The sequence below is a fragment of the Anastrepha obliqua genome, chromosome 2 (genome assembly GCF_027943255.1).
Source record: "Anastrepha obliqua isolate idAnaObli1 chromosome 2, idAnaObli1_1.0, whole genome shotgun sequence".
NCBI classification, from domain to species: Eukaryota; Metazoa; Arthropoda; class Insecta; order Diptera; family Tephritidae; genus Anastrepha; species Anastrepha obliqua.
Window position 1 is genome coordinate 21,896,514 of NC_072893.1, and position 120,657 is coordinate 22,017,170.

The window sequence follows — 120,657 nt, forward strand, 5'->3', positions numbered from 1 at the left end:
TGTATGTATGTAGATATTAGAAATGGCAGCTAAAAGCCTCACTGGGGTGCGTAATTTCGCCGCTAGGAATACACCATAAATTTGATGAATGTGCTTTTAGGATGTTTCACATTATGTGGTTGTCTGAGCATAAAATACACACACACACGCATACATACAAGCATATCGTACACTTCAACATTTTGGTTGGAGTTCGGGTGGTGGTAATTTTATGAGGCCAGACGCCATGAGTTGGTGCGGTGATTTGGTGGATGTGTTTATGCGTCGTTCATTTTTTTTTTGTAAAGTAAACAGTGAAAGAGGCGTGCATGCGAAAATTGTTTTGGAAAAAATATATAAATACATACAAACAAACATCGGTGGCTATTTTATAGGTATGTGAAATACTTTGGTTGAACAGCTGAACAACATAATTTTCTTATCGGTCTAAATTATAATATTAAATTTAATTAAATATTTATATACCTACACTGACGAGCGTAACTGAGTGCTTGGGGACTTTTTCTCAAATATTTGTAACTAGCTTTAACCCGCGGCCCCGCTCGCGTAGGAGTAGTTTTGAGGGATTTATGATATGTATATAAAAGAATTACAAACAATAATTTCATAGAAAATAATTTTTTATTAATAACCATAATATTACAATACCCGGCATCCGTTGCTATGCCTCGTTGAATAAAATCAAAACAACCAATCAGAAAAATATCAAGCAAAATTATTTTTATAAATTTTCTATCTCAACCCGTTTTTGAACTTTGCATTTGGGTCATAGTTGAACAGCTTATGCGGATTATGAAGTCTAGAGTGTGCTATAAATAGTGGGAAATAGGAAAAACTAAGATTTTTTAGATTAAATTTAAGCAATTATTCGATTATTAGCGACGAATGAGTGTGGTGGCGCAGCCTGGGGGCTGTGGGAAGGGAGTTCCATCATAAAAACATGCCTATAACCTTCATTGGGTGTACATATGAATGTATAAAAATTTTTACGTCATTTGGTGTTGTCGTTTCGTAGTGATGCGCGGACAGCGTACAGACATTCACCTTTATAGTATAGATTAATTTGATTTAATTTAAATACTTTTTTTTGTAACTATATTAATGCTTTGGCTAGACCCATAACTTTCTACAAAACTTGGAAAAATGTAACAATTTTTCACTTAAGTTTCAAATTTTTTAATCTAAACTTGTACAAACTTTTTAGAAAATTTTTAGGTATGTAGTAACATGGTTCAGCTGCAGCTCTAGGTGATACGAGGAGGCTGTACGAGATTACCTGCTCTCTTCCAAGTAGAAAAATCAGTAGCAGTAAATCTGTCAGGAATAAGCAAGAAACACTGCTGACAAATGAAAAAGAAAGAAGTATTGAATAATTGATATACCTAACTAGAGTCGACAGTTAAGGATTTAACCCTAGAATCGTAAGATAGTTTTACCCTACGTTAATGCTAATATACGTAAATTTTACGTACAACACAAAAATTTAAAATAAATGTTCCACAAAAACGTATATATCTTCTGTTTTGATTTTATTTATTGAAAATACAAAGTTTTATGTTTCTTAAAGTGAATTATAAAAAAAATGGATATGGACCTAGTTTATGTTTTATTTTAATAACAGTGTTTAAAAACATCCGCTTTTAAGAATATTTACCTGGTCGAATATAAACAACATTCATAGCCATTGTTCTTCCGCTACTACGATACATTGGATTGCTACTCCAAACATGGCCATTCCTTCCCAAAAGTGGATTAGAACTGGATACATCTTCAATGTCATTTAGTTGTAGGTGCACAGTTGGTATTTTTTTTCAGATGCCATATTTTGAGCGAACTCCACGGCTTTCATCAGTTTTTTCAAAAGTATTTTCCTGGAATTCAGGAGAGTAGTCTGGATCCTCCAAACTATCGTCACTGTCAAAATCAACTTCCTCTTCAAGGTTGTCCTCAGTAAAGCTTACATCGCTGTCAATACTGTCCAGGAGGGCTTCTATTTCTGCATCCGCAAGGCAACGACTTGAGTTTTCCATTATTTTCTTTTATTTCTCCTGAAAACCGCACGGAACATAAATTTCATTTACAAATATTTATACGCTAATAACAAGACCACGTAAAACTTACGTACAAAAATTTATACGTTAATGCTAAGACCACGTAAAATTTACGTGCACACTTTTTTTTAAAGAACGATTATAGCTAAACGCGAAGTAACAACTGATTTATGATTCACTTGTTAATGCAACAATAAAATAAAGGAAGCACTGCCAAGAGGTCGTAGCGGTAGCGCCAAAAGGTAAAGTGTAATTGACTTTTTTTTGCGACATACACGTAAAATTTACGTATATTACGATTCTAGGGTTAAAGAACAATAAATTCCCCGGCACAGATAATAATTTTTTTTTTTTCCCCACATTAATCATATAACAACATCAAAACGAACATCACAAATAGGAGGAGGAACTCGGCCAAACATCCAAAAATCATGTATGCGCCAATTATATAATATATATAGGTATATAATCATGCATCTGTCATTCTGACAACAAGTACATTTTTTAACGATTAGTTAGGAAGATTTTTAAATATATTTCATCATGACCAGTGCCAAGACGAATATACCGATTACATTTTAGGATAGCAATTACATTTTGCACAGAACAGTTATTTTAGAGAATTCATATTTAATTTAATAGGTCAATTTGTTGGTTTCTTTTCAGACGTCGTAAAATTCTTTTTTCAAGTTGTGAGAGGACTTAAATGTTTTTGTGTTGGTTTATTTCGTTCAAATATCTTGTTGATATTGTTTTTATTTCTTCGTCGATTGATGGTATATTGAACGTTGTATGGATGATATTATTTTTTGTGTACCTGTCGGACATTGTTATTATACGTAAGATTTTTGATTGCTGTCGTTGTATTTTTGAAGTGAAACTTCTTTTGTCTCGAAGGATGAAACGCTGTGAGGAGTAAAACCATAGCGTTTCATCGATATGTGACGCTACGCCAGCGCCATCTGTTAAAAGCGTGGCGTGGATGAAACGCTGTGAGGAGTAAAACTACGCTAAACTACGTAAAACTCACGCTATGCCAGCGTCATCTGTTAAAAGACTGGCGTGGCGTGTCGTCTTATCGAATGTAATTTGTAAATATGACATTTGATTGATGGCCGCCGTAGCCGAGTGGGTTGGTGCGTGATCACCATTCGGAATTCACAGAGAGGTCGTTGGTTCGAATCTCGGTGAAAGCAAAATTAATGAAAACATTTTTCTAATAGCGGTCGCCCCTCGGCAGGCAATGGCAAACCTCCGAGTGTATTTCTGCCATGAAAAAAATCTGCTCATAAACATATCATAAAACAAATTGAAATAAATGTATAAAAAAAAAAAAAAAAAAAATTTTCTTGTGATTCGAACCAAGGATTTCGGATCGGAAGCCCACATTGCTAGCCGCTGGGCTATCGCGCTGTGCTGTCGCCGCAAAATAATGTATCATAAATCTGTTTACCATACCAAAGACCATACACTTTGCGAACGCATTTCGGTGGAAACAGTTGACAGTTATCCCAAACACAATATTATTAGTAACGCGAGACGCGTCATAGAGTGTGTGTGTAGTTTTGAGCAAATCTTACAAACATATTTTGTTTTGTTGATTGATTTCTGTTAAATATGGCATCAAATCAACAAAAACGGAAACCGAAAACAGGTGCTGAACGGCAACGTGAGTATTTGGAGCGTAAAAAATTAAGAGCTACTGTTGAACACCGTGACAGTGAATCCTCCGGTTGTACGATAAGTGATAATTTGTAGTACCAACAACAAGATGCGGAACTACCATTGATGCAGTATTTCATCGATACCTTGATAGATTAGAATGTAGATCATTTTTTACGTATTTCAGTTACCATAAAGCCCTTGTTTCATTTTTGGAAAACGAATCCAATAATGATAATGACAATGCCGAGAACCAAATGTAATTGAGTACAATAAATTCATTTCTTTTTATATTAAAATAAATAAATAATTCTGTTTAATAAAATTCCATTCCATGCTTTCCATGACTTCTGCATGCATTATATTGAAATAATAGTTAAATTATTGATTTGTTGATAAAAGAAGTTTCACTTCAATCGTGCGGGTTCCGTGAACTACCACACACTTTCTTTTTTTTTATGCTAGTTGTTTTTGCAGTTCCCCAAACTTGAAGTCCATACGTCCAGATTGGTTTAATGACCTCCTTGTATAATAAAAGTTTGTTGGAAATACTGAGGCTAGAATTTCTACCTACTACCCAATGCAATTGTCGAAAATTTTCCTTTTTTCTTTTACTTTCTTTTTGATGTGATCTTTCCTAGTTAATTTTGAGTCCAGATGGATTCCAAGATATTTTGCAGATGTTTCAATTAATATATTTTATATTGTTGAGCTTAATCGGCATAGCAGCAACCTGTAGTTCTGGTCGTAAATATTACTTGTACAGATTTGTCCTCATTTACATTTAAACTCCATTTGTCAAATAACTTCTTTACATTGTTGATGTGGAGCTGTAATTTTGTTGTTGCGGTTGAGAGGTTTTTGTCAGATGCGAATAAAAATGTGTCGTCTGCAAATGTTGCTATAGTTGAGTTAGTTTCGTCTGGGAGTGGATAAGACATATAGCAGTGGTCCCAGAACGCTGCCTTGAGGAACTCCTACTGTTATTGTGGATGTATATGTGAGTATTTGTCATTGTATTTAATGTAGAAGCATCGATCAGTAAGGTAGCGCTTGATAATTAAATAATAGTCCAGTGGTAATATTGTCCTAATTTTATGTAAGAGACCTTTGTGCCAAACTTTGTCCAAAGCTTTTGCGACGTCCAAAAATACAGCAACGCAATATCGTTTATTTTCCATGTCTGAAATTATTTTTTGTGTAACTCGATGTATTTGTTGGATAGTTGAATGATTTTCTCGAAAACCGAACTTTTCTCGAAAACCGAACTGATGATCAGAAATGATATTTTTCGTGTCAAGTATTGGGGTAATTCTGTCATGTAAAAGTTTTTCTGCGATTTTAGATATAGTCGGAAGTAGGCTTATAGGTCGATATGAAGTTAAAGCTGTTGGATTTTTACCGGTTTTGGCAGCGCAATGATTTCTGCGGCTTTCCATACTTTGGGGAAGTATTGTAAGTGGAACATACTATTAAACACGTTTCTAAGGAATATGTAAGCCTCAATTGGTAGCTTCGTAAGTGCTTTGCCTGTCAGCATATCATATCCGGGTGTTTTGTTTTTTATGTTTAAGGGGACAGATACCTGTAAACGGCCATATTTTCTCTGATTTTCATTAAAATTATTTAAAATGAAGAAGTCAAAATATTTTTTTCAAAATTAGCATACAGTTTATTTATACATTAAAATAATATAAACAATTTTTTCTTTTTTTAATCATTTAAAATGGCGGGTGTACACTCAATTCTTCCAAGAAGGTCGCAGCAGGGCTTCTCAATCGGCTGGCATTGTAGCATCGGCGTCAGTGACCTGAATACAAAATACTAAAAATTTTTTTGTTTATTAATGTCATAATTTAATTTTAATTTAATTAAAAAAATGGAAAAAAATGCTTCCAAAAAAAATTTATTTTAAGGCGAATTTTCCTTCTATTTTTGCTTCGAAAAAAATTATTTTTTCGAAAAAATTTCGAAAGTTTGTATTCACAATAATATCACAAAAAAGATATGTGCAAAATTTCTGGGAGATCGGTCAATAACTTTTCGCTGCTTTTTCATCATTTCTAAAAGCCCATGTGTTGTCATCTTTTTTTAGTGAGGGTTGATGCTTTATCTGGTTTTTAAGTTTTTTTTGTACATTTCCACAAGGAATAATTTATGTTAAATCGTGTTTTTAAGCTGTGTTTTTAAATATTTTTCAATTCCCTTATTTTTTATATCACATAAGCCAGCCTTCAAATTTTTTGTGGCTAAGTTTAACCTCTGTTTGTCTGCAGGAGATCTGGTTGTTTGCCATCTTTTTCTCTGTTTGCTTTTTTCCTTGATTTGCTTCTTAATGGAAATGTCATTTGAAGAGTTTTATGCGCTATATTTTTGCTGCGGTGTGAATCTGAATCCTGCGTCAAGAACTATGTCATTAAAATGTATGATGCTACGCTCAATGTCAAGTTGTGTTTTCAAAGGTGTACTTAGAATTAGTTGTTTGGAGATGTGTTTTCTATACTCATCCCAGTCGGAGTGCTGTTTCTATAGGGTAAACTTTTGATGTGTAGTTAAGTATTAACAGTGAGAGGTCAGAAGATAGTTCACAACTTGGTTTAAGCTTCAGTTGGTTATGGTTAATATTTTTAGTTAAGTTAAGTCTGGAATTTTTTTAACATACGTAGGCCAGTAAGTTGGTTCACCCGTGCTTATAAATCTGCAATATTTTTTTTGTCGAGGCCCTATGCTTCACTGGAAGAAGAGGATAGCAGTAAGTAACATAGTTCATGAAGTTTTAGTAAAATTAGTGCAAATAGCACAAATCAGAAATTTTTTTTTTTAGATTTTTAATAACATTTTTTTTTTTTTTGCTGAAGGATCTGCCTTTTATAAGTGTAATTTAAATTTTTAAAGGTAGGCATTGATTTTTTTAAGTTTTTTTTGTTTTTTTTTAGCAAAAAGTTTTGCGCATTCGCTTCCTCAAGAAACTCGTTTATGAGTTTAGAGGTAGTCAGAGGCCCGAAAAAGTGATGATTTTCAATAATTTTGCTTTGCTAGTCAATTGTTTTATTTAACAAAAATAAAAACATAGCATTAATACCTCATGTTTCGACTTGACTTTAGCAAAATTTCAAAAAAAAATTATTAATTGTAAAAGTTATCGCTGTTGGTGTGTTGTGTTTCTCCAGAAGTCCCTTGCGGTGATCATCACAAGTCCTTGGAGATTCATCTAAAAGCAATCGGAGAAGAGAAATTTGTTTTATTAATAGACAATCTCAAGCCTGATCGAAGCCTTTTTTAAAAATTACCAAAGAAATATTTTTCAGATTTTCGAGAAAAAAAACCGACAATTGTATAAAAAAATCGAAAATTCGAAAGAAAAAATCCTTCGATCAGGCACGAGTTTTTATGTTTTTCAAGTTGTTTTTAAGTTACAGTGATCACCAGTTCAAAAAACATAGTTTTAAGAAAAACGCATTTAAAATTTTGCTATCTGCTCCGGAGCGACCGAACGCCCTTTTGTTAATTGTTGAATAACTCGAAAAGTATTTGTCGAATTCACTTCAAATTTTCACACAATAATTTTAAGATATTATACTTTAAGAAAACGTAAAAACAAAATCCAATTTTTTGAAAATTCTGACTACCCCTAACGCCTTTTATGTCGCAATCTACGCTTCTACAAACAAAAAATAAATAAAAATCAAAGCAATGTTATTGCAATTAAAGAGTCTTTTAAAAATGACGCCTAGATGCTATTAGTGAATAATTCCTAGACGATAGCATTTTTAGTGCCATCTTTGATATTTTCCAAGTAGACGGATGTACAATTTTATAAGATAGAACAGCGCGTTGAAAATATTGAAACTTGTTAGGAAAATAGTCGATTTTATTAATTTTTGTTTTCTTCATTAAGGATCGAACATTTCGAGTGCATGCCTTGAAGTCAAAATATTCCAACTTCTGCCTTGTCAGCAGCAAATGTAACCACACCCATACATGTGTATGTATGTATGTATGTATGTATGTATGTATGTATGTATGTATATATCTTAGTACTAATATTTTTGAATAGTGTTCAGCTGACCTTCATTGGCATATAAAATACAAATAGTTTATGGATTTGCACACTTTTATAAAAGCATTCACGAAATGTAAACGAATTCATAAATGAGTAGAGTTCAAAAACGATAAAACCAACGGCACGACCAGCTTGAAATTCAAATGGTCTTTAATGAATTTACTTCGATAAACTAAAAACCGAAACGCCAGTAATACAGTGCAATACTCATACGGGGCAAATTAAGTGAAAATGAGGTGCCCATTGGTTAAGCACACATACATATACAAGTACATATACACATGTGAGTACATATATGAGCTCATTTATGAGTATTTACAGTTAGTTCGGCTGTTTCTAAGTTCTGGACGTTTAAAAAGTTAGTGTACAAAATTTAAATAAATTGAAGGCCACAAAACCTGTTTAATTATTCGACAGTAAATCAGAACGTAACTGGCACAAGAGAAAAATGTTCCAGAAATTTCTATAAAATTAAGGAATCTTCTTTTAATCGTTAGTTAGAGGCGCCTGGTGATACAACCGGAACTATCTTACCCTTAATCTTTAGATATTTAAATGGTATTAGACGAAGACATTAAGTACTCCTATGCCACAGGGCAGATGGCTACGGTATTCCTTACGGAAGTCTATGCCATCTTGAACATGCCATACGGGCTAATTGAGAAAAAAGTGGCGGGGTAGCAGTATTGGAATGTATAGTGACAGTCAAGCTAAACTGAGTCCAATGGTGGTCATATGCTGGCCCCATGGTTTGTGTCCTGTAATAATACCGTCCATCAGCCCAACGTCTTTCCTTCCGAGAGTTAGTAGAAAGTTTAACAGTTTTGTGTTCGGACTTATCACAAAACTCTTTGCACTTCTACAGCGTTCTAGACCGGACCATCGCTCTCTATGTAAATTGCATACATAATCGCTGATCCAATTCTTGATTCCTGCGGAACTGATTCCAATTATTGGCTCTAGCCCCCTGGGCTGAGCTCGTGCAGAGTAGTTAAGTGTTTTGAGAAAGAACCAAACAGGAAAATAATGGCCTTTCTGCTAAAGCTCAGCAGAAAGGACCTGAGAGTACTGGAGGGTGTAATCACAGAGCAAAACGCCTGTGGTCAGCATATGGCTGCCATGGGGCTCGTCGACAGCCCAGTACAGTTTTCTAATCCCATCAATTTTTTTCCATTACATCAATAGCTCTGATTGGCTGTAGATATCTCCCCGTTGAAGGTCTGAAAATGGTATCAATACGGCGCTTCAGTGCTACTTGGGAAGAGCCATACTGATACTTCAACTATTTCACCTACCTACTTAATTATTGAAAAATAGATCGAAAAATTATCGCTTAAATAAAACCTTTTTCGAGATGGAGTCTCAGAGGCTTCAAAATTTGTCACTCTTTGAGGACTAGCACTAGCAAGCAAAAAAATAAATTAAAATGGTCGAATATGGTATAAAAGAACATAATTGCGCAAGAACTCTCAGACTCCTACTAAATTTAATATGAGACCTTGGAAAAGATTTGTTTTCAATTCGTCGGTCAACTTTTTTCAATTTCTCGCATTTTACCATGGATAATTTTGTTGAACAAAGAGCTCGTTTGAAATTTTGCGTTGCGAACGAAATTTCGTGTTCCAATGCACTGAAAATGTTGCAAAAGGCATTTGGCGAATCTGCTCTATCAAGATCAAGGGCATACGAGTGATATGAAGTCTTTAATAGTGATCGTACAGTGGTGGAAGATTTGCCTCGTTCCGGACGCCCATCCACGTCGAACACCGATGAAAAGTGAAGAAAGTGAAAGAACTCGTGCTGGATGTCTAGTGAACTTGGCATTTCATATGGAATGGCACAACACATTGTGATTGATGTTTTTGGTATGAGACGCGTTATAGCCAGGCTCGTTCCAAAGGGTCTGAATTTCGCACAAAAACACCACCGAAAGACAGTTGCTGAGGAGACGATTTCTGAAGCCCAAAGTGATCCAACCTTCATGAAGCGGATATTTACTGGGGACGAGACTATAAGGTCTATGAATTTAACATGAAAACCAAGCAGCAATCGTCTGAGTGGTGCTTCAAAAATGAGCCGAAGCCGAAAAGATCGCGCCAAAGCCGTTCAAGGGTTAAAGTGATTTTGACAGTTTTCTTTGATTGTCAAGGCGTAGTGCACCATGAGTACCGTCCATCGAGCCAGACAGTCAATAAAGAATATTACTCGTATTTATTCGTTTTGAAGCGTTTGAGAGATGCAGGACGTCGCAAACGGCCGGAAATGTGGGCAAACAATTCTTGGATTTTGCATGATGATAACACGCCATCGCACCGAGCCCAAATTGTGCTGGATTATTTGACCCAACACCAAGTAAATACCATCGTGCAAGCACCGTATTCACCTGATATGGCCCCGTGCGACTTCTTTTTGTTTCCGAAGTTGAAGTTACCACTTCGTGAAAGGAGATTTCAGTCGATACAAGAGATCAAAGAGAATGCGACGAAGGAGCTGAAGGCCATCCCTTCGTCGGCCTACCAGGGGTGCATGAAGGACTGGGTTAAACGTTGGCAAATGTGTGTTGCTTATGAAGGGTCATATTTTGAAGGAGATAAAATAAATTTGCCTGAAATTTAACTCTGTTTTGTTTTATTTAAACATTTCCGGTATGATCATAGGATATGTGCTCATAATTATGAAAGTAATTTAAGTCAAAATTTGCAAAAAATAAGTTTATCAGTTATTTCAAACCGCATTAACTAAATTTATTCAACGTGATTTTTACGATATTGTCATAAATGAACCATTAGAATAACCAATGCTCTGTTGAGGAGTTAGTCAGGAAAGTGTTTAATACTGAATTTAACTTAAATTTCCAAGCTCCTTGAAAAGATGCATGCCAAAAATGCGATTTACTGAAGAAAAATAGGAGCATGAAATAATGAGGAAGAGAAATTACATCTTAGAGAAAGCCATGATGTACATTTACAAAATGCTGAACAAGCTAAAAAGTAAAAGAAAATTCGAGGAAATATCATGGGTTCTCACTTTATTTGAAAAAGCACTACCGTATCCTAAACTTTCTATTTCGTTAGCCTATTATAAGCGAAATATGTCCGTGTACAACTTGGGTTTCCATAATTTCCATGGGAACAACGTCAAGGTGTATGGATGGGATGAAACGACAGCTTGACGATGTGCACAGGAAGTAGTATCGTGCATTTTAGGCCATATGCAGGGCAAACAGGCTCCAGCACTCGAAGTGTAACCAATTAAAAAGACCATAAATTTAGTGTAGAAAATTACTTTTATTCAATTCAATGTAAAAAATGTGTGAAAAGAATCAATTTAGTTTTGCTCGATATGACCACCTTTTGCCTTAACTATGGCCTTGAGACGGTCCAGAAACGAATCGCAAGCTGCCCGAATGTGACTTGCAGATATTTTGGCCCACTCGCGGAAAATGGCATTTTTCAGCGCCTCGAGACTGGTGAATCTTTTAGTTGCTCGCCAAAATGGCCATCGGATTCGCCCCTGGTGAATTTGAAAGCCATTGTGTGGACGTTATGAAGAACGGAGCGTTGTGTTTTAGCCATTCTTGGTTCACTCGAGCTTTGTGAGATGGTGCCGAGTCCTGTTGAAACGTCCATGGTCTGCCACCGAAATGTTTATCTGTACACACACAAATTACTTTTACAACCCTGAGCATTATTATAGAAAAGTGTAGAAGAAGAAATACGTTTTCGATAAAACTCACTAGAAGAGTCCACAGCAAGAAGAGTAAAAAATGCCGCGGGCGAACCTGTATTTTGGCTGCAAATGCAATGGAGGAGATTCTTGAAAAATTAACCGAATAAAATCTTCTTCCATAAAACTTCTTCAGATCATTCTAAATTCCACATTTTGGATCTTTCACCTAAAAGGGAACACCAAAAATATACGAAAATGTTAAGCTACTTCCATTGGACACCACCACTAAAGCGGTGAAGGTAAGAAACACATTTAGATATTACGTACTTACTAAAAATATATCTCTCCGGTTTTTTAGAAACATTTTAAGAATTTCTAAAAACTCGAAATTATAAAAAAACTCGAAATTATAAAAAAAAAAAAAATGGATTTTTTTAATTAAGAAATGTTCACGAATCATTTCATTAAAGTTATTGTTTCAACGTATAGTTCTTTATTGCTTTAAGTCATTTATAGGGCACTCAGTTTATTTTGAAAATGGTCTTAGTCAATTCCAACTTTAAAAACAACATTTTCGTGTGAAATTCGCACAAAATTTCTTACTCATAATAAATTTTGGTTAATCAAGAGTAATAAATTTCTAAATAAAAAGGGCGCAAACGCAATTAATTAAATATCTCGAAATATAACGAAAGCAGCAATTATTTCAAAATTGATTGGCTTGGGAAAATATTATAAAATTGCAGTAAATACTGTAATATAATATATCAATTATATGTATATACATAGTATTGATGTACCTATGTATGTTATAGTGATAACTGTGCATAAAAATAAATTATTTTTATTCTTGTACCAATCTTAAATACTCAAACAAATGAGTTATACTCCAAGTCTTTTACCACCCCAAGTCCTTTATTTCGCTTTGAAGTGAAGACAATTTTATTGAAGTATTTTAACTTTTACTTTCTGCAACACAAACTCAATTCTTTCTCACCAACCTACAAAGAGATGACTTGAGCGCCGAAAAATCACTCTCACTTTCACTCAGCTCTACTCATTTCCCAGCGAATCCAAGCTTCACGAGAAAGCTGTGTTCAATTTGTGGACTCAAATTTTGCATTATCCACACTCTTATCATGGCCACAGCCGCTCCACAAGCAACACTAACAAATGAGGAAAGGCCGATGCATGCGCTCGGCTTGGCTCTGCTCTACTCAGCTGAGCTCACCTCTACCGTGTTCGTGTGGGGCGAAACCTATGACGTTTGTTGTGAACGCAGTAAACGCCGTCTCAACCTACAACACAACAGCAGCGATCTTTAGCTATTGGTTTGATGCTTGTGGCACGCAATTTGCGATTTGCTATTAGGGTTTTTTTTTCACTTTGCAACTGCATTTGTGGATTTTCGTTTGTGGCGGCGGCGGCGACGGCGGCTCAGCTTCGAGCTAGGCTATAAAAGCACAATACATGCGGGAGGACGCCACCAGTTGAACGCGAACGGGCATTCGGAGATAATCGTGGACGTTGAATGGCAGTAACAACGACAACAACAACAACAATAGCAATAGTAGCAGCTGAAGAGGAAGTGCTCGCCTTGTGGATTAACTAAATAGTAGAAAATAGTGATTGTGAATGCTGAATGCTGAATCTGAATTTAAGCATTGTGAACTAAGTAAATAAGTGTGTGAAGAGTGGAGAGGGTAGAAAGAGCTAATTAAGTGGCATATGTACATAGAGACATACATACATACATGAAACACATAAATACTACATACACAAGCGTATAAGCATTTGTGTCCGCATCTACACACATACATACATATAAACTATTATATTTATGCAATACAACGCGAGACTGGATGTGTGTGTGTATGTGCATTAATTAATTGTGCACTATTTAATGGCCAAAGGACTTAATTAAAAGTTGTCGGAAGAGATTCGAAAAATATATACGGAAAGTGTGCAACGGTGCATCGGATTTTATGCATAAAAACTACAATAAATTATCAGAGTTACAAGCAGAAGGAAATACAATAAGTTATTCAATACTTCAAATACTAATCAAAGAAAAAAAGAGTCGATTCGAGTGAAAAAAGAAAGTGCACACAACATGTCGTTAGAAGTTCTAAAGGATCACGCCCTCATTTCGCCTAGCAGCGTTTTCTACTTCCTCTTGCTACCCACCTTTCTGCTATGGCTGACTTATTGGCGTCTATCCCGACGCCATCTCTACAAGTTGGCAGCCCGACTACCTGGACCGAAGGGATTGCCCATCATTGGACATTTGTTAGACGTATTCGGACCGGCATCATGTAAGTGGATGTTAAGGAGATTACTGTAGAATGTGTTGCATATTTGTATATTGACTTTTATAATTACAATTACATTTTGATTAATTTGAAATTATTCGTGGTTATTGATTTCAATATTAACTTAATCTCCTTGCAGTGAATTATAATATAATTATCAATACTTTGTAATCAATTACTTTTGATTACAATTATTTTGAAATTAATTACACTATTGATTTAGTTAATACTGAATTCATTATTGATGTGATCGCACTGCAATCACTTATAATATGATTACCATTACTTTGTAATCAATTACTTTTGATTACAATTATTTTGAAATGAATTACAGTGTTGATTTATTTTATACTGAATTGATTATTAACATTAATGCACTGCAATTACCATTACTTTCTAATCAATTACTTTTTAATTACAATTGTTTTGAAACTAATTACATTATTGATTTATTTTATACTGAATTTATTATTAATATGATCACACTGCAATCTCTTATAATTTGGTTACCATTACTTTGTAATCGATTACTCTTGATTACGATTACTTTAAAATGAATCAACCTACTGTGATTAATTTTATACTAAATTCAATGTTAATTAAATCGCCTTGTAATCACTTATAATATAATTACAATTACTTTCTAATCAATTACTTTTGATTACAATTATTTTGAAATTAATTACAGTATTGATTTATTTTATGCTGAATTCATTATTAACTTCATTGCCTTGCAATCACTTATAAGATGATTACCATTACATTAAAATTAATTTTATACTGAATTCATTACTAACGTAATGACATTATAATCACTTATTTTGTGTTAACGAATTCTTTGTAATTATGGAACCACAGAACTTAGCGTTAGTTGCTCCACCTGAAATAACCAGCATCCATACTGAACTTCACCAGGCATTTAGTGTCGATGGCCCGGTTGAGAAATTTTGTTGCTTAATTCTTAACTTCTGAAGCGCTTTACAAGGTACAACCAACAGGTTAACAAATGAAACAAGCTTCCCCCAGCTAAGATGTAGGGCAGCTAACAAATTAGCAATCGCAATGAGTGGATCGCATCCTCGATGGCACTTCTGCCTAAAATACAGCCAATCGATTTATTACACATTTCCCACTAGCGTAAAGCAAATAGCATCCACGGCAAATTGAAATTGTATGCACTTGTGGTCCGAGAGAGAATTTCCACTTAAAAACAAATAACTGAGTGGATTCTATATTAAATGTGGACAGGAAATAATAGACTACTTTGACGTCACATGACATGATTACACTACGTAGCCTTTTCAGTCCTGTTGTTGTTGTAGCAGCATAAACATTCCCCGTGCATATACGAGGAATACTGCTGAAGTGACAGTCCTTGGCCGGATATAAATCCGGGTCGTTCCAGTTACGTAGTCCTCAGAGGCGTTGCTTGACAATGTTTGACTACAGTAAAAGTTTTTCGTGTAAAAAAAGAGCAAAAGTCACTTTTCAGAACTAACCAAGTCCAACTGTGCATTAAAATTCCATCGTAAGCCTTGGGTTGCGTCTAGCTGGACAACAAGTATTGTACAAGGTGGCGAAAAATTAATTATCCAATTAATTATCTAATTTTTTTTGTGTTAAATTTTTTTTCGAATTTTTTTTTTTAATTTTAAATAAAAGAATTTTTTTAATTATTTATAATTATTTTCATTTATTTTTAGAAATTTTTTTTATTTTTTTTAATATTTTTTTTTTAATATATAATATTATGCAAAAAATCACTTTGCATCAATTTGGGTAGTAATTTTTGATACGAAGTTTCCACACGTCGATCGTTCACAAACTTCTTCGAGATAAAGTGTTTCAATATTGCCACATATTTCTGATTAAAGGCCAAAAATGTCTATCGGAAAATGATGTAAATTCTATAATTAACTGTATTTCGTTTGAGATTTTGTAAAGTAATTTTTGTTATTAAAATTTTTTTTTTAATATTTTTATTTTTATTTATTTATATTTATTTTTTGTACGTTTTTGTAATTTTTTTTTTTAATTTTTTTTTGTAATTATTTTTTGTTTTAATTTTTTGAAATTTTTAATTTTTATTTTTTTTGTAATTATTTTTTGTTTTAATTTTTTGAAATTTTTAATTTTTATTTTTTTTTTTTATTTTTTTTTAACTTTTTTTATTTTTTAATAACTGAAATTCTCCAAATAATCATTTTGCTTCAATTTCGATAGTAATTTAAGAAAAAAAAGTTTCCAAATAGTTAATATTGCCACATATTTATCGTTAAAAGCAAAAAATGACTATTGAAACAATAGAAATAGAATATGCATTCTAAATTTCATTTATGTTTTTGTTATTTTTTTTTTATTTTGATTTTTATTATTTAATTTTTTTTTGGAGATTCGTTTTTTTTTTTGTTTTTTTTTTGAAAATTTTATGTTTCTTTTAATGTTTTTAATTTTTTTTGTTTTTGTTATAATAATTTTTTTCACAAAACTATTTTTTATTAATATTTACAAAAAGGCAAAAAAGTCTGTAAACAATAGAAATAGAATATGAGAATTCTAAAATTCATTTATATTTTGGTTATTTTTTTTTTAATTTTCTCTTTATTTTCACTTTTATTTTGTTTTTTTTGTTGATAAAATTTTTTTTTAATTTTAAATTTTATGTTTTTGTAAAGTTTTTAAATTTTTTTTTATTTTCATTTTTATTATTTAATTTATGTTTTCTTTTCTAGATACATTTTTTTTATAATTTTATGTTTTTGTAAATTTCTTTAAATATTTTTCCTTAATTTTTTTGTTAATTTTTTTTCCAAATTTTATTTTATAAAATTATGGTTTTAATTAGTATTTGAATTTGTTTTTAATGTATAAAATTCTTCAAATAATCACTCTGCAGTAATAAAAAAAAACTTAGTTTTATAGAATGAACAAAACCAAAAAATTTCTATAAACAAAAAAAGCGAATATGTAAATTCTAAATTTAATTTATATTTTTGTTACTTTTTTCTAACTTTTTTTTAATTCTTATTTTTTTGTTTTTTTTTTTTTTTTTGTTTGTATATTATGTAAATTTTTTTTTTATTTTTTTTTTTATTTTTAAACTTTTATGTTTTTGTAATTTCTTTTAATTTTTTTTATTTTTTTATTATCATTTTTATTAATTTATCCTTTTTTTTGTAGATAAAATTTCAATTTTCTTTTTAATTCTTAAAATTTTATGTTTTTGTAAATTTCTTGAAATTTTTTTTAAATTATTTTTTAATTTTTTTTCTTGTTAATTTTTTTAAATTTTTTTTTTGTATTAAAGTTTAGTTTTAATTATTATTTGAATTTCTTTTTAATGTATAAAATTCTTCAAATAATCACTTTGCATCAATCAGAAAAAAATTTAATTTTATTGAACGAAAAAAAAGGCAAACAAATTCTATAAACAATAGAAATAGAATATGTAAATTCTAAATTTCATTTATATTGTTGTTACTTTTTAATTTTTGTTTTTATTTTCATTTTTATTAATTTTTTTTAGATAATTTTTTTTTTTTGAAACTTTATGTTCATGTGAACTTCTTTTATTTTTTTTTATTTTATTTTATTTTTTTTTAATTTTTTTTTATTTTTTTTATTTGTTTTATTACAATTTTGTTTTAATTAACATTTGAATTTTTTTTAATTTTTTTTTTTTTATATTTAAAATTTTATGTTTTTGTAAATTTCTTTAAATTTTTTTTTTTTTTGGTTAATTTTTTATTCTTTTTTAATTTTGTTTATTAAAACTTCGTTTTAATTATTATTTGAATTTGTTTTTAAAACTCTTCAAGTAATCACTTTGCATCAATCAGAAATAAATTTAATTTCGTAGAACGAAAAAACATTTCCAAATCTTAAAATTTAATATTTACCCCCAAAATATATTTTGGATTGCACTGCAACTCGTAGAAAATAGTGCAAATGCCAATGTGGCAGTAAATCAGAAATTTAGTTTTAAGTTTACGAAATTAATGCAAGAAAAAAAAAACAAAATATAAATCATTTTAATGGTTGTCACTATCAAATTTAATTTTTCATTCCTCCCTCTTTCACAGCGGTTTTTAAGACTGTTATCCGCAAGAGCTCTGAATTCGAAAATATCGCCAAAATGTGGATCGGCCCACAGTTGGTCGTTTTCATTTACGATCCACGCGATGTCGAAATATTGCTGAGCAGCCAAGTCTACATTGACAAGTCCTCGGAGTATAAGTTCTTCAAGCCGTGGCTAGGCGATGGTTTGCTGATTAGCACAGGTAAGGAATTAAATTAAAAAATTAAAAAAAAAATTAAATAGCACCATTTGATTCGCATACATACATACATGCAAGTAAACGCATAAACAATTTCATTTTCCTAAAAATGGACAGTTGGTTCACCTCAACATGAATTTCTACAAATTTCCTTTGAAGAGTTTTACAAATTTTCGGCGCCGCATAAATCACTTCAATAATTATTTTGCTAGCCAAAATATTTGCACAATTTTGAATTTTCATTATATTTTATTTCGTTTCTATTTTACGATGGTTTTGCAGTCAAATAAACAAATTAAAGTCAAATCATTAATACTTAGCAAATTTGTATGGCGCTGCGTCGGCGGCGTCGACGGCCATTTGACAACATAATAACCTAATAAATAAGCCGAAGCGACAACAAATTAAAAGCGCAGCGTTTCGCTTCATGAGGAAATGGGGAAAGTATGTATGTGCATATACAGATTCAGGCATACCGAGCTATGCATGTATGCAATATGGCTGTGTGTATGTATTGGTGTCTATTCATAAAAATGCCTTCGCATGCATAAATTTGTAAACGTGTTTATAATTTGTACGCAAATACTATATAGTACGTGTATGTGTGCGAGCGAATGTGTATGTGTACGAGCAAGTGTATGTGTGTGTGCTTGTATGTGTGCGCTTAGAGAGATTTGTTGAAAAGCGTTGCAATGGCATTCACTAAATACTAACATGCGTGGGTTGCCCGCGTTTTTATAAATTACATACATGCACACATACATACGTACATATAGTACATACATCCATACACATACATACATATAAAAATATAAACGCTGACATTATTTCTTCTAATATGTGTTGCGCGTGATGTTACCCTGCAGCAATGGGAATTAGTCAATAAAGACTCGGGTGCCTGAACTAGAATTTCATAACTAGTTTTAAACTACTGTAATGGTAACTGGAAACGAAGTAGTTACAAAATGACCACTTAAGGACGCTTCTAAATATTCTACCAACATGTCTACATCTTAAACAGAGCCGGCATAGAATAGACAAGTAGAAGATGTAACTGCCAGGACTGGGAACGACTTAGAACCGAACTTCAGTGTTCGTTTGTCCCACAAAAGAAACTAAGAATCTGATAATGCTTCAAGCACTTTTCGAGAACAAAAGGTTCAAAAACTGGGCATGGAAAAAGTATTTGACATCTCCTAGTAACTCTCATTTAGAGAAGCTTAACAGCTGCATACCTTCACACCAAGAATGGTGGATGAGATGATTTGGAGATTGTGAGATAACTCTGACTTATACGAGGTGTGCCTTTTATATTTCGGGACTCGGCAACCCTGGTGTTGCAATCTGGCAACTGACAGCTGTATCGCAAAGTTTGACATTTTTTGGCTTTTACGTACTCAGAACATTTTGAAATACCAGCGCTATTTGTGTTGTTTACAGTAACTTAAAAGATTCATCTCGGTCCAAAAATGTAATTAAATCGTGAACATTTTCGTGCGATTATTTTTTACTTTCGACGCGGATTAACCCAGCAACATTGCATGGATGAACTTAATTCATTTTTTGGCGATGAAGCTCCATCAAGGTCCAGTGTTTATCGATGGTATGGTGAATTCAATCGTCGTCGTAGTTCACTTCAAGACGAATTTCGTGAAGGTCGTCCAAAATCAGTTGTTGTTCCGAAAACCAATGATGCTGTGCGCGAACTGATATTGCAAGATCGTCATGTGACCTATCGTGAGATTGAGACAATCTTAGGCATTAGTGGGACCAACATACATTCAATATTGCATAAACATTTGACTGTCAAAAAAATTTGTTCGCGTTGGATCCCACACAATTTGTCAATCGCTCAAAAAAAGGCTCGTCAATACTCAAAAAATACGATCGCGGGGCTTCGAAACACGTCTATGACATCGTGACAGGTGATGAATCATGGATTTACGCGTATGAGCCCGAAAGTAAACAGCTGTCGACTGTATGGGTGTTTCAAGATGAGCCAAATCCAACAAAAGTTGTTCGCGCACGAAGCACTTCCAAGCAAATGGTCGCTTGTTTTTTCGGAAAACCACTAGAACAACGCAGAACAGTAAATTCTGAGTGATACACAACCATTTGTTTGCCAGTTGTCTCCCAAGAAATTAGGAAAACCAATTGCCAAACACGGATCACTCTTCACCAGGACAATGCGAGCTCTCACACATCGGCTCAAGCAACTGCATTTTTGAGCACCCAAAACATCGAATTAACGGGTCATCCGCCGTATAGTCCTGACTTGGCACCGAATGACTTTTTTTTATTCCCGTACGTAAAAAACAAACTGAGAGGTTAACGTTTTTCGACACCTGGAGAAGCGGTTGCGACATTCAGAATGCATGTTTTGGAGGTACCTCATTCAGAGTGGCAAAAGTGCTTCGACAATTGGTTCAAACGCATGCAAAAGTGTGTAGATCTTCATGGAGAATATTTTGAAAAACAATAGAGTGATTTTCGATGATTAAAATATGTTTTTGTTCTCTAATCCCGAGATATAAAAGGCACCCCTCGTACGCCATAGCGAGCCTGAGAGCGCAATAGTGCTCGCACATTTCACACATATTCTTACGCTTTTCCAACCAATGTACTAAGTATGGATGTAGTTCATGCTCCTCCTCTTCTGGATCTCTTAAGATTCAACAATGAATCCAAAATATTTGCGGAAGAGTGACCTGAAACAAAATTTTTCCGTCTTACCATAAATTTTGTATTTATCCCTTCTCTCTATCCTTTCTACTGTAATCTATCCGGGTGTAGTATAATGGTCTACCTAACTGAGTGCTTGAACTTGTCCAACCCTCCTCAAGCTCTTTTTTTATATGCTTGTTCACTCCGCTCGGCAGCATAGGGCCTCGACAAGACTATTCCATCGTAAGCGGTTCTGGGCTATGGTTTTTCCGTCGACCCATGTGATGTCCGCATCTGCTAGCTCACGAAACATCGACCTTCTCCAAGTAATCTTTGGCCGACCACAAACTCTGCTCCCTTGCGGGTTCCAGTCCAGCGCCATTCTTGTGATGCTATCTGATGATTTTCTAAGCGCGCGACCTATCCTTCGCCAATTTTTCCATTTGACTCAACATTGGATGGGCTCCTCATTCGTAGATCTCCACAGCGCGCCGTTGCTGGTGGTGTTCGACCAAAATATTCTACAGATAATGCGGAGGCATTTGTTGACGAAAGATTGTAGCCTCTGTGTGATGATGTTGGACACCAATCATGTATCACTTCCATACCACAATACAAACTTGACACATGAGCTGAATATTCGCAATTTAAAGCGCCTGAAGATTTGCGAACTCACCCATACTATATGCATTCGCCCGAACGACGTCCTTGCTTTGTTTAGCCTGCAGCTGACTTCTTCATCTGCTACACTCTCTATCGTGATAGTGCACCCGAGGTAGGAGAAGCTTTCGACCAATTCCACCTGGCACCTGTCAACCATTATATGACTTACTTTATTGTGATTGTCTCTCATAGCCTTCGTCTTAACGATGTTGACCTCCAGTCCGACAGTGCGGGTCAGCGTAACTAGTCTGCCCACCTTGGCTTACATGTCACTGAGTTTGTGAGAGAGGAGGCAGATGTCATCGGCGAAGTCCAGGTCCTCGAGATTTCGGGTGAAACTCTATACGACGTCTCTTTTGTGCAGGGTGAATTGGCTCATAACGACGTCTAGGATGATGGCGAAGAGAAGCGACGACAAAGGACAATCTTGCCTTACGCCTGCCTTGGTGGTAAATGGGTCGCTGATGTTGCCGTTGTAGAGCACTGACAGTTTGAAGTTCACGTAAAGGGCTCTGTTGAGGCGAATTATCTTGGCGGGAACTCCCCTTCTACTCAACGCCAGCCATATTGAGTTTCGTTTGATTGATTCAAATGTCTTCTTGAAGTCGACGAATAGCATGTAAAGCCGGGAGCGCCACTCAACTGATAGTTCTACTAGTATCCGAAGAGTGTTGGCTTGATAAACACAGCTTCGGCGAGGGAAAAATCCAGCTTGTTCAACCCTTAAGGAGCGTTCGATACATTGGAGTCTGCCTTTTATGATCTGGACTAGAATTTTTAGATGGAGTTTATTCCTCACCAGTTACTGCAATCCCGCACATCGCCTTCCTTGGATAGTTTTACAATGATGTCTTTTGTCTAGGACGGAGGCAGCTTTTCATTCTCTCAGGTGGTGGTGATGTGGGGATGCAGAATTTTTGCTAAAACTTGCGGTTCGGCGAACAGTAGTTGGGGAAGTATGCCATCTGCGCTCGCGTTTTTGTTAAGCTTCAGCCATTACATCTTTGATCTCCGCTAGACTAGCGCAACATGTGGTTATTTTGCTGCCCACTTCGAAGCTAGATTCACTGCTAAGAGCGATGTTGCTAATTTCTTCAAATTATTCTTTCCATCTACGAATCTGGTCATCATTGGAGATTAGTAAAGCACCATTCAGATCTCTGATTGATTGGTTACAATTACTTTGCTGGTTGCTTCAAAGTGTTCTTTCCATCTACGGATCTGATCATCATTGGAGGTCAGTGAGGCACCATTCAGATCTATGATTGGTTGGTTACTATTACTCTGCCGGTTGATTAGACGGCCAACTATGCGGTACAGCTGTCTCATATTGTTTGCTCCTGCTGCCGCTTCAGCATTGCTAGATGAGATTTTAGTCAACTTTCTCTTATCGTTTCAGGCCGATTTCTTTCCTTGCTTCGCCGTCTCTCTGTACGATGACCGAAATGTGTGTATCGAGTTGTTTTTCGTTGGGTAGGGTTTTCTCCAGGATTTGTCATGTTGTGAAGATCTGTATTATGGTGGATTTACTAGGTCTAAAGCCGCACCGATAAGGCCCAATCAGTTTGTTGACGATGGGCTTCATTCTGTCAAACAATACCCTCGACAGGACCTTGTAAGCGATGTTAAGCAGGCTTATCCCGCGGTAGTTTTCCCAGATTGCAGAATCCCCCTTCTTATGTATTGGGCAAATCACACTAACAAGCAGCTACTAATAACAGAAGGACTAATATGGGAGCCTACAGAGTATCGCGTCTATCATTCCCCAACTCACAATGAACGAAGAATACGGAACTCGTTACTGAGGCTCTCATAAACGAATTTATGTTTTCTGAAGAGAATACGAAAAGAACACTGGCTTATTGGCTATTTGGTCTCGAGGTTTGAAGCCCCGAATAATGATTTTCGGAGGAGCTATAAATATAAAGTATAAGTAGAGTCCATTCAGTAGTTGTTCAGGTGCAAATACCGCGAATTTCGAGGAATGTGCTTCAGAGGCTCCGAAGCAGTTTGGTTAGATTCTTCGAGGCTCCGTTTAGTTAAGTTAAGTTCTCGCTAGAAATGGTTCTTAGAACGGAATAGTTCATGGACATGTAGGGAGCGGAGTTGGGAAATATGTCTGGGCAATAGCAAAAGCGCCTCTATGTCCATTTAGTGAACTCTTTCTAAGAGCCTGCCCATCCAAGCGATAGGCTCACCTAAACTAATCTATCCAATTTATAAAGAAAACCAAGCCACATTTGAAAATTTGAAAATATTACATTAATTTTTAATAAACCTCTCATTTTCCAGGTGCGAAATGGCGTGCTCATCGTAAGCTGATAGCTCCAACATTCCACTTGAATGTGTTGAAGAGTTTCATTGATCTATTTAACGAGAATTCACTTCATGTGGTGCGTAAATTGCGCGCCGAGGGTGGAAAAACATTTGATTGTCACGACTATATGAGCGAGGCGACAGTGGAGATTTTACTCGGTAAGTATTCGCAAAATAAAGTATGTACATATGTGTGTGTATGTCTTTGTGAAATCGTAGTCTCCACTCAGCTGGAAGCTAAAAAACCAAGTTTGTGTCATCAGTTAGTTATCAGCTCAATGTGCTCGGAAATTTAGGTAGACACTCTAGTAGACCATTTGAAAAAGTTTGTATGCACAGTTAAACACACTCAAACACACACATACACACACATACATTTAATATTATTAATGACTTGACTCATTCATAAGTGGCGGGTTGTGTTAAAAATAGCCCATTTCAAAAGAAAATCTTTCAAATGATATTTATTATACAGATATAAAGTCAGGTGAATGGGCTGCCTGTCGTCTCCGTCTAAGTTATTCTCATGGAAATTTTTCTTCGACTTAGATAAATAAACAACAACAAAATGTACTCGTACATTTTTGAAGACATTTTATTTTTGCAATTCATTGGGACAATATATGGATATTTATTTACTCATAAGTGCATACCGCTTTACTAATTTCCATGTGTATGTATGTACTGTAAATGCATAAAGCTTCAACTAGTGGTGCCATTCCTTAGCCATAACCGTAACCATAGCAATCAGCTGTTCGGATCAAACATATGGGCATCACTCTAAACGATTATAGGTGCCGCACCATTTTTATTTTATTTTTATTTTTGGTGGGTAGAGTAGGGTTCAAAATGCCTTCACACTTACAGCGACCGTCGTCTACTGCGTTGTGTGGTGTGAGCACTAAAACGATTCCTCTCCTTCTAGGGAGACACCCTTCCCGGCACTGCTTTCTATATTACTTCGTGAGAGCCCAGAACGGCACCCGTAAAGGAACAGTTCTATTCACACACGTCTGGGTCAAACATATTTGTAGCCAGCTTTCATGCTATAGGCTCGTCTTCTTGTGTCTCTGTCTGTGCGGCTTTACTTTGTTGCACTATCATTAATGTATATATTTCTTTACCGCGTTCCAGCTGTCCTCCCGTTCGAGCATTTTCCTGATTATTTTGCTCGGCGCGATGTCGTCAATCTGCTCCCTCAGAGGATTTCTTTCCGCGAGCAATCTGTTGCAACTAAAAAACGTGTGTTCAGCGTCTTCGCTCAGAGCTTCATAGTATATGCACTTGGAATCGGTTGCCTTGCCCATCTAGTGATGACGTGTCTCTTCTTGGAGTTCCATGCATCCATACATGCGGTAGGCTGAGGCAACTCTGAGTGCCGCTGTTCGTTGCACAGCCTCCAGTGCTCTGTGTTGGCCCACCGATGTTTGCCATTAATCGATTTAGCATACCCGTGACCTTTGCTGCTTTGGTAGCCGCATGCTGTATCTGGGCCCAGAACGTAAGTCTGCAGTTAAGTGTAATACCTAAGTATTTCACTACTTTTGGGTCACTAAGGGCATGTCGCCTATTTGCATATTGACCTCGAGTGACATGTGACCTCATGTCATAAGGCTGTCTTCGGTTTTATGTTTGGCGAGGTCCTCAAGCCATATTTGCGTCCTTATCATGACTTAGTTCAGCTTCCTTCTAGCGTCTTTAGTGTCCCGAGCTAGTATGACCGCCGCTATATCGCCCGCGTATCTCAGTAGATATGTATCTTCTGGCATTTCTATGTTCAATACCTCGGTGCCGCACCATGGGGCCATAAGCATAACCGTAGCCGTGTGTATCTATTGAATTTTGGTTTTTCCCCGTAACCGTAAGCGGCTGTGAAATACTTTACATTTACTTTGACATTTCCGCTTAACTGAAAAGAGAGACATAACTTAAAAGGGGGAATTTTGAATGTCATGCCTAGAATGCTTTGGATTCGAGCTTTGGAGTTTGTGGAAAAACTGCAGATTTATTAAATTCTCCACAATACAGTTCAGATCAGGCAAATAAATAAAAACATAAAATATTGTACAAGGTCCGGCACTCAAAGTATAACCGATAAAAAGGCCATAAATTTGGTTTGTAAAATTACTTTTATTCAATTCAAAGTAAAAAATGTGTGAAAATATTACAAAATTAGAAATCAATTTACTTTTGCTCGATATGAGCACCTTTTGTCTCGACTAAGGCCTTGAGACGGTCCGGAAACGAATTGCAAGCTCCCCGAATGTGACTTTCAGGTACTTTGGTCCACTGGCGGTCAATGGCTTTTTTTAGCGCTTCGAGACTGGTGAATCCTTTAGTTCGGATTTTGCTCTCCAAAATGGCCTCAAGAAAATAATCCATCGGATTTGCGTCTGGCGAATTCGAATGCCATTGTGTGGACGAAATAAAGTGTGGAACATGATTTTTTAGCCATTCTTGGTTCACTCGAGCTTTGCGAGACAGTGCCGAGCCCTGTTGAAACGTCCATGGTCTGCCACCGAAATGTTTGTCTGCCTACGTCTTCAAAGCAACCTCCAGAATACTTTCCCGATAATATTTTGCATTTACCTTGACGCCAGGCTCGAGTTTGACTTGTTGCTGCTCTGGTGTGAGATTATGCGTCGATTGGATCTTATAAGGCTTGACTTTGAGATCATTTTTCAGTATGCGGCGGATGCTACGGTTAGATATTTTCAGTTCTTTCGCCATTTGATTGGCACTTCGTCGGGGATTTCGCTCAAGTCACTTTTTGAACGATTTCACGTGACGTTGCAGTCTTTTGATGATCACCTCCATAACGTTTCGCGATACTACCAGTTTCATTGCAACGAGAAATGGTGCGATAAACAAAAACTTTATTTTCTTTAAGGTGCTGGAGCTCACGAACAATTGCTGGTTGTGATTTTCCAGCCAAATAAAGGGTTTTTCAATAAGGGCGGGTAGATGTTGAAATGGAATAAAATGGCGTTTGCTGTGTGGCACGTAGCGCCGTCCTGCTGGAACCACATGTCGTCTAGGTCCATATGGTTCAATATGGGCCATAAGAAATTGGAAGGGCCACCACGTCTGCCGAAAAATGGGCGCAATGCGTGCAACGTTTGCGTTAATGAACACTTATTTTGATAATAAAGTTTTATCATTTGAACGTGGTGTTCAATCGTGTAACTTGCCATGATAATTTGGCATAAACAACTGAATAATAAACAAAAGATTTGACAGATGTCACCAAATCAAAATGGCTGCCACAGGGCGCCAAAATCGACCCGCGCCAATTGAAAACCCCTTTATAATGCAATCACACTTTTACGTTTGAAATCCATTACTGATTTTATTTTTTCGTTTACTCTCGGCAAAATGCGTTTACTCTCCACACGCTTATAAAAAATACTACGGGCATCAGCTGCGCAAGCGATCTGAAGTTGGTTACACTTCGAGTGCCGGACCCTGTATAATTTTATATAGAAACCAAATATACAAGGAATCATGAGGAAAAAAATCGTTTCATACAAACTGACGCGCCCTACTGTGCGCACGTATACTATTAGGGTGCATCACACTTGATAGGAAAAAAAAATTGTTACTATTTTTCCACCAAACTAATAAAAATATTTATATTTTAAAACTTCCGTCGCAATAATTCATCAAATTATTAGGATTTGCGTGAGCTCGTCCGAATTGAAAGTGCATCAAAAAATCAAGTTTTTATAAATAAAATTAGTTGTTAAAATTATGTTTTCAAAAGAATCATCTCAGTTACAAGAGTTGAAGCTTAAAGCTCTGGAAATTTTATTAATTTTTTTTTTTAATTTTATCAACAGAATTACAATAGTTTTGTTTACGAAAAAAATGGTAACGCCAATGAAATAATTTTCGAAGAAAAAAAGAAGCTGTGAGAAAGTACCTTTCCAGTTATGCCTTAAAATCATCATCATATGGCGCTACAGCTCTGTGTGAGGTTTGGCCTGCTGCACAAAATATCTCCATTTGTCTCGATTGATTTGATTTCTTCTAATTGTTGACCTTGAGTTTCCCCATTTCGTCTTCTAGTTCGTCAATCCATCTTGATCTTAGTCCGCCTCTTGCTTTCGTTGCAAATGTCTTAGTGTCAATTATTTTTCGTTGATCTCTGATTGGGCCCATTCTTATGGTATGCCCTAGCCATCTTAACCTTAGCTTTGATGAACCGCATTTTCTTCTCCTATACAAGTATGTTGGTCCAGTTCATGGTTCCATCTTATAAGCCACTCGCCGTTGTCTCAGATTTTTTCTCTCGAATAGTTGGTTACTTAAAATAAAACAAATAAATAATTGGCGCGTACACTTCTGTTGGGTTTTTGGGCGAGCTCCTCCTCATATTTGTGTTGTGCGTCTTGATGTTATTTCATCACAAATGGCGAAACCTATAGTTCTAGGCCGACTTGGCCAACAGCAGATATTTTTTATGAGTCATGCCTTAGAAGCCTAAATTGATGAATACTTGCCTGAGTTATTCAAGTTTTCCTTAAGCTTTACTTCCAAAAAAAAAAAAAAAAAAAAAAAAAAATAACATCATAAATCGCATTATTTTGATTCCGCACATACAGTTTTTAAACATTTTTATGCAAACTTTTCTATCATCGGAGGTAATTTTTTGGTATTTTTAAGAACCGCCAAAAGTTCCTAAAGACGATTTCTAAGTAAGTTCGAAATGTGGATAAATTAATAATAGCAGTAATTTAATTTCTTTGTTGTTTTATTGTTAAAACAAGAATACGAAAACCAAATATTTGGTCATAAGTCATTAGAAAACTTAAAGCAAAATTTAAAAAAATTTAATTCATTTTTAAAACTGGATTTTCAAAGTATTTTCAAATCGATCCTGCACCCCTTTTTTACTACTTTTTTCGAAATATTTTGCCAGAAGTCTAAAAAAAGCAATATAATAAATTTTATAATTCCGTTGAAAACCCTGCAACTTTTTTTGTGAGTCACCCTAATGTATATATATATATATTTACAATTTCATGTGCTTAATTTTATGAGATCATTCGCGCGCGTTAATTAAAAATTTCTGGCAATTGCCTTGAGATCCACTCGGCGGAAGTGAATTGCCTGATGAGCTTAAGAGACAGCAGGTGATGGTCGTATAAACAAAATCTTTTTCTTCTTTTTTTCGAAGTGATATTTGACCCATAAAATATGAAATTTTCTACAAGTACCTATTTTCGGCGCCAAATGGCATTACCTGGAACTACGCATTTGGTGAGTAGACACAGAGAGTTTGAGCAGACGGACCCGTCATATTTTATCTTTTCATTTTTAACTATTTTCTCCCTCTTAATTCACAATTTACTTAATTCCGTGGAATTTTGTTCGTCGAGAGATGTCAAAAAGAAGACAAAGAAGGCGAAAATCCAAGGCGAAACCGTAACTTTTTATTTAACTTAAATATCTTTCATCTTAAATATCGGATACTGGTACAGTGTGGAGCGATACCTAATGAAGATACATTTTCACTGACAACCAATCCTTCACAACGCAGTCGACAACCTCCAAGGTAGCCATGAAATGCCGGACATTGTTTAACGAGAAGGCTGAGTCATTTCACCCAAAGATAATATGGTTTCCTGGCCGCAGGGCAACATAGAGGGCAACTGCAGGTCCAATAAACTAGCGGGACTTGGCACCAAGCTGACTGATGAATACACAGACAATAACACATACACGAAAGCTACTTATTTTTGACAAGAAGCTATATAATCTTAAGAACAGCGAACGAAAGGTGGCGTTGCGAATCTACCTACTAAATCGCACAGAATCTTTGCAATGCCAAAATAAGCTCAGTCTGAGCACACTGATTTCTGTCATAACAGGCCACTGCCTAATACACATTTACACATTCTCTGCCACTATCCTGCTCCATCCAGACGCAGATTTACGGTTTTAGGTAGACAATTTTGCAATGAGTTGGAAGATCTCAGTTCGGTGGGAATCAGAAACCTTCTAAAGTTTATTCACAGTTCACAAGCCCTCCCGTGCCTGCCCTGAAGGCAGTATTCAGGCAGATTGCCCTGTAGGTAGGCTGGTTTGAAGTTTTGCTCACTACAAATCACTAGATCCAGCCGATCAGATCGGCGCAGCGTAATTCAGAAGCGACCGGCCAATTGTTGCAAATGTAACATTTCTTTGCCTTTGCTGCCGTCTAACGATTTGAGGGCCTAGTTTCGGTTTTACGCCCCAGTGGATATCGCAGTTGTGTGCGCCTAGAAGGAGTGCAAACTGTCGATGGTGACCCCTAAGATTTTGAGATTGATTTATCGTCGACTTTCACCTTCAACTGCAGTTGGACCTCCTTCGTTCAAGTGGTAAATATAATAGAATCACCGTGAATTTAGTGGGAAGATTCCTAGCAGTGAAAAAGCGAGAAAGGCTGGCGAGATAATCGTTCACTTTGGAAGAGCAGCCATCTATGTCATTGCCGTCAGCATAGAAGACCAATGAAATTTGCTCTGATTATTGGAGAAGTTTAGGCTTCCGGATCACTGTAGTGTTTTCCAAGCTACGATAGCCATAATTAAGGAAGGAGTGAATTGGTTGCTTACATCTGTAATTACTGTAAAGTATGTAAACATCTACTCCGACAGTCAAGTGGCAATTAGGCCCTTGGGCTCATCGTGTGTGCATTATAAATTAGTCGGAGAACGCCTGACTTCTTTCTCGATTGCATCCGAATACTTCGATATTAGGCTCATTTGGGTTTCCGGTCACAGCAGCATAGAGGGAAACTGCTCGGCTAGTGAACTGGCCAGACAGAGAACCCTGGATATGGTTTCATCGCAAAACGAGAGCATTGGAGTTCCCTTAAGAACATGTGATCTACCTCTGGAAAGAGGAGCCTCGCGTCAACTCAGCGAGCGCTGGACTAGTGCATAAACGTGCAAAGTCGCGTGATCCTTCTTGTCAGGGTAGATCGAGGGCACTCGAGGGAACTTTTAAGGCTAACAAAGTAATAGCTCTCGAATTTGGTAGGTATCCTTACTGAACTTTGTTCGTTATGTGCCCATGCGGTGAGACTTGAGATTGCTTCAAGTCCTTTCTGCAGAAGCTGGCTGGTGGAGTAGGTGGACTCATCTCAGCAACTTCTTCCCAGCTGCCCTACTCTCGTCGGGCAAAGATTTGGATAGGGCAGCTGAGAAGAAGGTGCTGAGATGGGCTCTCACTTTTTTGCTGCACGTGCGAATATTGCGGATTTAAATATCACGCACCTGGTGAAATTCATCGGTAGCTTAAAGCGGTTAGTATGAGCGTAACTAACCACTGTTGGTCGTCATCCTCTTCCGCTTCCCTTCTTCTTCTTTCAAAGCCCCTTCCTCCATTTCCCACCTGACTGGTTCTTATCCTCTTGTTCCCCCAACGACGAATTTTGAGTATTTGTCTAAGGGGGTTCCTCGCAAGGCAGCCATTCTAGAGGAGATGAGGTCAAGTTCCCCACGCGGCATCACATTGGGCTATAAGCCTGATTGTGTCCCATAGCGGATAATCCCTATGACCAAACCTACCCTAACTTTACCTAAATATCTTTAATAGGTACAACTTTTTGAACTAAAATTTATCGTTGATATATATTAAAGGTATGCTGAGGAGACCTATAGACTTCCAGGCTACTGTGGTGTTTTTCAGGACGAAAAAAGTGTGAAGTATTTGAACATCACAGCCGATTGGTTAGTTAGTTGGTGTGGCGAGTGGTCACAACTCCAATCAGCGCTAAAACGCACCATTTCAATATCACAAATCGCTAAATAACCTAAAGAGAAAAACAGTAACTAAAGTACTGCCTCAATACGTCGCCTGTCATTGAATTACACAATTGCCCATTATTGCCTTTTTGAGAAAATTGCAAAACTTAAAACGAAAAAATGGCAATTAAGCAAATATGTTAATGACATTGCAATAGCTCCATTGATGACAACACACACACACACACATGCATATCAGCTGGTTATGAGCAAGAGACTGGTGTATGTATTTTCTCCTTCACACATGCGAAAATTGTCAAAATGCCAATACAACACCAACGCCCAGCTCAAAATGGACGATAGGAGAATGCGCAGCGTGCAGCGGATATTGAGTGTTGACGTGGTTTCAAGGGGTTTTGGCATGTTTGGCATATTTGGCTTGAATTGCTTGGCAAAATTTAAGTACAAACTTTTAAAGGGTGGTCAAGACACTTGTTTCTTTTTTTCTTATTTAAATGAAGTGAAATTAAAAAATTTACTATTCTTATAATTTTTTTTAAATATTATTTTTTCTATTACTTTTCTGGTATTGTGTGGTTTTATTATAAGTACCAAATATTATTTAAAAACACATCCTGCACCGTATCTGAGTGGATTTTGTGCTTGGCTGCCACTCACTTCTTTCCTAATTCTATGCTCGCTGTGAACATGCAAAATCAGATGATAGAAAAATATGTTCCTCTTATAGGTTGTTATTGTTGTTGTTGTACTAGTTCATCACGTCCTGTCAGTGTGGTGTGGCCACCGATCGTCACGATATTTCTCATCTTGAAGTAACCACAGGTAACATACTTGGGTCCAAAAAGGTCCAAGGTCCAGGAGTCCAAAGTCCGACGGGTTGTATCCAAGGTAGAAGGGTATTAGGTGAGTGGGTTTAAGGGGGCATGCGAATAGGTGGTTAGAACAGTGCGGGGAGGCTTCACATACCGGGCATATATTGAATATGTCGGAGTCGATTCTGGATAGGTTGAAGTTTAACCTGAAGTTTAAGGTCGAAGTGCAAACCTCCAGTAAATCTAACCTGCTACAATATCCAGAACATAATTTGGTTAAGGTAACATATTTCTCACGAAGCAGCTGAAGTTCTTAGTCTGCGATGGATGGTGGTTGAACCCCGAGGTATGCGGAGGTCGAAAGTTTAGGACGGTCGTGAGAGACTCTCGAAAACTGTCGTTTAAAGTATGTATGTAAACTGTCCGATCCAGTAGTTGAGTTGTGTATGATTCTGGATCTCGCCAATATAGTTGACAAGATGTCTCTTGACTCGTCTCGAAGGTGGGTCAGCCCATAACAAGTGGCAGCAGAGGTGGCTCCTGCAGTAGCAACCCAGCAGGAGTCGCTTACTGAGCATCTTACTATGCTTCAAACGTCTCGAATGTGCAGAAAAAAGTTCTCTTGTCTGGGTTCCATATCCGGCAATGAAATTTCCGATGACCTTGCCTCAAAAGAGTCGACAAAACAGATCTCAGTTGTCCCCGTCTCTGACATCGGTGTCCCCTTAGCCGTTGTTAAAGGGAAACTTTCTTTTATTTCTTCTTTCCTTAAAAAACCGCAAGACAGGTGAAGTTCTCTCTTATCGTGTGCTATCTCAAAAGTACTTTTTCCTCAGTACGTCAAAAGCAGGACGCTTAAAGTGCTAGGCATACACCACCAATCAATTTCCAAGCTCACAGCGGTGGTCACCAATCACTGGGTGATCGGAACTCATGCGGAGAAGCTTGGAGAAGCATCCCCCATTGCAGAAGCTGTAGCGATCCATCACAGAAAGAGCCTTTCTTTGAAAAGATCCGGGTCTGGTGACTAGGCACTTAAGGTTCCTTAGTGTGCCTTTCGGGGAAAGTCTGAGGCAATTGTCCAGCCTAGATCCCATTTCCTTCCTCCACTACATAAACAGCACTGAATGGCTAAAGATGGTTTTTCTTTCTTTAAGTTGGGAAATTTTTCACAGGTAAGGGTCCACATTATAGCATCAGTACAGCTATCTGGGTGCTACTTGTAGAATACCCGTGATACTCTTGCAATCTAACGCACCTACCAGCTGTTGATTGTAGCGGAAGAGGAAGGCCCCCTTTGTGTTTGAACGATCACTTATTGTGCCCAAGTAGCGCCGGTTAGCATGAGAAAGAAACGACCAAAATAGCAGGCAATGGCAATAGCGGTGCATTTCTGTCTTGAAAAAGCTTCTCATAAGAAGCTATCGTTTTTAGACAAAATTACAATGAAATCTAAAAACTCGTTACTTAAATAGTTTAACAAATTTTGAGCTGCAACAGACCTCATAGCACGACCAAGTATGGTGAGGTGAAGTCCAAAATAAACTAGACTGGCGTCATGAAAATTTGATCGAAGGCGGCATCTTTTTTAGGAGTTAGAGCGTTGGAAGTTACATCAATAGCTGACTTCCAGTGAAAGCTTGGTGACATTCGGTTCAGTGGAAGCGAAGTTATTGCGCTTAAAGTGTCCCTATGTTTGTGTCATCGGTAAAAAAAAGAGTTTCAAACAAAGAGCTAATATCAATTTTTTTTAATTGGTAAAACTTTTACCGAAACATTTGAATTGATAAAAACAGTTTATGGCGATGATTGTCTATCTCGTGCCAGAATTCAGAGTGACAATAAACATACGGACCGCCCAAAATCAATAATCATCGCAGCCTCCATCGAAAGTGTTCGTAAATTTACCAAAAATGAACCGAAATCAGCGTTGAAATTCATCAAACCAGAGTTGAAAATCTCCAAAACATCGATTTATCACATTTTAACTGATCATTTGGGCTTACGAAAGCTCTGTGCACGTTTCATTCCTCACAAGTTAACTGAGGACCAAAAATTGCTCAGAATTCAACATTCAAAAGACCTCATTAAAGAGGCAAGAAACGACGATAACTTCCTTTAGTATTTTGTAACTGGTGATGACAAGTGGTGCTTCCAACATGAACCTGAAACTAAGCGTGAAAGTGCCGAATGGAAAGCCCCAGACGTGCCACCACCCAAAAATCGCGTTTAGAGAAGTCAAAAATCAAGTCCATGCTGATTTGATTTTACGATTCCAAGGGGATTGCCCACAAGGAGTTCGAGCCAACGGCCCAAACCGTCAATGCAATTTTCTATCTTGGCGTTTTTAAGCATTTATTGCATCGCATTCGTCGAATTCGTCCAGAATATCGTGGAGGACGAAGTTGGCGCTTATTTCAAGACAATGCACCATCTCATCGATCCACTCTTGTGACTACTTTATTGACTAAAAATCGCATTTTAACCATCAATCACTCACCGTATTCGCCGGATATGGCTCCCTGGCTCCCTGTGATTTCTAACTATTCGAAAACTGCATTTTGAGACGAAAAGAAAACGTTTTGCGTCTATAGACGCCTTCCAAAAGGCTTGTACCGACATCCTGAAGGGCATTCCGGTCAATGACCTTAAACACTTTTGAAAAGCTTGTAGATCGCACAAAACAGTGTTTCGAGGCCAGAGGAGACTATTTTGAATAAAAAAACTCGAAGTTATCGGAAAAAAGCTCCTGTTGTTTCCACTTTAGCTCAGTCTTTTTTATTTTGGACTTCACCTTGTATGTGTTTTGATGTATTTCTTTCCTAGCAGCGCGATAACCTCCAATATCGCAGTGGAACAGCAACCCACAAGTTTAACGCTCCCAATGTTCGCCAATTTCAACGCAATGAAAATGCAAAAAAAAACTAAAAAAAAACGTTATGATATCATTTCATATGCGTGTGCATAAGTATTTACATTATATATTTGTGCTCCAACGTGAGCGAACCCCTTACATAACAATGCATTAGTTTTCACTACTTACACAGGGTTTTGTATTGGCTTTTCTTATTTTTTGCAAACGGCAGCGCGCATGCAACAACCGCCCATAAGACACACATTCGTACCAACCGCGAAGCAAAATACTTTAGCTACCAACCAGTTTTGATTTCTTTCCTACAGCTAACTTTTCTTTGTGCTGTTTTGCTTTCATTTGGCCACTCTGCCGGTGGTAGCTGATAGGCAGAGCAGCAGCTACTACAAACAACCAGGTAAATCTGCATAAATTTATATAAAAGTGTTTGTGATTGCCGGTGGCTGATGGCTGTTGACTGATTGCTGGTGATGGCTTATGGGTGCTGTCAATCAATTTTGTCACTGCACGCTCTTCTCGCTGCCCTTCAGAATTTGTCGCTTTGAAGGAACACTTCAACTCACGGACTGTTTGGTGGTGGTGCAGGACAAACGTTCAAGGAAGCAGAATTTTCTTGGTAAAATGTATGCGCAGAATTTCTATTAACTTCAAATACTTCTATTGCATTCTAATTAGCCGCTTGGGTGTGACTTTCGCGTACCTTACACGAGGAAGTGTTGCAATAGAAATGCCAATTGATTGCGTGAGGTTAATGCGGGCCATTCAACTTGTGGCGATTTAAATAAATTCTGGTACGTGACGCAAGTTACCACAACTAGGGCTCCTAAAGGTTTGAAGAAAATTGACTTATACAAGGGCGTCAAGTTATTGGGTTTTAAAGTTAATAATTGATTTTGTCGTTCTCATAGACTTTTATCCAATATTTGGATTACTAGACAACGGCAAAACGCCAGCCACTTGTTATACTTTTCCAATATTTCATAGTAGTGAGAAAATACTCACACGTATACTTACTAGGTAGCTCAGTCATTTTTGCGGTTCTGTAAAAAAAAACACCCTTTTATGGTTCGAAATACCCTTTTTTACTCATACAGTATAGCCTCCCTGAACATCAATAGACTTAATTAAACGAGATTCCAATTTTTGAAGCCCATCCTTGAAGTGAGAATCTGGAAGGCCTGTAAAATACGCTTCCACAGCTGGTATGACTCCATCATTTGATGAAAACCGCTTTCCATGCATGCTTTTTGTTTAGGTCTGGAAACAGATGGAAGTCGCTTGGCGCCAAATCTGGTGAATACCGAGGATGCTCCAACAATTCGAAATTTAATTCATGGATTTTATCCATTGTAAAAATGCTTTTGTGACTCAATGCGTTGTCCTGATGAAAAAGAATTTTTTTCGTTTGCAAAGTTGGTCTTTTTCACTAATTTTTCCCTTGAGCTGGTCTAAAAGGTTACACCTAATCCACGAACAAAATTCCTTTCGCATCGCAAAAAACTGATGCTAATTTCTTGATGCCTTCTTGGCCGATTTCTGGACACTCGTTTCGGAGCCGAAGAACCCGATTTTCACCACTCCTTGCTACTTGTTTTGATTTAAGGATTTAGTTATTAAGCCAAGCCTCATCCATAATGATGAATCGACGTACAAAATCCACTTTATCCTTTCGAAATTGCTCTAAATATTGCTGAGAAAGTCGCATTCGAATGAGTTTTTATTCCATTGTTAGCGAATGCGCCACCCATTGTGCGCACAGCTTTCTGAAACCCAATACTTCAGTCAAAATATTGCTTATACTGCCCAATGAAATGCTTGGAGCTTCTATTAAATTTTATTGAGACACTCCACGATTTTCCATTAGGAAATCCTGTATCCTTGACGTGGATCGTCTTCAAGGCTTGTACGACCAGGTTTAAATTCAGCAACCCATCTTTCTACGGTACTAATTGATGGCGAAAGGGCAGTCCTTATACACTTTCAACATTCGTTCATAAATTTCCTTTGCTTTTAAACCTTCCAAAAAGAAAAATTCGATCACTGCACGATAATTGATTTTTTCCATTGTAGTAAATGCTGTGAAACAAAAAATGAAGTGACAAATTGAAAGGATACTTCACATCCATTCATAGTGGGTTTTCCAATAAGAGGTGTTATTCCCGTAAAAGATTAATGGTTCCGTTGCTTGTGTGGCACGTAACCTGGGTTTTCTTCAACACTTTCGGCTACAACAGCAATATTTTTGGCTGTTCTTGAGCGACGTGCACGGGTTTTATTCTTCACATCACTAACTTGTCCCAACAGCGCGAATTTGTTCACCAATTTCTGTATTGCGGTCCGACAAGTTGCTTCACGATGACCCAAAAATGTTCGAGTTTTACGAACCCTCTGCAAATTTTCACCATTTTTATAGTGAATTTGAATAATTTCAATGCGTTGTTTAGGCGTGTATCGTTCCATTAATGGTGAAGTTTCTATTTACTTGTCAAATATCAAAAAATGGCAGCTTCAGAAGTGACATCTACCGAAATCGCGGGATATTCAAAATAACACCTGTTATTGGAAAACCCTTCATAAAGAGTGTACCAACATAACAAAATTAGACGCCCTCTCTTATCGAACCGCAAAACTTATTGAACAACCTAGTATGAAATAAAACAGTCAACACCGTTTGCCAAAAATTGGAACTTGAAACTTCGTATTATGCCAATTTAATGTGCAATAAAACTGCATACCCGCATTTTTTTTTTTTTTATTAAAAAGTAAAATTTTGACGAAACTTTGTTGATTTTCTTTGAATTTGCATAAAGTTTGAAACTTAGATTAGTAAGGTTTCCGTGGGGAAAAAAATTATTTTTTCATAAAAAAAATTCTGTAATTAAATTAGAAACAAACGAATTATCAAAATTTGTCAATAGTTATTTCACGCAGTGTAAAGTAGATTTCATTTACAATAGTTCCATAGTTCCCTTTAGTTAAATTCACTTCCTCCAATCTCTCGATGCCCTACAAACCGACAATTAATTGTTTAAAAAAAATCGAAAGCGGTTTTTATTTTATAGTGATCACCAATTCAAAAAACATAGTTTTGAGAAAAACGCGTTTAAAGTTTCGCTATCTGCTCCGGAGCGCCCCAGGCGCGCTTTGTTAATTGTTGAATAACTCGAAAAGTATTTGACGGATTCACTTAAAATTTTCACACAATATTTTTAAGATATTATACTTTAACAAAATGCAAAACCAAATCCAATTTTTTTTTTAATCTCTGACTACTCCTAACCCCTTATATGAAAAAAATGTTGAAGACCGCCAGCGAAAAAAAAAAAAAAAATTGAAAATCAAAGCGTTTTTTGAGCCACTTGATGCACTCAAACGATTTCAAATTTTCACATTTCCATTGATTATAACATCGATCACGCATCAGATTGCGCAGCTAAGTAATTTCGTTTTCCCTACATTTATTTTCCTACTGTGGCCTGCCTACCAAACATACACACACACACACGCACACTTGCTTGCTGCCGCTGGTATCCAACTTTTTCTCCACTTGCACTTAGCAAATTTTCTTCTTCATTGTGTTTCCTCGAATAGCCGGCCAGTTGTGAATGCATCAATAAGCCATTTGACGACTTGGCCAAAAGGCGAACCACCGGCGGCAGTGGCGCTGCAATGTTAAGACGATTCGGCCTGGCATTGCATCGCTTGGCGTCACGTCGCATTATTTGCCATAACTATTTGCTTTGGCTTGGATTGGAATATTACGGTGGCGAGAGCATTTGTCACATATACATACATACATACGTATGTGTGTGTGTGTGGATGTGCACCTTATATTTAATAGTTATTACAATGGCATGCTTTGCTAGCTTCCATGTGGCTGTGTGTGTGTGTGTGTGTGTGTGTAGTAATTGTACTACGGTGATGTAAGTTGGGGAGTTGCAGTCTTTGCGGCTGTTTGTTTTCCTTTTACTATGGCTTTCTTCTGGCTTTTCGTGAATTGAATAATCGACGATGCAGTTTGATGACCGGTTTTTTGCACATGCGGCCGCTGATATGCTTCCACTTGCTTATGGATGTGCATACTTGTATATGTGTGCGTGTGTTTGTATATGTTCACGTACAAACGTCGGCTATTAGTTAGTTGCTATTGCAACTTGTAGGAAAAATTTTCCATGTAAATCTCATATTTGTTGTAATTAAAATTTGAAATGATTGCAACAAGCTGATGTTGGGCCTTTTGTTGACAAAGCTCTGAGGGCTACTGAGGTGAATTATGTGGGTATGGGTTTGTATGAATGTCTCGTGTTGCTCATGTAATGTCTGCGGCGCGAATCATTTAAAAAATAATTATTCCGCGCGAGGTCAAAATACATACAAGCACAGACATATGTACATACATACATACACACGGATAACCACATTAAGATTTATGCATGCACTTTTGTATACTGAGCGCGCGCATTTATGAATTGAGGTTCAGGGCTGACCCGAAATCTGCAACAGATTGGAAGTTGAAAATCGAGTTTGCAGTAAAAACGTAGAGAAATGAAAAGAAGGGTATAGGATGAAAGCCACTAACAGGCAGTGGTGGTATATCGGCATATTATTGACACTTAGCTATCAGCAAACCCTACCAAGCCTGGTATTGTCCTCTTTACCGAAAGGAGAAAACCCTCGTTCTGCATAAGCCAAAAAGGAGTCACAATCCAGCTATCCAAAGAAATCAAATATCTTGGAGTAATCCTCCAGTAAGCACCTTTGAAAGTCCCACTTTGAAACAAAGCAGTCCAAAACACTGACAGCTTTCTTGCAGTCCAAGGGCGTCTTTGGGAAAACGTGGAGTCTTTCTCTTAGCAAGATCTTATGGACCTACACAGCTATGATAATACCTATTATCACCTACGCATTAGTGGTCTAGATGAGTAGACTCACTCTCGTGGGAGTCAGGAGGACCTTATCGCGACTACAACGCACTCTGCCCATCTGTTGCACCGGAGCTTTTCCGACTACCTTAGGCTCGACATTAAATACACTGGTTAGTCTACCACCACTTCATGTTCTCATCCAAGGTGAGGCCTTAAAGACCGTCTGCAGTCTGAAACACAATGGGTATTGGTACGGTCCCTGTCCACCATGGGACAACAGAGAAGGCATGGGCATCGATCGAATGATTCTCTCCATGCCCCTTGACTCCATGCCATCAGGAGTCGTTCTTGAAAATAGATACTGTGTAGTGCTGCCAAAGGCTCAATTGCAGTCAAACTCTGAAAATGAGCCCGACAAACACTGTTTTCGCATTTTCTCGGATGTTTCCATGATCGAGCACGGTTCGGGCTCTGGTATCTTCGCCTAATCTTCCTCTTCTTCTTCTTATTCTTTTATTAAGGTTTTCATCTGTTTTTCTTCGCACAACTACATAGTTATAAATTACAAAGTATTATTGAAATTCAAAATGACGAAATGTTATTGTCCTTCCGCTGATGTCGAAATCCAGCTTTCGCGCCATCCCTTTGGTGGTCTTCCAGGTCCGCGCTTTCCATATGGTATATATTCCCTCGCTATTCGGATAATTCTGTCGTCACTAGCTCTAGAAACGTGATCATTCCAAGCTTGTCTTCTTGTTCTTATAAACTTCACTACGTCATCAACGCCAGTTTCGTCACGAATGACCTCGTTTCTAAAGCAGTCAATGTTACATGTTTTTCCTACGATGGATCGTAGAATTTGCATTTCAGCTGTACGCAGTAGCTGCGTGTTCAGCTCGTGCTTCGGCTCCATAAGTCAGGATTGGTCTTATTACAGTCTTGTAAATACGCGTCTTGCTTTCAGTGGTCATATGTTTGTTCCACCATACAACATCCCTAATACAACCTGCAATACGTGCGCCCTGCATACATCTCTCTCTGACTTCCTTAATAATGTCGCGCTTACTGGATATTTCTATCCCCTTCCTAGGGATAGAAATAACCTTCGTCTAATCCAGTGGGATATAACTGCACTTTGCTCTTGGAATGCACAGATCTGTGTTTCAAGCAGAATGAACTTTGCTATTCAAGAAGCAATGAACTTTGCTGTGGAAAACAGGTGCAGAGGCAGATCTAAATATATGTACCTGCAGCGACAGCCAAGCTGCGCTCATGACCTTAGGAAGCCCTTCAACCACTTCAAGGGTAGTTGAGTCCTGTAAATCCAGGCCGAACTATGTCGGTAGACATAATAGCCTGATGCTAACATGGGTACCGGGACGCGTGAGTATCGCGGGTATCGAATTTGACCCTTTAACTAGAATGGTCTCTGAGGCTAACTTGTTTGGCCCGGAGACCGTTCTGTCACTCCCTTCTACAGTCATCAAAGCCATGGTTAGCAAACGGGTCACTTCAACCCACAAGCGAGCTTGGCAGGCTGAGAGAGGCTGCAGATGGACAAAACTGATATTACCTGTTATGTCCAACTGACTGTCGCAGATCCTCCTGTCACTAAACAGAGGTGACTGTAGGTGGCTGGTTGGACTGATGACGGGCCACTTTCAATGGGCGAAGCGCATGGTAAAGGTAGGCATTTCAGACAGTGCACTCGGCCCAGCATGTAGAGAGGAGATGAGAGGAAAAGAATACTACCCAAAGTGAAATCGTGTGCTGGGCTTCGGGCTCACCTCATAATAACACAAAAAACACACAAGTAAGGAATGCTAAAATTGAGTCCGAACCGAACTTTTATATGCCCGCGCACATTTTAGGAAGATTTAAATGGAGCTGCCTCTTAATTTTGGGAATCGGGCAACCTCATTGATAATATAGCTTTCAACATCATGCGCTAAACAGAATAGCTGACGAGTACCCGCTGTCACTGACTGTGCACTGCGCTTGACTTGAGCCTAAACGCGGAAACCAATAGAAAATGGTCTCGGAGTACCAACTGCACTGTCTCCAAAGCGTTCTAGTGAAATTTGAATCTTCAAAGGAGCAAATGTCTGCTTGGATTCAACAGATGAACAACCAGCAACCTCGTAGGTGTTATAACGGGTCACGGCACTATTGGCACCCTTGCCAGTGGAATGGGTGTACCTCAATATGGCTTCTGTGGGGATGAACTCAATATAAATTATGGAGACGAAGAAGAAATTGAGTGCGTACAACACCTCCTCTGTCAATGCCCTGCACTTCAAAGAAGCCGTGCCAAATATCTGGGTGATTATTTCTTTAAAGACCTGGCAAATTTGGAAAATATCTCACTGGAGGAACTATTTAACTTCTTAAAAAATCGAAGTGGTTTAAGCAACTCATTTAGGTTATGGAAATCAAATCCAAGGTCACCGAGTGTCTTGTGCCAGACAAGTAACCTGGCTAACCTAACCTAACCCGCTGTGAAAATAAAAACACATTCAACCGCATGAAATTGCACAGAGTTGTAGCGGAGACGGTTTTTCTGCCGTCAGTTATTTTTATGACGGGAAAATTCTTGGATTCATATATATACTCTCCACCGTGTTGAACACCGCTTTCCTAGATTTAAGAGTAGAGAAGAGTTGACACCTCCAACTGACTCCGCATGATTAAGCAATTCATTTCAACCTAGTAAATACCCGATCTCAGATGAAATTATTACAGCACTGCTTCAAAAAGCTACAGGTCGGGTGCCAAAATTACCCTAAAGTCAGTCCTTGCTCTGAAATGCCCTAAAGAGCGCTTTAACTCAAGGATGACAGATTAAAAGGATTGGTCATCCGAAGAAAAATTGGAGGAGTAACTTTGGCGGTCTCGTCATCGGGGATTAGGCAGCAAAATTCTACTCGCTCTTTTCTCACGATTTCATCCAATTAGACGTTGTTCAGACGGTAACCAAGTAACATGAGCGCTGGCTACGTCGATTTTTTCCGTATATCACCAACACAATCTCAGTTTTTTCGCAAACAGACCCTTGTCACATTCCTAGTTACGTCAGCAAATCAACTAGTTTCTTCAAATTCGCTGATGTTGGCTACACCTCTGCATTCTGTACATTGTAGCCTTAGATAGGTAGGTGAAATACTTGAAGGACCACTCTGGCACTCCCCAAGAAACACTAAACCGCCGTTTTGATACCATTATGAGACCTTCAACAGGCAAATATCTATAGCCAGCCAGAGCTGTTGATGTAATGGAGAAGATTTATGCGATAAGGACCACTGCCCCAGGCTGTCGAGGAAAGGACAGCCTTCGTTTAACTGCCAAGCCCAGACATTTACAGAGAAAGTACTCAACAGTCTCCTTCTCTTATAGGTCGCCATACTTGCGCTTCGTAATAACTTTAAAGATTCACTGGTTGTTAGGTATTAAGATAGCCGAGTTTTCTGTTTAGACGAAAATTTCTACCGACCATCAGCGAGCTGCTGCAATCTACGCTCGACTACTGCGCAAGCCTCTATTGACTTGGAGTTTAAGCCTCCAATATCACATAAGCACTTTTCCAAATGGAACTGAAAGGTAGCTATTTTCTGTACAATTTTTCTGGCATAGAGTGGGTCATGGGGATGTGTCAAATAGTACTAAAACCTTTGTGATCCCAAGCACATATTTAGCCACTCCGCTAGTTTTTTTATGATCCTTTAAATAAATTTTCTTTTATCTAAATTAATTTTGTTTTATCTAAATAAATTTTCTTTTATTCTCTTTCCGTACAGAGACCGCCATGGGTGTTTCCAAGAAAACTCAAGACAAATCTGGCTATGAATACGCCTTGGCCGTCATGAAAATGTGCGATATCCTCCATTTGCGTTCGCGAAGTCTCTTCCTGCGCAATGAATTCATCTTCACGCTCTCCAAATATTATCACGAGCAAGGCAAACTACTGAATATCATTCACGGCCTCACAACCAAAGTCATCAAATACAAAAAAGCCGCCTTTGCTAATGGCACACGCGGCTCATTGGCTCAACAGGAAATGGCGGCCAAGAAAATTACACCACCGAGTACACCAACAGCTGGTGCGAGTGTAACGAAGAAGGGCGACAAACAAAATTCAACAAAAGAAACGTCCGTGGAAGGCTTATCATTTGGCCAAGCCGAGGGCTTAAAGGATGATCTGGATGTCGAGGAGAATGATGTGGGCGAGAAGAAGCGTTTGGCCTTTCTCGATTTGCTGCTCGAAAGTGCACAAAACGGTGCATTGCTCACCGATACCGAGATCAAAGAACAAGTCGATACGATTATGTTTGAGGGACACGATACCACCGCGGCCGGATCATCTTTCTTTCTCTCGCTGATGGGCATTCATCAGCAAATACAAGACAAAGTCATTGCCGAATTGGATGAGATATTTGGCGACTCAGACCGCCCAGCCACATTTCAAGACACTTTGGAAATGAAATATATGGAACGTTGTCTGATGGAGACGCTGCGCATGTATCCACCGGTGCCGTTGATAGCGCGTGAGCTACAGGAAGACTTAAAACTAGCATCGGGTCCATATGTTATACCGCGTGGCGCCACAGTGACAGTGGCCACTGTCAAACTACATCGCAATCCGAAAGTCTACGCCAATCCGAATGTATTTAATCCAGACAATTTTTTGCCAGAACGTCAGGCCAACAGACATTACTACGCCTTTGTGCCGTTCTCAGCGGGTCCACGAAGTTGTGTTGGTAAGTGGAAAGTTGGTAGTTTTGTTATACATTTTTTGTTTCTATAATTGATTTGCTTTTTCTTCGCAGGCCGGAAGTACGCCATGCTCAAACTAAAGATACTCTTATCCACCATTCTACGAAATTATCGCGTCTATTCCGATTTGACTGAGGCCGATTTCAAACTGCAAGCCGACATCATATTGAAGCGCGAGGAAGGTTTTCGTGTACGCTTACAGCCGAGACAACCCAAACCGAAGCCGAAGGCTACATAGAAGGCTCGACCGTCTATTTCTTTTATAATTCTGCTAGGTTTTGGATTTACACACATACAAGTACATATACATACATATATTTTTCCACATACTAGAAATTAAATGTTTCTTTTTTTGTGAAAATAAATAAAATGGCATTTATTTAGACAGGCTAAATACATACATACGTACATATCTACTTGTAAAATTGAAATGTTATTTTCTCATCATTACTCAGTTTTCATGATTACGAATTATGCATACAAAGTACATAAATAAGAGAGATAATATTTGTGGAGTCAGGTTAAAAATAAAGTTTCAGTCACACATTTTACAAGAGCGTCTTTCAACTTTGTGGAAAATTTAAAAGAGGAATATAAATAGCTTAACAAAAAATAGGATTAACGACTTTACCCGGAAATAACGACTTAATTCGGAATTATCAGGAAAGAAGCAAAGCGAATGGGTCTGTTGGTGAACGAGGACAAAACGAAGTACCTCCTGTCATCAAGCAAACAGTCGGCGCACTCGCGAATCGGCACCCACGTCACTGTTAGCAGTTATGCTTTCGACTTTGTAAGAGACTTCGTTTATCTAGGAACCAGCATTGACACCTATAATAATGTCAGCCTGGAAATCCAACGTAGAATCTCTCTTGCCAACAAATACTACTTTGGACGCAGTGAGAGAGGCTGCAGAAGGGCAAAATTGGTGTTACTTGTCATGTCCAATCGACTGTCGCAGATCAAATACTCAAATTTCTTCGGTAGTCGGGTAGATTTAAAGAAAATTAAAAGGGTCTGAGTGCTGTACTTGCTAGTTTATCGCGACAAAAAAAAAAAAAACAGTACGTAATGGATTAATAAAGTCTTCTATCGACGAACGAAACTAGCACTCTACAAGGCTCTCATCATGCCCGTCCTAACGTATGGCGCAGAAGCGTAGACGATGCCAACAACCGATGAGGCGTCCCTTGGAGTGTTTGAGACAAAGATTCTGCGGAAGTTTTTTATATCTTTCCACGTTGGTGACGGCGAATATCGCAGGCAATGGAACGATGAGGTGTATGAGCTTTACGACGACATAGTCATAGCGCAGCGAATAAAGATCTAGCGGATACTCTAGCTGGGCCATGACGTCCGAACAGATACAAATGTTCCGGTTCTGAAAATATTCGATGCGGTACCAGCTGGTGATAGCAGAGGAAGAGCAAGACCTTCTCTGCAAGGGAAAGATCAGTTGGAGAAGGACTTGGCTTCACTTGGTGAGTCCAACTGGCGTCGGTGGGCAAGAGAAAGAAATTACTGGCGCGCTTTGTTAAACTCGGCCAACATCACGTGAGCGGTCATCGCGCCAATTAAGAAGAAGAATTCGCACTGACAACTAGACTTAATTCTCATAATTTAAGCGAATTAGTTGAATTATCGATGGCAACATTGCCGAAAAATGACAACTAATATCTATTGTAAATGAAAAATACAGGGTTCGACGGACCCATCTGGCAACCATGTATCTTTTGACAGAGACGTCAGATCGCTTAATGACATACCGCTTTGGAAGCGTCAGTCCAAGCAGATTTTTATCATGGAACAGTACACGCCACGCGAGCGCTCCCAAATTGTTGAAATTTACATTCAACAAAAGAAGTCAATTGTGAAAACTCAACGTGCGTATAAAAAATTAAATAATGTGAAAAGTGTGCCTTCTAAGAACCCCATCAAACGTTTGTAAGAAAGATTTTCGACTGGTGATGCTCTTTCTAATCCAAAGAGGCCAAATCAAAACCGACCAAGGCGATCGGATGAGAATATTGCTCTTGTACGGGCCAGTGTTGAGATGTCGCCAAGGACATCCCAAAATCGCCGTTCTCAGCAGTTGGGCATTGCTCGGACCACTTTACAACGAATTATCCGCATTGATTTGCATTTATTCCCGTATAAGATTCAATTGACGCAAAAAAAAAAACACATGGGTCCGTCGAATATGGGCAACCCAGTAGTGAATTTTAAATAGAAGAACGAGAAAGACTGGAAACAATGCTAGTTTGCCCTAACACGTTCGAAATTACTTACGTACATACCTATGAAATGAGACTTTTTTCAATTTCAAACGTTTATTAACAAAAAATGGTTACAAATTTAATCTTCAAAATAATAGCCATCGCTGGCGACACATTTTTCCCATCTCTCAGGCAATTTGTGGATGCCGCGCCAAACAAATTGGCCGCAAACCAATCATCGAGCCATTTTTTGGCTTCTTCGTGAGAATTGAAGCGCTGCTCGGAAAGTACGTGGCCCATACGTTGGGTATAACGTCTATTGGCGTAACTGAAACTGTTAATTTCAAAATGTCATAACTTTTTTTTTTTTAAATCGTACAATAATTTAAAAAAATGGGTTTTAAAGCTAAAGAGTTGTACTATGCAACCTTTTCGTCGAAAATTAAAAAAAAAAAATTTCTATCCCAAAAAAAATTATCAAAAATGGCTAAAATGGCTATCCTGACGTGATGGAGCATTTTGAAGGTCAGATTCGTTTTCAGCGCATAAAAAACTACAAGAAACAAGTACAGCCATTCTAGAAACTGAAAAAAGTTAAATTTCGCAGGCCTGTGTAATCGGAAGGCGCCAAGTCTGGTGAGTAAGCCGCATGCACCAGCGGTTCCCAATCGTACGTCTCCACCAATTCCCGGGTCGCTCTTGTTCGATGTGGCCGTGCATTGTCACATTGTCAGTTCTTGCGGCACCCATCTTCCGACCTTTAAAATCATGTCCATGTCTTTCAAACGTTTGGTTTTTTGCTTCCACACAAATCTTCAAACGATGAGGCCATTCAGCTATTGCAGCACGCACGGCTTCCATGGAATTTAACGTCGCTGCTCGAACCAAAGATAGTCATCAAAAAATCTGTGAGGCCTTCGAGAGGTCATTTTCCCCAATTCTAAGCACAAACTGTAGTCTAATGGATTCTGTTCTGGACTTTCAGACGGCCAATCTTCGGCGACTATGAACGCAGGAGTATTGTTTTTTAGCCACTGCTGGCTGGTTTTTGCCTTCTGGGCTGGAGCGGAATCTTGCTGGAAGATCCAACGCTCTCCATTGCAGAGAGTACAGACTAAACTGCTTCACCAAGCCTTCTAAGACATCCTCCTGGTACACTTTTGCCCCGGTCTTAAGCCCTTTTTCGCGGAAATGCAGATATGTAACGCCGTTGCAAGATACTCCCCACCAAGCCATTACTTGCAACAACATTTTTTTGCGTTTTTAGAAGTTTGAGCAAAGATTTTGTCGTTTTGGTTATTAAAAACTTCTTCAACAGAGAAAATTTTCGCATCGGTCATACTACAATTTTAATCAGAATTAACTGCCAAGACCATAAAATAAAAAAAAATTGTGTCATTTCAAATGGATTTCCCGATTCCACGATTTACTTGGAAAGGGGTAAAGCACACGATAAGCAAAGAACTCAAAACAGTAAGATTTTAAACGACCTCATAACGAGTCATGATTCAATTATAAAAGGTTAGGTAAGTAATGACAAGGGCGCTTTGACACTCCCCTAGTTTAGGGCTGCATTTACGAAGAATGGAGAAAGAGGGAAAAATGTTTTCCCCTTCTTGCCTAAAGGTAGTAAAAAAGTACGTAAAGTAGCTAATTAGTCCTGTAATAAGAGAAAAGCTAAGTATATTGATTATTTAATCTACATTAAAACCAAACAACAGAAAAAATATTGTGATGTGATGTTACTTACCTTCTGCTCAAATATGAACGAGACGTTATCAATAAAACGGTCCGCGGATGACGTATGGCAAAAATAAATTTTTTGTTTTTTGGTAGGACTGTTATAAGCTTACATGGCAAATTTCAGCGTGATATGTCACATAGTTTGTTTTCTGTGCTACTGTAAACAAGTCAAGCTCGAGTGTGTTCTTCGAATTCTCTTTTATGACTTCAATTGTCTCAAAATGTTTTCCACGGAGCGGCAACTTGAGCTTGGGAAACAGGAAAAAGTCACATGGAGCCATATCAGGTGAATACGGTGCTTGCGGAACGATATTAACATTATTTTTGTTCAAATAATCGCGAACAAGACGTGATGTGTGAGCTGGTGCATTATCGTGATGCAAGAACCATGACTTGTTGTCCCACAATTCCTTCCTTTTAAAACGAATGTTCTCGCGCAAACGCTTTGAAACGTCTAAATAATATTCAGCGTTAACCGATCGGCCTTGCGGAAGGAACTTCGAGTACAATTTCCTTTACTTTTCCGATGTTTTCGTCGTTTACTGATGTTGCTGGACGACGTTCATGAGGCAAGTTTTCAACCGATGTACGGCCCTCTTTGAACGATTTGTAAAAAAAAATTAGTTAGATGTGAAACGAGACAAAAGTAAAAAAATGGAGTCTCTAAAGGAGTACTTTCATTACAGGAACTGCTGCCAGTAAACAAAAATATTTTGGAAAATTAGTTCACTCTTATGCATACAAAGCCATGTTTAGTAACCTTTGCTTCTGTATTCCTGAAATAAATACTGACTTTTAGCATCCTTTATATGTATGTATATTATGTATTGAAAGAGTAACTTGTTAAACCACAGATTTGGCTGCCATGATATCATACGTTAAAAATAACCAGCAATATTTCCGAGGAACATTTTAAGAATCTAATCTCACAATAGATTTGTGTATATTTTGTGGGAAAGAACAAAATATAGGGATAATAAAGGAATATAATGTGTTAAGTTTACTACAAGAATATAAAATTCTATAATACTACAAGTCCTTTAATACACCAAAGGTCAAAATAAACTTAAACGACAGGAATGGGATTGAACAGAAAGTTTAATTTCGTATTTCGTGCATAACAATACATGTACATATGTTACCGTAAAGACATTGCGAAAGCAGAAGTTCAGTCGATCATTTTCAAACATAAGAAAAAAATTGTTGGCAACAATTATTACAAATTTATTAGTTTATAGTCTAAAATTTGTCTACATTAATATAATATAATTGGCATCCTTAATATTAGTAAGAGTTAGGAAAATGCATTCGTATGGTCTAAAACTAAAACATCGAAAAATTTCATATATTGATAGTAGATTAGTAATTGTGATTGTTTGTAAATTTACATATATCAATACAACGCGTCGCAGTAATGAACCGGAGCGGAAATATGAAGAAAGTGGGCGCACTTGCTCGTATAGGTGTTGGAACGCTGCACTTGTTCGGGCAGAAATCAAAACCCTGTAAATAAAAAATCTTAAAAATTGTCAACTCACAAATATATCACTACAACTTACATACTATAGGTGTAATTGTAGACGTAAAGCGCGACGACTTGCTCGTGTAGGTGTTGCGCATGCATTTACGCACAGCATATTGTTCTAGACCGGGTAAGATATCGACGTGAACAGCCAGTTCGGAAGTCAAATTTGATTTCAGTGGTAGCAGCACTAGACCGTCACAACTAGGTAGTTGCACCATCATACACAGCACGCTCAATGTCGTCTATGAAATTGTCCGTAGAACCACATGTGGTAATGGTAGAAATACGGGCATAACATACGTGCTTTCGTTTCTAAAAACCACAATAGTTGTGCCGCCTAGCTCTTCAACACACACCTTCCGTTGCACTTGCTCGTCTGTAAAGTCATATAAATAAAAACTTTTAAAAACAATTTAATAGCAAATATTTTAACAGGACTTACTAACTGTGGTTTATGTATTATATGTAAGGTGGTCACTATTATATAGGGTTTTTCAGTAAGAGCGCTTCAACTTTTGAACTTTTTTGAATAAAACACAAACGGTTTGACTTGTTTAACTAATTTTTTTTATTATCGAGTTTGAGCATATACATTTAAGTATGAAATTCGATTTCTTTTGCATGACCACCGCGTGCACGTTTTACGAAGTCCAATCGTTGAACCCAATTTTCGACCACTCTTTTGCATGAATCGGCTGAAATTCCAGCAATTTCGCGTCGAATATTGGCTCTGAGCTCACAAATCGTCGCCGGCTTGTTACTGTAGACCAATGACTTCACATAACCCCAAAACGGGACGGCTTGTTAAATGGACCGTAAAATGGCCGCAATGCTCTTAAAATAGCAGCAACAGAACGATTATTTTCATAAAAAATTTGCACGATTTGCAATCGTTGCTCAAGTGTGTAGCATTCTATGATGAAATGTATACTAATGAAGTTTACAAATGACAAGCGAAAAATAAAAAATATTGCGTCCTTCGCCCTCCCTATCGGAAAAAAGTTGAAGCGCACCTATTAAAAATCCCTATATTTGTAAAAACGCTGTTCTACAAACCTATGACTGAAAAAGTTTAATAAGAATTTTTACAAATGTCTGATCTGGGCTTACGTGTATGAAAATTCACAAGTCGTTGGTTTTCTCCAGCAGAAAACCGACTCCAAATAATCGACTACCACCATATGTAAGACATAATAGACCTAAATAGTGAAAAACGACATTAATTTACAAAATAATTAGCTTTTATTATTATACTTGAACGTTTACAAACAGATAAATGATTTTCAACGAATAATAACAATGCAAAGCGTCAAAATGGAAACGGTGTTGCCGACCATATAATTTGCATCAAAAGTTTAATTTTTACTACAATTTAAAAGTTTTTTCATAAAACATGTACGTATATTTGTAAAGAAACAACATGTTTTCACATAAGGGAGCCGATTTGTCCAGAGGGAGCGAGAAAGCTGCTTACTTACCTAACCTTCTATATTTGAATCATGATGACGAGTAAGATTCCAAAAGAGTTACCCATATGTGGCTATATATACATACATCACTTACATATTTAATACGATGATCAAAACCGAGAAATTTTCCATTCTGCTGCCTTTTGTTTCGAAACTTTTTAAAAGGTTGCTTCTGAAAAGACTTAATCCGATAATTGAGCAAAAAAAACTCATTCCAACACACCAGTTTGGATTCCTCAAACATCAGTCCACTATTCGGCAGGTTAATTGCGTGTACAAATTCGCTAGAGAAGCGCTCGAGCAAGCGTACTTCATACTTTTTTTTTGTTTTTGATGAAAATGTCGCTGAGGAGTGGATTTTCCAGCATGACAACGCAGCCGTTCATTCCGCCAAAGCAACAGAAGAGTTTTTGGCAGCGAAAAAATACGAATTTTAGAATGCAGCCCTGACCTGACCCAATTGAAAATATATAGGCAATACTTTCTAAATCCGTTTTTCAAAAAGAAAGACATTTCTATAGCGCTAAAACCCTTTTTACCCCCTTGTTCACTCCTCTCGGGAACATAGGGCCTCGACAAGACTTAGTCTTGCGTTGGATTTTTTGATCTCTTTTGTTTTTCTTTTTTTTTTTAAGTGAAACTTCTTAGGCGTCGATGGACGAGCGAAAATGGAGAATAAAATTTCAAGGCCATGCGACGTTTTGGGAATTTTCGTTCTGCGAGAGAGAAAAAAGATATAACGTAGAGGAAAAGGAGAGAGAGAGCCATACCTTATAAATTTAAATCTTAGATACACTTTAGGCTATTTTTCCTGAATTTTTCCTTGTGATTGCTAATTTCTAGTGAGAAATAACACTGCCTACTTTTTGGCGCTTGTTTGTTGGTGCAAACTTGTAGGAAATATATTTTTGGTGCCTACTTTTTGGCGTTATATTTCCTTGGTGCCTACTGTTTGGGGCGTGTTTTGGTCCCAATTTTTTTGGCATTTTTTGGTGCCTACTTTTTGGCGCTTATTTCCGTTTCCTTGCTAGTGCTTGAGGGTACTACAAAGTGCTATCCGTTCCGGCGTTGAATTTATTCTTATTGTCTTGCGGTTATTTTTGCCGTTGCTGCGGTCCTGGATGTGCGGGGATAAACGCTCGGAGTAGTGCGCGTTATTGCCACTGTTTGTGTTCGGCGTTTACCAACACCGGTTTAACCTTCTCCGTTTTTTGTAAATTTTGTCTATTTGTATTCTCTGCAAATGTTGTGGATTTATTTAGATATATATTCGTTTTCTCTCATTCTCTCTCGGGCCTCTCCCTCTTTCTTTGCCTGCCTTGAAAGTTTCACTTCTACTACGCTACACCCATTTTTTTTTTGTTTTTGATTTCTGACAGGGTAGGTGATTAGCCTGCCTCTACCAGTCCCACCTGTCGTTGCTTAGGAAAAACGTCTTCTTACTGCTTGGAGCGCCATCTGTGTCTCAAATTTTTCTGGCAGAAGGAACGCACAGACGGTTGAGGCCTTCGTGTGTCTGCGCTATTACTGCGGCCACTACCTCCGTCTTGTTGACGCCACTGATGCAATGTGAAACTGTTTGTTTTTGCTTGTTTTAGCAAATAATGCGCTGCCTATTATGCGGGAGTAAGGATGGAAAGAATAAGTTTTTGGGGGAATGGAATTGGAGGATTTTTTTTTTGCTTGTTTGTTTAGAAACAGGGAAAGTAGGTATATTTGGGACCGTGCTTTACGTGGGCTTCGAACCCACAACCTCTGGGATAGCAAGTTAGTGCTCTTATGCTAAACTACCGAGGCCGCAAAAAAACAAAAACTAAAAAAAAGCCAAAAAAAGCTAAAAGCCTTAGAAGTGCGATTAACGTTAAATGCTCCAAAATTAATCAAATCGATCCCTCCATGACTTCAAGAAGTATCTAATCAAAGTAGAATCCAACACAATTTACTAAGCTCCAAATTATAAACTTAAACCAAGAATTCTATTTTTTATTTTAAATATAATGGGTCTTATAATTTTTACGTTCTATAGATTTTACTTTTCTTAATAATTAAGTTAAGTTTCGGTGGGTGCTTATTTCTGTATATTTTCAAAACATTTATCATGAAAGATTTGAATATATAATAAAAAAACATAAAACTAAACTGATAATAAAAATATAAAAAACTTAATTGGTGTTATAATTGTTTCGTGTGGTGTATGCCCAAAAATCTGTTACTTTTTTGTATCAATCCACCATTAACGCGGACACATAGCATGCCGGCCTCCATCGACGGGCAAGGTTGCTCCCGTTATAAAGCTCGCGGTATCACTAGCTAAAAATATAATAGCATCGACCACCTCCTTCGTAACACCTACGCGGCCTAATGCGTGGACACTTTTGCTATGCTCCAAATATTTCACATATGCCTCTTCCGGCATGCCCATTCGTCTATGAGCTTCGGTCACTATCACACCAGGATTCACAGCATTCACGCGCACGTTTTTCGATGCCAAATCCAAAGCAATACATCTGGTAAATTGATCAACAGCTGCCTTGGAGGTGCAATAGCTGGATATATCCGGAAACGAACGCAAGCCTCCGATACTGGAAACATTTACAATGTTGCCTTGGGTCTTAACGAGATGAGGTGCGGCAAATTTGGTTAAGAGAAAAACTGAACGCAAGTTGGTATTCAAAACTCTATCGAATTGCTCTACGTCAATGTCCAATATATTCCCAACTTCAACAATACCGGCATTATTGACCAACACATCCAGTTGTCCAAATTTGTCTATAGTTGTTTTTATAATGCGCTCCGCATCTACCGTTACATCAGCAATGATAGACAATAGTTCGACTTTGTTGTTGGCTGCTTTACAGGCTGCCTCAGTGGCCTTCAAATTAGTTTCATTTCGTCCGACCAACACCACTTTGGCTCCGTGTTTGGCGAATGCCTCTGCTGCGGTAGCACCGATACCTGAACTTGCTCCCGTCACAATAACAACTTTTCCGGCCAAACTCATTGCGAACTATTCTACTTCACGGTGATGGATGAACTGAAATATTGCCAGCCAAGGCATGAATTTAAATAAATATATTATTAGTGAGTTGGCGGGTGATAAGATAATGCTTATAGTGAAGATAATATTTATAGCGTTGAATGTACATGAATAAGTTTACTCGTAATAGTACAACAACATAATAACAGTATGCAGATAGAAAGAACTTCAGGTATATGCGCGTACTTACACAATGACTTTTGATTTCGATTTAAAAGTATGATACTTATCGAAGGGAGCCAGGGCTGTGCGCACGGGGGGGTTTTATGGGTCGACAGTTTTAGTTTCATTTGATTTCAGTTTAGTTTTTATTGATTTCAAAGACAAAATTGTTCAAAAATGATTACAATTTTAACATATTGGTTTGGGAAAAGTAACGTCGTATTTTGTCAATTGAGCGCGACATTTAAACATATCTTGCGTTGTACTTATTGCATCGGGTCACACTAAACGGCGATTTGAGGACGACAATCTGTACTACAAGTGTCTCTTTGACAGCGTTGTGACCGTACGTTTCAGTCTTCAGTTATAGCGCATCAAAGATGGAGTCCACCAAGCAAGAAATTCGTCATATTTTACGTTTTCACTACCTAAGAGGTAAAAATGCAATGAAGGCGGCGGCAAAAATTTGTGAAGTTTATGGGCGTGATACTGTAACGATTCGCACAGCACAGCCTAGGTTCGATCGATTTCGTTCTGGTGTAGTAGATGTCGAAGATGCACTCCGAGCTGGTAGGCCAATCGTCGTAGAGACTGATAAAATCCTTGAAATTTTCCAAAGAGACCGGCATGTGAGCATTCGCTCGATTAGTCAGGAGCTAGGTGTAGACAACAAAACCGTTTGGAACCATTTGCAGAAGATTGGATTCCAAAAAAAGTTGGATGTTTGGTTGCCACACGTGTTGACGCAAAAAAAATCTCTTGGACCCAATCAACGCTTGCGATTCTCTGCTAAAACGGAACGAACTTGACCCATTTTTGAAGCGGATGGTGACTGGCGATGAAAAGTGGATCACGTACGACAACGCCAAGCGAAAAAGATCGTGGTTGAGAAGCAGCGAGCCGACACAAACCATCGCCAAGCCCGAATTGACCGCCAGGAAGGTTTTGCTGTGTGTTTGGTGGGATTGGAAGGAAATTATCCACTATGAGCTGCTCAACTATGGCTAGGCTAGACCCTTAATTCGGTCCTCTACTGTGAGCAACTTGACCGTTTGAAGCAGGCGATTGACCAGAAGCGGCCAGAATTGGTCAATAGGAATGGTGTTGTGTGCCACCAGGACAACGCTCGTCCTCACACATCTTTGATGACCCGCCAGAAGCTACGGGAGCTCGGATGCGATGTCCTATCGCACCCACCATATAGTCCGGACCTGGCACCAAGTGACTATCATCTCTTCCGGTCCATGCAAAACGCCCTTGGTGATACCAAGTTGGCCTCAAAAGAGGCTTACGAGGCACTGGTTGTCTGAGTTTTTTGCAAATAAGGAGGAGAGGTTTTATAAAGGGGGGATAATTAAGTTGCCTTCCAAATGGCAACAAGTTTGCGAACAAAACGGGGCATATTTGACTTGAATCGGATAATTCTAAGTACGTTAAATAAAGCGTCAAATTTCGATCACAAATACGACATTTCTTTTTCCCCAACCCAATATATTCACTTTAGCTCGATATGACCACCTTTTGTCTTTACTATAGCCTTCAAATGGTCAAAAAATGAGTTGCATGCTGCACGAATGTGATCTTGACGTATTTTGGCCCCTTCTCGTATAATCGCTTTTTGCAGCGCATCCATACTGACATATTTTTTAGTCCTCTCCTTGCTCTCCAAAATGGACCAGATGGAATAGTCCCTCGGATTTGCGTCTGGCGAATTCGAAAGCCATTGTGTGGACGAAATGAAGTGCGGAAAATGGTTTTTTAACCATTCTTGGTTCACACGAGCTCTATCAGACGGTGCCGAGTCCTGTTGGAACGTCCATGGTCTACGACCGAAATGTTTGCGTGTCCACGGCTCTAAAGCAGGTTCTAAAACATTTTCCCGATAATCAGTCGCGTTCACTTTGACACCAGGCTCGATAAAAACGATTGGAGAGCGTCCATCAGCGGTCACTGCGGCCCAAACCATTACTTGCGATGGGAAATTGCTTCGAGTGGCCGGCCATACGTAGGCTCAAATTCTCGTATGAGCGTTCGGTCAAGTAAACACGATCGTTTTGAGTGTTTATGAATTGCTCATTTGGGAAATTTTTTTCATCACAAAACACAATGTTGGGAAATTCGCCAGGTTCGTGCAAGCGCAACAACTCCTTTGCTCTTTCGCACCGACCTTTTTTTTGCTGGAGTGAAAGATCGTGTGCTTTTTGGAACTTGTGTAAGCCTTGACTTTAAGCTCATTTTTAAATATGCGTCGAATGCTGTTTTGCGATATTTTCAGTTCTTTGGCCATTTTTCTTCCACTTCGAAGTGGATTTCGTTCAAGTCGAGCCTTCACTTTCCGAACCATTTCTGGCGTTGTTGCGGTTTTTGGTCCACCTCCATAGCGTTTTGCAATGCTACCAGTATCATTGTAACGTTTTATAGTGCGATACACAAACATTTTATTCACTTTGAGGTGACTGAGCTCACGAACAATGGCTGGTTGTGATTTTCCAGCCAAATATAACGCAATTACGCTTGAATTCCATCACAGAAAAAAAAAGTTTAACAAAACTGAGACTCAAATGCTTTTGATGGCTTATAAACAATATATTGAACTGTCATTATAACATTTTTGACGTTGATGTCATGAGCTGTTTTACAGATACAAGCAGTGTATATACTTACATGCGATCGCTGGGGATCGAATTAGAATCAGCTGGAGCGTGGACTTAACGCATAAACTACCTCGCCCATAACAGACTTCGCGCATAATAATTTACGTTCGAGCTACTCACTGATTGAAAGTTATATTGAGCCTGCGTATTTCTTTCAATGAGTGACGGTCTCGAACGGGAATTATGATGCTTGAAGTCCGTTGTGCGCCACGTATTTTATGCGCAACGTCTACATCCCGAATCAGCTTAGTCGAACGCAACCTTTCTAGCCTCAACACCACAGTATCTTTCGTCAACGTCAGTCGGCTGATGATGTCTTGTCTTTTCCCCAAAAGAATGCCAACTTTCGATGAAGCGTCTTGTAAAGATCTGTTCCAATCGTATGCTCCAATTTTGCGAGATACGTTCCCGGAAACATGGATAAGTGAAGTTTAAATTCGGATAGAACGAATCGCAGGTACAGACAGCCATCCAATTCGCTTGAAGCCCTGGACATTTGTAAGCAGCAAAACGCCTTTCCAAATGTCCACGAAATTCTTCGGAGAATGGCGGTTTTGCCCGTTATCACGGCAGCAAACGAAAGGTCTTTCCCACGCTGCGAAGCTTGAAATCTTACTTGGGGTCTACAATGAAAGAATATCGTTTGAATGGACTTATCATATATACATATAATTGGCGCGTACACCCTTTTTGGATGTTTGGCCGAGCTCCTCCTCCTATTTGTGGTGTGCGTCTTGATGTTGTTCCACAAATGGAGGGACCTACAGTTTCAAGCCGACTCCGAACGGCAAATATATATTCGGCTACGGCGGCCGTTTGAATGGACTTGCTTCTAACAGGTGGCGCTAAAGTAATCCTCCTATCAGAAAATGCTATAAATTTTGCGATTGGCCCCTAATGTCAGTTCTGTTTTGGCATTTGTGTAGTAAACACGCGGAATATTGCTGACTATTTATTTGACCAATAATCGGTCGGTGACTTTGGTACAACGTGAATTTCGTCGCAGATTTCCTCGCCATCCAACGCCTACTGGTAAACCCTGCGACGTTTAGCCGCTCGCCTCGAAGATACTGGCACAACAGGAGATGCTGCCTGGCGTGGCAGACCCCGGAGTAGCCGTTCTGCAGAGAATATTGCTGCTGTAGCCGAGGATGTCATGGAAGCGCCGTCGACATCGACCAGACGACATGCCACGCAAATGAGTATCAGTCGACGGTCTTTACAGCGAATTTTGGTACAAGATTTGAAGATGTTTCCGTACAAAGTCCAGGCGGTGCATCATACGTACGCTCAAGCCATCCTTAATCACCACCAAGAGGAAGATGATTTTTCATCAAAAATAATCATGAGTGATGAGGCCCATTTCCATCTTAGCGGGTACGTAAATAAGCAAAATTTACGCTTCTGGGGCACTGAAAATTCGCGTGTAACCCACGAAGAGCCATTACACCCACTCAAAGTCACTGTATGGTGTGCTGTTTTCGCTGGAGGAGTCATCGGACCTTTTTTCTTCGAAGACGTCGCGGGCCAAACGGTTACTGTGAATGGTGAGCGTTACAGAGCAATGATCAACGAGTTCTTTTTGCCGCTACTTGATGAATTGGGATTGGAAAACATGTGAATCCAACAGGACGGTGCAACGGCACACACTGCACGTGCCACAACCGATATGCTGAAGGATGCATTTCCCGGGCGCCTAATCTCCGGTTTTGGCGATTTGCACTGGCCAGCGAGATCGCCTGATTTAACCGCTCCAGACTTCTTTTTGTGGGGCTTTTTGAAGTCGCGGGTTTATGTCAACAAGCCCCAGACTCTTGCAGCTCTTAAAGACAATATCCGTCAAGAATGTGAGGACCTATCGCCGGAAGTTTTGGCCAAAGTGATGGAAAATGCCATAAAAAGGGCTCAAATGGCAATAAACTCTGGCGGCGGCCATTTACATGACATCATATTCTCGACTTGATGTAAAAAAAATTAAAAGACCAAATAAAAATAATCCCCCAGAAGAATCAAAATTGGTTTTTTTTTTTTAATTACAGCCAAAAAACACCGCAAGGTTACTTTTGCGCCACCTTGTATGAATATCCATCACAACGTGAATGTAGACATTGAGTTGGTATTGAAAGATTTTTTTTTCGTACCTCGAAGAGTCGCAATGTTATCGGCGCATTGATCAGCATTGGGAAAAGTGCATGAAGTCATTAGACTTGGAATGAAAGCATGTTAAAATGTTTTTAAGAAGATTCAATTTGAAATATAATGACCTAAACCACTTCTTGAAGGTATGCGAGCATCAGAAAGATTTGGCGAGGTTACTTTTCATTGCAAAATATTTTTAATGTATATTACTCTAACATATTCATTGTATAAAACAGAACAGAAAAAATATTTTATTTCTTTTTTTTACATGTAATCCCTGCACACGATCCTTAAACACTTAACAAAAAAGCAATTTTTCTTTACAAACTCTTTTAACGTATATAAAAAGAGGTTAATCGCATTTATCAAATTTTAGTTGTGAATGAAATTTCAATCCAGAACCCCCGGACAGTGCGGCCGATTCCCGAAAAGCTGGCCAAAACTCAAAAAATTAAGTAATGGATTCAAAATTTCTTACTCGGGGGTTGTCGGGGTCGCTGATTACGAATTTGATTTTAAAATTTTGAAAATCCACCCCCTTCCACCCCTGTTGGCCACCCCCTCACGTGAAATAGCGTATATTCAGAACATAATCAAGATGCATGTAAATTTATATGTTTTCGGGGTCGCAAAGTAGCAAGTGGTAGCAGCTGAATCTTGTTTTATTCAGTAACCATTACTTTTTTGAGTAACCTTTAATAGGTTTCAAAGCAGCATATGACGGCGTTGTATTACTATACAGTTTGAAAACTCAAATTTTATAAAAAAAATTGCAAGAAATGTATCTACGTATTGCTGCAGCTAAAAATTTTGTGTCGAGGTATTGATATGTACTAAAGATTTCTCGTATTTTGCTAACCTTCCGAAGATGATTCCATTTGGTTTTGTTCAATTTACTCCATTACAAAATCTTTCAAATGTGTACAACTTTCACTATTCATCGACAGTAATACGATGCTCAAACGAAGGCCACGTTGCGACTGAAAATACAGAGGATACTTAGGGTACAGGACGTTGCTATGAACGGTTTTCACTACTCAAGGCATTACTGTAGCCAACCGAAAGACAAAAAAACTCTATCTAGAAACTTTTTTTTCGACTTTTGGCCAGCTTTTCGGGAATCGGCCGCACTGTGCCCCGTCATGTAATAAACTGCAGGCGTGCCTCATAATCGGGAAGATGTTGAGATAATACCATTTTCCACCCTTTTTTAATATTTTTTATACAGCTTCTTTTTTTGATGATGATAAATTTTGTTTAACATATTAATGAGTTTGCAAACTTAGGTAAAACTTCATTTAAGAGGGGTAGTCAGAATTTTCAAAAAATTGGATTTTTTGGTTTTGCATTTTCTTAAAGTATTTTAACTTAAAAATATTGTGTGAAAATTTGAAGTGAATCCGACAAATACTTTTCGAGTTATTCAACAATTATTGTAACAAAAGGGCGCTCGGACGCTCCTCCGGAGTGGATAGCAAAACTTTAAAGGCGTTTTTCTCAAAACTGTGTTTTTTGAACTGGTGATCACTGTAACTTAAAAACCGCTTGGTAGGTTAAAAAAAAAAGAATTACTGCTTTTGAAAAGCATAAAAAGTTGTGCCTGATCGATCCCTAATGCGTGGAAAACAGCTAAACTAATTCCAATTCGCAAGCCGGGCAAGCCAGCAAACGCAGCTGCTAGCTACCGCCCTATTAGTCTTCTAAGCAGCTTAAGCAAGGTTTTTGAAAAAATTATCAAAAATAAAATATCCCTGTTCCTAGACACCCATAAGATTATACCAAACGAGCAATTTGGATTTAGACAACATCATAGTACGACTCATCAGATTAAACGAATCTATAATCACGTCGAATCTAACTTCGATCACAAGAAATCAACCGGTTTAATGCTTCTTGACGTTGAGAAAGCTTTTGATTCGATATGGCATGATGGTCTTATTTACAAATTATTGTAATAAATTTAAAATTTCCGTTACCACTAGTAAAAATCATAAATTACTTTTTAAAAAATCGTTACTTTTGCGTATCTCTGAATGACGAATACTCTGGCATGATCGAATTACCCGTTGGAGTTCCCCAGGGATCGGTACTTGGTCCTTTACTGTACATTATTTATTGCTCTGATTTTCCCAAATTAGCCAATTGTTCATATGCTATGTATGCAGACGACATTGGCATATTTTATTCGCATGCGTTTGGTAACCAAATCGTAACCAAACTTTAAGATGCACTACAAAACATGGCAAAACATTGGTAAGACGCAAGCTATCTTTTTCACTAGAAAAAAAGTCATTGCTTTATACCAAGTACAGGTTTGAAATTAGGTAGTTATGATATCCCGTGGGCCAATACCGTACGATATCTGGGGGTGATTTTTGATAAAAAAAAATACCAGTCTAACGGTTAGACGCGATAGAAGTGAAACCTTCCGTAAAACAAACTGAGAGAGAATGAGACGAAAACAGCATTAGGGGCGGGATAATTATAGGTTCATTATAATATTGATATAAAGTTCATATTTTATTTTCTTCATTTTATTATTATTCATCCTCTATGTTTTCAATTTCAACAAATGATACGAGTGGCTTATGATAGCTAAAATATGATACAAATGCTTTGGTTTCGATGTTGTCAACATATCTTTGAAATACCGCGTCAATTGTTGTTTTTGATCGTGTTGTCGATTCAGTGCGATTGTTACACATTTTTAAATTGAATGTTGTATTGAGAAAGTCAATTGAAGGAACCGCTGTGTCCAATGCAAAATTTACGTTGAAATCACCTCTTAAAATCATTGGAACTTTATCGTATCCGCGATACTTCTGGTGTATACTTTATTAAATTTTCGTGAATGAATTCCGTGATGCTATTTATTGATTTTGGTTCTCCGTCACCTTTGGAAAATGTGTAAACAGTAAGCAAACTTTATTCAAATATTTTCCCTCATTTTTGCATCAGTAAAATTAAACAAACGCCGTAGCCGAATGGGTTGGTGCGTGACTACTATTCAGAATTCACAGAGAGAACGTCAGTTCGAATCTCGGTGAAAACACCAAAATTAAGAAAAACATTTTTCTAATAGCGCTCACCCCTCAGCAGGCAATGGCAAAACACCGAGTGTATTTCTGCCATGAAAAAAAGCTCCTCATAAACATATCATAAAAAAAAAAAATAACTGTATAAAAAAATTTTTTTTCTTGTGATTCGAACCAAGGATTTTGGATCGGAAGCTCACATTGCTAGTCGCTCGGCTACCGCGCCATGCTGTCGGCGCTGGCCTAAAAGTTATTTAGTTCGTCGCTACGTTTATATCAACATATAATATAACGCTTCGTAGCCAAGAGGGTCGCTATTTCCGTTTCACTTTTTCTCAAATCACTCCCAACGATTCTAAAGAAGTTTTCACTTCAAAAGTATCTTTTTGCGATCATGTAAAGTACATACAGGAGAAAGTAAATTTGGCGATTAAAATGTTATATCCCCTAATAAATAGACGCTCAGGCTTAAGTGATGAAAATAAACTAATAATTTATAAGTCTATATTTCAGCCAATAATATTATATGCCTGTCCAGCCTGGAGTAATATCGCAAAGTCACATGTTAAGAAACTGCAAATCTGCCAAAATAAGGTACTCAAAATGATACTACGACTCCCATGGCATTTCTCCATCAGAAAGCTTCATGATGAATCAAAAACTAAGATTTTGTCAGATCAAATACAATACAAAATTTGACTAAAAGATTCAAAATTCGTTCCAGTTTTTCGGACAATCTGCTAATAACTGAACTTTCTTAATGTTCAATTAGGCCGTGGTACTTAAATGCGTATAGATTAACCCTAGCTTGTACCTAAGATGTAAAGCGGAGGTTTTTCATAGTAGTTTTTTCCTTCGAAAAAAAGAAAAAATCGTTTAAAAACCAAACCTGTGATAAATATATAAATATAATGATGTAGAATTAAGATTTATATCATATTCTGTAAATTGTGCGATAACATAAATATTGTAACGTTTTTCTACTTAATAAACTCTTATCTTATCTTGTGCCTGATCGAAGGATTTTTTTTTTTTTTTCAAAAATTTCGATTTTTTTTTTAACAATTAATTGTCGGTTTTTTCTCGAAAATCTGAAAAATATTTCCTGAGGCCGCCATATTGTTAATTTTGAAAAAAAAAAGCTTAGATCAGGCTCAAGATTATCTATTAATAAAACTAATTTCTCTTCTCCGATTGGTTTTAGATGAATCTCCAAGGACTTGTGATGATCACCGCAAGGGAGTTCTGGAGAAACGGGCTCCACACAAACAACGTTAACTTTTACAATTATTAACAATTTTTTTTTTTTAATTTTCCTAAAGTCAAGTCGTAATATGATGCATTAATCCTATGTTTTTATTTTTGTAAAAAAAGCAATTGACTAGCAAAAAAAAATTATTGAAAATCATCATTTTTTCGGGCCTCTGACTACCCCTAACACCTTAAATGAATATACAAAAATTGTTTTGAAATTAAATAAAAAACAAAATGGCGGCGCTACAGCTACTCAACCGTGGCTCCTTTAGCTTGCGCCAAGGAATGTAAAGCCGAGGAATGTTCCCAAAATTGAAAATTTGAACTGAAAAAGAAAAAAAATACACTTTTTTTATAAACAAATTGATTAAAAAAATATTTTTAACTATAATTCATATAAAATGCAAAGTACATGCAAAGGCCAAAATGGTAAAAAATATTCCTGAAAATTTGAAGTTGATATCTTCATTACTTTTTAAGTTATATTCGACAGCGCAGAAAAAACGTATTTTGAGAAAAACGCGATTTAATTTTCGTTCTTGCTCGTCTTTCGTTCGACGCTCATCACTTCACAGACTTCATAAGGACTTTTTAAACTTTTTATTAAGCTTAAAACATTGAAAAGATATTCTTTAGATTATAAATGAATTTTTAAGGCAAAAAAATGGAAAATTTGAAAGTGCTGTAGTAGCTGCCCTCTTAAAGTAGGTAGGTAAAGGGTTCTTCCATATACACACACCTAGAAGTTGTTTTAAAATAAAACATATAAAAATTTCAATTTTTTAGGTTTCAATATTTTTATTCAACAGACGGCTTTTAACAATTATATGTGAAAAATTATGAAGTGAGCCCACCACATCTTCACCCACGCGCCTGAGACCATAGGCATATTTTTCTTGACGAAAACAGAAACATTTGGTGAAACATCAATTTTTGTCAGGGCAAGTGCCCGAACCTCCAAATATGCATATGTGTCCACTCACATACTTATGTAAGTATGTAAATATATCTTCGAAGTGCGCGACAGTCCCAGCGATTGGTGATTGTTTTATCTGCTGCGTGTCAAGTGCGCGTAGAAGCGTACACTAAGGTGCAAAAAACAAGCTGCCGTTAACTTATACTACACACGGTCACGTGAGATTATAAATGGGGCCTAATTAGCGAGTTGGACGGTTTTCATTTTTAAGTTCAATCACTACGCGTGATAAGATAATGTTTATAGTGAAGATAATTTGCGTAATAATGAATGTACATACAGATATTATAAAATATTTATTTCTTAACAAAAGAATTTACAATAATTTCCAAGCTGGCTCATTTCAAAAAGAGCTCCCATTTACCAATTCTAATCGGATAAAGGTGAACTTCACACTTAATTGCTCTTTACTGTTAACTGCTCTGTTCGCTCTCACAGCAGTCGATTCACACTTGCCTAGTAACTGCAAGCGATGATCTTTGGTGTTAACTCACAGCTCTCACAGCAGCCGACTCACACTTGCATTCTAATTGCATGGTATGCTTAGAGTCGTATATGGGCATTTTCACAAAAAGGTCAACCACGAGTGCAAAACTCAAACTGTTCCTGAAAACTTTTTGTTGATGAATAATGAATCTCAAATGTGTTTACTTTATAAATATAAAAGAATTTTTCTTTTCTTTTAATTTTGAGCCAAAATATACAACGAATATACCAAATTTACAAAAATCTAACTCTTTTGACCAAATATACCAACTTTTTTCCTTGTAATATTCCCTTATACAAAGCAATACTATGATGTTTTTATAATTTAAAAATCTTCTACTGATAGTAACATAATGTTTAACAAGCAGAGAAACTTAGTGGAGATCGAATAACGGTAGTTTTTTTTTGATTACTTCTGCTTATATTCGTATGTCGCGTCCGTTACCGAAAGCAAACGATGGGAAAAGCAATAAAAAAGTTGAGCGTGCGATACCTAAAAACCTGAATGGAAAAATAGCTATTCTCAAATCTTTATGCAATAAATATCTTAGGCCAACAGAAACGATGGATGAAAATACTACCAAGTCATGAAAAAGCCTGATGCGTGAAAAATTAATTTAAAAATCTTTTTGCAAGATGGAATCAGCGTTCAAGCTCCTGGGAGAAATGATACAATGCTAATTAATGGGAAAGTAATCTCAAAACGTTTTATGCTTATGAGCTTAACAGAAGCATATCAACTCTTCAAAGCCGAATATACCGAGGAAAAAGTCTGCAAAACTATTATATTTTTATTCGTTCTAAGCCAACTTACATTCAGTTAATCAATAATTTACGACACAATATGTGTATCTGTAAGTACCATGCAAATTTTATTTTTTTACTAGAAGGCTGTGCAAAGATTATACTGCAGATTCCTGCCAAAGCTGATTTATTTCTTACATCAGTTTGCTGCGACGTTATGAATGAAAAGTGCTTGGCTAATTCTTGTGACAGCGGTGTACGCGATATAAAAGACGATCTAGTTCCAATACAGTTTTTAATCAATGCGATACGCAAATCAAATGGAAACGGTGGAGAAAAGTAGACGATCGCATAACTTTAAACTACACTATTGGTCCTTTAAGCGACTTAATTCATGATGTAGAAATTCTTTTTCCAACTTTTAAAATGCATTGTTTTATTAAACCGTCACCAACAAAATTGAAATTAAAAAGAAAAATTTAGCAGCTAATGAAATTGTTATGCAAGTTGATTTTGCTGAAAATTATCACTTGACATGCCAAAACGAAATTCAAGATGCCCACTTTAGTTAAAACCAAAACCAAAAAACAGTGTTTACGTGCGTTGCTTGGGTTCTTGGTGAAACCAAGTCCTATGCTGTTATCAGTGATAGATTGACTCACAGTAAATTCGACGTTTACTGCTTTATTTCCAAAATTATCAATATCTTACAAAACCAGTACAAAGGAGTTACCAGCATTTATATTTTCTCTGATGGAAGCACTTCCCTATTCAAAAATGAATTTATTCTTTCTAGTATTCCAAGACTTGCAGCTGAATTTCATTGCGGAACCTTAGAGTGGAATTTTTTCGCCACTTCACATGGCAAAGGTGCTGTAGACGGAATAGGTGCCGTAGTTAAACGAAAAGTCTGGCAAATCGTTAAAGCAAGAAATATCATTATCGGTGATGCCTTATGCTTCTGTGAATGTGCTAAGAATAACAATATTGATGGAGTTAAAATTTTGTATATCTCTGGAACACAAATTGATAGTTTTTCTAATCAACTGTCAGAGTTATGGCAAAATGTTCCAAATATCAAAGGAGTTAAAAATATGCTATGTCGCGTCCGTATTTCTTCTATGCTCAATTAAAATTATCATATTTCATAAACCTACGAATAACACTCATCTGTTCGCATTTATTAACATATATATTGTATATATATAAAAATCCTTAATTTGCTAAATTTTGTATATTTCTGAATGCGCCTCAAAAAAACTTCTATTTTTTGTCGCGTCCGTATCACTTTATAATTGCTTATAACTACGTACTTATTTGTAAAAGATCTTTCCCGTATATATTAAAATCTAGCACTCCGTCAACCCTTTAAGGGGGTGGTAGGGTTTAGCGCTAAAAAAAAACACTTTTTTTTGAATTTTTTACAGAAATATGGCTTAAGATACTTTAATAAAATCAGTTGCATGTTATTGTACATCTTTTCAATAAGTTTTTAAAAAATATTAATAATAAAATATTGACAAATAAGCTCATGACAGAGTTTTTTTGGAGATATGTTTTTCGAGAGGTGCTCTGCGGTGCCAATCGGCATTCGTCGTAGAATCATCTGAAACTAAAAAAGTCGAATTTTTCAGTTAAAGTACGACGTAAAACAGTGGGGGGGGGGGGGGGGGGGGGAAGGTATTTTTGATTTAGAAACGTGTACCAAATTTGAAAAGAATTGGTTGAATAGTTCCGGAGTTCTGATTGGCACCGACTTTTAAGAAGTCGTTTCGGGAAAAACGCGTTTGAAAAAATGACTCTGAAAAATTACCGATGCTCCGCATTCGAGGTAGAGTGCCTACAAAGGCTATAACTTTGAGAGTTCTGCTCCGATCCACTTAAAATTTTGACACAACATTCTTGAAATGATTTACTATAAGATGAGTGAAGAAAAAAAATTTCGATTTTGTTACCCTTCAACGACTTGTGCCACCGTTTTACCTGGGCACTCGACAGAGATTGGTCCCCGTAAGCCTCCTTGAGTAGCCCAACGGTTTCGGTACTCGTTTTGTTTAGCTTTACGCAAAATTTGATCGAGTAACGTTGCTCCAATGATCGCTGCATTTTCGCCACTGCAAAATCCCAACACAATTTAACAACAATAATAACCTATTTTATCAGAAGTACCTATATAAATACACTGAAGAGCAAAAGTGGAACAATAAAATTGAGTTTGAGATATACAGATATGTTTTGATTCTATCCGAAAATTTTCGCATAATTTTTTTCAAAAATTCTCTTTTATTTAGTTTAAGTTATCGTATGACCATCAAAAATAGTTAAATTTAATATGGCAGCGCGGTCTAAAGCAGTTGGAAAAAAATAACTGCATTGTTCCAGTTTTGCTCGACCATAGTAACGGATGAATTTTTAATCTCATTTGACATTTTCATTAATGTGCGGTGAGTTTTTTTTTTTTGCAAAACGTGTTAAAAAAAAGGGCTAGAATTTTTACGTGACGGCCAGTCTGCCCGTGATATTGCAAAAAAGCTGCAACTTAGCCATACCTCAGTTTTACGGCTTGGAAAAGCAAATAATGTCGAAAGGATCGGAGTCAGCAAAGGAGGCAGACCAAAAAAAATTACCATGCGCGATGCTAGACATATTGGTATGCTTCTAAATGCAAACAAATTGTCTTCGCCGAAGGAAGGGTTATCTCTTTTGCACCAAAAAGTTAGCGTGTGGACTTTACGACGGGCCTTAAGGCAAGCAGGATACAAAGCAAAAGGGAAACAAAAGAAGCCTGCTTTATCAGCTAAAAACATTTTTGCAAGAAAAGCCTTTTTAAGACGTCAAGAGCATTGGACAGTTGATGACTGGAAAAGAGTACGGACAAATTATTTTCATTTATAGGAGCTTTCTAATTTCTCATCTTTTTTTTAAGGTAATTTGGTCCGATGTTGGAGAGCATCGTACGAGCCGCAGAACTTAATCGCTCAGGCACAATATTTTATAAGAGCGTACAATTGTTGGCGTATGCCGATGATATCGATATCATCGGCCTTAACAACCGCGCTGTTAGTTCTGCCTTCTCCAAACTGGATAAAGAGGCAAAGCGAATGGGTTTGGTGGTGAACGAGGACAAAACGAAGTACCTCCTGTCTTCAAACAAACAGTCGGCGCACTCGCGTATCGGCACCCACGTCACTGTAGACAGTTATAAGTTCGAGGTTGTAAAGGACTTCGTTTATTTAGGAACCAGCATTAACACCGATAACAATGTCAGCCTTGAAATCCAACGTAGAATCTCTCTTGCCAACAAGTGCTACTTTGGACTAAGTAGGCAATTGAGCAGTAAAGTCCTCTCTCGACGAACAAAACTAACACTCTACAAGACTCTCATCATGCCCGTCCTGACGTATGGCGCAGAAGCTTGGACGATGTCAACATCCGATGAAGCGACGCTTGGAGTGTTCGAGAGAAAGATTCTGCGTAAGATTTTTGGACCTTTGCACGTTGGCAACGGCGAATATCGCAGACGATGGAACGATGAGCTGTATGAGCTTTACGACGACATAGACATAGCGCAGCGAATAAAGATCCAGCGGCTACGTTGGCTGGGTCATGTCGCCCGAATGGATACAAACGCTCCGGCTTTGAAAGTATTCGATGCGGTACCAGCTGGTGGTAGTAGAGGAAGAGGAAGGCCTCCTCTGCGTTGGAAAGATCAAGTTGAGAAGGACTTGGCTTCACTTGGTGTGTCCAATTGGCGCCGGTTAGCACGAGAAAGAAACGACTGGCGCGCTTTGTTAAACTCGGCCAAAATCGCGTAAGCGGTTATCGCGCCAATTAAGAAGAAGAAGGAGAATTTGGTCCGATGAGACTAAAATTAACCGTTTCGTCTGACGGAAAGTCCTGGTATTGGACAAATTCCAATGAACCACTTCAAGCACACCAAGTTAATCAAACGATTAAATTTGGAGGTGGTTGTTTGATGGTTTGGGGATGCATTACTCCTTTTGGAGTTGGTCCCATTGTGAAAATCGACGGTAAAATGAACAAGAACCAATACTTAAGAATTTTGCAAACGAATTTGCCGGTTGCTGTCGATATGTTACGTATGCAAGAGAAGCGTGTTATTTTTAACAGGACAATGATCCAAAATATTCGTCAAAAGTAGTGCAAAATTGGTTGAGATCCCAAGCTTTTCAGACATTGGAGTGGCCGACGCAAAGTCCAGACATGAATCCAATTGAAAACTTGTGGAGTTTTTTGAAGCGGCAGTTGGCAAATTACGCAACCCCACCCAAAGGCATGCAAGAGCTTTGGGAGCGGATACAGGAGGAGTGGTTCGCGATTCCACCAGACTATATACAGAACTTGAATGAAAGCATACCTCGTCGATTCCAGGACCTAAAAAAATCGAGAGGGTTGCGGACAAAATACTAAAACTTGTGGAGCATCTAGAAGTTTTCATCCAGTGCAAAACTGGAATAATCCAGTTAATTCCATATTCAAGCGATTTTTTTATTTTCATCTGTATACTTGACTCATTTTATGTGAATTTATGACAAGAAATATATAGGGTGATCAATTAAGAGTTTTTTTCATTTGCGTTTTTTTTACAGATCGCGCGCGAGTTGTGGCAAACTGTCATCGTGGATTTGTTGAACAGCGTTTGGCATTTCATCATGGAAAGACTCACACCGCAACAACGTCTACAAATTGTTCAACTGTATTATGAAAATCAGCGTTCTGTGCCATACAGCTCGTGAAACAATGACTTTATTGAGAAGTCATTTCGGAGAGCAGCTGATTTCACGTTTAGGACCTGTGAGTTGGCCACCAAGATCTTGTGATATCACACCTTTGGACTTTTTTCTTTGGGGATTCGTGAAGTCCAAGGTCTATGCTGATAAACCAGCTACGATTGAAGCTCTGGAAGCCAACATTACGCGTGTTATTCACGACATACCAGTCGAAATGCTCGAACGAGTGATTGAAAATTGGACCTTCAGAATGGACCACCTTAAGCGTAGTTGCGGCCAACATTTGAATGAAGTCATATTCAAAAAGTAAATGTCAAAGAATGTCCTTTCAAATGATAAATAAAGGTTTTGAACATAATTTACATTTTTGTTTTTTTTAACTATTGAAAAAAGCACCTCATGATTGATCACCCGTTACATTCATTCTCTTGCTTTACCTCCACAAATATTTGTTTAAACGTAAAATAGCTTAGGACATATTTTTTTTTAAGCGTTTATCCAAAACCGTACCTTTATTTGAATAATCATAAATACATAACAATGTATGAAATCACTTCGTCGACTTCGCAAGCTACGATGATTTCAAATAGAACAAAATTCACTCATTTTTGTAACCTCTAAATGCAAATTCAATATTTGTGTTAATGTTTTATGTCATAGTGTTACAACACCAAGGTTGTACTATTCCGATGGGAATAAGACTTAACGCGGACACATAGCATGCCTACCGCCATCAATGGGCAATATTGCACCCGTAATAAAGCTGGCTGTCTCACTGGCCAAGAAAGCAATCGCTTCAGCCACTTCCATCGGATTGCCCACACGTCCCAAAGCATGCGTCTCCTTGCCATGCTCCAGATGCTTGGCATACGCTTCATCCGACATCCCACCACGCCGATGAATATTGGTCACAATCAAGCCGGGATTCACGGAATTCACGCGCACATTTTTCGACGCCAAATCCAAAGCTATACACTTCGTAAATTGGTCGAGACCTGCTTTCGACACACAATAGGATGAGCTGTTTGCAAACGAACGTGTACCAGCCAAGCTGGACACATTCACAATATTGCCTTGGCTTGTCACCAAATGCGGTGCCGCCAGTTTTGTTAGCACAAATACAGCACGTAAGTTTGTATTTAAAATCGTATCGAATTGGTCAACATCGATGTCGAGTATATTTCCAGAAGCCAAAATACCGGCATTATTTACTAACACATCTAATTGGCCAAATTTTTCAATAGTTCTATTGATAATGCTCTCCGCCTCCAGCGTTATATCGGCCTTGATGATTAGCAATTCAGCGCTGCTGTTCGCTGATTTACATGCGGCTTCGGTTGCTTTTAGATTTGTCTCATCTCGTCCTACCAGCACTACTTTAGCGTCTCGTTTGGCAAAGAGCTCTGCGGTGGCGGCACCAATTCCAGAACTGGCACCGGTGACAATAACTACTTTGCCGGCAAACGTCATTCTTTAGCGGAATTGTGCTGCAAAAAGTTAAAGATTAATTATCACGGACACTTATAACTGTGTAATGTACAACAAAAACAATTAGCAACAATCGATGAAATGATATTAGAGCACACACACCTTCTGCTTCGTATTTCTCTTTCACAGCGATCGTATTGCGGCGCTACCAGATAATAGTTTTTAAGATCACTAGTAAAATTAGTAGAATTAAGTAGAAATGAATTATATAAATAAAAAATTTTCAATTTCATGTACATATGTACATTTTACGTTAAAAACATATGTATATTTATTTATTTATAATTATAACATTTTGAATGAATTTAATTTAAAATAAAAAGGCTGTCGTGCAGATTAATTAGCACAGCGAATAACTCTCGCTGTCGGCTCATTGTTTGAGTATAGCGACTTTTGCGACCATCTAACGCTAATATTGGGTTCCTGAAATTAAAAAACACTAAAGATATGTCTATTACAATATTCGGCAAGAAATCGTTGGGGGACACATTAAATATTGACAATTAATATTTTTCAATTGATTCTAATAAAATATTTATGAAAACAAAAAATGTACAATATATACATGCATATAAAGTGTGGCTAAGTTTTAAGGGCCGGTGTTGATTTTGAATAAAATACAATTTTTTTAGGAAATTATTGTCATTTCTCTTTTTATTATGATAATATTGGTATAGCTCAATTACGTATGGAACAAAATATAGGCCAAATGACCGCCGCAGCTTCCGCGGCACACCTCCAATAGTCCAATGGTGGTCCAAATTTTCGATGACGCTGAGGCATAATTGAGCTTCTATGCCGTCAATGTGCCGAATTAGCTCATCCTTTAGCTCTTAAAATGTTGCTGGCTTATCGACGTACACCTTTTCTTTCAAATAACCCCAAAGAAAGAAGTCCAACGGGGTCAAATCACATGATCTTGGCGGCCAATTGATATCGCCGCGACGTAAGATTATTCGGCCATCAAATTTTTCGCGCAAAAGAGCCATTGTTTCGTTAGCTGTGTGACAAGTGGCACCGTCCTGTTGAAACCACATATCGTCCACATTCATTTCTTCCAATTCGGGCCATAAAAACTTCGTTGTCATCTCACGATAGCGAAATCTATTCACAGTAACTGCCTGACCGGCCTCATTTTGGAAAAAATACGGCACAATGATGCCGCCGGCCCATAAACCACACCAAACAATCACTCTTTGTGGGTGCATTAGTTTTTGAATGACCTTGAATACGAAACTAATATCATTTAGAGCACTCCTGTGTCACCGTTAATCTTAGTATAGCCGCATTCATTGTTTTAATATCCGCCTGGTTATCCGAGAATATATTTATAGTAGTTTTCGTTACGGCATGCGTATTTAGATAAATAAGTAGCCTCTTTCTAAGTGGCAGCTCTTAAAAACAATAACAGCTACTTGCAAATTTACCACTGCCAGTTCTTAAAGAGTTGTTTTTCTCTTTCTTTAGCAACGCACTTCAATTTTTGAATGTGATCTTTGCTGGTGACTTTATGCAAGAAGTTTATTCGAACCCTTGCAGAAGACAGAATTCCATCGTACCATTCAGAGAAAACTTTACTGCCAATTACTGTCACAGCTTCTTCTATAGAGTATTCAACTTCGACGACAATGCGACTACCTGCTGCTTCTTTTACAATTTGATCCGCCTTTTCATTAATCGGTATGCCATCATTTAAATAAAGCTTAACACAATCACGAAATATAAGAAACGTTTAAATTTATTTGTTTATTTTTCATTCTTTGCTTTGACAACACTTTCGTGTTCAAATAGCTTTGTTCCATTTGTTGCAATCTTAACTCGCACAGCTGTTGCGCTGTTGACAATTTGAGGCTTGCCACATTTTCTTAGTTCCTCTAGAAAGCAAACAAAAATGGAACTTTTGGAAAATATTTAGTATAATGCAATACACTTAAAAAAACGCTGCAAATGGAGGTTAGAGGGGTATGTTTATTTATTTATTAATTTATTTAGTTTTTACGGTCTTAAAAGCTAATTTATACATTTATGTGCTTATATGCTAAGTAGTAAAATAATAATATTCCTATGTGTAAAGTAAAACAAATTATAGTTTATACATAGTTATCAGGTTTTACAACGTAATTTATAGTTTAACATAATTAATGAAATACATATTCCTACTGCTTGAAAATCAAGGGTCTAGTTTCTATCTAATCGGTGCTCATGTTAACAAAACCTTTTATTTGAGTTGGTAGCTCGTGAAACCATTTCAGACCTTTATAGAAAATATTTTTCTTATCAACTTCTACTCTAAATAGTGGTAGTCTAAAACTATTACTTTCCCTGAGTATATATGAATGGGTTTCATTTATGTATCTAAGATTATCGCTCAAATAATACGGTAACTTGCCCTGCTTTATATTAAAAACGAATTTCATAGCGTGGTAAAATATTTGCTGTTTCACGCTCAGCCAATTCAAGTCTCTGATCATTTCTTGTATGGGTTCATCATAACGCTTATTCAAAATGAATCGCATAGCTCTGTTTTGCATTTTTTGGAGCTTCTCAACTTGTGTGTCGCTAGCCATGAAAAAAATCGTTGGACAGTATATAAAATGCGGCTCAACTATTGATCTATAAACCAGACTTTTATATCTCTTACCTATGTATTTGCATGATCTTTTCACGAGCCCGATTTTTTTCGCAATCTTATTAACTGTATACTCCACGTGGTCTTCCAAATTTAACTTATTATCTATATAAATTCCAATATTTACTTTTACTTCTTCAATTCTCTCATTTTTATTTGTAAGCTATGGTCCCTGAAGCTAGCACTTATTGCTCTAGAAAGAATCATAAACTTTGTTTTTGTCACATTTAGTTCAAGTTTATCTACATTACCTTGCTCATTTGTGTTACCTTGCTCATTTGTCGTTACCTTGCTCATTGCCGTTACCTTGCTCATTTGTCGTTACCTTGCTCATTTGTCGTTACCTTGCTCATTGCCGTTACCTTGAATGAACTGCAAGCGAAAGCGCGGAACGAACAAAGCAATCGAACGGCAACGTTCGACATCTTGCTCTCTCCTACTTAAGTGAGCGTATATATGTATGTATATGCGCATATGTACATATATAAATTCACGTATTTGTATTTGCATATACCTTCTTATTGATTATTATTAATTTGATTTACTTGAAGAACTTAAAATAAAACCAAGTTTGTTAATAATACCTGTTTTTTTAATGTTATTATTATTAATTTTTTTATTATATATGAAGGAAAAAATGTATTTTAATATTTACCATATACCTTATAAGATATGTTGTCTATACTCTATACTAATATTATAAAGAGGAAAACTTTGTTTGTTTGTAATGAAGAGGCTCAAAACTACTGGACCGATTTTAAAAATTCTTTCACCATTCGAAAGCTACATCATCCACGAGTAACATGGATTATATTTTATTTTGGAAATAGGGCTCGAGATACAGGTCAAAACGTGGACCCGGGTAACCTTCGGATGTGTATGTACAATATGGGTATCAAATGGAAGCTGTTGGTGAATGCTTTAGTACAGAGTATTTTTCATGCCGCTCCGTGACTGGGGTCTCGAGATATAGGTCAAAACGTGGACCCGGGTAACCTTTGGTTGTGTATGTACAATATAAGTATCAAATCAAAGCTGTTGATAAGTGCTTTAATACGCGGTAATTTGTTATGTTATGTTATGTTGTGTTATGTTATGTTGAGTTATGTTATGTTATGTTATGTTATGTTATGTTATGTTATGTTATGTTATGTTATGTTATGTTATGTTATGTTATGTTATGTTATGTTTTGTTATGTTATGTTATGTTATGTTATGTTATGTTATGTTATGTTATGTTATGTTATGTTATGTTATGTTATGTTATGTTATGTTATGTTATGTTATGTTATGTTATGTTATGTTATGTTATGTTATGTTATGTTATGTTATGTTATGTTATGTTATGTTATGTTATGTTATGTTATGTTATGTTATGTTATGTTATGTTATGTTATGTTATGTTATGTTATGTTATGTTATGTTATGTTATGTTATGTTATGTTATGTTATGTTATGTTTTGTTATGTTATGTTATGTTATGTTATGTTATGTTATGTTATGTTATGTTATGTTATGTTATGTTTTGTTATGTTATGTTATGTTATGTTATGTTATGTTATGTTATGTTATGTTATGTTATGTTATGTTATGTTATGTTATGTTATGTTATGTTATGTTATGTTATGTTATGTTTTGTTATGTTATGTTATGTTATGTTATGTTATGTTATGTTATGTAATGTTATGTTATGTTATGTTATGTTATGTTATGTTATGTTATGTTATGTTATGTTATGTTATGTTATGTTATGTTATGTTATGTTATGTTATGTTATGTTATGTTATGTTATGTTATGTTATGTTATGTTATGTTATGTTATGTTATGTTATGTTATGTTATGTTATGTTATGTTATGTTATGTTATGTTATGTTATGTTATGTTATGTTATGTTATGTTATGTTATGTTATGTTATGTTATGTTATGTTATGTTATGTTATGTTATGTTATGTTATGTTATGTTATGTTATGTTATGTTATATTATATTATGTTATGTTATGTTATGTTATGTTATGTTATGTTATGTTATGTTATGTTATGTTATGTTATGTTAAAGTATATTATGTTATGTTAATGTTAACTCATTCTCTATATCCATACAAAATATCTATCAAACAAATAAAATTGAAATTTTCTTTTGAAAAATGCAACCATTCAATTAGTATTTTCTTATGACGTTATCACGTTAAACTATCGTCAGTAAACCGACTTTACAGACAACCTCTTTTTTTATTATATATGAAGGAAAAAATGTATGGTAATATTTACCATATACCTTATAAGATATGTTGTATACTAATATATGTATATACATATATACATATATATATGCATATACATATACAATTTCGCGCAATTTTCAAAAAGAACAAATCTATATGTAAAGATGCATACAAGTCATATGGACATATCAAATATACGAATCTATTCCGTACGCAAGCAAATGTAAGCTAATGTGCTTGAACTGCAAGCGAGAGCGCGGAACGAACGACAAAGAGCACAATCGGCCCCCGCGTTCGGCAACGTTCGACATCTGGCTCTGTCCTACTTGAGTGAGCATATATATGTATGTATATGTATGTATATGCGCATTTTTATATAAATTCACATACTTGTATTTGCATATGCCTTCTTCCTGTGTGCATGGTAATGAACCATTTCCCTGTTGAGAATAGGACGATGATAGAAAAAGCAGGAAATGAAAGGGAGTGTTTCGAGTGTAAAGTGTCTTGAAAAAGGCAAATCGATGATGGTGCCTCTTAGTGTTGTTGACTTATTAACGTCTGATGCACAATCGAAATTGAACATATCTTTCATGAATTTGATAAATGTTTCGTAATTTTTCACGTTTGTGTAAATTTAACTTGACCTATTCCATTGCAATTCCATTTACCTCCTCCTCTATATCCATACAAAATATCTATCAAACAAATAAAATTAAAATTTTGTTTTGAAAATTGCAACCATTCCATCAATATTTTCTTATGACGTTGTCACGTTAAACTATCGTCAGTAAACCGACTTTACAGACAACCTCTTTTATTTCAATTTAAAATCCGATACTTTTGTTCTATTTCTTTTTCTAACCATAATTTAAGAAAACTGATTGGTTTTTGTGCATTTTACTCCATTCTAAAAAAGATACTTCAATATAGGCCACCCTGTACATGTTGTGTTTGTGTTTGGTATTTTCCAATTGTATCTAGGTAAGTAATTTGATATTTGTAGTGGCAAATTCGCCAATTGCAATTGGGGGATTCATAGGGCATTTCATTATGTTTACGCCAGTTTAATTGGAATTGTGAGCGTCCGACTTGTGAAATTGAAGAAAATAAACAGTTTTAGTTCTGCATATGCCCTCGATGACATTATGTGTGAAGTTTATATGTATTCTCCAGAAAATGGCTGCCTAGGCTCCGCTCTAATGGCGCAGTGGACAACTTTTGGATGACAGTGATAGCGGCTTCTTTCACATCTTCAAAGAAAAGGCCGCTAATATCGTCGCCCCAAAATCAATACCAGGTAGGCACTCTTTCTGAGTGTAGAGACACCTGATAAATCGCCAGTGGATTTTCGCTACTTTATATTTACCTCTACCAAAATAATCGCTAATAAACGTCGCTTGAGTACAGCTATTAACAAACCCTTCATTTTATATGTATGAAGTTGCTGCTTGAGTTGCATTTTAATTTCAAACGAAAATATTTATAGATATGGCGCGAGGAGGGCTTTATGAATTCCCCGAATGCATTTATATTTGAGCCTCTCGATTGCTACGATTTTAGTTCATTTTACGCCGTGAAGTAGAATAGTTCGCAATGAGTTTGGCCGGAAAAGTTGTAATAGTAACGGGAGCAAGTTCAGGTATTGGTGCTACTACAGCAGAGGCATTCGCCAAACACGGAGCCAAAGTGGTGTTGGTAGGACGAAATGAAACTAATTTGAAGGCCGCTGAGGCAGCCTGTAAAGCAGCCAACAACAAAGTACAACTATTGTCTATCATCGCTGATGTAACGGTAGATGCGGAGCGCATTATAAAAACAACTATAGACAAATTCGGTCAACTGGATGTGTTGGTCAATAATGCCGGTATAGCTGAGCCGGGGCATATATTGGAAATTGACGTTGAGCAATTCGATAGAATTATGAATACCAACTTGCGTTCAGTTTTTCTTCTAACCAAATTTGCCGCACCTCATCTCGTTAAGGCCCAAGGCAACATTGTAAATGTGTCCAGTGTCGCAGGTTTGCGTTCGTTTCCGGATAGATCCAGCTATTGCACCTCCAAGGCAGCTCTTGATCAGTTTACCAGATGTATTGCTTTGGATTTGGCCGCTAAAAATGTACGTGTAAATTCCGTGAATCCTGGTGTGATAGTGACCGATATTTTTAGACGTATGGGCATGTCGGAGGAGGAATATGCGAAATATTTGGAACATAGCAAAGGGACGCACGCTCTAGGCCGTGTTGGCTCTACGAAGGAGGTGGCCGATGCTATTATCTTTTTTGCCAGTGAATCGGCAAGCTTTATAACGGGAGCTACTTTGCCCATCGATGGAGGCCGGCATGCTATGTGTCCGCGTTAATTTGTGCATTTATCAGTGCAATGCTCTATTTTCTAGTATTACTGCATTATAAGAGTACTATGTTTGTGTATAAAAAAAAAAATACATGAATTGCATTATTAATTGTGAGTTTAATTGGCTAAAGTTTTTATGTGATTTATATTTTTACAGCTACTCACAAACTTTTGTAGTTCAAATATAAATAATAAAATAAACAAAGAAAACGAATGATAATTGCGTCCATAAATATTACTTTACACATACTTACATACACAGCTACATATGTATGTGCTTATGGGGGCATATGGGCACTTGTCTCTCCCACTCAGAAAATTAGCAATTGAGTTCCAACGATGCGCTAATTTCATTACGCCATTTAGTTTACATTTTAGTATTTGCTAGGAGGGGAAAAGAAGAGAGCGAGCAATAGAAGCAATTCACAGAGAACGTTAATGTATAGAGAAGTGTCATCTTCTCTGCAATGCAGGCATAATTTGTTCCGTACCTATTCAAATTTAACGGATATTTATTACGTAAAGACCTGGTAGGGGAGGAAAACTTAATCATTTCTAAAAGAGCGGAACATTCTATTTCACCCTGGAAAATAATAAACAAAAAAGACAACAGCAAATTTGATTTCCTAGGGATTTATATGGTGGGACATGGTCAGAGATGGTCAGCGAAAAGAGAGCATACCTAAGAAAGGCTTTTCGTGCTCATTCAATTCTATCTTGAGAAAATTGATGGTGAGGTCGCCAAATAAACGCGGCATATTCCGATGTGCATAGATCGAAAAACTGAGGTAAATAACAACTTAAGAGTTTAAGCGTCTGCAGAGTTCGAGCTATTCCTTCTTATAAAGCCAACTATAGAGTACGCTTTAGATAGAATAAAGTCTATATGATTAAGAAATGTAAAACGTGCATAAAAAAACACCCCCAGATCTTTGATTTCTTCAACAGATTAAAGTAGATCATGAACGATGTCATAACAAGTACGAAAGATGTGAGTTATTTTTGAATGCGTGAGTTTAAAACATTTTTTTAATATAAAGCGAAAATCGTAAATACAATGCACTTCTTAGCCTGAGTGTTTTAGGAGCCACCAAATCTCTTGATGCTCCTTGGCTCGACCAATTCAAATTTCAAAAAAATATCAAGCGATAATCGAATGCATAATATCTCAAATATATTGCATCAAAATTTCACGTTGATCGTAGCGAAATTGAAAAACTTATCTATCAGATAAGAGAGTCATTTGCTCCAGGCTGGGTTTCTATACCTGTTCGGCTTTAAAGGTTTTTTTCTACAACCTATCATTTTGAAATTTTTCACAGTATTTCTTACGAAAAATTTTAGAATCGAAGAACAATTCTTCCAGGGCTACCTCCGAAAACATCTGCTTTAACAAATGCATTTGGATTTTGTTATTTCAAATGATTCTGTTATGCGTTGTGACGCACACTGCAAAACAACCTTTTTTTGCAATGAAAATTTAGAATAATTTTTGGAAATTGTTGTTGCATTATTATAGGGAGATTGACTAAATAAACTATCAATATCTGCATAGTATAGCCAAGATGATACCTGTACGTATATACTTATGTATGTATGTATGCCAAGACAAGCAATTAAGTGATCTGTGTAAGTATTTATTTGAGAAAATCACTCTGTTGGGTCATAATGAATTCCATTCACCAGACGTATAATGTAGAGCAATTAATACATGATTTGTTGTTTTGATTGACAGTAATTAATGTATACACATACACACACATACTTGTATGTGTACATATGTATACTAGCGACGTACCCCGACTTCGCATGCGTATAAAATGTATAACCTATGTCACTCACTGAAAAAATAATTCAAATCAATCCAGTACTTTTGATTTATTCATTACTGCCCGTGGCACGCACGCGTTAAATTTGGATTAAAACAATCCCCCTTTCCGTATAGCATGAAGATTTCCTGCTATGTTTGGAATATCTAAATTCATATTCTACATTTTTACATATTTACTTTTTACATTTTTACCTATTTATTTTATCGGCCTCGGCGGTACACCTCCATCCGATGGTCCAAATTTTCAATAACGCTGAGGCATAATTGAGTTTCTATGCCGTTAGTGTGCCAAATTATCTCATTCTTTAGCTCTTGAATTGTTGCTGGCTTATCGACGTACACCTTTTCTTTCGAATAACTCCAAAGAAAGAAGTCCAACGGGCCATAAAAAGTTCGTTATCATCTCACGATAGCGAAATCTATTCACAGTAATTGCCTGACCGGCCTCATTTTGGAAAAAATACGGCCCAATGATGCCGCCGGCCCATAAACCGCACCAAACAGTCACTCTTTGTGGGTGCATTAGTTTTTCGGCAATCACTCTTGGATTATCATTCGCCCACATGCGGCAATTCTACTTGTTGACGAATCCACTGAGGTGAAAATGTGCCTCATCACTGAAGACGAAGTGCGCGATATGCATTTTGATTTGAACGCCCGTTTTCATAATAATCCTGAATAACTTTAACGCGCTGCTCGATTGTGTATCTTTTCATGGTTCAAATTGAGTTAGTCTGAAATTGAAAAATGTCAAATAAAATGTAGGAAAAAAACTTGACGTTTAGGTGTGGTTTACATTCAACAGCAGCCCTTGAAATTTAACCACCCTTTATAATCAGCTTTGCCGTAATTTCCGACGTGAGCCATGGCGTCTTGTGATTTTTCGTTTAAATATCGAGGTCCACCTGTGAATGATGAAGGTAGCATAACCAACTGCCCAATGCCGTTGCGGTGTTCATTCGCCTGTAAAGCATCCTGAAGATGAACGTAATTTTCGGCTCTCAATTTAGTTTGATTATTACGGATGTAGGCCAGTCTCTCAGATTCAATTTTCGCATATTGATCTACCAAGTATTGGTTTGTTAACATTCCATATCTAAGCAAAGTGTTGACATTGTTACGTCTTGTCATTATACGGTAGCAATAGTAGTTCATACATGACACTGTTTTCCGCAGAGGCGTACCACCGATTGGGTCAACTTGAGAAATATTAAAGGCATAACCATTTTCTCCACGACCCAGCATCAAAGGATATTGTAAGCTGTCATAAGATCTGTGTAACTCTGAAATTTTTTGGAAATTATTATCACGACTATGCAATACAAAATCTCTTTTGTCAAATTGCTGTCCAGCTATCACCACTGCTACTTCACTCGTGGAAGGTGTATTGTATCGTCTTCTGTGTTCTCCAACAGGAACTTTATTTGAATGGATTACGACATTAAAGTCAGGAGTATCTGCTGCAACACTCTCAATCGCAGTTTTGAAAGACTGTTTGTAGAAATTATGAGAATGTAATAAATCTTGGAGAGATCTAATAAAATCTCTATCAATTGGCTGTGCAACACTTGAACACCGCGTAGATGCTTGTGTATCTGGATGTGCAATAAAATATATTTGCAGAAATTTGTGATATTTGTGCCCTTGAATTTTAAATGTAGGCATGAACCCACGCTCAACGACTTCTTCTTCTTCTTAATTGGCGCGATAACCGGTTACGCGATTTCGGCCGAGTTTAACAAAGCGCACCAGTCGTTTCTTTCTCGTGCTAACCGGCGCCAATTGGACACACCAAGTGAAGCCAAGTCGTGCTCCACCTGATCTTTCCAACGCAGAGGAGGCCTTCCTCTTCCTCTGCTATCACCAGCTGGTACCGCATCGAATACTTTCAAAGCCGGAGCGTTTGTATCCATTCGGACGACATGACCCAGCCAACGTAGCCGCTGGATCTTTATTCGCTGCGCTATGTCTATGTCGTCGTAAAGCTCATACAGCTCATCGTTCCATCGTCTGCGATATTCGCCGTTGCCAATGTGCAAAGGTCCAAAAATCTTACGCAGAATCTTTCTCTCAAACACTCCAAGCGTCGCTTCAACGGATGTTGTCATCGTCCACGCTTCTGCGCTATACGTTAGGACGGGCATGAAGAGAGTCTTCTAGAGTGTTAGTTTTGTTCGTCGAGAGGACGCTCAACGACTTGCTTACTCTTAAAAGAGGTCATTTGAAATGCGTTATTATAATGGCGTATATTGCGCATGAATTGTGTGGATTTCTGATGATCCCTCGTAATGGTTAATGGTAGTAAAGGGTTAAGGTATGGGCCTTTAGCACTGCGACCATATTGATCCATTGTGTACCCTATGCTGTCTGTTGACTGTTAAGTATGCTTATGAATTGTACCAGCTCCTTCTGAGGGAGTGATTGAAGGTCTTCATCTATAAGCATGAACTTGTTAAAAACTTTTTTCCTTCTATGCGTCAACCCCGAACATTCGATGATGAGATGTTCTATAGACTCCTCATCTTCGCAGCAAAATCTGCAGGTGCTGGCGTTAGTTATGCCTAATTTAAGTGTTTGTTGCAGGTGAAGTGCTCGCGAGGGCGCCTGTGAGAGTGCGAATGCTCTTTTTGTTTAACGTGAGGGCCATGTTAGCTCTTTTAGCATCGAAACTTAAGAACCTTTTGGAGTGTCTAAGACCCTCTACGTTGTTCCAATGCTGATTTAATAGAGTTTTGGCTCAGTATTTTACTTTTTGTTTTAGGCTGTTTTTGTTGAATCCGAACATGGGACTAGGTCCGATGAAGTTTACATCTGCCTCTTTTTTGGCTTGAAAGTCTGCCTTTTCATTGCCGTCATATCCCTCATGTCCTGGTACCCAATTTAATGAGACATTGTTTTTGGATGCCAGGTTATTGAGTGCCTTGTGGCATTCTAAGAGGGTTTTAGAGTTGTAGGTATAGCTATGTAAAGCTTTTAGAACTAATTGGCTGTCCGAGAGTATTCTAATCTTTACTCTCTTGTGGTTTCTACGTTGCATGATGTTTGCTGCTTCCATTATTGCGTATAATTCCGCTTGGAAGATGGTGGTGTCCCTGGTGGGAGTGAGTGATTTGTGGATTCTGGGTCCCACTACTCCTGCTCCTACACCATAAGATGTTTTTGATCCATACGGTGTACCATTTTTGTGAATCATCATTCATCCATTTTGGGTTTGTTTTCCACTCGTTCCTCTCAGGAAAGGTTGGATCCTTTTGTGAAACAGAGGGTTGGGTCAATGTGGTCTGAAATTTGAGCCATGATTATGGTGTTTTTGACTTTATTTAGGATACTTAGGTGACCGGTGAGGTTGCCTAATTTGAAATGTTCTTTCATGTGTAGCATGAGTGCTTGCGTAGCTGCTTCCTTTTGGATTGCTATATGAAGTGGTGGAAATTAAGGAGTGTTTCCATGCTAGCTGTTGGATGCTATGTAGTTCTCATAGCCCCTGTGATGCATAGGCAAGCAAGCCTTTGTGCTTTTCCCAGTTTGGTTACCGCTGTTTTTTGAATAGATTTGCTCCACCATACTAGTGTCCCACACAGTATGATTGCTCTGGGTTTATATTTGGGTGTATATCCAGAGGACCATACTAGAGCTGAGGCCCCAGGGTCTCCCTAGTAATTGTTTGGTTGTCCACAAAGATTTCGTGGCTTTTTTTGTTATATTATTTATATGTGACTCCCAAGTGAGTTTTTCATCTACGGTTAAACGTAGATACTTGACCTCTTCCTTTAGTTATATCACCGTTTCATTTATTTTCAATATAGGAAACTCCAACTTTCTTTTTCTTGTGAAGGGGATAATTGTGGTTTTGTTAGGGTTGATCGACAGCCCCTCCTTTTTACACCATTCTCATGTTGCGTTCAAGGCATTTTGCATTAAGTCTGTTAGTGTCCTTTCATGGTTGCCTTTTATTATAACAGATATGTCATCTGCATAACCAATGGTTGTAAGTCCCTTATTGTTTAGGTGCTGCACCAAGTCATCAACTAGTAGGGACCACAACCAGCTATCCTGGAATGCTTCGCCTTCTCACGTTAGCTCACTCCCGAACGGTTGTTCAGAAGCTACCCAGAGGATACGTGGGCTAATCGCGGACGTTGCGAGCTGCTTGAACCATATGCAAAAGAATCGTTCTGGCCACTCCCAAGTGAATGGCGATCAGTAACTTTCCCCACTTGCGTGGACTTCTACACATGGAACCATCCTCCATGATATTGACATCATTGACCTTAACTACCGCGTTGTCAATTCTGCCTTCTTCAAACTGTATAAAGAGGCAAAGCGAATGGGTCTAGTGGTGTACGAGGACAAAACGAAATACCACCTGCCTTCAAACAAACAGTCGGCGCACTCGCGAATCGGCACCCATGTCACTGTTCACAGCATTAACACCGATTACAATGGCAGCTTTGAAATCCAACGTAGAATCTCTCTTGCCAACAAGTGCTACTTTGGACTAAGTAGGCAAATGAGTAGTGAAGTCCTCTCTCGACGAACAAAACTAACACTCTACAAGGCTCTCATCATGCCCGTCCTAACGTATGGCGCAGAAGCGTGGACGATGACAACATCCGATGAAGCGACGCTTGGAGTGTTTGAGAGAAAGATTCTGCGCAAGATTTTTGGACCTTTGCACGTTGGCAGCGGCGAATATCGCAGGTGATGGAACGATGAGCTGTATGAGCTGTACGACGACATAGACATAGCGCAGCGAATAAAGATCCAGCGGCTAAGTTGGCTGAGTCATGTCGTCCGAATGGATACAAACGCTCCGGCTTTGAAAGTATTTGATGCGATACCAGTTGGTGATAGCAGAGGAAGAGGAAGGCCTCCTCTGCGTTGGAAAGATCAGGTGGAGAACGACTTGGCTTCACTTGGTGTGTCCAATTGGCACCGGTAAGCACAAGAAAGAAACGACTGGCGCGCTTTGTTAAACTCGGGCAAAATCGCGTAAGCGGTTATCGCACCAATTAAGAAGAAGAAGAAAATTAAATTTAAAAAGGAGGTTGAACTAGTTTTAAAGGTTTTTTCGAAGATTTGGGGCTTTATTGTGAAAAAAACGGTACAAAATATTTTATTCGAAGTATTGGCCATCGCTAGCTACAACTTTCGCCCATCTTTCGGCCAATTTCCGGATGCCGTTTCTCCAAAATTCTGGCCGCTGCTTGGCTATCCATGACTCAACCCATATTTTGGTAGCCTCGTACGAGGAGAACCGCTGGTCCGCCAAATCGAAACTCATATGCCGGAACAAATGATAATCGGAGGGAGCTATGTCTGGACTATACGGCGGGTGGGGTAACACTTCCCAGCCAAGCGTTCCAAGGTATTTTTTGACAGGTTGAGCAACATGCGGCCGAGCGTTGTCATGTTGCAAAATAACCTTGTCGTGCCTTTTTACCGTTTCCGGCCGTTTTTCTTTCAATGCCCGGCTTAAACGCATCAATTGCAGTCGGTAACGATCCCCCGTGATTGTTTCGCCCGGTTGGAGCAGCTCAAAATATACGACGCCGACCTGATCCCACCAAATGCAGAGCATGATTTACTTGCCGTGAATATTCTGCTTGGCCGTCGACGTTGATGCGTGGCCGGGCAAACCCCATGATTTTTTGCGTTTTGGGTTATCGTAGTGGATCCATTTTTCGTCGCCAGTCACCACCCGATGCAAAAAACCCTTCCGATTTTGTCGCTCGATCAGCAATTCGCACGTAAAAAATCGCCGTTCGACGTCGCGCAGCTTCAACTCGTACGGGACCCAATGTCCTTGCTTTTGGATCATTCCCATCGCTTTTAGACGCTTGCAAACGGTTGATTTATCAACGCCCAATGATTCAGCAAGCTCTTCTTGGGTTTGGCACGAGTCCTCGTTTACCAATTCCCCCAATTCCGGATCCTCGAACTTTTTGGGCTGGCCAAGACGCTCCTTGTCTTCGGTGTGAAAATCACCACTTTTGAATCGTCGAAACCAGTACTCACATATTGAAATCGACGGAGTATGGTCTGGGTAGGCCTCCTGCAGCAATTCACGGGCTTGGGCTGTATTTTTTTTTTCAAATTGAAGCAGAAAAGCAAAGCTTCCCGCAAATTGCGTTTCGACGGCACGAAAGTTGACATACTCGGAGCACGAAAACACTGCGTTGTTTATACTTCAGCGAAATGACAGATACTGATAAACAAAGCCTAGGGATGAGGCTTTGTCATGAATATATATTCAGTATTGCCAACGCGATAAAGTGATAAATAGCGCCATCTGTGTGTCACCTTTAAAACTAATTCAACCTCCTATATATTTATATTTTTCCAAAATCAAGGAGGTCTTTAACTAGGTTCGGGCACTTGTCCTGACAAAAATTTACGTCTCACCAAATATTTCTGTTTTCGTGAAGAAAAATATGCTTATGGGCTCAAGCGCGTGGGCGAAGATGTGGTCGGCTCGTTTCATAATTTTTCACATATAATTGTTAAGAGCCGGATTTTGCATAAAAATATTGAAACCTAATATAATCTAAATTTTTAAATGTTTTATTTTAAAACAACTTTTAGTTGTGTGTATATGGAAGAACCCTTTATCTACCTACTTTAAGAGGGGCAGCTACTCCAGCACTTTCAAATTTTCCATTTTTTTGCCTTAAATATTCATTTATAATCTAAAGAATATCTTTTCACTGTTTTAAGCTTAATAAAAACTCTAAAAAGTCCCTATAAAGTCAGTGAAGTGATGAGCTTCGAACGAAAGATGAGTAGAACGAAAGCTTTAATCGCATTTTCCCCCAACATACCTACGTATTTTTCCGCGCTGTCCAATATAACTCAAAAAGTAATCATCAACCAATCTGCATTTATTAAAGGTGGTGCCACTAGACCAACAACACTGTTTTGTACGTTTGACTGTCACGGCAAAGTATTGGAAAAGTAGAAAACAAAAAACTAATTCGCCATGTTTCATTCTGTGCTGACAGCCACATGGACACTGTGAAAGAAAAAAAAACAAATCAGTTGATTTACCAACACCACCTTTAATAGATTCGCCTTGATTGGAGCTAAACCAGAAACCCCCAATGGGGTTTTGCGCACTTCGATAAGTACTTTCAAATCTGAAATCAAAAGTCGCTGTGTAAAGTCACACGTATATACCTGAAGTTCTTTCTATCTGCATACTTTTATTATGTTGTTGTACTATTATACTTATTCATGTACATTCAACGCTATAAATATTATCTTCACTATAAGCATTATCTTACTCGTATCACCCGCCAACTCGCTAATAAAATATTTATTTAAATTCGTGCCTTGGCTGGCAATATTTCAGTTCGTTCACCACCGTGAAGTAGAATAGTTCGAAATGAGTTTGGCCGGAAAAGTTGTAATAGTGACTGGAGCAAGTTCAGGTATTGGTGCTACCACAGCCGAAGCATTCGCCAAACACGGAGCCAAAGTGGTGTTGGTCGGACGAAATGAAACTAATTTGAAGGCCGCTGAGACAGCCTGTAAAGCAGCCAACAACAAAGTCCAACTATTGTCCATCATTGCTGATGTAACGGTAGATGCGGAGCGCATTATAAAAACAACTATAGACAAATTTGGACAACTGGATGTGTTGGTCAATAATGCCGGCATTGTTGAGGCTGGGAATATATTGGACATTGACGTGGAGCAATTCGATAGAATTTTAAATACCAACTTGCGTTCAGTTTTTCTTCTCACCAAATTTGCCGCACCTCATCTCGTTAAGACCCAAGGCAACATTGTAAATGTGTCCAGTCTCGCAGGTCTGCGTTCGTTTCCTGGTTTATCCAGCTATTGCACCTCCAAGGCAGCTGTTGATCAGTTCACCAGATGTATTGCTTTGGATTTGGCAGCGAAAAATGTGCGTGTAAATGCCGTGAATCCTGGTGTGGTAGTGACCGATATTCATAGACGTATGGGCATGTCGGAAGAGGAATACGCGAAATATTTGGAACATAGCAAAGGTGTCCACCCGTTAGGCCGCGTAGGTGTAACGAAGGAGGTGGTCGATGCCATTATCTTTTTTGCCAGTGATACGGCCAGCTTTATAACGGGAGCAACTTTGCCCATCGATGGAGGCCGGCATGTACAGTGTCCGCGTTAATGGTGGATTGAAATAAAAGGAATTGAATTTTGGGCATACACCACACGAAACAATTATATGAGAAATTCAGTTTTTTTATATATTTTTTTTGTTATGTTTTTTATATATAAATTTTTAATGATAAATGTTTTGAAAATATTCTGTAATAAGTACACATTTCACGAAACTTCACTTAATTATTATGAAAAGTAAAATTTATAGAACGAAAAAAGTGTAACACCGACGTTATTATTATTTAACCTTCATGTGCCCGGGATATAAAACTTACGTACCCGGTCGGCTTACTACATTTGTAGTAACTACGTAATTGCATGCAAAACCAATGTAATGTTAAGAAAAAAAGACTTGTATGGTGTTTTTTTTTACTTGTACGTGTGTAATAAGCTTTCTATTTAAAAATATTGAATTCAGGTGATAATTTTAATACAAAAAATGTTTTAATTTTCAGGAGTTGAACAGCATTTTCCCAAAATATATGTTTCGGCATGTGCATTACACACTGCTTTTTTGCACCAACTACAGATTTTTCCTGTGTTGTTACGACTTTCTATTTCACTTATTGACAAGGTACAGGATATTTTGATTGTTTATCGTTGGAAATATCAGGTAAAATAGATGAATGGTTTCTTCAGCACGATTGCGGTCAGCCTTCATTTCATATGGTACAAACGTTTTATTTTGACGAACAGTACCAAGAATAGCAAGACCTTTGGACATTAAATACTTGCCTAAGTTTAGCGATGTAAAAAAATTGTCACAAATAATAGTCCTTCCGGTGTTCTCCCAATGGCATACTAACCTTTGCACAACACCTTCACCTACGTTATTTGCTCGACCAGCATTTGAGTTTTTTCCAGTATATATTTCACTTTTGAGTGGGTAGAACGACTTAGCATCGCATGCAAACCAAACCTTTATCCCATACTTGCAGGCTTAGAGGGTATGTACTCAGAAAACCTAGTTCGACCGCGATAAGCAAATAATTGTTCATCCACAGTAATTTCTCCAGATGGTTGGTAATATTTGCGCAGATTTGCGTTCATTTGTGTCCACAATTCAGATATTGGAGCAGCCTTATCGGCTTCTAGCTTAACTGCTCTTGTACGCTCGCTGTCAAATCTAATGAATCGAACAATTTCTTTGAAGCGTGACTTAGGCACTACTGCTCGATAAAAGCAAATGCATTCTTGGCTCCATAGCACATTCACATCTTCGTTATTTGATTTATTTACACCTGCTAGTAAAACAAGACCTATAAATGCTCTTAGTTCAATTAAGGTTAATTTCTCCCAGATTCTTTTATCTCCAGTTTTTCTCGTTCCAAGTCTCATAAGCTTTTCGTGCTTTTTCATTCGTATCTACTAGAATTTGTTGAAGCATTGATGGAGTGAATATCAACTCAAAGACGTCAGACTCTATTAGACCCTGGGTAGCCCGAGTTGGACCCACAACAGTGCCCCGAAATACATTATGGCTACTTACGCAAATAGCTTGGCTAGGAAAGTTCTTAAGCCATGCAGTTTGATCTTTAGCGATCAACGCATCATATCGTTGGGTAATGGGCGGTTCGCCTGAATCAAAATCATCCTCGAAATCTGCTTCGAATATTGCACCCTCTTCTTGCTCATCATTGCGAATGTCGTCCTCTTCAATAATTAATTCATTTTCAGCGTCGGATTCTTCTGTATTGATACCAATCAAACCACCAGCGCCAATATCGTTCGAGTTGGAACTCTCATCATTGCCGGCATTGCTATCATCCTCCAAGTCGAAATGCTCTTCCTCCTCATCAAGCTCGCGCAATATGTTTTGCACATGATCCTGAAGTTCTTCGTACCTTAGACTGATAGTTAACTGTTCCTTTTAGCATTTTTGGCAAAGTAAATATATATGTATCTAAACGTGTACACATACACATACACACACATAAATGTACTTCGGTAACTAAGCGAAGCGACAGTTATAAAAAATCGTGTTGCGACAAGCTGAAGTCAACTATAAAATACTATTTTGCATACATTTTATATGGTTACTACAAATGTAGTAAGCCGGCCGCAAGATGATGTTTTTTTCAAGTAGGGTCTAGAGGTCAGGCAAATAATAGTTCGAGTGTTATTATACTCTTAATTGACTTTGATTTGATAATCAGGAAGCTAATATACTAAAAAATTCGGGCATTGTTGTTTCGGAAAATTTTTTTTTATCTCACTTTTTTTCACAATTTACTACAAATGTAGTAAGCCGGGCACATGAAGGTTAAAATGAAATAATAGAATTCTTGGTTTAAGTTTATAATTTGGAGCTTAGTAAATTGTGTTGGATTCTGCTTTGATTATAACTTCTTGAAGTTGTCGAGGCATCGATTTGATTAGTTTTTTATAAAATTGTATTGCTGCATGACAACGCCGGGCCACACGTTACTAAATCGGTCCAGAAATAAATAGAGGAACTGAATAGGGACATCTTGCCCCATCCGCCGTGTCCCACAGACATTGCACCTTCGGATTACCATCTGTTCCGATGTTCCGATCAATGCAGTCAGCCCTTACTGGAGAGCGGTTCACTTCTTACGAGAGCATCGCCAACTGGCTCAATGAACGGATCAAGTCAAAAGAACTCGAATTTTTCCTCAGAGAAGTCCGTATGCTGCCGGAAAGATGGAGTAAAGTTGTAGCTTCCAATGGCACATACTTCACATAATTTCATGCATTATTTAATTGTTTAAATAATTCGTAACTTTGGCTAAGAAAGGACGGAAACTTGTTCCCATTGCCAATATTTTGATTAATTTTTGACCATTCGCCGTTAATCGCACTTCTTAGGCTTTTAGCGCTATCGAAATGTTTTTCCTTTTTTTAAAACCGATTGAGAAAGTTTTGCCCATACATTTTCAATTGGGTTAAGGTCAGGACTGCATTCAAAAATTGGTATTTTTTTCGCTGCCAAAAATTCTTCTGTTGATTTGGCGGCATGCACGGCTGCATCGTCATACAGGAAAATCCACTCCTCAGCGAAATTATAATTTAAAAAAATATGAAGTACTTAGTCTAGTAGTTCTATTATTATCTCCATTTTTGATTTGCCACTTCTCTGTTCGCTTGACGTCAAAGTTGTATGCTGACACGATAACAAATTAAGGCATGCAAATTAGAAACAATTATTTAAAAAATATTAATTTTTTAATGAAGTTTTCGCACGTAGAAATTGTTCACATTTATTCCAGTGCAGTACATAAAAAACGATTTTTTTTTTAATTTTTTTTTTAATTTCCCAAAGTAACGTATTTGTCACTTAATTAACAATTATACTTTTTATAAGAACATTTATGGGTTTGTAAATATTACTGAATTAATTTCTTTTAACAGCTACGCAGTGGCGGACTAACCTAGTCAGAGGCCCAGGGCGGCATAATTGAATGAGGCCCTTCTTAATGAAAAAAGATTTTGATTAATTTCAAATATGTCTACCTAAGTATTTTTACATAATTATGTTTGTTTGATTCAGATCTTATAATTGACGTTCGAGTTTGAATTAGACTTTGATAAACAGTTGGAATAATGAAATAAGTAAGTATAATTTTTCAAAAAACATGCAATAGAATTAAGACATAATATATTTATTTACTTATATTTTATGATATGCAAGTATATATGTAAGAATGTAAAAATGAAGGCAAAAGACATATGTATAATATATATAATATTATGTAGGTAACATGAACCTTGTACTTATATTAAATTTTATGTTATCGTGTCTTCATTTTACTGAACTCTTCAATAACTGCGGTGAAATCAATTTCTTTTGAAACTTTTCTTTCAATCGAAAGCACAGATTGACGAGTCGCTCTTGATTAATTGTAGATCGAAGGTAATTTTTAATTAGTTTCAATTTAAAAAAACTTCGCTCGCATGATGCATTTGAAATACAAATGGTTAAGGGGGTAGTATGGTTAATTCGATGTAAAACAAGCATATTTTTCGAAATTTTTTTTGTCGACACAGTTGATTTATTCAAAATTTTAAAATTACTTCATTATAAAGTCATATTTAAAGAATATTGTGTGAAATTTTCATTGATTTTTATGAAGAAATGAGTTGGTGGCAGCGAATCTTCGCGGACGTCTCATAAAAAAGTTTTATTGCGGTGTCCCTCAGAACTCATTACTGGATCAACTAAAATCAAAAAACCAAATTGATTTCATCAGCTAATAAAGTTTCGCAGGTAACAACGTCGAATTTTTTTTTTTAATTTTTTAAAGCGCTTTGAAGTCAAAACACCGATTTTTCATAAAAAAAACTTGAAAACTTTGTTGTTTTAAGATATGACAAAATTTAAAAAAAAAAACTCGACGTCATTACCTCGTGAATAAAGTAAAGAAACAAAAAAACCAAATTTGAAAAGAATCGGTGCAGTAGATATGAATCTACAGTGGACACCGACCGTAAAAAAGGCAAGTGTGAGAAAAACGCGTTTAAAGATTTGTGAAGATTGTGAAATCCGGTTGGAGAGGTAGATACTTAATCCTTTGTGTCTTTGTCAATTTTACTCTAATGCACTTCAAACTTTCACACAATAATCTTAAGATGTTATAGAATAATTAAAAAAAAAAAAAAAAATGAAAAAAAAAAATACCATACTACCCCCTTAAGAAATACTGAAGTATAAGCGATATGCAGGGCAAGGATTCAGTAAACTCCCATGTTATTATGAATTGTAGGACTTCTTGGGCTGTCCATCTAGATACAACGTCCGCACTCGTATCGGTAGCACGAATGTGTCTGCGGTATCTTTTTATTTCTTGTAAAACCTGCTCTTTGTCAAATTCATTGTAAATTTCTACCAGATTATCCAGTGCTACAGCCAGAGTGTCATCTGAAGCTTCCATTATGAACTCTGTTTCAATTATTTGGAAAATATTGTTTATTTGTTTGATAGCCTTTTATCGTTGCGACAATTCCTGTATAAATCGGTATATGCATTCAAACATTGACCGCCGTATTTTATTTTGGACCGATAATTCAGCATCACGAGCTAGTTCACCCGCCAAAGTTTTTTTTAACCTTCCTTCTTCCTCGTCTCTCGACTCTAATATTCATATCATTGCATTTTTTAGTGCATTTTCTACAATTGCGCTTCGTTCGATCACTAAATATTCATCCAGGGCTTTTATTTTGATAAGTCCTATATCCAGAGTCATTTCTTGGGTACTGTAAATATTTTTGAACCAAATTAACTTCTTCCAGTATAAAGAGCCGAAATTGTACATCGGTCGAAAGGGTAAAAGATGAAACACCTGAACCGACCTCTAGAGATGGCCTTCACCCCTAGAAGATTCTCCTATCTATTTGGTGGGGTATGGCCGGTATGGTTTATTATGAACTTCTGGAACCAAACCAGACGATAACTGCTGATTATTATTCCCATCAGCTATCAAAGCTGAATGAGACACTTAACAAAAATCGACCGTCTTTAGTGAATAGACGCAAAGTTTTGTTTCACCACGACAACGCAAGACCTCATACCGCAAGGCAAACATTAGGCAAGCTGAACGAGCTCGGATGGGAGCTAATGTCGCATCCATCATACTCTCCGGATATTGCATCTTGGGATTATCTCCTTTTCCGTGGACTTCAATCCCATATGAGTAACAAGAACTACTCCTCAAAAGAAGCTATAAAAAGGGATATCGAAACGTATTTTAGCTCCAAGGACAAAAAATTGTTTGAGCAGGGAGTTAAAAATTTGCATAATCGTTGGGAAGACATTGTAAATAATGAAAGAAACTAAATATATTATTGATGAATAAATAGTATAACATCTTTTTTATTTGTTTTAAAACCACCTTTAAAAAACGCAAGAACTTATGGACTGACCTGATACATGGTGAAGCTCAAAATCAACAAGACTGTGTTAAAATTGAAACAACAGGAGCTTTGTTCTGATAACTAAAGCTTTTTGAAAGAGTGTTTCAGGTCATTGACCGAAATGTCCTTCCGGATGTCGGTACAAGCCTTTTGGATGCCCTCTATGGACGCAAAACGTTTTCCTTTCATGGTCAAATGCAATTTTTCGAATAGGTAGAAGTCACAGGGAGCCAAATCAGGGGAATACGGTAAGCCATTGATGGTTAAAATGCGATTTCTAGTCAAAAAATCAGTCACAAGAGTGGATCGATGAGATGGTGCATTATTGTGCAATAAGCGCCAGCTTCCTCCTTCGCGGTTTTCAGGGTGAATTCGACAAATTCGACGAATGCGATGCAACATACGCTTCAAAATGCCAAGATAGAAAATTGCATTGACGGTTTGGCCCGTTGGCACGAACTCCTTTTGAACAATCTCCTTGGAATCGTAAAAACAAATGAGCATTGACGTCATTTTTGACTTCTCCAAACACGATGTTTTGGGTGGTGGCTCGTCTAGGACCTTCAATTCGGCACTTTGACGCTTAGTTTCAGGTTCACGTTGGAAACACCATGCTTCATCACCAGTTACAATGTTGTAAAGGAACTTTTCGTCTTTTCTCGCCTCTTTAATGTGGTCTTTCGAACGTTGAATTCTGAACAATTTTTGGTCCTCTGTTAACTTGTGCGGAATAAAACGTGCACATACCTTTAGTAAGCCCGAAAGATCAGGTAAAATGCGATAAATCGATTTTTAGGGATATTCAACTCCGATTTCATGAATTTCAACGATGATTTCGGTTCATTTTTGATAAATCCACGAACAATTTCGATGGAGTTTTCGGTGATTACTGATTTTGTTCGTTGTCGTTTATGTCCTCACAACCTTCTCTGAAATGTGCAAACCACTCATCAAATCTGGCACGAGATAGACAATCATCGCCATAAACTTTCTTCTTCGGTAAACGTTTTACCGATTTTAAAACAAAATTTGATATAAGCTCTTTGTTCGAAACCCATTTTTGTACCGATGACACAGACATACTGACACTTAGAACCGATTGTGACCAGCATTGCTAGTATGTGTTGTTGGAGGACAACTAACAGCGGAGGGAGAGACTCCTCATCCTCTATAAAATCAGAGAGCTCGGAGTATTTCCCCCAGGATAACCCTAGTGTGGGGAGCTATCAGTTGCAACAGTAGCCACCTTCATAATTTTTGCGGATGAGGTGCCCTTGCTATTTACATAATTCTTGTAAAGGTGGGGAATTAATGATTGCAATTCATAGTTCATTCTCGCCTACTGACTGGTGAGTGGAGCCGGTTATTCTTCATTAACCGTCGTTCGCGTCCGGCGCTTATTTCTACTATATAACGCCAACAGAATCTGAGAAAGAACGACCCATTGACTTGGGATTAGGGTTAACGATGACCACCGCTAACCTTCTTTCCCTATACACCTTGCCAATTTTCGCTACCTTTCAGTCTCTGGTAAGTAGTTCCGGATTAATCTGTTTAAACAGTTCCAGAAGTTTCTCTGTATCTGTGTCGAAGTCCAGGTATCCAGACACTACATTTTGGCTGGTTGGATATTTCTTCTCAGAGGATGGAATAGTAGCGGACTCCCGGCCAAAGCTCCTCTATGCGATTAATTGGGAGGGTATATAGATCCACAGACCGTTGATCTTCGCACCCTATTCGTCTGACACGGCGTTGAAAACATCCCGCGAAAAAAGCGAAACATCGAAAGCAATACAGATTCAATTTCATGCCGACTTATTTTCTATTGACCTGTTATGGCTCTCTCTGATTTACTTACAGAGATACGAAAGCAGTAATGATTACCGGTGTTCCAGGCAGAACTTTTAGCGATCAGAGAAGCATGCAAATCCCTAGAGCTCTATAAGGAAGTTGTTGCAAGAGTAACTATCTTCTCAGACAGTCATGCAGCTATTAAGGCCTTAGACTCCAACTACATTTCATCCAAACTGGTCTTACAGTGTAGAGAGGAGCTGGAACTGCTCAGCCATTGGCTTGAAATTACTCTGATAGGGGTTCCCTGTCATAGGAACATACGAGGCAATGAGATAGCGGATGAGCTAGCAAGAAATGGTTCGACACTAGTCATAGCAGAGGTGGTGGCAGTCTCCACCCCACTGAACACATTAAAAGCATCCATTGCTTCACACTATCATGCTTTGGCCGAAAGAAGATGGAAGCAACTAACTACATGTATTACAACAAAAAACACATGGTCGTCATACAAAATCCAAAGGACGAAACACCTGTTAGGATGTTCTCGGCCAAACATCTCACGCATCACTCCAACCCTTACAGGTCATTGGAAAGTAGGAGAGCATGCAGCTAGACTCAATCTACCCTTCAATCCTATCTGCAGAAGCTGTCAAGCGGAAAGGGGGAAGGAAAGTCTTTTCCACTATTTATGTGAATGTCCGGGGCTAGCCAGGGCACGACTCCGCTCCTTCGGTAAGCCTTTCCTACAGCAAATTAAGGAGATCTCAGACATCGAGATAACGGATTTACTGTTATACTTGGACCTCGCTAAATGGATCTCACTTGGAAAAAAAAAAAAAAAAAAAAACAACAAATACATCATCACACGAGATAGTGGTAGTAAAACGGCGCTGGTCACTAGGAGTATTTCAGTGGAAATGTTCAACCACCTCAACAACAACAACAAGAACCTTTTAGGTAAGGAACGCGTATGCGCAAGAATAGCTGAAGAAAATGATCAAATTTGTGGAAAAAGATTCCGAAAAACCGTTGTGCTAGATAGCACAGAGATCAAGGGCACCTCACCTATTTTGGCCCTTCTGACTTTAATCTGCTCTCGAAGCAAAAAATGGTATTCCGCAGTCGAAAGAGCTGAGCGCAGCTATTGAGCCCAGAAAATTAAATTTGCTGAAGGAGGATATCTTTATTATTATCATATCTCTTTTGAGTTATTTGAATCCTATCTAATTTCACAACACTGTGCGTAAATAAACGCGGCCAAGATATAAGTGCATGCACACATATACTCGTATGTGTATGTATGTATATTTATTATTGCATATTATTTATTATTAGACTCCTACTTCGTTTTATTATTTTTTGCAAATTCAAATTCAAATTTGTTTGAAGTGCGCACTTCAGATATTTTTATCTACTTATACGAGTGCGAGTGCATTCACTACTAAAGCTTCGCTTATCAGTCAGTGAGTGTCAAATTGATTATCAATTCGCAAATTAAAACACATTTTATGTGACAAAAAAACTAAGGTGAAATTGCCAATAATTTTTTTAAATCTTTAATTTAGTGCTCTAAACATATTTCATAACCCCCAAAGTACTTCCCCTTACAGATGGCTTTCCCAATCATGGAAACAAGCGCGTAGTGATTAAATTTTTATCTTTTCAATCGGATTGAAATGTTGTTCTGGAGTGGCTTCTTGAGCCTACTGTAAATAATTGAAGTCCCACGATGATAATCCAGCCGAGTTCGGTAGTTGTTGATTTTTCATCGAAAAGTCAGAGAACGTTAACGTGGAAATGATCTCGAAGAAACAGTGTAGGTGTCAGCTCGTGCTAAGAAGGTAATTTTTCACTTTTATAGGCAGAAACCATCTTTCAACGTAGTGACGTATGATCCAAATGCTATGTTAACAACATCAGTGAGGTCTTGAATTTTCAATCTGTTGTTTTTGAGCACCAAAACATTGATTTCATTGACGTACTGTTCATTATAGTGACAACAAATTTGACTAACAGCTAAGTGTAATTAAGTTAATAGTCCGGGAGCCAGGGATCGATTTTGGACTGCGTTTTTATATCGTTAAACTCTTGACTATACTTGTGATTTAGCACTCATGAATAACGAAAGTGATACAAGAATGTATCATTGCGTTCAGCTGACGAAAGCCGAGAGTCAAACCGGATCTTAATCCAAAAAAGATCACGAAATTTATTTGGTGGGACTGGGAGGGCATGGTGCACTGGGAAATGCTGGAAAAGAATGTCACACGGCCAGCTACACCGCGTAACTGGCGACTGGCAAGACCTGACCGACATTGTTAAACCACACATTTCATTTTTTCTCCTTGTTCACTCCTCTCGGGAGCATAGGGCCTCGATAAGACTCTTCCATCGTACACGGTTCTGTGCTGTTGTTTTTGCACCGTCCCAAGAGATCTCGGCATCTGTTAGTTCGCGCAGCATTGACCTTCTCCAAGTGTTTTTTGGTCGACCGCGACCTCGGATCCCTTGCGGGTTCCAGTCCAGTCCCAACCTCGTGATGCTATCTGATAGTTTTCTCAGTGTGTGACCTATGCATCGCCACTTTTTGCGTTTGATTTGCCTAAGAATAGGTGCGTAGTTTGTTAATCTTTACAACGCGTTCTTAAACCACACTCTTCACGACAATGCCAGGCGCCATGTTGCACAAGTCGTCAAAGCCGCACTCCAAGAGTTCAAATGGGAGGTCCTTCAGCATCCGCCTTATTTTCCGGACCTTGCACCGACCGATTGCCATCTTTTTTGCTCTCTGTTAAACCATATGAAGGACGTTACCTTCGATAACAAAGAGGTCCTTAATAGCTGGGTCAACAACTTCTTTGGCACCAGACCTGGCGGGTTTTGGCGGAGCGGCATCAACTAATTGGTCGAAAGGTGGGAAGAGGTTGTACACAGCAACGGCGAAGATATAAATTATTAAGTTATTGATATAATTAAGTGTTTTTTTGTTAAAAAAAAAAGTATTCGGTAAAAACGCTGCGAACTTATGGGTTGCGGCCAATATATAGAAGAGAGGAACTCAGCTAATAGGTAAATAATACAGTTAAAATAGTTCTATTCAGAAAGGTTCACTAAAAATACGGAACTCGATTTCTACGGATCTCAAAGTACGATATGGAAAATACTACGCAACCGCAGACTTGAAGTGATTGAAACTAAAAAAAAGAGGTTGTCTGTAAAGTCGGTTTACTGACGATAGTTTAACATGATAACGTCATAAGAAAATACTGATTGAATGGTTGCATTTTTCAAAAGAAAATTTTAATTTTATTTGTTTGATAGATATTTTGTATGGATATAGAGAATGAGTTAACATTAACATAACATAATATACTTTAACATAACATAACATAACATAACATAACATAACATAACATAACATAACATAACATAACATAACATAACATAACATAACATAACATAACATAACATAACATAACATAACATAACATAACATAACATAACATAACATAACATAACATAACATAACATAACATAACATAACATAACATAACATAACATAACATAACATAACATAACATAACATAACATAACATAACATAACATAACATAACATAACATAACATAACATAACATAACATAACATAACATAACATAACATAACATAACATAACATAACATAACATAACATAACATAACATAACATAACATAACATAACATAACATAACATAGCATAACATAACATAACATAACATAACATAACATAACATATCATAACATAACATAACATATCAACATAACATAGCATGCTGTTCAAGCAAGGTAACGTCGCATGAGCAAGATAACGACACATTTTTTGGTGCGTGCAGCCGACTACATCGAATTATAAGACGTTATCACGTCAAAAAATAATAATAACATTAAAACAACAGGTATTATTAACAAACTTGGTTTTATTTTAAATTCTTCAAGTAAATCAAATTAATAATAATCAATAAGAAGGCATATGCAAATACAAATACGTGAATTTATATATATACATATGCGCATATACATACATATATACGCTCACTTAAGTAGGAGAGAGCAAGATGTCGAACGTTGCCGTTCGTTTGCTTTGTTTGCTTTGTCGTTCGTTCCGCGCTTTCGCTTGCAGATCATTCAAGGTAACGGCAATGAGCAAGGTAACACTAATGAGCAAGGTAACGACACATTTTTTCGTGCGTGCAGCCTGTTAAATCGAATTATAAGACGTTATCACGTCAAAAATAGACATAACAAATCATAGGTGGAAAGAATATTTCACAAACTTATATTCTACCGAATCAGAAGCCGAACTAACTATTCCAAACACTGCTATGTTAGGTTAGGTTTATGAGGTTGTCCTGTGGAACACACTCAGGCTCATAGCCCAATGTGATGCCGCGTGGGGAGCTTTCCCTATTTCTCCTAAAACCAGTGTGTGCTTTTCAAAAATATTAGAAAGTCTCCTATTTATGCAGAACTGAGATCTTCCAATTCGTTAAAAAATTGTCTGCCCAGAATAGTAAATCTCCATCTGGATAGAGCAGGAAAGTGACACAGTAGGTGCAAGTTTGTCTCTTCCTCTTGCTCATCAAGACAATTTCTACAGAAGTCCTGTGCTTGCACATCCATCCTTTGGGCGTGTCTACCTACGAAAACATGGAAGATGGTCAAATTGCAAAGAACCACGTCGAAGATTCGGCTCTTCAGATAAAGTATGGAAAATCACTTGCCTTTTTGATGTCGGAAATCAAAGCCCGTGATCTCCATAACATTTGGTTCCAACATGGTTACCATACAGCCCTTGAAACAATAGATTTACTGCGTCGTCGCTTCGCTGAACAATTAATTTCTCGTCTCGGACCAGTGGATGACCACCAAGATCATGTGATGTCACACCTTTGCACTTTTATTTGTGGGGGTATGTAAAGTCTAAATGCATTGTGGATAAACCAGCTTCAATTGAGGCATTGGAATCCAACATTCAGCCAACTAAAGTTATTCACGAGATATCGACCGAAGTCCTCCAGCGAGTCGGAAGTCATTCAAAATTGGTGTCTACGGATGGCCGAATTACGACGCAATTGCAGCCAACATTTGAGAGGGATTCTCTTTAAAAAATAAATGCTATGAATGGTTCTACACAAAAATAGTAAAGATTGCCCAATCAATTTGAGTTTTCGTTGTTTTATTTCAATTTAAAATCCTTTTGTCCTATTTCTTTTTCTAGCCATAATTTAACAAAACTGAATGACTTTTGTGCATTTGATTCCACTCTGAAAAAGATACTTCAATATAGGCCACCCTGTACATGTTGTGTTTGTGTTTGGTATTTTCCAATTGTATGTAGGTAAGTAATTTGGTATTTGTAGTGGCAAATTCGCCAATTGCAATTGTGGGATTCATAGGACATTTCATTATGTTGACGCCAGTTTAATTGAATTTGTGAGCGTCCGAACTGTGAAAGTGAAGAAAATAAACAATTTTAGTTATATTGTCGCAAATGTTCCTTTTTTTATTTTTATATGCGCTCGATGTCATTATGTGCGAAGTTTATATGCTCCGGAAAATGAGTACCATGGCTCCGTTCTAGTAGTGCATTTGAGTGGACAACTTTCGGTTGGCAGTGAGGGCAGCTTCCTTCACATCTTCAAAGAAAACGGCGCTAATATCGCCAGAACAAAATCCATAGCAGACAGACACTTTTTCCGAGTGTAGAAACACCTGATGGTTCGCCCGTGGATTTTCCGTACTTTATATTTACCTCTACCAAAATAATCGCTACTCACCGTCACTTGAGTGCAGCTATTAACAAGCCCTTCAATTTATATGTATGAATAACTTCAATTGCTGCTTGAGTTGCATTTTAATTTCAAACGAAAATATTTATAGAAATGGCGGGAGGAAGGCTATATGAATTCACCGAATGCATTTATAGTTGGGCCACTCGATTGCTACGATTTTAGTTCATTTTACGCCGTGAAGTAGAATAGTTCGAAATGAGTTTGGCCGAAAAAGTTGTAATAGTGACGGGAGCAAGTTCAGGCATTGGTGCTACCACAGCCGAAGCATTCGCCAAACACGGAGCCAAAGTGGTGTTGGTAGGACGAAATGAAACTAATTTGAAGGCCGCTGAGGCAGCCTGTAAAGCAGCCAACAACAAAGTCGAACTATTGTCTATCACTGCTGATGTAACGGTAGATGCGGAGCGCATTATAAAAACAACTATAGACAAATTTGGACAACTGGATGTGTTGGTCAATAATGCCGGTATAGCTGAGCTGGGGCATATATTGGACATTGACGTCGAGCAATTCGATAGAATTATGAATATCAACTTACGTTCAGTTTTTCTCTTAACCAAATTTGCCGCACCTCATCTCGTTAAGACCCAAGGCAACATTGTAAATGTTTCCAGTATCGGAGGTTTGCGTTCGTTTCCGGATACATCCAGCTATTGCACCTCCAAGGCAGCTGTTGATCAGTTCACCAGATGTATTGCTTTGGATTTGGCAGCGAAAAATGTGCGTGTAAATGCCGTGAATCCTGGTGTCATAGTGACCGAAGCTCATAGACGTATGGGCATGTCGGAGGAGGAATATGCGAAATATTTGGAACATTGCAAGGACACGCACGCTCTAGGTCGTGTTGGCTCTACGAAGGAGGTGGCCGATGCTATTATCTTCTTTGCCAGTGACACTGCCAGCTTTATAACGGGGGCTACTTTGCCCATCGATGGAGGCAAACATGCAATGTGCCCGCGTTAATTTGTACATTTATCTGTGGAATGCTCTATTTTCTAGTATTACTGCATTATAAGAGTACTATGTTTGTTTTAAAAAAAATTACATAAATTGCATTATGAATTGTGAGCTTAATTGGCTCAAATTTTTATGTGATTTATATTTTTATAGCCACTCACAAACTTTTGTAGTTCAAATATAAGTATTGTAATAAAATAAACAAGGAAAGCGAATCATAATTGCGTCCATTAATATTACTCTACACATACTTACATAAGGGGGGGGGTAAGGGATAAAAATCGATTTTTTTTTTTTTGCATGTAGTAAACTGTAGTAAAACATTTCAAAAATACAGTGCTAAAATTTTAAGTCAATCCGAGCAAAACTTTTTAAGTTATAGAGCATAAAGCCGGACCGCCTCAAACATCTGCCGAGACGCAGCAGTTGCGCGCGTAGTCCGTTACAAATTTTAAACGCGGTTTTCTCGAACCTTTTTTTTTAAAGTGCGTAGTCATTGACATTTGAAAACTACTCAACTGATCCTTTTGAAATTTTGCACACATATTTTACATATAAAAAACCTCCCCCCAACGTTTTTTTTTTGCCATTTTTTTTTATATTAAGGTGGTTTTACACCTACAAAATGGCGGCATTTTTTCGTCAAAAATCACTTTTTACTTCAAACGACTACCAAATGGCTGAAAATGAAAATAAATCGTCAAAATAAACGTTGGGGGGAAGTTTAACTCATACTTTAACTAAATTATTCGATTTTTTTGATTTCAGATGATTCTACGCTGAGATATGCTGACTGCTGCAAAATGTATTTTTGAAAAGACGTCTACGTAAATGTGCTCTCATTCGCTCATTTTGCAATATTTTTCAAATATCAAATTATCAAATACTATTGAAATGTTACTTTATAATATGCAACAACTTTTAATAAACTGACTTGAACCGTTTCGCTACAATAAATTCATGAAAAAAGTGTTTTTTTTAGCGTTTATCCCTTCATGAATTTGGTTGACTAAGAACAAACTCTGAACATACTCACGGCGCTTTACTTTACCATGCCTTGCCCACGTAAATTTGGAGTTTTGTCCACCCAGTCAAGAATATTCTAACATTCATAAATACTTAACAAACTACCTGCACCTATTTAAACTAATTATTATTATATCAACGGGAAATGTTGTTTGTAATACCGGTCGCTCTTCGGCGGGCAACGGCAAACCTCCGAGTGTATTTCTGCCATAAAAAAGCTCCTCATAAAAATCATCTGCCATCCGGAATCTGAGATTAATTATACTCTTATATTGCTAAATGAGCTCTTGTTGGTAACTCATGTATTTTTAAAGTAACCTAGTAAGTACTTTCCCAACCTATATTTGAAAGGCATCGGGTTTCAATTGTCAAAACGTCCATCTTTCACGTTCATTGCCCCAAAAAGATGCGCTATTATATCCTGATTTAAGCTGTATGTCAGGATGTTTTCCATATCGTTTTGGTTATGGACATACCGAGCAAGTTCTTGTGCTTAAAACCCTTTTCAAAGCAAAATTTTTTTACTACATGTTATTTTTCTTCCACTTTTGATAAAAATTTCTAGAGTTAGCAACCCATTGTCTTGCTAAGGGAGCCGATTTGTCAAGAGGAAATGAGAAAGCTGCTTACTGAGCAAACCTTTTATTATTGAATCATGCTTATAGGGCACTTGTCTCTCCCACTCAGAAAATTACCAATTGAGTTCCAACGATGCGCTAATTTCATTACGCCATTTAGTTTACATTTTAGTATTTGCTAGGAGGGGAAAAGAAGAGAGCGAGCAATAGAAGCAATTCAGAGAGAACGTTAATGTATGGAAAATGGAGAGAGCTCTTTATCGTTGGTTTATCCGAATGCGAGATAAAAACTGGTGAGTATCTAAGTGCTCTAATGTTGAAAGAAAAGGCAAAATCACTGTATGCAAAATTTAAAGAAAATGAAGCAAACTTCTTCGCTAGTGATGGATGGCTCCAAAGATTCAAGAAGAGGTACGGTAGTCGTCTTCGTTAATGTATAGAGAAGTCTCACCTTCTCTGCAATGCAGGCATAATTTGTTCCGTACCTATTCAAATTTAACGGATATTTATTACGTAAAGACCTGGTAGGGGAGGAAAACTTAATCATTTCTAAAAGAGCGGAACATTCTATTTCACCCTGGAAAATAATAAACAAAAAAGACAACAACAAAATTGATTTTCTAGGGATTTATATGGTGGGACATGGTCAGAGATGGTCAGCGAAGAGAGAGCATGCCTAAGAAAGGCTTTTCGTGCTCATTCAATTCTATCTTGAGAGAATTGATGGTGAGGTTGCCAAATAAACGCGGCATATTCCGATGTCATCAAAAACCACCCCCAGATCTTTGATTTCTTCAACAGATTGAAGTATAGTAGATCATAAACGATGTCTTAATTATTTTTGAATGCGTGAGTTTAAAACATTTTGTCAATATAAAGCGAAAATCGTAAATACAATGCACTTCTTAGCCTGAGTGTTTTAGGAGCCACCAAATCTCTTGATGCTCCTTGGCTCGACCAATTCAAATTTCAAAAAAATATCAAGCGATAATCGAATGCATAATATCTCAAATATATTGCATCAAAATTTCACGTTGATCGGAGCGAAATTGAAAAACTTATCTATCAGATAAGGGAGTCATTTGCTCCAGGCCGGGTTTCTATACCTGTTCGGCTTTAAAGGTTTTTTTCTACAACCTATCATTTTGAAATTTTGAACCTGCATTTCTTACGAAAAATTTTAGAATCGAAGAACAATTCTCCCAGGGCTACCTCCGAAAACATCTGCTTTAACAAATGCATTTGGATTTTGTTATTTCAAATGATTCTGTTGTGCGTTGTGACGCACACTGCAAAACAACCTTTTTTTGCAATGAAAATTTAGAATAATTTTTGGAAATTGTTGTTGCATTATTATAGGGAGATTGACTAAATAAACTATCAATATCTGCATAGTATAGCCAAGATGATGCCTGTTCGTATGTATGTATGTATGCCAAGACAAGCAATTAAATGATCTGTGTAAGTATTTATTTGAGGAAATCAGTCTGTTGGGTCATAATGAATTCCATTCACCAGACTTATAATGTAGAGCAATTAATACATGATTTGTTGTTTTGATTGGCAGTAATTAATGTACAGTAGGTTCTGTTTTTATGCGGTAGATACGTTCCGCAAGAAACAGCATAAAAAAAAACAGCATAAAAAAAGCTACTAGTTCTATAGTAAAACTATAGATACGTTTCAAATGCTAAAACCGCATAAATCTGAAATAATGTAATAAAATCGCATAAAAAAGGGCACTAGTCCCATATTATAACTATAGATACGTTCCATAGACCGCATGAATCTGAAATAATTAAATAAAATCGCATAAACAAAATATTGTATTTTTGAAAATTATATCTTTATTTAAGAAACGTCAGAATCGAAAAATAAATTTAAGTCAGAAATAGAATCAGACAATACCCACATGTTGCGTGTTCGTTTAGGATTTGGCGTAAAATCACTTTCGTCACTTTATGTACACGTCTGATCTAGATAGTTATGCAGGAGGTTCCATACTTGTAGAGTTAGCATTTCTGATGTAATCTGTGATGAGTTTTTGCTTAGCTGGTTTAGAATCTTGTTTATATGTACAATTCCCAATAGGTCGACATGCATTTTGTAATTAAAAAAAAAACCGCACTATTTCAAAACCGCATAAAAAAAAGCCGCATAAAAACAGAACCTACTGTATACACATACACACACATACTTGTTTGTATATATTCGCATTGTGTATTAGATGTCTCAGCCGATTTTCTTCTCTTTAGGTCTCATATAAAGAAATCGTTTTGTCTTGTTTCGTACTAAAAAAGATTATCAAAACAAAAAAAAAACCAAGAGTATCATTTAAATGTAATGAAAATAAGAAATTAATGACGTTTTCATAGATCATAGAAGGTGAAGTCCAAAATATACAAAACTGAGCTAAACTAGAAACGGCAGGAGCTTTGTTCTGATAACTTCGAGTTTATTTATACAAAATAGTCTCCTCTGGCCTCGATACACTGTTTTGTGCGATCTGAAAGCTTTTCGAAAGAGTGCTTTGGGTCATTGAAGGACATTCCTTCAAGATGTCAGTACACATTTTTTGGATGGCTTCTATGGACACAAAACGATTTCCTTTTATGGCCAAATGCAGTTTTCTGAATAGGTAGAAGCCACAGGGAGCCATATCAGGCGAATACGGTGAGTGATTGATGATTAAAATGCAATTTGTAGTTGAAAAATCAGTCACAAGAGTGGATCGATGAGATGGTGCATTATTGTGCAATAAGCGCCACTTTCCTCCTTCGCGGTATTCACGGCGAATTCCACAAATACGACGAATGCGATGCAACAAACGCTTCAAAACGCCAAGATAGAAAATTGCATTGACGGTTTGGCCCGTTGGCACGAATTGTTTGTGGGCAGTTCGCTTGGAATCGTAAAAACAAATGAGCATCGACTTGATTTTTGACTTCTTCAAACGCGATTTTTTGAGTGCTGGCTCGTCTGGGGCCTTTTATTTGGCACTTTGACGCTTAGTTTCAGGTTCATGTTTGAAACACCACGTTTCATCAAAAGTTACAATGCCGTAAAGGTCTCTTTAAGGAGGTCTTTCGAATGTTGAATTCTGAGCAGTTTTCGGTCCTCAGTTAGCCCAAATGCTCAGTTAAAATGCGATAAATCGAAGTTTTTTAGATATTCAACTCTGATTTCGGTTCATTTTTGATAAATCCACGAACAATTTCGATGGAGTTTTCGGTGATTACTGCCCGTATGTTCATTGTCATTTATGCCCTCACTTCGTTATGTCCTGAAACGTGTAAACCACTCATGAACTCTGTACGAGATAGACAATCATCGCCATAAACTTTTTCATCAATTCAAATGTTTCGGTAAAAGTTTTACCGATTTTAAAACAAAATTTGGTATTAGCTCTTTGTTCGAAACTCATTTTGGTACCAATAACTTCGCTTCCACTGAACCGAATGCCCCCAAGCTTTCACTGGAAGTCAGCTAGGGATGTAACTTCTAACGCGTAAACTCATTAAAAAAATGGCGCCATTAAAAACATTTTTACCACACCAGTCTGGTTTATTTTAGACTTCACCTTGTATAGTACTTGCAGCCTTCAGAGAAGAAATTGTGTTAAAGGGATGATCATTGGTTTCACGCTCAACTATGCCCCATACGTAGTAATCCAGGGGATTAAGGTCTAGGGAATTAGGTGGCCATAAGTTCGGTGTTAGATGGTCATGGAAATTTTCAGGCATCCAAACTTGTGTCGCCACCGCTTCTGTGAAAGATGTATGGGCTGTCAACGCGTACACTATCAGTCCAGGGTCTCACTATTGTGTCTAGAATCTCGATATATGGAGCAGAATTCACTCGAAATGCTTGAGTAAGGAGGAAAAAGGTGCAGTGGCATGGAATTTCCTTTGCTGCTCACAACACCTAAAACCATAACAGTGACTGGAAACTTGGTGTGCATGACAATAGGAACCTGAACATAGTCATTTGTCATTTCTGCGGTTGATGTTTTGGTCTTGTTTAAAATTTTTTTCGTCAGAAAAAAACCAAAATTTCTGAAGCGCTTCAGCGTGTTTAATTTTTTTTAGAAGTCGTTTTGATCGGATAACTCAGTGTTCTCGTGTTTGCTCGTGCCTTCTGGGCATAATGTGGAACTGATACCGGCGATCGTCACGGACAACTCGATGGATTCTTATCCCTCAGAAAGATTACGCTTTCTCGCAGGGATTCTCATTGATTTTGAAGCTTTACTCGCCAGTAATCGCTTGCACTTGTTGAATGAATTCTACAGATCGCAGATTTTTGTGTTTTGCAACAGCTTCTGCAGCGCCGCCTGATACTTCCAATTCACGGCTAACCTTAGCAGAACGAATAAACGGGCGCACTTAAGAAAATTAGATGTTGTGATTTACACTATTGCGACAATAACTGCTTACCAGGTGTATAAGCTTAAATCCGCTGTTTTTTAGTTAAAAAAAAACCTTTTTTTTATAGAAAGCAAAAAAATAATTTATTCAAAGTATTTGCCCTCGCTAGCTATACATTTTTCCCATCTCTCGGGCAATTTGTGTATACCACGCCAAAAGAATTCTTCATCTTTCGAGGCGAACCACTCGTCAAGCCATTTCCGGACGTCTTCGTACGAATCGAAGTGCTGTTCGGCGAGCGCGTGACCCATCGATGAAAACAGATGATAGTCCGAAGGGGCCAGGTCTGGTGAATAAGCGGGAATTGGTAGCACCTCCCAATTGATTGTCTCCAAGTAGTTTTGGACCATTCTTGACGTGTGCGATGGGGCGTTGTCGTGGAGGAAAATCAGCTTCTCATGTCTTTATTCATAACGAGGCCTTTTTTCACGCAAAGCACGGCGCAATTTGATGAGTTGTTGGTGGTAGCGATGAGAATTAACAGTTTCACCAGGTTTCAACAGCTCATAGTAAACGACACCCTGCTGATCCCACCAAACGCACAGCATCGTCTTGCGTCCAAAGCGATTAGGTCTTGATGAAGAAGATGGTTGGCCGGGATCGACCCATGATTTTTTTCGTTTAGGATTCTCAAAGTATATCCACTTTTCATCGCTAGTCACCACAAGATGCAGGAACGACTTTCTTTTATGCCTAGCCAGCAAGATTTCGCATGTGTTTTGGCGTCGCTCCATCTGTCTATCGTTCAATTCATGGGGTACCCATTTTCCGACTTTTTGGACCTTTCCCATGGCACGTAAACGCATGGAAATGGCTGGTTGAGTGACACCTAACTGCTCGGCAAGCATTTTTTGCGATTGGGTATCGTCCTCATCCAAAAGAGCCTGCAATTCATGGTCCTCAACTTTTCTGGGCCGATTTCCACGCTTCTTGTCACTCAAGTCAAAATGGCCGTTTTTGAACCGACGAAACCAGTCTCTGCAAGTTGTTTCCGATAATGCACTGTCACCATAGGCCTCCACAAGCATTCGATGCGATTCGGCAGCCGATTTCTTCAAATTAAAGCAAAAAAGTAGAGCTTCCCGCATATGCTCTTTTTTTGGCACAAAATTAGACATGATTACGCAAGGAAAAAAGTGTGTTGCTGTATGAAATCACTGATGATGTGCAGTGATTGATGTAAACAGGTGTCGAACCCAGGCAAAAAAAAATATGGCATTTCTATGGTAACTTAATATGCTCACTAACGCCATCTACGAGCAATCAGCGGATTTAAGCTTATACACCTGGTATATCTTCATTTCTTGAGTCAAGTTCTAGTCCTCTATGGCTTATTTGAAAAAGAGCAAAGAGAAAAATAATAGTATCGCGAAGTTACAGCCACAAATATACATACATACCCTCAAATTCCCTATGCAACCGTATATCTACTCACGTTTTTTGTGAACAAATTTTCCATTTTATCGTTTGTTACTAAATATAAACTGCATATTTCGAGGCATTGCAAGGGCAGACGTGTATAAAACTCCAGAGTCACCAAAAAATAAAATTGTTAGTTTACAAAAGGTTCAATCAGATGCTTTAAGATTTTCCTTATAGGATAATTTTTGGTGGCTAAAATTTCTCCAGTACAAAGTTTACATCTCTCCCGCATCCAACTGTCACTTTACTCTCTCAATTTTCGGGTGATGCATAATTGCTTGCCGCCAACGAACGCTTACTTGCAAAAATTTGGCAAAATCATTACAAATTTTTGTGAAATCGAACGCTGCTTTTATCTTATCACGCAACTTGAATGAATTTCAAATTGAAGCCGTCAACTCGCTAATCTGTATTTAAAGTTCTGCCTTGGCTGGCAATATTTCAGTTCATCCATCACCGTGAAGTAGAATAGTTCGAAATGAGTTTAACCGGAAAAGTTGTTATTGTGACGGGCGCAAGTTCAGGTATTGGTGCTACCGCAGCCGAAGAATTCGCCAAACACGGAGCCAAAGTGGTGTTGGTCGGACGAAATGAAACTAATTTGAAGGCCACTGAGGCAGCCTGTAAAGCAGCCAACAACAAAGTCCAAATATTGTCTATCATTGCTGATGTGACGATAGATGCGGAGCGCATTATAAAAACAACTATAGACAAATTTGGACAACTGGATGTGTTGGTCAATAATGCCGGTATCGGTGAGGGTGGTGATATATTGCACATTGACGTTGAGCAATTCGATAGAATTATGAATACCAACTTGCGTTCAGTTTTTCTTCTCACCAAATTCGCCGCACCTCATCTCGTTAAGACTCAAGGCAACATTGTAAATGTGTCTAGTCTCGCAGGTTTGCGTTCGTTTCCAGGTTTATCCAGCTATTGCACCTCCAAGGCAGCTGTTGATCAGTTCACCAGATGTATTGCTTTGGATTTGGCAGCGAAAAACGTGCGTGTAAATGCTGTGAATCCTGGTGTGATAGTCACCGATTTTCACAGACGTATGGGCATGTCGGATGAAGAATATGCGGTATATTTGGAACATAACAAAGAGTTTCACGCATTAGGCCGCGTAGGTGTTACGAAGGAGGTGGCCGATGCTATTATCTTTTTTGCTAGTGACACTGCCAGCTTTATAACGGGAGCAACTTTGCCCGTCGATGGAGGCAGGCATGCAATGTGTCCACGTTAATTGTGGATTGAAATGAGATTTTTGGGAATATATTTTACTTTACCATATTTATTGAGTGTATTTATGTAATTACAGCATATTTTGTTCTTGTAATCATGATTTTTTTAACTAAAATATATAAATTTATTTAAAATCTGAAATACTGGTACATATTTAAATATTTATATATTTATCTGATTCAATATTTTGGGGATTTCTATTAAGTTTGCTTTCCGCAAAGTTAAAAAAAAACCAACTTTTGAAGCAAGGCTTTTTGGGATCCAACCAAGGATTGTTTGATTGTCAAAGCAAAGTACTGGGAAACTAGAAAACAAATTATGAGTTCGCCTTGTTTCATTCTGAGCTGACAGCCACATGGACACGGTGAAAAAAAAACATATCAGCTGATTTACCAACACCACCATTAATAGATTCGCTTGTAGGAACTATCTCAGTCATAACGACTTTTCTGCTTCAAGAGTGAAGCGAAAGCGTTTGAGTCCAGAAGCAGTACCAACGCCATTTCTTCCTCAAGCGAACTCAAAAATTAAGCGGGGGCTGGATAAAGCTAGATATTGCCGCATATTTATAGTTTTGAAAACTTAGTATTGGTCTATCCCAGTATTACATACCACATGGGCCTTTGTAATTTAAGCAATATCCATGGCGAATGAAAGTATTTAGACCTTTTTAATAATTGCGAGAGAAGATTTAAGTTCTATAGATGTCAAGGCAACAATGAACTTCTAAAACAGATCCAAGATTTAAGGGAACTAGAAAACAACTTAAAGTTGATCTTTACTCGAGGCCGAATAAGAAAATAAAAAACTCAAAAAAATATTCACGGTACACTGAAGCCACAAGACTCTGCTATCACCACAAATGCGATTGGTCCTAGGGCATACAGGTGCCTCTTAAAGAAAGGCTTTCCACTGCCCTGGCGCTCAACGCTGAACAACTGGGTCACTTGAAGAAGATTGTCTTCAAAGCATCATCCATTTCATGAGAAATTCGGTCCTTAGGTTTGAAGAGAAAACATTTCAACAAAGTTTTGAAGCAAAAGCAGTACAAAAACAAGAATGAATACGTGAATGAAAAAACTTAAAAAAAGCTAGTGAGTTTTATTTCAAACATATTTTTATATATTAACGGGTGATTTTTTAGCTATTATCTTTTTAAACAGTTGGTTTAAACAGCTGACGAACGTTTCGTGTTTTGTTTCACTGTCAAACATCTTCAGTTTGGTCACAAACGAACAACGCTTGCAAATCCTTGAATTTTATTATAAAAATGCGTGTTCTGTTAAGAAAGTTTAAGATCCACTTTTTGATCGAAAAATTGTGTTTAGCGACGAAGTCGATTTTGGAGTGAAGATCAGCCAGAAGAATTGCAAGAGCTACCGATGTATCCAGAAAAGGTCACAGTTGGTGCGGTTTATGGGCTGGAGATATCATTGGACCGTACTTCTTCAAAGATGCTGCGAATCGTAACATAACTGTGAATGGTGAGCGCTACCGTGAAACGATATCCAACTTTTTTTTTGCTCAAAATGCAAGAGCTTGTCATGCAAGACATGTGGTTTCAGCAAGACGGTGCCACATGCCACACAGCACGCGTAACAATGGACTTGTTGAGAGGCGAGTTCGGTGAACATTTTATTTCACGTTCGGGACCTGTCAATTGGCCACCCAGATCATGCAATATAACACCTTTAGATTATTTTTTGTGGAGCTATGTTAAAGCAACATTAAAACATTTATATGTGAGATACCCGCGGAAACATTGAAAAAATTGGACTAAGGGGATGCACCATTTGAAGCGCAGTCGCGGTCATCATTTGCTTGAAATAGTCTTCAAACATTAAATTATATGGACTGTACTATCGATTTAAATAAAAAATTTCATGCATTTTTCTGAATTTTACGTGTGTTTTTTTGAAAAACTTTCCTATGGCTCTTAAAAAATCACCCGTTTTTATTACCACAACCACTTGTTTGTGTAAAAAATGTATATATTAATATGAGATACTATTGGATGAAAATATGAGAGAGGCATAGTAAAATGAAAATTTGAAGCCACTTTCCTAAACACTTTTTTTTTTTTTTTGGATTATGCCACTTTTGAAGTAAATGCTTAGAGCTTAGTAAACTAAGTAAAATAAAATGTTATAATATTGCTGATGTGAACGAGCTCTTACTAATTTGCATGCACCCGTGATGGCAATACCGCAGTTTGATTTCGCTTGGGTTGCGAATTGTCAGCACTGAATTTTAAATTTATTGAAAAACAGTCCAAGCGGAAGTTGAAGCTGCGTTAAGTTAACTTCAAATATAATTCGTTCTACCGTTTATAATATTTATAATTTATGTATTTACAGGCTGTGCAAGTGTTTCAGAAATAAACGTTACCTGAAAACCCGAAGTTTCATTTCTCATACTTCTGTGAGGGATTGTCAACAACAGGTATAAAATGAAAGGAGTTTGAGAAAGCATTAATGCAGACATATTTTTTTATAGGAATGACACCGATTTCAAAAAATTAAATGAACTAAATTATTTAAAATATTACAGTTTGGAAAACATTTGCTATTTAACTGCAAAAGTTAATACAGAAATAAAAAAGGACTGCCAGGACAGAATTATTACAGTGTCGATATCAAATTAAAGCTGTTTGAGAAACTATGCGCCAAACTTATTTTGATACAGCGTTGCCACCAATCAGAAAATTGTTAAGTAAATAAGGTAAAGTAATTAAAAAACTATGTATTTATGTATGTAGGTAACACATGGGCTGAAAAGTCGCGGACCTAACACATAGATGGCACTAGTTTTATTGCATTCACCTCTTTTTCAGTTAGTACTAACCTTAAAAAGGCAACTGTTAAAATTTCATGATATTCTATTTATTAAGCTAAATACACACCAGGCAACCGTTGCAGCAACACGGCCATGTTGAAGCAACCGTTGCCTCGTGTGTAGCTGTGTTGCCAATTGATTTTCGTGTTGCTGCAACCGTTGCCTGAAATATCAAATAAATTTGATTTTTGGAATAGGTTGCTGCAACCGTTGCTTCGTGTGTATCATTGTTTACTGCTTTTACTCGTTCAGTTCGTTGAAAACAAGCGAAGAAGAAGGTTCGTGCGGAGTAAAATAAAGTTAACAAGGAAAAAATGGCAATTGATAATAATGAAAATTATGTTAATTTTATTAACGAATATAAAAATTTGAGAGAGCTGTGGGATATAAGTAGTGAAAAATATAAAAAATATAAAAATAAAAATTTTAGAAAAAAAGCATACGAACAATTAAAAAATGAAAGAGTTTCCCATTGCAAAAGAGTTTCCCATTGCAAGATACCGCAAAGTTATTGCCAGTCTAATTTCTGCTGATATTGCCTCTCTCATTATGGTATCTTGTTTCGTTATTTTGGCCTTTACGAAGTCCAACAATTTTCTAAACAGGGCTTCGTCCATCCTCATGTAATTTTTATAGTCCGCTGGCTCATTTTCCTTCAGTTCTTTCAGCAGCCTCTCGTTCGAAAATTCGATTTTTTTAAAAGCCAATTTTTGGACCAAATTTTCTTTCTCTTCTTTTGTTGCATCTCTTCTTCCTCATTTTCGTACAAAAGTTCGTCAATTATAATAAGAGAAGTAATTTTACGTACATATTTCGTCGATCATTTAAAAAATTTAATTTTACGTATCTTCCGCTTGTACCTTTCCTGCACCACAGTTATACACAATACTGAGATTGAAGCAACGATCGCAACGTGTTTCTTAAACAAAGGCAACACGTTGCTGCAACACGTTGCTTCAACGGTTACCTCGTGTATATCTAGCTTTAGTACGTAAGTTATTATGCTAAGAGTGACGCTACTTCTGTTATTTTCAAAGAATGAATCAAAAAGAATTTCGTATTATAATTTTACACTGCTTCTTGATGGGAAAAATACGGCTGAAGCGAAGAAACGGCTTGAAAAGTGTTATGAGGACTCCACTCCATTAGAAGCAACAATAAAACGATGGTTTTCGGACTTCAACTGATTTCAATCGTGGTCGTAGAGGTACAGATGATGCGCAACTCAGTGGACGTCCGAATAAGGCGGTAGCACCAGAAAAAATCAAACAAATCCACAAAATAGTTTTGTACGACCGAAAAGTAAAGTTGCGTGAGTTAGTTGATATCGTAAAGATATCAAAGGAAGGTGTTGGCTTTATATTGCATGAGCACTTGACTAGGAGGAAGCTCGGTTCAAAGTGGGTGCCGCGTTTGCTTACCGTTGACGTGTTGATGATTCTGAGCAAGGGCAAAACTACATGAATTGAACTTCGTATTGCTCCCACAACCACCGTATTTGCCAGATTTGGCTCCCAGCGAATAAAGAGGTTATCGCTGAAACTGAGGCCTGTTTTGAGGCGAGAGATAAATCGACCTACAAAAGTGGTATTGAGATGTTAGAGGGGCGCCGGAATGATTGCGTTGTTCTTGATGGAAATTATGTATATATATGTATAATTGGCGCGTACATCCTTTTTGGGAGTTTGGCCGAGCTTCTATTCCTATTTTTAGCGTTCGTCTTGATGTTGTTCCACAAATGGAGAGACCTACAGTTTCAAACCGACTCCGAATGGAAGATATTTTTTACGAGGAGCTTTTTCATGGCAGAAATACACTCGGAGGTTTGCCATTGCCTGCCGAGGGGCGATCGCTTTAAAAAAAAACTTTTTCTTCATTCTCTCTGTGAATTCCGAATGGTAGTCACGCACCAACCTATTCGGCTACGGCGGCCACCTGGAATGGAAATTACGCTGATGAATAAAGCTAACTTTGAACAAAAAAAACGTGTTTTATTTTTTAAGTCCAGGATTTTTCAGCCCAAGTGTTACATAAACTGTATTAATTTATCTTGTTTTTGCTTTATTAGTGTATTAAAGTTAAAAACGAGAAATTCTCTTATCCGAAAAAGGGGGAAGCGGGGAAAGTAGTATCCTTTTGAGCTATATACTACTCATATAGGTATATTTTTTTTTTTCATTTCACAGCTTCCTAGTTCCAATGCGAAACATAAGGCCACCACGAATTTGTTCCATTCGGGTCTGTATTACGCCAATCTCTTAACTTCATACCAACTAAGGCACATGACGCGGATGTCTGACTCTAGCAGCTGTCTCCAGGTGTTCTTCCTCGTTTGTGGTTTCCTTGGGGTTCCAATCAATCGCAGCTATTGTTATGTCGTCATTTTCGGATCTCTAACAGCATCGACCTCTACTGTATTCTGGCCCATAAGTCAGTGTTCGATATAGTATTTGGCCAGAATATTGTGAGAACCTTTCGTAGGCATCTGTTTACAAATACTCGTAGTAAGCTTGTGTCAGCTGTCGTCGCATTCTACCCAATTAAAGTTGGCTTAACATTGGAATTAAAAATTCGAAGTTGTGTGCCATGATATGTGTAATGCGTTCCAAGTTGCTTGCAGAGAGCCAAATGCCGCTATTGTCTTATTTATTAAGCTTTTTATATCGTCGGTCGAACCACCAGTCACCGATGTTATGCTGCCCAAATAGCAGAGAGATGGCACTTCTTCCAGATCAATTGAGAATTTTTGCGAATTTTCTGTGTTCGAATACGCATGACTTTAGTTTTTTGGATATTGAACGTCAGACCGATTTTCTCAACTGTTTCTTGCACTGCTTGGATCATCGACGTCATGTCAAGAAAAGCCTTTTGTTTCTGATTTACGCGTTTTTTCGTTGATCGTACCAAGCAAGGTTAGGCGGCTCCAGTTTTTGCGCCTTCCTTCAATTCATCAGACAGGTTACCGGTTGCCCAGAATTCTAAAGATAATGTATTATTTTCGCATTGATCACGGGATCTTCTTTTAATAATTTGGGCGAGATGTTGTCTTGTCCCGGAGCCTTGTTTTTCTTAAAAGACTTTATAGCTGTAACAGCCTCACAAATGCTTGGTCAATCAGAGGCAATGTTAACTCTTGCCTCATGTACTGTTCACTGCCATATTTTTCCTAGCTCATCGGATGATTTAGAAAGCATATCCTTGTAATATTGCGTCCAGAGGAACAGTTGTTGCTCGGCTGGTGTAACGAGCACTCCGTCAGCATTTCTTATTGGCAGAGAAGAGGAACTGCTGTTTTGGGTAACCTTCGTTGTTGTCTTGTTCAAGTCTCTGATGCGGTCTTCTTTAGCCAAGTCTTCTGTTCACATCCTTTCATCGTTTCTGGCGCTTCGCTTTCCTACTCGAATGACCTGGCTACAGGATTTAAGGCATTCCACGTTTAGTCGCTATTCCGCTCGTTTTCGCCGTTGTAGAAGTTCCCAGGTTTTGTTCGAAATTCATGATTTGCGCTTCTTATCAGAAAAACCGATGTATTTTTCCGCAGCTTCGTTAAACCTTTTTTTTATTGCCTTCCAGACCGCCTTCGTAGACGATCTTTAAATGGTTTTCTTTAAATAGTCATGACATTTCTGACGCATTGCAGTGTCCTGTAACTTACGGACGTCGAAATACATCATAGTTCGTCGGTTCTATTTTTTAGGAATTGCTGCTACTTTAAGTCTCGTTTCTCCGATGAGCGGGTGGTGGTCGGTAGCTTCGTCAGCTTCTCTCTTATTGCGCACGCCGAGTAAGGATTCGCGCTATGTTCTACTTATTGCAATATGGTCAATTTGGCTTGCCGTAATGGGATCCAGTAAAGCCCATGCACCTTTGTTTATGCTTGGAAAATGGTTCCACCAATTACAATTTTTTGGTTGTAGCATTGTTCGTAAACAAATATCCATTCTTGGTCTTCCTTTCAGAGAACATCAAGAAATGTTTCTAGCGCTGAGACGCAATCTCGCTAAGATAATCCGGTCCGAAAGAGGATTCCTTCTAGTCCATTAGCACTTTGTGGACTTGCTTTGGAAGGAGGAAATCGACTCCACATGCTTTCGGCTGATCGTCAGGTTTCCCCAAATACAACAAAGCTAGTCCTTCATATGTAGTGAACTCGCCCGAACCTGACCATCTGGCCAACAATACAAACTGACAGAGGTCAACAACACAGAGCTTGCATAGCGTAAATCTCAATGGTTTCGAGAGTGTTCTGATGTTTCATGTTCCAAAGAGTATTGTAGATTCCATGCTAAATTCGTCAAGTTGAGATCCGTTTGGTTTCTATTAGCATTGAGAGACCTTGGTGTTAAAAAAATTTCTAGCAGAAATTTACAGCCCTCTCACACTGTTACACTCTCGGTTTTTAGTTTCTCTTGTAACTTGGCAAAACCTATTAACTTGTAATGATTGTCTCAAGCTATTAGGTACGTCAATTGACCTTTTGCAAACGTCAAACTTGAAGTCGATGTTTAAGATATTCGTACATTAAAAAGTGAAACATCGATAGCAATACAGATTCAATATCATACTGATTAATTCTCTAATGCCCTTTTACGGCTCTCTCTAGAAGTTGGAATTTCAGAATGGCATTAAGGGCATCACCTCAAGATCTTCAAATTTGAAAGGAAGCGATGAAGGCGGCGTACAGCCGCAAGTTAAACGGAGTCTGGGGAAATGAAGAAAGTACTGGCCACTCTCAGATATACCACCAGTTGTCGGAGCGGTGCACAGTATTCTCGATGCCAGTGGACAATCGGGTGCCTTCAGTTGGCTGCGGTAGGAAGTATGATGTTTTGATCTTAGATAGAGATCAATGGTTAAGTCCAGAGAATCCATTAACGGGATATCAGCACACTTTCTACACCAACGGATTCAAAACCAGTGATGGTAGCGGATCTGGATTTGATACTTAGACGAACACACTAAATACTCCTATGTCACAGGACAGATGGCCACGGTATTCCTTACGGATGTCTATGCCCTATTGAACGTGGCATACTGGCTAGTTGAGAAAAAGT

At 37.7% G+C, this 120,657-nt stretch overlaps 7 protein-coding genes across 9 annotated transcripts; 5 read left to right on the top strand and 2 right to left on the bottom strand.

Moving 5' to 3' along the window:
• Positions 1-12,946: 12,946 nt before the first annotated feature.
• On the top strand, positions 12,947-45,307 carry LOC129237354 (cytochrome P450 4g15). The gene is made up of 5 exons (XM_054872042.1): positions 12,947-13,760; positions 17,840-18,037; positions 23,654-23,836; positions 43,778-44,737; positions 44,807-45,307. Exons 1-5 carry the CDS (start codon positions 13,559-13,561, stop codon positions 44,989-44,991), a joined length of 1,728 nt encoding a protein of 575 aa, XP_054728017.1. The 5' UTR covers positions 12,947-13,558; the 3' UTR covers positions 44,992-45,307.
• An 8,577-nt stretch (positions 45,308-53,884) lies between these two features.
• LOC129237875 (uncharacterized oxidoreductase TM_0325-like) lies at positions 53,885-54,729 on the bottom strand. Its single transcript, XM_054872842.1, has one exon. It carries the CDS (start codon positions 54,705-54,707, stop codon positions 53,940-53,942), a length of 768 nt encoding a protein of 255 aa, XP_054728817.1. The 5' UTR covers positions 54,708-54,729; the 3' UTR covers positions 53,885-53,939.
• Positions 54,730-71,421: 16,692 nt separating this feature from the next.
• On the bottom strand, positions 71,422-72,598 carry LOC129239098 (3-oxoacyl-[acyl-carrier-protein] reductase FabG-like). Of its 2 annotated transcripts, none has more exons than XM_054874389.1 (2): positions 72,535-72,598; positions 71,422-72,431 (listed from the first exon to the last, which is right to left on the bottom strand). In XM_054874389.1, exon 2 carries the CDS (start codon positions 72,412-72,414, stop codon positions 71,647-71,649), a length of 768 nt encoding a protein of 255 aa, XP_054730364.1. In that variant the 5' UTR covers positions 72,415-72,431; positions 72,535-72,598; the 3' UTR covers positions 71,422-71,646. The 2 variants fall into 2 exon arrangements, with proteins under 2 accessions (XP_054730364.1, XP_054730365.1); XM_054874390.1 differs by lacking the exon at positions 72,535-72,598 and adding an exon at positions 72,485-72,502.
• A 6,231-nt stretch (positions 72,599-78,829) lies between these two features.
• Positions 78,830-79,857, top strand: LOC129237449 (uncharacterized oxidoreductase TM_0325-like). The gene has a single exon (XM_054872216.1). It carries the CDS (start codon positions 78,883-78,885, stop codon positions 79,648-79,650), a length of 768 nt encoding a protein of 255 aa, XP_054728191.1. The 5' UTR covers positions 78,830-78,882; the 3' UTR covers positions 79,651-79,857.
• Positions 79,858-84,891: 5,034 nt separating this feature from the next.
• LOC129237827 (3-oxoacyl-[acyl-carrier-protein] reductase FabG-like) lies at positions 84,892-89,653 on the top strand. 2 transcript variants are annotated; one of them, XM_054872778.1, is made up of 2 exons: positions 84,892-84,913; positions 88,878-89,653. In XM_054872778.1, exons 1-2 carry the CDS (start codon positions 84,892-84,894, stop codon positions 89,624-89,626), a joined length of 771 nt encoding a protein of 256 aa, XP_054728753.1. In that variant the 3' UTR covers positions 89,627-89,653. The 2 variants fall into 2 exon arrangements, with proteins under 2 accessions (XP_054728753.1, XP_054728754.1); XM_054872779.1 differs by lacking the exon at positions 84,892-84,913 and having other exon boundaries at positions 88,843-89,649.
• A 13,610-nt stretch (positions 89,654-103,263) lies between these two features.
• On the top strand, positions 103,264-104,172 carry LOC129237560 (uncharacterized oxidoreductase TM_0325-like). Its single transcript, XM_054872378.1, has one exon. The coding sequence runs from the start codon at positions 103,309-103,311 to the stop codon at positions 104,074-104,076; it is 768 nt and encodes a 255-aa protein (XP_054728353.1). The 5' UTR covers positions 103,264-103,308; the 3' UTR covers positions 104,077-104,172.
• Positions 104,173-111,873: 7,701 nt separating this feature from the next.
• Positions 111,874-112,781, top strand: LOC129237925 (uncharacterized oxidoreductase TM_0325-like). The gene has a single exon (XM_054872914.1). It carries the CDS (start codon positions 112,002-112,004, stop codon positions 112,767-112,769), a length of 768 nt encoding a protein of 255 aa, XP_054728889.1. The 5' UTR covers positions 111,874-112,001; the 3' UTR covers positions 112,770-112,781.
• The last annotated feature ends 7,876 nt before the right edge of the window (positions 112,782-120,657 follow it).

Excerpts from the sequence above, each read along its gene's own strand:
- LOC129237354 (XM_054872042.1), top strand. The coding sequence starts at position 13,559 with ATGTCGTTAGAAGTTCTAAAGGATCACGCCCTCATTTCGCCTAGCAGC. Across the intron at positions 18,038-23,653 it reads TGGTTTGCTGATTAGCACAG|GTGCGAAATGGCGTGCTCAT; the intron begins GTAAGGAATTAA and ends CTCATTTTCCAG. Across the intron at positions 23,837-43,777 it reads GACAGTGGAGATTTTACTCG|AGACCGCCATGGGTGTTTCC; the intron begins GTAAGTATTCGC and ends CTTTCCGTACAG.
- LOC129237875 (XM_054872842.1), bottom strand. The coding sequence starts at position 54,707 with ATGAGTTTGGCCGGAAAAGTTGTTATTGTGACGGGAGCAAGTTCAGGT.
- LOC129239098 (XM_054874389.1), bottom strand. The coding sequence starts at position 72,414 with ATGACGTTTGCCGGCAAAGTAGTTATTGTCACCGGTGCCAGTTCTGGA.
- LOC129237449 (XM_054872216.1), top strand. The coding sequence starts at position 78,883 with ATGAGTTTGGCCGGAAAAGTTGTAATAGTAACGGGAGCAAGTTCAGGT.
- LOC129237827 (XM_054872778.1), top strand. The coding sequence starts at position 84,892 with ATGAAGTGGTGGAAATTAAGGA. Across the intron at positions 84,914-88,877 it reads GAAGTGGTGGAAATTAAGGA|TTGTAATAGTGACTGGAGCA; the intron begins GTGTTTCCATGC and ends TGGCCGGAAAAG.
- LOC129237560 (XM_054872378.1), top strand. The coding sequence starts at position 103,309 with ATGAGTTTGGCCGAAAAAGTTGTAATAGTGACGGGAGCAAGTTCAGGC.
- LOC129237925 (XM_054872914.1), top strand. The coding sequence starts at position 112,002 with ATGAGTTTAACCGGAAAAGTTGTTATTGTGACGGGCGCAAGTTCAGGT.